Consider the following 104,178-nt stretch of genomic DNA (forward strand, 5'->3'; position numbering starts at 1 on the left):
ATTGAATATTGTGACCAGAGATCTTGCCAAAAGTCAGACTGTGTAATCATAAGCCCTTTTCCATAGAGGAAATTCCTGAAGATCCCTCTCTCTTTGCTGCTTCCATGCAACCTTCTTCTGTTTTTCAACCAAATTCACACGATATGAATCTCCATCACTACCCTTCATTCTCCACAATCCACCAGGAATACACTGACTACACCGCATTTGCTACACACTTTATCTTTCATATTAGCACTTCTATCGGTCTCGAATACACACCCAAATATACAGACAAGGACTGGAAGGTAGTATGAATAGGGGAACAGAAGACATGGATAAACACATAGTAAAAACTGGGGAAGGAATAAGCAGAGGATGCCAATTAACGTAACCCCATTTCAAGTGTTAATCCATGGGCTTAGATTGGTGGGAGGAGTAAAAGAGAAACGGGGCAACCAATATCATCAAATAATATACCATAAAACAGTCTCACTGAGTTCATATGATAAAAATATAAGTAGCAAGGAATGAAACAATATCTGTAAGCATATACAAGAACTAGAAATCAATAAAGTTCGCATGGAGTTTCTACCATCCTCAACCCAACAAGCAAACAGTGTCCCAGATCATAAAATGAGAGAATGAAGAACATAGATTGGGAATATGATCCAAAAAAACCAACAAAAAACTTACCTTACTTCTCTTAAAGAGGCAAAGATTGCTTCTTTTTTCCAATTCCACTCCGTTCTCAATGCGTGCTCCAAGTCCCTTCCTTTATTCACTAACTTTTCTGATTCCATTGTAATTTAAATATGAATCTATTGTAGTATGAGACACGGAAGAACCAAATGGAGAATCACTCCTGAGTGGGTACCCAAGCTCTTTTCTTCTCGTCCAGTGACCTAATAGCTTTAGGACCATTCTTGGTGATGTCGCGCTTCCATCCTTCATTAAAGACAGGTGTGAAGTGGAAACATAAACTGCCAGATTTAGCCTCAACCTGGTTTCAACCATTTCATTACTCAAAACATTCCAGATCCTGCCAGGGGCAAGAACCATGATCTGATCCCTTGTTGGAAGCACTCAGTGAGAAACTTTCTCGTGCGGAGATGACCTCAAGCAACCCTACTGTACATAGCCTTTATAAAGTTTCCACCTTTATTGGAATACTCATGATCTCGATAGCCAAAAATGCTCCTCTGATTCTCGTTTTTCTGTCCAGTTCCCTCCTAGTGCATGTTGATCATGTCTGCTACCTATAATGGTGTATATTCACGTTATCAATAGGAGTGTGTGTTGTTCCTCCAATCTCCCTAAACTGTCTCTGTTGGAGAGGAATTCCCTTTTCGAATTTGTAGTCTGATCGTAAAGGATGTGGTGTCTCCTCTTTGGTGTATGGACTACTCATTTTCTATTCTTCTCTGTTTTCCTTCCTTCCTCGTTCCTCCTTTTTCCGGTGGTGCCGCGACAACCTTATTTTCTTTCTCCTTCTCCATGCTTACTACTAGTCCCCTTTGTCCAAAAACCTCCCCCCTTCCAAAACTTCCCATCTTTTCTTTTATTTTATTTCTGTTTTTCCAAAAGGAAACTTTCCTCTCTCCTACCAAAAAACATCTGCCACTTTCCTTTCTCCAAAATTCTGGTGATCCTCCTTCCAAAATAGATGGCAACCCGTTTCCTCATGCCCAAAGAGCCAAGAAATATGATTTAGGAAACTTATAATAAAATAAAATAAAATATAAAAATAAATAAATAAATAAATGAAAAAAAAATGAAGAAAGCCATGCAAGCCACACAAGTCATGCAGGCCATGCAATCATGCAAGTCATATAAAAAGTGAGTGAAAAAGTGGCTATGTTGGCCTAAGTGTCTTGGATGGGCCTAAAGTGGTGCCTAATGGGCCAAGTGTACCTAAATGGGCCTAAGGTGGTGCTTAGTGGGCTAAGTGTACCTAAGTGGACTTAAGGCGTTAGGGACAGTGCCTAAGTCTAAATTAGGGTTGCCAAAGGTCACAATGAGGGATCAGATAATTCCTCATCCAGAGTCTCCGAGGTGGCTCAAAAAAGATAAGTCGTATGAGTAGCTATGGGCCACCAAGGAACTACTGTGGAGCATTGGAAATGAAATTAAAAACATGTGCTAAAAGGACAAAATTGAGGGTCTACAACTTACTTTTTATTTTTATTTTTAAATGGGGAAAATTTAAGTAAGAACAAAAACCCCAGCATGACTCCAGTCAGGAAAAAACGGTCTGTGAAAACTAGATTCTGTGTCCGGGGATCAGGTTACCTATCGGGAAGGTACCTCACGCGAGGTAGCACCCCTCTAGGCCCGGAACTCGGTCTCTACTAATGAACTGGGTATATGGGAGCATATGGGTCAAAGATCAAACAAACCTTGGGCTAAACAAATGACATGAATCACATAGACCCGCCTAGTATTTAGCATGCACATACACTCAACAGGTCAAAATTAGAGTGCATAGCTGAGGTCCCCAGTCAAGCGTTGCATAAGAGGTCAGTCAATAAGCTCAAATGCACAACAAATATACATAGCAATCATGCACAAAGCATTCATGTGAATTTCATTATCCAAAGCCGAAGTGCATACCTGTGGTCCCCAGCCATGCGTTGCAAGGAAAAGGTGAGGCAAGTAATACAAGCATACAACATGCACTCTCGATCAAACATCAAATCTCATACCCACAAGAGAGGGAAGCAGGTCGAAATGAAATAAATGGTTTGCTTTCTTTTTTACACATCCCTCTAAATTCCATCAAACCAAACCATGCTCGCTTAACCCACATTCTTCCTATCCATGAAGTGGGCTCACATGAAATCTGACCAAACTGAACTCTGACCCTAAAGGTGGCCCACAAGTGCCTTGGAGCCTAAGGGCTCAAGCCACAACAAAAATGGGGGTCAAAACATGCTAAAATTGGGGTTGCCTAGCAGAACCTATTGAATCGATTCCCAATTGGTGCAACCGATTGAGAAAAATTCTGAAACTTTACCAGTAGATTCCTCGAAGAATAAGGAATCTAAAAAAAAAACGGCGCTCAATTCCGAGCCCAGATGAGAGAGAACCGACCGAAACAAGGCAACGTGTTTATAAAATGGGGCTACCAAGCAGAACCTGTTGAACCGGTTCCCATCTGGTTCAACCAATTGATAAAAATTCTAAAACTTTAACAAAAGATTTCACAAATAATAAGAACAAAGGAAACGGCACTCAATTCTGAGCCCGGATGAGGGAGAAATAACCAAAACAATACAACGTATTTATTAAATGGGGTTGCCTAGCAGGACCTGTTGAATCGGTTCCCATCTAGTTCAACCGATTGAGAAAAAATTTGAAACTTTAATATAAGATTCCTAAAATAATAAGGAATCCAAAAAAAAAAACAACGCTCAATCTGAGCCCGGATGAGGAAGAAACGACCAAAACAATACAATGTGTTTATTAAATAGGGTTGCCTAGCGGGACCTGTTGAACCGGTTCCCAGCCGGTACAACTGATTGAGAAAAATTATGAAACTTTAACATAAAATTCCTTAAATAATAAGGAATCCAACAAAAAAAATGGTGCTCAATTCTAAGCCTGGATGAGGGAGAAACAGCCAAAATAATACAATGTGTTTATTAAAAGGGGCTGCCTAGCAGGACCTGTTGAACCAGTTCCCAGCTGGTCCAATCGATTGAGAAAAATTCTGAAACTTTAACAAAATATTCCGAAAAGAATAAGCAATCCAAAAAAAAAAATGGCGCTCAATTTTGAGCTCGGATGAGGGAGAACCGGCCAAAACAATACAATGTGTTCCTTGTAGAAGGCCAAGCCCGAGCCACCCAACCTTATTAAAACTAAGGCCACAAGAATCCTTCCCTTAACAATCAGGAGGTGACAATGACCTTCAACCAAAGACAAAACTAATGAAGGCAGTGACCCTATTACTCACACATCAAAAGTAGGTCACTCCCCCCCATTCCTAGTCAGACCAACCCAAAATGAGACATCCATAGCAAACATAAAAAAAAATGAAAGCATGCGACAGTTACATATCAATCAAACTATGAACTAGGAAATAGATCAAAATGATGCAAAGAGGAACAATACTAAATCATCAAACACTCCTTATTTGAAATAGCCATAGAAGTTTCTACAGTATCTTAAACAGAGAAGTAAATCTAAAAGGAAAGGAACCAGTGCTTACCAGATTGTTCTTCCCTCACCAAACTTGGACAGAGTTTTTTCCCCCTAGAAAAAATGCAAAGGAAAATGTCATTCTCTCTTTTCATTCTGGATTTTTATACCAGAACCCTTGCTCCTCCCACTTCCCTCTTTGGTTTTCCCTCCTTCAGCTCTAGAAAATGCCCCCATCAACCTTGGAAACTAGCCCCATAAACACTCCTCCAATCACGAGGTGAGCTTCTCTTTCCACATTTACTCCCTTGCTTCACCACCAAGAATCCATATGGATTCATGGTGGGCTACAAGGAACCTAAACCAAGGCCCAAAATTGACCCAAAATATTTCCCAAGACCGATCTGGAGCTTATGGGCCTGAGCCATGTAGGATTTGGGCTCCAAAATCACCAAAATTAGTGCTCTATACAAGCTGGCCCAATGAACCGATTGAACCGGTTGATCTGGTTGAGAAAAAAATTTAAATTTTGATAGAATATTTCTTGAAGAACAAGGAGTCCATTAAAAAAAACGGTGCATGATTCCGAGTTTGGATGAGGGAGATATGATCGAAACAAGCCCAAGTGCTCCATATTCGAACCTGCTCCTATGAACTCGGGCTGAACTAAAATTTTGGGGACCGGTCGATCCGATTGAGAAAAAATTTGAAAATTTGAGAAAATATTCCTTGAAGAACAAGCAATCCATAAAAAAATGGTGCACAATTCCGAGTTTAGATGAAGGAGATATGATCAAAACAAGCCCAAGTGCTCCGTATTCGAACCTACTCCTATGAACTCGGGCTGAACTGAAACTTTGGGGACCTCACTTCCTTCCTTTAGCATGATGTGAACAACTAGGGAATTGGCCATGATGGCACTCCAAAATGAACTACACACTCGCACTACATTGGACCACAAATGAACCTACACAAGGCTCAAAAACCTATCAAGCCCAAAAGGGTGGCCATGGCGGTGCCATACGAAAAAAAATTGGGTGCATGTGACACCCCTAAGATAAATGCAAGTGTCAAAGGAAAAAATTGAGGGTTTACAGTGGTAGCACTAACTTGTTAGGTTACGAACACCAGTTCATGGGGATTCTTCATGCAATGGATAGTAGGTCACAAACTTGGGCATTTAGTGTCTCGTTGTAATATACATAAGGTATTGGAGTGCAGTTAACTCTCTATAGTGGGATGTTGAGTCAATTTCAAAATTTTATTATGAGTGAGCCAATACTCCTATGGTCTCAATGATGCCCGCTCTAAGCTCATATTCTTTGTTTGCATAGCTTATGAGGGTTGGATGGGTTTTTAGTTCACTTTTGTGCATAATGGCATTTTGGTAATTATACAAGGTTACATAAGGATTAGTGAGTGGTATCTCTAGATTGGGCTAGTTAAGTAATTAGGCCTTTTATGGTTAATTAATCAATTAGCAATTTTTTGGGGCTAAATTAAGTGACCCAAGCCCATTGTGGGCTTAATTCACTTAAGCCTAGTAGGAAGCTTATAAATACCCCTTTAGCAGTTAGGGTTTCCAAGTCTTTCCATTCTTCCCTTTAGTCTAGAGAGAGAACCCTAGCCTCTACCCTTGAGATCTCCACCATCTCAATGCCTAGACACAAGGAAGAGTCATCGAGCGGAAGACCATAGTGTTTATGAGATCCATTATGACTTTGGAGTTATCTACACCGATTGGAATTGATCTCAAAAAATCCGAATCAAAAGTATGTGGCTTTATTCTCTAGATCTATGTTTTATATGGTATCCATATTGTTTTTTAATACATGTTTATCTATTGTGATAGATTTAGAGAGCCTAGGATAGATTAGCATGCACCTTTCACGGTCTAGGGCATGGGAATGGAGTAATCTAGGGTTCCCAACAACTAGTATCAGAGCCTTAGGGTAGGTTCTAGCATGTTAGATTTGTCTTAGGGTGTGCTAAATAAGTTCTAGGATGTTAACTCTATTTTTCAAGGTTGCTTTATTCATCCCATGGCCTTAAGGGATGAATGGATGAGATGATTTTATTTATTCAATTAAATATATCAATATATTTGGATTGATTGATTATAATTGTGATATGATCTTTGATTATTGTTTTCTATATTGGGTTATACACATCATAAGGGGTACAGGATTTTTATTTGGCTGTAAAAATCTTTTTTTTCAATAGACGGGTTGTAAGCTCCTTTATAGGAGCATAGAAATCTTTATTATTGTAAAAATTTTGGTTTTTTGTATCCATTTATGGTGACCCAAGAGAAAAGAAACAATCTTGAAGGTTTTTATTGAGATTCTATGGTGGTTAAAGAAGAAAGAAAGATTCTTAGAAGTTCTTGTTTTAAGATCCATGGCTAAACAATGATGACAAATTAAACTCAAAATTGGGACTATCTCCTAGCTAGTAGCTTCTTGGGGCAAGCCACATATGGATTTGAATCTTAGAATTCACGAACCCAATGGTTCAAGGGGATTGCAATTCAAAGTTAAAATGAGGGAGATATGGCTTAATGAAGCAAGGCTACACAAAGTGCATGGCAGCATAGTGACATCAACTTTGAGCCAAAATTGGGACCACTTACACTAAGTTACTTGGGTAAATCACATACAATTTTTTTTTAATCTTAGGAAGTTAAGAATCCATCACTTCAAATAGATCACATTTTGGAGTTGACACGAGGGAGATATGGTCAATCGAAGCAATGTTGCACAAAGAGTATGTTGTTACAAGATTGCATACGGATCCAATTCTTTTTTGTTTTCCAGGCTGAATTTTGGGCCTCTCCTTTTAGGCTTCTTTTGGTGGCAATTAGGCCTTTTGGGTTTTCATTTTCCATTAACCCTATTTTTGGTTGCAGAACTATTTTTGGTCATTTGGATTCTATCCAAATTTTAATTACCAAATATGCAATAGGATCTCTAAAGGCCATGGTAAAAGTTTCTATTTTGTTTATTCCCTTGCTTTTATTATATGCTCTTGCTTAATTGCTTATGTAGCCTCAAGATAGTTTGGTATTCTTAATAGGAAATAAATTTTCATACTTTTTTCAAAATTGGAAAACTTATTTAAATTGGAATGTGCATGGTTATGAAATTTTATTTTAAAATAAAAAATAAGTTAGAAAAATGATTAAGAGTTTTCTTACCTTTCAAAAATTAATTCTTAGAGATCTAAATTTTATTTAAAATCTTCTCAAATATTTGAGATCTCTAAGAATAAATTCTTTTTTTTAAGGAACAACTCTTATTTTTCCAAATCTTTATAAAATAGTATTTTTCCTATTTTGCATAGGATTCTAATTTAAAGAAAATAACTTAATTTTGGAAATTCATGATAGATAATTTATAATTAAGAATGGTTACCAAAATAAGTATTAGAACCTAAATAAAAGTTATTTGGTATTCTTAGTAAATTTTCATAAGAAGATATTTTCCAAGATTATCTATTTAAACTGATTGTTGCTAAGAAATTGTTATTTCTTTAGAACTATCTGTTTGTTAAACTTTAGGAGGTTTTCTTGTTCTTTCTCGATGAGAAAAGGAAAACTATACCTAAAGTTGGTCTACCAGGCTTTCCCCCCTCCCCTAGAGAGAAGGAGAAAACCATTCTGCTTAAATAGTTCAATGATAAGGAATAAGAGAGCAATTCTTTTAGCATAGAAGTCCGGTTTTAAAAGTAAATAATGGATTTGGAAAATCTCATGATAGAGTATTTATGATAAGAAGGGTTACCAAAAGAAATTTGGAAAGTTTTAGTAATTTAATGAAGATATAAAATATTTTGAAAATACTTTCCAAAATTGATTACTTTCCTTTATTGGAAATAAACATTTTTAGGAGTTTTCCATAAAAAAAAATATTTTATTCATTAAGGAATTACTAAATGGTCAAATTTTTTGTAGTATTTAATGAAATAAATTATTATGAAATTTCCATGAAATTTCCATGGAAATATTTATCAAGTTGGAAAAGTGTAAGGAATACGGAAAGTAAATCTTATGAGGATTTTTTAATATGAGAAACAAAAGTTCGTTTCTTAGATAAGGTGCTCTTAGGATTATTCACAATGTCATAAATTGGTAATTTTCTTATCACACAAGAGTTTCCAATTTGGAAAATAAATATTTTGGAAATTTTCATTAGAGATAATTTATCATTAAAAGATTATTACCAAAAGGCTTAGTAATTTGATGGAAATAAATTTCTTTGAAACATTACCTAGATAAAATATTTATTAATTGTAATTGTGTATACAAGGTGAATTGTATGAAAATAGTTTTAAAATTTTGAGAGTGAATATTTTATCAAAATTCTTTTTGAAAATTACTCATGGAAATTTTAAAATTTTCGTGTTGGTATTATCTTATTACACTGGGTTTCTAATTAGGAAATAAATATTTTTGGAAATTTTCAAAGCAAATAATTTATTCATTAGGGAAATTACTAATGGTTTTAAAATGTTATTATTTATCTCAAAAGACTAAGTGGGAGATGGCCTTAGGCAAGCCCACAACCTCCATTGTCGAGCCCATCTTGATTTAGGTTCATCACTACCCGCATGGTGGGTTAAGAATTAAGAGATATGGACTCTCCACATGGACGAGACTAGATATGTCTGTTGTAGGAGTGGCCATCCCCACGATGGGGTTCTTTATTTGGTTACATTGATAATTCAAGGACAATGGTTATACACTTAACATGGGATATGAAGTGGTAGAATCGCCCTACGTGGTCCCACTTGCATAGTCCATCGGCTAAACAAAAAGTGTGTTGATATTGCCTTTAGATACCTTTATAGTTAAGGCAAGGAATCAATCTAAGAGGGTCTCTAACTTGTAGTAAGGTCATGACCTGCCCCACGTAACCTTCATTCTTATGATACTAGGATATCTTGCAAAAGGACATGTAGTTTAAGAGCTCTACATTTTTGCTAAATTAATTACTAATTACTATGAATGCTCAATTATTTCATATGTTTGGTTATATTCTTTGTTACAATATCATGTTGGTTCTATTATCACTCTCTTTCTCACAATAGGGCAAGGCCAACTAATCAATTAGACTAATTTTATCCTGGATATAGTAACTAATTGCATAAAAGCTAGTTTAGAAAGAGCTAGTTATTCCTTAGGAACTAATCTAGCAAAAGGAAAGAGTGGTATATCAAGGTAAAATTAGACGGATCAAAAAACCAAGTGTCTAATACTTGGATCTTTGGATAATGTGTTGTAATAGCAACACAAGTCTATTGCTAGAGACTTTGATATTCTCTTTCTAGTTTGCAATGGTTATTTGGTGATAAGGGTAGGTTAGTTTTGACAAACTACTCTTAAGACTATTATGAACACTGGTATATGTATGATCTTAAAGACCTTGCCATTTTCCTTCAGGATGGCTAAAAAGATTCTCAAAGATTATAGGATGTTCATATGGAAATCAAAGGTTCTTCAGGTTCTTCGCTCAAGAAGAAGAAGAACAATACTAAATAAGGAAAGTTCAAGAGAATGAATAAGAGAGCAAGCTCAAGGGCAAGTGCTTCCTTTGTGACCTTTTAGGACACTAGAAAAGGAATGCCCAGATTACCTAAAGGAAAAAGGAACATACACATCATTTTATCGTTGTTGAGTATTTAGTGGTGGATTTCACTATTTATAGTGGATAGATTCTAGGTCCACTGTCTATAAGTCCTTATAGGATATTCAATAAGTGAGAAGGTTAAATGATAGGATTATACTTACCTTAGCTTCAAATGCAAGGTTAGTTATGTAGGTTATTGGGAGGTAATATCCTCTTTCTTTATATGTATTCCATTATCACTTTGCCTAGTGATGAGAATAATTAGATCTCAGGATTAAACCTAGCACTAATTAATCTAAATAGGATCCAAATACTGATAAAGGTTGGAATCTTTGATTCAAAAAGATCTTTCAGTCTACGAATCCTATATAGATGATAAAATGAGCAAGAAGACAGAGCCAAGGAATGTTTGGAGTTAGTGCATACTAACATGTATGGAACTTTTACTGTCCATGCATGAGGAGGGTGAGGGTATTTCATCACTTTTAGTGATGATTATTCTAGGTTTGAATATGTAGATAGGAAATCCAATGCCTTGGATACATTCATTGAATTTAAGGCGGAATCGGATAACCTATTAGGTATACATATGAAGTCACTTCGATTAGATCAAGGTGATATGTCTAGTAAGTTTGATTCTTTTCGTTAGAGCACAAGATTATTTCCTAGTCATGAGCACCAGGGCCTTCATTACAAAATGGAAAGGTGGAAAGAAGATATCAAACTTGGTTGGACATAGTGAGATCGTGGATAGGTTTCTCATATTTTCTCACTTTCTTTTGGGGATATGTCTTATAGACTATAATACCTTTTTTTCTTAAGAGGTATATCAATTTATAGGATATCTAAGAGAATTTTTGGGTTATTACCTTTATAATCAGGATCATCAAAAGATATTTTTTGACACAAATATTAGATTTTTAATGAAGACTATATGATAAGGAATAAGGCAAAGAGTGATATAGGTTGGAGGATATATTAGAAGATAGTCTCACATTTCATAGGATACTATGGATCCAAAAGGTTAAAGACAAACCATTCTTATGATTTCTAGTACACTAGTGCCTCATCATAGTGGGAGGTTCATATCCCACATATTATGATGAAACAGTGAGCAGTGAGCAGTGTTCACTTAAGGCAAGGAGCTATCAAAAGACCGTTAGAATCTTTGTATTCTAACATAGTGTAGACCCCAAAATTTGTCTCATTTTTTATTTTTACATTAATTTTGAGCTCAATTTTATCAATAAATTTCAAACCCGATTACATTTGAATTATTTTTGGCTCATTCACCCTTTAATTCTTAGTTTTTATTATTTTGTAAATTGTTTTATTTTCATTTTTATTTGTTATTATATTATATTTTTTATTTTCTCTCTCCTCTCTCTTCCTCTTTCTTCTCATCCCAACTACCCCACCCACTTTCTCTCTTTCCTCCCATACCCTTCATCCCACGACCATACCCCTATTCCCCTATGGATTTTTTTTTATTATTATTATTTTCCCTTCATTTTGCTTCTTCTTCCTCATTCTTCTTCAACTTTTTTTTTCTAGCCCTTTCTCTACCCAAAAACACCCATAGTGACCGGCCACACCCATTCTCTCATCTCTTCCCTCTTCTCTCTCTTCTCATCTTTCCCTTTTTCTTTGAGTTTTTTTTTTCTTTCCATTTTTTTTTTCAGGTGGCCGAGCCCCTCATTTTCTCTTCCCTTTTTCTTTTTTAGTTTTTTTCCCCCTATTTTTTTTCTCCACACGGCCGACTGCCCCTATCTCCCCAACTTCTCAACTCTTCCCCATATTTTTTTTCTCCACAGACCACGGTTGGCTCCCTCATTTCTTCTTTCATTTTTTTTTTCTTTTTTTTTCTTCCCCCCAAACGCACACACTGGCTGATTTTCCCATCTTCACTCTTCCATTTTTTCTTTTTTCTTCTCCCCCAACTCCCACACAAGCTTCCCCCATTTCTTTTCCTTTACATTTTCTCTCATCTTTCCTTCCCATTTTTATTTTTATTTTATTTTGTTTCCCAAAAACCCGTCAACCCTCACTATCGCTGGCAGGACCACTGGCCAGTCGTCGCCAACGAGCCATTGCCGGTCAACGATCATCTCCCACTTTTCCCCCATTTTCTTTCTTTCCCACACTGGCTCCAACATTAGTTAAAAATTTAATTTTAATTTAATTTAATTTTGTTTTTTTATTATTATTATTGTTGCCATTATATTTATTATTATTTTATTTATGCAATAATAGTTTGGGTGTTTTGAGTTTGTTTAATTTATTTAGTTATTTATTTATTAAATTGTGTTCAATTTTGATTGTAAATGGGGATTAGCATAAATTGGGTTGACTTTAGTTGTGGATTTGGGTTTGTATATTAAATTGAGCTTGGATTATGGGGTATTAAATTTAGGCCTAATGAGATTTATTTTAATTTATCATGTTTTGAGTTTGATTAATTGAGCTTATATTTTGGCTATTAATTTGAAAACTTTGGATTAGGGCCTATGATATGTGAGATATTTTTGTTGGGTTATATTCGTTAATTTAGGCCCATTTTTAATTGGTGAAATTTATCGGATTAATTTGAAGTTTGGATTTGAGCTCAAATATTTGTTTTGGATTTTGTACATTTCTAGATATTTATATTTGTGCTATTTTTGTTTTTGCATGGACATATTCTGCAATTTTGTTAGCTGAATACGAATTTATGACACGTGGAGCATGAAATTTCATGGAAGAAAGTGAGATTGAAAAAGTTATAAGAAGACATTGAGCTTGTTGTAAGTTTATTTGGGTACATATTTTATTTCTCATTTTTATTTGGTTTTATTTTTATTAGTTCTTGTAAATATTCGTTTGTATATATTTATTGAGTGTGTACAAAATTGAACATCAATCAAACTAGAAATTTTGTTTAAATGAGAAGAAGAATTCAATAAATATGTTTTAATAAAATAATAATTTTAAAATATTCTTTTTAATAAAAGAATTTTTTTATTTATAAAAATTCAGAAAAATGCATTTTAAAAAAATCCAAAAGAATTGTTTTTAATATAATTTGAAATTTTGTTTTTAATAAAATTGTCCAAAAATTTCTTCGTTTAATAAAAATTGTTTTGTAAATAAAGTTGTCCCAAAAATTAATTTTTAATAAAATTGTCCAAAAAATATTTTTTTTAAACGAATTCTTTTTCTTTAATTAAAATGGGATTAAAAGTATTTTTTAGAAATAGAGAATTTAAATCTTTTTTTTTTAATTAAAATTCCTTTTGCAAATGAAGTTATGTCTTTTTAAATAATTTGTATAAATCACTTTTCTTAAATGAAAACAAATTGAAATACTTTTGTAAATAAAATTGTAAAAATTCATTCATTTTTTTTTTTGTAAAAGCAAGTAAAATAATTCTATTGCTAAATTGAAATTTTGTAATAAATTCTTTTGATATAATAAATGTACATAACTTTTTTTGAAATTGAGAAAATAAGTTGACATTTTTTTTCTGAAAATAAATAAATTGAAATCATTAATTCAAAATCATTTTTTATAAAATCCTTTGAAATTTCTTGAAAACCATTTTTTTTAATACCTTTTTTTTTGTTCAATAAATCATTTTTGCATAATCCTCTTATCATTTATTTTGTGTATTCTTGTAATTAGATTTTATCATTATTTGTGTGTATTGATTTTCACCATGACTTGTACATACTCATTTACATGATTATTTTTCTTGGTATCCATAATTAATTAATTAATTAACTGTCACAATTTCCTCAATTCGTTTAGTAGAGACCGTATGTATATGGGCTTAGAGGGGTGCTACGTCTCACCACCGTACCTTCCCAATAAGTAACCTGACCCCTGGAGCTAGACTCGGTTTTTCGCAGACCTGTTTTTCCTTCAGGAGTCACATTTAGGGTTTTTATTTCTTATTTTGTTTTTCCCTTAAAAAATAAAACAAAAATAAATGGCGACTCCAAGTCTTTTTCTAAAAATCAAATTTTCACCAAATAAATTAAAAAGCGAGTCATGCCATTGAGTGGGAACGTATCGTGCAAAATGCGGGGTCCACACATAGTTTGGGTTCCTATTGAGAACCTGTATTTTTCACGTGCGTCCCTACTCAATGGTGAGACTAGCTTCCTTTTAAATTGAAATTTTGATTTTTGTAAAAAAGTTGGATTCGCCACTTACTTTCATTTATTTTTAAATGGGAAATAAAATAAGAACAAAACCCCTAAAAATGACTCATAACTTGGAAAAGTTGTCTATAGAAGTCAAGTCTGGGTCCGAGGATCATGTTACTTATTGGGAAGGTAGCTCAAAGAAGCAGCACCCCTCTAAGCCCTAAAAAGGTCTCTACTAGCTAATTTGAGGGAATATGACAATTAGTCAATTGATTATGGATACCTAAATGGGTTAAGGTGATTTTGAAACTCTATTATAACTAGCATGCCCAAAGAAGAATTCAAAACACAATCATAAGGAATGATAGTATGCGTACCTAAACCGCAACTTAAGTGCTATCACAAGACATCAGTAGTTAGTTATAAATAAATAAATGAAACACAAAACTTGTATTTTATCCTAATCTCTTAATCATACATGGCAAGTCATACAATCAATCAAAAAGATATGCTAAGCATGTTGACAGTCACATTCAAAACAATGCATAACGATCATATATAAAGCAATGTATCATTTATGGGATTAAGATATGACGGTAAGAAGCATACCTAAATTACATAGATAACTTTCAATGTGCTTCCACAAGATATGGGAGGTTAGATCAAAGTAATAATAATAGACAATAAAGAAAAGTCATCCTATCATGCATGGTATCTGAATAGCATAACAGAAATAACCAAAGTATAAAGAAACACCAATTATCATACAAGTCATGCATACAACTCCAAAAATCAACAATGCAATAACCAACAAGAAGTTATGAGATGTCAAATGGTCTTGAATTAAACAACAATGTGGGTATGCTACAAAACTTCTAGTCCATAATCAGAAAAAGGCATTTTTAACAATAAATCATAAGAAAAAAAAAATGGAATTTGATCACACTAAATCACAAAAGACTTCTCGTTGATGTATATAACAACATACAAAAGTTCAAGCATTCAATTAAACAACATATTCAATTCAAAGCATCCAAAAGTTCTAAAAGGTCCAGAATTTGGCAGAAAATGGTAACCAATGTAAACTAAATTTTAAAACATACCTAGAGGCCTTCTAAATTCATTTTTTTTAAATGAAAATTTTTAAGATTTCTAAACTGTGGAAAAAAAATCCAAGGTCAAAAAGCAATTAAAAGTATTTTAAAACACTATGCTTATTCAGTTATCCAGATTCAATCATATGTCGTAGATGTGACTTTGAAAAATCATATCTCCCTCAATAAAGCATATTTTTTAATATTTTATGTATCAAAATTCAATTTTAAGAAGCAAATAATCTCGAAAAAATATTCATTTAAATTAAAAAAATCAAGAAACAATCTAATTTTGCAAAGTGCTCTCAGGTTTACAGAATTAGGCCTAAACAAAACATACTGAAGGAGGCAATCATAACTCAATTTTGAGCAAGGCTTTTTGACTCAAACAACATTCCACAATCAACTAAAAGAAGTGAAAATCACCATACAATTTTTGGAAAATTTTTTAATGCATTCTAAAATTATCAAAATGAATTTTTAAAATTGAACGGTCCATAGTTGAGTGGAAATTGGGAGAAAACAATGAGTTTTGAAAACAATCTTTCATGTTGGTGTTCCATCAAGTCCCCATTTGATATTCATAATTTTAACCTATGTATTCTCATTAGCTTGGGAGTACAAGTTCAAACCTACGTGAAATGAAACAAAATTTTGAAAACCATCAAAGGAGAAAGCAACTTAGATTGAAATGAGTTACATAATTTCCAAAGAAAATGTGTTCTTTGCCTAAACCTAGAATGAATGTCTTTCTAAAGTCTTTTATTGTTTAAATACTTTTGAAAATGATTTTAGAGGAAGCAAAAGAAACCAAGTGATTTAATAAACTCCAATTAATATACTCAAAATAGGCATTTTTGATTTCTTTCTTAAAAGAATTTGAAAACAAGAGAAGCTCAACTTGGATCACCCTTTTGGCTACCCTTCATTTGGGATCTAGGAGCCAAACCTATGATGGAGAAAAATAATTATTTTTGAAAGAAATGAAGTAATTTTGACTTAATTCAAAATGTCAATTTCTAAAACTTTTCCTTAAAAAAAATAGTATTTCAAAGATAAATAACCAACATCATGAATTTTAGCTAAATCACAAACAATTAACAAGCTTTCAAATGTAACTGATCAAACATGAGTTTAACAGGGAGATCTAAGTCACAAACAAAACAACATGCTTTCAAAATAAATAATTCAACACCATGTATTAACAAGGAGATTCAACACTAAACAAATTAACAATACTTTCAAAATATTAAATAATCCAACTTTATACTTTACCAAGTAAACTAAATCTTAAGAATTTTCTAACCTTTCAAACCTGATTAGGAGAGCCCTTGGGCTAACACATACAATAAAACCACATCTCAAGGAGATGAAAAGAATAATAAGAGAGCTTAAGACATCAGGACATGTCCTCAGTAATGAGAAACAAGATGAGGCAACCATCAAATCTCTACCAAAGAGTTAGGAACACAGGGTGGTGAGCATGACACATGATGAGAGTGTCAAGACCTTTGATGATATAGTTTGTCATCTTGAATTGGAAGTCGAGTGACTTATGGTTGCTAGGCCTAATGAACAAGCTTATGTAGGTGAATCTAGTTCACGCAAAACTTCTGGCTTTAAGCGTAATAGAAAATTCTTTCAGAAGAATAATAAATTTGATGATGCTCCAAAGAAAAGAAAAAATTGGGGCACACAAGAAATTCAAGCATGTTAAGAGGGATAAAAGAAAGTTGAAATGCTACAATTGTGACAACAAGGGTCACTTCGCTCATGAGTGCATTGAGCCGAAACAAGTATGGTCCTGTTTAAATAACTCATGTGCTTATGTTTCTAGTTGTGTAATGTTAACTAAATCTATTCCTTTGTAGACTATAGACTCAATTGCCACCAATCATATAGCTAGAGACCGAGGAGCATATGTAGAGTTTTGACAAATTAGTTCCGATACAAGATGGATCTATGTAGGAAACAACTCCAAAGTTGAAGTCAAGGGTATTGAAACATGTAAATTAGAATTATGTAGAGGATGTTTATTCCTACATGATGTTCTTTATGCTGCGGATATTCAACGAAATTTGGTATCTCTGTTAGTTCTTCTTGGTTTAGGTTTCAATTTGAATTTTCATGATTCAGTAATGGAGTTGTATTTCAGAACAACATACTATGGTTTTGGATTTATTCTAAATGGTTTTATGGTTCTTAACATTGAAAATTGTGTATTGTCTAATACTAATGATAATTATTATTCGTTGATGACTACTTCTAGAAATTCATGTGATAATGTGATTATATGACATGCTAGACTTGGGCATATTGGACAAGAAAGAATGAATAGACTATCTAGAGAAAATCTATTAGGTCAATTCACTAAAATTGATGTGCTAACTTGTGAATATTGTTTAGCCGGTAAGACAACAAGAAAACCATTCGAAAAAAGGAACTAGAACTGAAATACCATTACAATTGATCTATTCTAACATCTATGGTCCTATGAGTGTTAGAGTAAGGCGTGACGCCTTGTACTTCATCACATTTATAGATGATTTTACTCGTTACAATCATGTTTATCTAATTTCTCATAAGTCAAAAGTATTAGATTGCTTCAAACACTACATTAATTTAGTTGAGAATTAGTTAGATAAAAAAATTAAAACATTAAGAATAAACCAGGGTAAAGAATATCTATCAGAACAATTTAAAATTTTATGTAATGAAAAAGGTATTAGTAGAAAACTAACTATTCCAGAGACTCTCACAACAAAATAGTGTTGCTAAGAGGAGGAATAGAACATTGTTAGACATGATTAGGTCAATGGTGGCCCAAGCAAATCTTCTTATTTCATATTGGAGAGATGCATCGTTGACTGCTACTTATGTACTTAATCGAGTACCCTCAAAGACTATTGCATCTACTCCATATGAGTTATGAAATAATTGAAAGCTTGATCTTACCAATTTGCGACCGTGGGGATCAACGACTTATGAAGATTAGGTCATAGAGTAAGGAAATCTATCTTTATAAGATATAGTGAACACTCCAAATGGTATGTGTTCATAGGTGAGCGTGAAGATAGAATAGTAACTGAATTAGAATCACAAGACATCACATTCTTATAAGATAATTTCCCACTTACGGGGTTAGATTAATAGAGATTTACATCTTTATGAAATAATGGATTCTGACATAAGATCTACACCTAAACAACAATTGATGCTTGAACCTAGTGGGAGTGAACTAGTACCTATAACAAGTACAGTAAAAGAGTCGATGTTGAGAAAAAGTTCTCAACAAATTATTCCTCAACAACGATTTGAGATTAAAGGGGAAGTTCATATTGTTATTCAATATGATGATGTTAAGCCTAAGTCAGTTTAGGAGGGTCTTACTTGTCTAACTAAGGATGAATGGAGAAAAGCAATGGAAGAGGAATTGGAGTTAATGAGAAAGAATCAATTCTGGGACTTGGTTGATCTGCCTTCAGATTGAAAAGCTATTAGGAACAAATAGATTCTTAAAATAAAACAAAAGACAGATGGATCGATTGAAAACTATAAAACTCAATTAGTTGCTAAAGGGTATACCCAACAAAAGAGTATAGATTATGAGGAAAATTTTTCTCCAGTAGTTAGGTTTGCCTCAATTGGCCTCATTCTAGCTATTGCAACTCATATGGATTTAAAGTTACACCAAATGAATATTAAGACAACTTTCCTTGATGGAGAATTGAATGAAGAAATCTATATGGAACAACCAGTAGGTTTCATTATCCAAATCCAAGAGCGCAAAGTGTGCAAGTTTATGTAAATGGTACTTATACATATATGCTCTTAAATGTATGTCAATAGGCAAAGGTTAGCTTTCTCACACGAGCAACCACCCCAATCAATGTGTTTAAGAGTTGGGATGAGACATGGTATACTGATGATGATAAATGAGTAAAAAATTATACAAAGATAATGAGTGTCACCTTGATTAAGCATCAAGATGAGGTTAATAATAAATGGCATATTGAGCGAATGTAATTGCCCACAATTACTTTTGCCTATTTGAACCGAACTTAAGTTTTATCATAAAAGGTTTGAGGAGAACTATAGATGTGAAACTCAAACAAGTTGTTGGTATGAAGCTCTTAGTTGAGGTCTGTATGGTGGTAATTTGATATATTGTGGACCCGCGTTTTTCACGTGGGTCCCCACTCAATTGGCGAGACTCGCTTTTATTTTGTGAAATATTAACTTTTTTGGAAAATTTGGAGTCACCATTTTTTTTTTTAAAGGAAAAATAAAACAGGAAAGAAAACCCTAAAGAAATGACTTCATAGTTTTTTGGAAAAGCGTATCTTTTGAAAAAACCTTAGTCTAGGTCTAGGGATCAAGTTACCTATTAGGAAGGTACCTTTAAAAGGTAGCATCCCTCTAAACCCTATAAAGGTCTCTACCGACTAAGTTGAGAGAAATGCGGTAATTAACTAATTAATTGAGGGTACCAAGGTAGACTAAAGTGATTTCATAATTAACATACCAAGCCAAAAAGTCCAATCATGATCATAAAAGAGAGTCAAAGTGTGTACCTGAACTATTTCTCAAGCACTATCATTAAACATCAAAGTTAGTGTAGAGATATAGTACATAACATGCATTTTATTCCGAGCAAGTCAAACATACATCTAAGCACCCAAGGATTACATCAAACATGGGTATGATCTTCAATAGCATGTATGTTCATAGAATTTTCGAAAGTGAGTGAGAGAGAAAGAGCGTACCTAGGTAGCAAGCTAAATGCCTCTAGGGAAAACAAGGTTAGCTCAATAGCAGGTATGAACAATCGTCATATATATCATAGAGTACAATTAAAATCGGCCAAATATCGAACAATCCCCTCATTTGAATCAATATCAGAGAAGATATCAAGAATGTCGGACCCCTCACCAAGGTCCAAATTGCTTTTGCAAGAATTTATTCAATCAGTCCCATTATTTGGAACCATGAAGTTTATTTGTGTTTGTTAAAAACCCAAAAAATCGTAAAGATTATCAAGAAAATGCATGCCAGGAGGAAATTTGGCAGCAAAAGTTTATTGAAAATGAGGATTTTTATTACCTAGAAGAAATCTAAAGATGAATTTTCCAAAGCTGGAATTATTGAGTTAAAAATGGATTTGAAAAATCAATTCAAAACAGTAATTCCCAATTAATATAGCAAAAAGAGGAGGAGGTGTGCACCAAAGCGACCATGCTGGAGTGGGACCCGAGGTGTGACTGAGACTGCAATGTTGACATTGGTAGTGCTGCTGTTATTCCCCCAGTTTCAGAACCATGCAGTTGACTGATTTGATTTTCAATGGGGCCCTAAAATGGTTATTGTCTTGGAGAATAAATTAGAGAGGAAGTAATGAGGGAAGTGGTCATTAATATCAATACGGATGTCTCCCTACTCTGGAGTATCAGCACCACGGATCTCCCAGTCTAGGAAAAGTTTGAGCATCCCCCAGAGCATTATTACTAATGAAATCCATTTTAGACATGTCACCCAGAACATCTGAACCTCCACACCTTGCGAGAATGTGGAGCCATGTAGTCTTAAGGCATGAGATTATTTCCAATACCAGGTCGAGTACATCCAGCTTGAGAGTTCTGGTTAGAAAACTTCCTGGAAACCCAGCTAATGCTCCTGTCAGTCTTGAAATGGCATGTTTCCCCGTGTACTTGCTCATAAAATTCTCACAAAGGCTTCTTCAATGTTAAGCACGTAGGAACCAAGGGCTTTGGCAAGCTCTGTCTTCCCATTAAGTTCCTGAACTGATGCATTCCTTTGTAAGGCATTCCCTTGATGGAAGTTTTCTGACATAACTCCACTATTTAAATCCTGAACGGGAATTTGGCCAAACAAATCCCTCCCCTAAAATCCATGTTCGGCTATGAAAGTTCCATCGGGCATGCAAGTCTGCTCCCGAGGAGCAATGCCTAGAAAGGGATTACTAAAGGCAGATGGTTGCATTGAGGGCTTCTGCGATTGGTTAGCACTGACATTGACCAAGAAACTGGTGGAATCACGAGACATCTCTCAAAGATAGATATAAGGGCTCACGTTGCTTCATGCACTCGCAACAGGAGTACCATACAAAGATACATCAGGCTGTTGCGGAACCAGACCCATTGATCGCACAGCCTGACCTTGCTCTTGTGCATTTGGCAGTCTGTTTGGAAGTCCTTGCACAAACGGAGGTGCACCACGCTGCACCAAGTTCATAGACATCTGTGATGCATCATGAATAGGTGTTCCATTGCTCCATCAAAAACTGGATTTGAATCTCCTGCGCGAGTAGAAGGATATGAAGCTGACTGTTTCAATCTCTGCGGCAAAACTCTCTCAAAATCTGGTATGACTGAAGGTTACTGCAACTGAAGGGTTTATTCGTTGAGCCAATTACACCTGTACATTCTCATTCGCTTCCTTGTTGTCTTCCATTTCAATTGCAATGACATACCATCCTTCAAGAAATCTGGACTGAATCCTAAGCCTTCTATTCATCATTTCCTGAGCCTGACTGAGAGTTGACACAGCCGAACCACCCAGAACAAAATTGCCTTCAGGAATCCTCCGAAACATGACACAAGTGTAGCATTTGCTAGTAGTAACCACTTCTGGCATCAATTCGCAGCTGTATATTGCCATCTTGATCTTCATATATCAGTTCAGTCTGATTTGGGTGCAGAACGAACCACGTTTACAGTTTCACAGTTTTGAAATTCCTTTCGGCATTCATGAGCCCTCATATCCCAAATCTTAATTATGTTGTCTTCGGAACGCTTTGTTTAATCTATTTTGGACGTTGAACATCATTTTCATGCAGTAACTGGTCATTCACAACTTTCAACAGGTCAGTAGGCATTACATGTGGCATGCTACAGTCTTTCATACATTTAAACTCCCATCTTTGAGAATTAAAGCAGTTGCGAAGAAATAAAACAACAGCAAGGCGAATGACTTCATCACGGACTCGAGGAATTTTGAGATGAGAGAAGGGTCATGCGTACGGAGGGAATTCTTTATTATGACGTGGAGGTAGTTGCTGAGAATCAGAAGAACCTAAAACTGATGAAAAACACCAAGAAACAGAGGACGCAAAAGAAAATGGATTGCAGAAAAACTGAAAAATTACATCAGACTTGAGTCCTATTTATAATACATCAATGACACAATAACAGAGTAAAAAAATAAACTGAAATAACAACTTTTCTAACTCTTCTCATCTAACTTGCTTTCTATTTTAAGTCTTTCTTCTTTCCTTTTTAATTCCATGCTTTCAATATGAGATGCAACACTCCAACACCCTCCCCTCAAGATGAACATGGATGTTAATGATGTTCATCTTGCGAAGATCATGATGAAAAGGTAGAGAACCGAGAGGCTTTGTAAAGATATCTACGAGCTGTAATCGTGATGGAATATGGAAGAGCTTAATAACATGATGCTGCAATTTTTCGCGAATAAGATGGCAATCAATCTGGATATGCTTTGTTTTCTCGTGCTGAATTGGATTTGTGGTGATGGACATTGCTAACTCACTGTCAGTATATAGCATACAAATGTTTGATATCCAGGTCTTGTAAGGCATACAAATGCCATTGAATTTCACAGGTGGTAGTTGTAAGAGCTCGGTACTTTGCCTTTGCAGAGGATCGACTAACTATAACTTGTTTCTTTTATTTCCATGAAATCAATGAGTTGCCAAGAAAAATTGCAAAACCAGTGACACTCCTTCTAGTATTGACACAGCCTGCCCAATCACTATCGGAAAAACCCTTTAATTGAAAATCTGAGGAAGAAGGAAAAAAAAGACCTTGCCCTGGTGTGGCCTTTAGATACCTCAGTACTCGAATGGCTGCTTGATGGTGACTGACAGCAGGTTTTGCTAAAAATTGGCTGAGTACTTGTACAGAATAGGCTAAGTCAGGCCTAGTGAGAGTTAAGTAAAGTAATCTGCCAATGAGTCTTCGGTAACCTGATGGATCTTCATAGAAATTGGTATCATTTGCTGATAACTTGAGGGTAGATTCCATAGGGAAGGCAGCAGGTTTGGATCCAGTTAAACCAATGTCTTCCAAGTATGTCAAGTATATACTTTCGTTGGCATAAGGAGATACCAGTCTTAGACCTTGCAACTTCCAAGCCAAGAAAGTATTTTAGTGGGCCTAAGTCTTTAATAGTGAACTTGGCATCTAAAAAGGTCTTCAACCTTTCAATTTCTAGAATGTTATCACTTGCCAATAGCACATCATCCACATAGACTAATAAGGCCATAAAAGAACTTTATGATTTCGTAATGAATAGAGAACAGTCAGAATTACCTTGAATAAATCCATAGGAAAGAAGGGCCTGGGATAGTTTGGCATACCATTGCCTGAAAGCTTGCTTCAAGCCATAGAGGCTCTTTAAAAGACGACAAACTTTCTGTTCACCTTGGACAGCCAACCCAGGAGGCAATTCCATGTATACCTCTTCATGTAAATCACCATGCAAAAATGCATTATTGACATCTAGTTGATGAAGATGCCACTGTTTGACGGCAGCCACAGCAAGTAGTAAGCGAATGGATGTAATCTTGCCCACATAATCAATAGAATTCCCACTCCTCTACTTCAAAATAAAACCCTTTTTGAAATGCTTTTTAACAAAACACCTAACCTTTCTCATTTAAGAGTTTTTGGTTGCCTTTGTTTTGCATCCACTTTAACTAGTCACAGACAAAAATTTGATTCACGAGCCACAAAGTGCGGGGTGTTGGAATCTTGAACTAGATACATGTCCTAATCAACAATGCCATATATCTAAGTGTTTGTGAATAGAAGACAAAGCAAGAGGAGCAAAATTAAACTGAAATGAATTGCAGGTTTTAGCTTGTGATGAAGCTGGAATCTGATGGTAAAGTCCTTCTTTTTCAAGAGCAATCCCAATCATCTTCTCCATTGACTGGTCCTGTAAAAGGCAATCAGAAGCAGTAAAGGTAAGAGAAAGATTAGATTGTTTAGTGAGTTTGGAAATGGATAATAGATTGAATGAAAAATGAGGAACACACAAGACATTATGTAAAATAAGGAATTTGAGAGACATACAGTACCAATGTGTGTGGCTGGAACTGTAGTACCATTAGGAAGATTGATGGATGCATTAATTGGTTTAGGTGTAGAATGGTATAAAAGTGGTGAACAAATCATATGGTCTGTTGCACCCGTATCAAGAAGCCAATATGAAGTGGAATTTGGCTTAGAAGTAACAGAATTATAAGAAAAAATTGGTTTAAGTGTAGGTTGAACTTTACTAGAAAAGTGAGAGGTGGTGACAAGGTTAACAGCTGGTTGGACATTATTCTGATTGGAAGAATTGGGTTGAACTGAATTTGCAAGCGCCGTTAGTTTATGAAATTCCTCTAGAGTGAAACAAAACTTTTGTTGCTCATTGCTATTTTGATTGGGAACCTCTGGAGTAGTAATGGCAGCATGAGCAGAAGCCATATTTCTTTTTCCCTTTGGTCCATTCCAGCTAGGGGGATAACCATGAAGTTGAAAACATTTGTCCACTGTGTGACCATTATAGCCACAATGAGTACAGTGGAGGGCAGATTTCTTTGGTTTGTCCTTGAAAGATTGTGGCAGGTAATTCTGCTGATTGGATTGCTTTTCCATCAAAGCATGAGTCTCATTATATGTAGCAGAATTTGTGAGTTGCCTCTGACTTTCTTCTTGAAGCAATAGAGAGAAAACCTTGGACATGTTTGGTAATGGAACCATTAGCAGCAATTGGCTTCTAATAGAGGCATAAGAATCATTTAGCCCCACCAAGAATTTGAGTACATAATCAGATTGTTGTCTGATTTGTAGAAAGTTGAAAAGTTCACAAGTGCATGTTGCCATCTTGCCACAAGTGCATGTTGGAAATGGCCTATAGCTAATGTACTCATCCCAAAAGGTCTTAAAGGTATTGAAATATTCAGTAACAGAAAAAACACCTTGACTAATGCAACTCAAAGATTTCTCAAGTTGGAAAACCCTTAGTCCATCATTCCTGAGATATCTGACTTTAAGCTCATTCCAAATATCAACAATAGATACCACAAACAGCAAGCTATTTCGTATTTCTTTTGAAATGGAATTCATCAACCAAGAAAGAACCAGATTATTTGCCCTTAACCATGCTGTGTGTTTAACAAGCTGATCAGTAGAGGGAGAAACAATTGAACCATTTATAAATTGTACCTTGTTTTTTACTATCAATGCAATGACTATCGTGTTGGGCTTTGTGGAGCCTAGTTTTGTTTGATCCGATTTGATGACCCGACCCGAATAATATTGCATGGCTTTTTAATGGGAGATTTATTGAGGCCTATTGGGCCCGTTTAACCTATTGGGCCCGTTTAGCCCATTGTGGAACCACCTTTTATAATTAGGGTTTTTTAGTATGGTGGGGTTGCCGTGTTATATATATAGAGAGAATATTGTAGTCATTAGGTTGTACTCTGTATTCTTTCCTGATAATAGTGATATCCCTGCAACTCCGTGGACGTAGGCAAATTGCCGAACCACGTAAATACTGTCTTATGAGTGAGATTGTTTTTCTTTGGCATGTGTTTTCTCTAATTTTTGTTTCTCACGGGTTGGGAATTCGGTTTAATTCCCTACAACTGGTATCAAAGCCTAGGGTTAGGTTTGAGTGGGAGCAATGGTAGAGGAAGCAGGAAAGACGTCTGGAATAGAAAAGTTTGATGGCATAGACTTTGCGTATTGGAGGATGCAGATTGAAGATTATCTCTATGGGAGGAAATTGCATCTGCTTCTTTTGGGGACAAAACCTGAGAGTATGAAGGTTAAGGAATGGGCGCTTCTTGACAAACAGGTTCTAGGAGTTATTAGGTTAACTCTGTCTAGGTCTGTTGCACATAATGTTGTTAAGGAGAAGACCACAGCAGATTTGATGAAGGTCCGGTATGTATGAAAAGTCGTCCACAAACAATAAGGTGCATCTGATGAAGAAATTGTTCAATTTGAATATGGCAGAGAATGCATCAGTTAAACAACATTTGAATGAATTTAATGCAATCACAAATCAATTGTCGTCTGTAGAGATTGATTTTGATGATGAGATTCGTGCTTTGATCGTCTTGGCTTCTTTGCCAAACAGTTGGGAAGCAATGAGGATGGCAGTAAGCAATTCTACGGGAAAGGAAAAGCTCAAGTACAATGATATACGAGATTTAATTCTGGCTGAGAAGATTCGCCGAAGAGATGCCGGTGAAACCTCAGGATCTGGTTCTGCCCTAAACCTTGAGACAAGAGGTAAAGGTAATGACAGAAATTCAAATCAGGGTAGATCAAATTCCATAAATTCTAATCGGAACATAAGCAAATCTAGATCAGGCCAACAAGTACAATGCTGGAATTGTGGGAAAACAGGTCACTTTAAAAGGCAATGCAAAAGCCCTAAGAAGAAAAATGAAGATGATTTTGCTAATGCTGTAACAGAAGAGGTATAGGATGCATTACTTCTTGCAGTAGACAGTCCACTTGATGATTGGGTTTTGGATTCAGGAGCTTCGTTTCATACCACTCCACACCTAGAAATCATACAGAATTATGTTGCAGGTGATTTTGGTAAGGTGTGTTTGGCTGATGGTTCAGCCTTGGATGTTGTGGGTCTAGGAATCGTTGCCCAATGGGTCTGTTTGGTTACTGGAGAAGGTTCGACATATTCCTGACCTGAGGAGGAATTTGATTTCTGTTGGACAACTTGATGATGAAGGACATGCAATACTATTTGTTGGTGGTACTTGGAAGGTTACAAAGGGAGCTAGGGTATTGGCTCGTGGAAAAAAGACTGGTACTCTATATATGACCTCATGTCCAAGAGACACAATTGCAGTTGCTGATGCAAGTACTGATACAAGCCTATGACACCGCAGACTTGGTCACATGAGTAAGAAAGGGATGAAGATGTTGCTGTCAAAAGGAAAACTACCAGAATTGAAGTTCATTGATTTTGACATGTGTGCAAGTTGCATCTTAGGAAAGCAAAAAAAAAAAGTGAGCTTCTTGAAAACTGGCAGGACACCGAAGGCTGAAAAATTGGAACTAGTACACACTGATTTGTGGGGGCCTTCTCCGGTTGCATCCCTAGGAGGTTCAAGGTACTACATCACTTTTATTGATGACTCAAGTAGAAAGGTATGGGTTTATTTTCTGAAAAATAAATTTGATGTATTTGAAACTTTTAAGAAGTGGAAGGCCATGGTTGAGACAGAAACAGGTTTGAAAGTAAAATGTTTGAGGTCAGATAATGGAGGAGAGTACATAGATGGAGGGTTCAGTGAGTATTGTGCTACACAGGGAATTAGGATGGAGAAGACCATTCCTAGGACACAACAACAGAATGGTGTGGCTGAGCGCATGAACAGAACTCTCAATGAGCGTGCTAGAAGTATGAGGTTGCATGTTGGACTACCAAAAACTTTTTGGGCTGATGCTGTTAGCACTGCAGCTTACCTGATAAACCGAGGACCATCAGTTCCCATGGAGTTCAGACTTCCTGAGGAGGTTTGGAGCGGTAAAGAGGTGAAGTTTTCACATTTAAAAGTTTTTAGTTGTGTATCTTATGTTCATATTGATTCTGATGCTTGTAGTAAACTTGATGCAAAGTCAAAAATATGTTTTTTCATTGGCTATGGTGATGAGAAATTTGGCTATAGGTTTTGGGATGAACAAAACAGGAAAATCATCAGAAGTAGAAATGTGATATTTAATGAACAGGTTATGTACAAGGACAGGTCAACTGTAGTGTCAGATGTTACAGAGATAGATCAAAAGAAATCTGAGTTTGTCAACTTAGATGAATTGACTGAAAGTACTGTCCAAAAAGGGGGTGAAGAAGATAAGGAGAATGTAAATTCACAGGAAGATTTGAGCACACCTGTAGCTGAAGTTCGCAAATCTTCCAGGAACATTAGACCTCCGCAGCGTTATTCACCTGTTTTAAATTATCTCCTGTTAACTGATGGTGGTGAGCCAGAGTGTTATGATGAAGCCTTGCAAGATGAGAATTCAAGCAAGTGGGAGTTAGCCATGAAGGATGAGATGGATTCCCTGTTGGGGAATCAGACATGGGAACTGACTGAATTGCCAGTAGGAAAGAAGGCTTTGCACAACAAGTGGGTATACAGAATAAAGAATGAGCATGATGGTAGCAAACGTTACAAGGCCAGATTAGTTGTTAAAGGGTTCCAGCAGAAGGAGGGCATTGACTACACAGAGATATTTTCTCCAGTTGTGAAGATGTCAACAATTAGACTTGTACTTGGAATGGTAGCTGTAGAAAACTTACATCTTGAGTAGTTAGATGTGAAGACAGCATTCCTTCATGGTGACTTGGAGGAAGACCTTTACATGATTCAGCCAGAAGGGTTCATTGTTCAAGGACAAGAGAATCTAGTCTGCAAACTGAGAAAGAGATTGTATGGCCTTAAACAAGCTCCTAGACAGTGGTACAAGAAGTTTGACAATTTTATGCATAGAATTGGGTTCAAGAGATGTGAAGCTGATCACTATTGCTATGTTAAGTCCTTTGAAAATTCTTACATCATATTACTGTTGTATGTGGATGATATGCTTATTGCAGAGTTTAACATTGAGAAGATTAATAATCTAAAGAAGCAATTGTCCAAACAGTTTGCAATGAAAGATTTGGGAGCTGCAAAGCAAATCCTTGGTATGAGAATCATTATAGACAAGGCTAATGGTACATTGAAGCTTTCACAGTCAGAGTATGTGAAAAAAGTTCTCAACAGGTTCAACATGAATGAAGCTAAACCAATGAGCACACCCTTGGGTAGTCATTTCAAACTAAGTAAAGAACAGTCACCGAAGACAGAAGAAGAAAGGGACCATATGAGCAAGGTGCCCTATGCCTCAGCTATTGGCAGCTTGATGTATGCTATGGTGTGTACAAGGCCAGACATTGCACATGCAGTGGGAGTTGTGAGCAGATTCATGAGTAGGCCTGGAAAGCAGCATTGGGAGGCAGTCAAGTGGATTTTAAGATATCTGAAGGGTTCATTAGATACATGTCTTTGCTTCACAGGTGCAAGTTTGAAACTGCAGGGTTATGTAGATGCTGATTTTGCTGGTGATATTGATAGTAAAAAGAGTACTACTGGGTTTGTTTTTACTCTAGGTGGTACAGCTATATCATGGACTTCAAATCTACAAAAGATTGTTACTTTGTCTACTACAGAAGCTGAGTATGTTGCAGCAACTGAAGCTGGAAAGGAGATGATTTGGCTACATGGTTTCTTAGATGAATTGGGTAAGAAGCAGAAGATGGGCATTCTACACAGTGACAGTCAGAGTGCAATTTTTCTTGCCAAAAATTCGGCTTTTCATTCAAAGTCGAAACATATACAAACAAAATACCACTTTATCCGTTATCTTGTTGAGGATAAACTGGTAATACTTGAGAAGATTTGTGGATCTAAGAACCCTGCAGACATGTTGACTAAGGGTGTCACTATTGAGAAGTTGAAGCTGTGCGCAGCTTCAATTGGTCTTCTAGCTTGAGGATAGGAAGATGAGTTGTAGGGATGAGGGATTGTTTCTTGGAGGATAGCGGTTTGATGTTGGTGATTGGACTAGTCTCCAAGTGGGAGATTTGTTGGGCTTTGTGGAGCCTAGTTTTGCTTGATCCAGTTTGACGACCCGACCCGAATAATATTGCATGGCTTTTTAATGGGAGATTTATTAAGGCCTGTTGGGCCCGTTTAGCCCATTGTGGAACCACCTTTTGTAATTAGGGTTTTTTAGTATGGGGGGTTGCCGTGTTATATATATAGAGAGAATATTGTATTCTTTCCTGATAATAGTGATATCCCTGCAACTCCGTGGACGTAGGCAAATTGTCAAACCACGTAAATACAGTCTTGTGAGTGTGATTGTTTTTCTTTGGCGTGTGTTTTCTCTAATTTTTGTTTCTCACGGGTTGGGAATTCGGTTTAATTCCCTACATATCGAACGACTCCATGCAACATAGTTTTCTCCATTGAAGATTTCTGATACTAACAAAGCACCAGGATTGTCGCTTGGATGTAGGTAATACAGACTCGATGAGTCATCTAAAGGATTGATAGGAGGCTGATTAAAAGAATTAGATGAAGAAGGATGCACAGGAGAGGGATTGACAAGAGGAGAATCACCAAAACTCATTTTCAAGAATTTATTCAAGAAAATGCAAGAAGCTGGAAGACGATCAATGCAAGAATTCCAGAGTAGAATTTCTAAAGGCAGAAGTTGAGAAGAAATTGATCGATTTAGGTTGCGGAAGCTTTAGGGTTTTGCTCTAATACCATGTTGAGAATCAGAAGAACCTGAAACTGATGAAAAACACCAAGAAACAGAGGACGCAAAAGAAAATGGATTGCAGAAAAACTAAAAAATTACATCAGACTTGAGTCCTATTTATAATACATCAATGACACAATAACAAAGTAAAAAAATAAACTGAAATAACAACTTTTCTAACTAACTCTTCTCATCTAACTTGCTTTCTGTTTTAAGTCTTTCTTCTTTCCTTTTTAATTCCAATATGAGATGCAACACTCCAACAGTAGTGAGGTGACAGAAAGTGGGCGTAGGATATTGATTGCGTAGGGGGACCACTTTGACTCTCACGACAAGCATCATTTTCCTGTAACAAGGTCTTTCATTTTAGAAATAAGTGAATTTTTAAATCAGTTTTCATGCATGGATAGGTTCAACTACACGCAGCACTTTTGTCCACTGCATGCATTTGCATCCCGATCACAGGCCCATATAACGTAGCCTACCTCTTGATCATCCAGTCTCAGAATTTTCCAGTCAAGTCCTGTGCCTTTCGATTTAATCTGATCCTTTAGCTTAATAGAGAGAGAGTGGTTCGACTGTTCCAGTCTATGAGATGGGTGGCTTGCTGAATCAACCCATGCTTACATAGCTCACTCAGCATTTCTAGGTAGGTACGAACTCGCTCCACTATTTTTATCAAGCAAATAGCCACATTTTCTACAAGTTGTCGGTCCTCATACTGAAGAAGATTACACAATGAAGGCACAGCCAGCATGAAAGGTGTTGTGCACTCAGAAGGCAGTTTCTTACATATATTCACTACAGTAGACAGTGCAACTCTCTGCACAGTAGTGGAGAAAAAAAATCTATATAATTTAAAACAGCCATAATTGCACCAGATTGCAAACAAGCAAGTGGTTGATCCCGATAAATTTTCTCCAATGCTTTGGATGATGACACGACCTTTACTTGCAAGGCTTGGGAGGTAAGAGTCACCGATCTGAATCAAGGAGTAGTCTATGGTGTGAGGACGGACAAGACCGAAATGCATGAGGAACTCCGCAACGGGTTTGATTATGATGGTGTGTTTGGAACCACCGTGACCCCACTAAATGATGCTTTACAGAACTCCATACAAACCCATGGAAATTGCACTCTGCTGCAAGCAGCGGGCAAACAGAAATTGTGGAGATTTTGATTAGCAGAGGGGCAGATGTTAATTTGAAAAATGATGGAGGCCGCACTGCTCTTCACTATGTTGGCCTACTGCTGATGGAACAACTTTCTGTTGGTTTTCATTTTTCTTTGAATTTAGGAACTGACCCCACATCTTCTAGATACTCTCAATGCATGTAAACGTCGAGATTCATGCAAGTATGGCTTCCAAGGAACAGTGCTTCAGAGTAAAAGGATCCAGTCGAGTGATACAGTTACCAACTTTCATGCAAATCACGGGAGGATGGAGACTTCCAGCTGCAAATTCTCTAAGGAGAAAGATCAGGTCCTCACAAGGCCTACTGATCCTTTTATGCTTCTCAATAGACCAACCTGCTGCAATAAGCGTATGATTGATATGGTCATGAAGAAGCGGATGAGGATCCTTCAGAGATTCTACACTTATTGCAGCAAGAGACTTGGAGATGCATTGGGACGAGAAGTCGATTAAACTTTAAGATTCAACAAGAGACTTTCCTGAACAAGCATTGCAAGCTGAGAACCATCCACCTTGTTAAGAGACACAGTCACACTATTCATGTTCATGTTTAAATAGAAGACGACATGGCCTTTACCGTAACCCAGCATCACTTTAACAAAGACACACTCATTTTCTTCTGTCTTGACTTTGTTAAGTGGAGACTCATTATCTGAAGCCTTTGTAGCATTTGTACTACTTCCACCAGAATTTCCCAAGCTTAGATCCAAGCCAAAACCAATTAAGGCAGCAATAGTTGGTCTGTTGCAAAAGATCTCCAATTTGGACATGCGAATGCTCATCTGTATCTAAGGTTGAACACGGCTGATCATCATGCATGTCTCTTCATAGCTGAGAACACAGTCGTTCTATTTCCTTCAACAACACAGTATGCATCCCAGCCTTAGTTGATAAATAAGACGTACCCAGGTGAGTGACCAAGGTCCTCTTGAATGCATTCACTCTCTGCATGTATGTCTATCAATGCATTCCCCAAGAACAAGCCTAAAGTCATACCTCTCCATCTGATAAATCCGTCGATCCACTTCCCCAGATCCAGTTCATTAGAAAATTTAGAAAGAAAGAACAGAGACCAGACCAGAGGGGAACTAGAGGAAAAAAAAAAAAAAAAAGCAAACAAACAAACAATATATGAATAAAGAGAAGCCACATTTCATATGCCTTCAATGGACTTCGACTGGTGGGAAAGATACTAGAAGATTCAAACAAGAGAAAGATAGCCATCATCTTCAGATAACACCCATGAAACAGAGCTTCACTGAGTTCAAACAATGCTAAAAAAAATAGCAGGGAATGAAACAATATCTGTAAGCATACTCAAGAACTAGAAATCGGCACAGTTCACATGGAGTTTCTACCATCCTCAATGCAACAAGTAAACAGTGTTCCAGATCATAAAATGAGAGAATGAAGAATATAGATTGGGAAGGCAAGCCAGAAAAATAAACAGAAAACTTACCTTAGAACTTCTCCAAAGAAGCAAAGTCTGCTTCTTTTTTCCAACTCCCCTCTCCAAGATGAATCTCTTCCCCCACGTTTTCTCTATGCGTGCTAAAAGTTCCTCCTGAAAACCCCCTTCTTTCCTATATCTCTCCCTCTGTGCTCTCTTTTCTTTTCTCCCTCTGAAAAACAATTTCCCCGAATGCCTCACAAAACCACCAGCCTGTGGTTTTATATCAATTGGAGCCGTCCCAACTGAGGACTCCTCTTCTCTCCAAACTCTACGTCTCATCCACCAGAAAAGTCCTTTTTGAATTTCCAAAAATCAAACCATGCATATCCCCTAAAGAGTCTTACCTTTTCCAAAAAACCACCTAAAGAGTCCTACATTTTCCAAAAACTTCTCACTGGTAGATTTTCCTCTAAAACTTCAAATTATTAAATCGGATAAATGAATAAAGAAAAAAAATAATAATAAATGAATCGGACAATGATAAAATAATAATAATAGATAAATGAATAAATAACAACATAATGAACAAAATAAATAAAAAATAATGAATAAGTAAATAAATAAAAGTGATTGGCAATAATAATAAAAAATAAAAGAAATAAATGGGTCATGTAACCAAACAAGTCATGCTAAGAATGTCTAATGGGTCAAGCATGCCTAAATAGGCTTAAAGTGTCTAAATGGGCCTAGGTGAACCTAGATGGGCCTAAGATGTCTAAATGGGCCTAAGATGTCTAAATGGGCCTAAGGTAGTGCTTAATGGGTCGGGTATACCTATACGGACCGGGTGAGACTAGGTGGGTCTAACTAAGGCTAACCTAAAGTGCACATAAGTGAAGCCTAGTTTAAACTTGAAGGACAACCAATGTAATAATGTGGAACCGGATAAACCCCTCAACCAAAGTCTCCGAAGTGGCTCAAAAAAGGTAAGCTATACGAGTAGTAATGGGTAATCAAATAAACACTGTGAAACACTGGAAGTGAACTTAAAGACATGTGCTAAATGAACAAAATGGAGGGTCTACAAATACACTCTCTAAGTGAAGAGAAACCACCATAGCATGTATTTCATATTATAGGTATTTGAAAGTGACTAATAAGGAAAGTGAGTAATTAATCCCTACATCCTCACTGTGTGAGATCCTTAGGGCATATTACAATTATAATAGCCCTCTATTGTACTCTTTATATTTTTTGCTATGTTTTGAGGTGACAAATTAGTTTTGCTACTTTAGCATGTTTTCAATAGAAATAAAATAATTTATCCTTATGGGACATATTGGGCAAGCAATTAATTTGAATATAAAAAACATGAGTTTAAAAGAGATATATATATTTTTTTAAATTACATTGATAAAGATGTGTTCATGGTCAACCGATTATATTGCTTTTGTAACTAATATAATTGTGAATACATTTATAATATTGTGTAATATGCAAATTTAAGGGATTAAGTATATACATTAAAATGTAACTAAATAAATATGGGGTCAACGAGACATGATTATAATTGTTCATTCATAATTTTGGGGTTAAGCTGTTATGTATTCCTAAAACCTACATAACTTTATAAGCTCTCAAATTGTAGATGTGCTCGTATGGTCACACGACCCATTTGCATGTATGAATCACCTTCAAAAAGCTAAGAGAATGGACTTGGATAATTATTGATCAGCTATATCAAATCATCTTGTGCAAGTGGAAGATGTTGGAGTTGGGTGGGTGCCCAAGTCGGGTTGACCCAACCCAATCCAACAAATTAGAGATTTGGGGGGAGTATTTTTTGGGAGTTGGAATTGCCAGAAACTGCCCATAAACCACTCCACTAACACACACACACACACACACACACACATATAGGTCTCTTGAACTCTCTCTCGAACTCTCTGGGTTACTTTTATTTTCTCTAAAAAGAAAGACAGAGACAACTTAAAAAGAAAAGTTTTTTGAAGAGTAGGTGAAAGGTTTTTGTGCTGTGAAACGAAGTGGTTCCCAATTTGACTGTGGGTCCATTCACAACCTGGGAAGAAGAATTGAACGCTATGAAACAATTTTTTATTGGATCCTGGATTTTTCAAAAGGCAATTCAAAGATTTCCTACAATTTTCATAAATTTTTTAATAAAGTTTAACTTTTTTAACATGTAAATGAGTCAAGTTTTTTATTTCATGTGTATAATATTTTAGAATGTTGATTTGATATTGCAATTAATTTAATCAATTTTTTGAATTCAAAATTATTCTTAAAAATTTTAAAATTCATTAAAGAATATTATTAATCATGTCTTATTTAATGTATAATTTATTTACCTAAATTCAAAATATGTATTTGTGTGTATGAGAGAAATAATAAAGTTACGACTAATGATATATCAATTTTGATATATTATTTTTTTTAATGATTGGATCTATTTTTTGAGTTCTACATTATTTTTAAAAATTGTTAAGCTCATTAATAAATTCATTACAAAATATCATTTGATTTGAAGTTCATTTTTATAGTGAGAAAATTTATAAAAATATAACTATGTGCAAAAAAAAAAAAAAGAGTCATTATGGACTAATAATTTTTATCCATAAATTTCTAGTATTAATGAGTTTATTATTTGAGTTTTAAATTATTTTTAAAAATTACTAGACTTGTTAATGAATCCAATACAATAAGTTTTGTTTAATTTAAAATTTATTTGCTTGGTTAAAAAAATAATAATAATGATTCTATGTTGAAGAAACACAATTGTCATTTTAGACCTTTTTTGTCCATAAATCTTTAGTATTGATTGCATCATTATTTGAGTTTTAACTTATTTTTAAAAATTACTAGACTCATTAATGAATTTAATGCAAAAGAATAAAAATTATCAATCTTGTTTAATTTGGAGTTCATTTGTCTCGTGAAAAAGAATTAACAAAATAATGATTCTATATAAAAGAAAAACAATAAAGTCGTTTTAGATCAATTGGTTTTCCAAAAATTTTGGTATTAATTGATTTGCTTTGAATTTTACATTATTTTTAAAAATTAATAGACTTGTTAATTCAATCGTATCAAGTATTGCTTAATTTGAAGTTTATTTGCCTAACAATATATATGCAAAGTTTTTGAGTTCCATAACTTTTTAATATTAATTAAATCTATTTTTGAGTTTCAAATTATTTTTAAAAATTAATAAATTTTATTTATCAGTTTGATTTGAAGTTTATTTTCCTAATATTTATTTTAAAAAATATCAAAATATAAAAAAAAAATTCTGTGTAATTTAAAAGAATATAATATTTTAAGATTTATGATATTGGTATTAAATTATGGAGGGAGAAAGAGAATCACATCATGTTCAATTTTACTTGTTTTTTTTTATGATTTTTTAAAAATTTTTTCTATAATTTCCTTATTTAAAACTGGTAAAAATAACTTTTAATTGTGTTTTAAATATTATTTTTATTTTTAAAAATTGTTTTAAAATAACTATGTCCAAACAAAATTAGGAATTTTTAAAAATAGTTTTCTATTTTTGTCATACGCCATGAGGCTCTAAATTTCTAACGTCCGTAATGGCTTATGATTAATAATTTTTCGACAAAAATAATCAGTGAAGTTGATTCCTATATATCCGCACACTTTACTACTTTAGTGTGTGTTTGGGATGAGTGCAAATCAATCCCCAGTTTGGATTCGGATTTAACCTGAAACCCATCTCTGCTCTCTGCTCTCTCCTCGATGGGGTTTGCGTTCAAACCCTAACCCAAGCAATTTTTTTTTCCATTTTTTGAGATTTGGAAGTAGAAGGTGAGGTGTTTGTTTCATATTTCGAGTTGGGATTGTTAGATTTTGTTTGTTTCCCTTTTGAATCAAATGAAAATTTGATCGGTCAATTTATATTGAAAGTCAAGGCACTGTTGTGAAGAGCAGGGGACTTATTAGACACCATTGATTGATTCAGGCTGATGTTCATGAGTCATCTTCTTGAATCATGTCTGCATCAAATTCTCAGTCTTGGAGAACACTTTCATTGAGCCATCCTACTGTTTAATGCTTATGCTTGTAGCGCCTTCAGAATGAAACTTTATCTTAGTTGGGCATGACCAAAACCATCTCAACCAATTGTCCTCAATTGTTGTTAGCTTTCAGTTCATATGAATGTGTTTTTTTTCCCCAGTTTTGCCTTCTCTTCTGGTACATCTCATCCATCTTGGCATTCTTACTTTAAATAGGCTTATATTGTGGATATCATTTCTTGACTGTTGCGCAAATAATTTTCAGTTTGTTGGTTAGGATTCATCATCCATCACGTTTGAAACACCTTTCAATTCAATCTTTCCCATTTTAGCTGGGTTACCAACATCTTCAATCTATCCCACTTTGTAGATGATTAGACCGATATAAAGAAAGCAGACACTCATGGGTATCACCAAGTTATCAATCTATCCCATTTTAGGCATTTTTTTTTTCATTTTTGTAGAAAGAGGATAAGGCATGTTATTGAGTGATCACATAGATTTCATCTAGTAGCTAGTGTTTTTGAGCTGCCTACTTTGTTCATTCCATGTCAGGACTGATTTAAAAGCTTCCCGCAATATGTCTTAACAATTTATGCAAAGTTCTCTAGATCCTAAACTAGATCTCTCGTTTGCAGGAAATGTCATTCTTGAAGTATCTTTGTGGTGACTTGAAGGCCCACCTCTTAGTATTGTCGCTGTACAGCTCTAAATTATTTTCAGATCTGAAGTAAACCCCAGAAAGTTTCTTCATCCTAGTCCCTCAGTGAGATAGCTTGATACTCCATATCTCATTATAGTCCATCACAGAGTAAAATTGGTTTGCTTAATTGACAAAAATGACAGAAAACTTCAGCTACACAGCTTGCAGACAGTTATCTCAAATGTTCTTGGCAATACTTTTCTTTCACAGTTCTGAATATGTCATTGCAGTCACCATTCATGGAAGGTCGAATGTAACTCGCAAGTCTATTTTGATCAGTAAAGTTTATTTGCTGGAAATGGTTTGTTCACTGCTGGAGTACTTTGTTGAAATTGTTTTATTTCCTGGGTTGAAGGAAATTTGGTGGATAAGCAACTCAGGCCTTGCAATGGTTGTAATTGGGGAAATCATAAGGAAAACAGCAATTTTAACAGCTGGCGGGCCTTCACTCTTGTTATCAGGGTTCATTATGAAGAGGATCACAAATTGGTAACTCATGGAATCTATGGATATATGCGTCACCCGGGATATTCTGGTTTTCTCATATGGTATGTTGGCACTCAGATGATGCTCTGTAATCCCATCTGCACAATTGCATTTGCAATTATCGTCTGGCACTTCTTTTATGAACGAATACTATATGAGGAGTCTTTCCTGAGGCAGTTTTTTGGGTCGGAGTATGAGGAATATGTAAAAATATTTACATAATCACATAGATTAATCATACATGATTAAAGGATACTAACAATAGGAAATCACTATAAAGAATATACCTGTTTGAGCCATGATAAAAAAAAACGTGATTGATTGTTGTAATCAAGTCTTCTTCTCTATGATCTTGATAATAGCTATGGTGGCTCTATGGAAAAACTGAAAACCTTTTTTATCTAGATTAGAGAGGGGACTTAGCATAACTCAAATTGGATTCTCATTGAAAATAGAGTTTTTCAATCTTGGTTATGGAGGTATGAAAAACCGAATTTTGTTAATCAATTATGGAGATCTTTAAGTTGTTTTTTTTATGATTAAATGTCCTAGAATTGTTAGAAACAACCTAAAGTTTAAAAGCCCTCAAGATCCCGATCAAAAAAAAACTTTTTTTTTTTAATTGTTTGTAATCCGGGTTGCAACCGGTCATTTGACCCGTATTGCAGAATTTTGGACCCAAGTTGGAGGTGAAGATGACCTCCAGCACATGCCACACGTGCCACATGTGCCACACGTTCCCCACTCACGGGTCAAGTGTGTGAGGCGCGTATAACCTCATCCCGGTGTCCGTTTTGAGCCCCGTTTTTCTTGTGCACTCGTTTTTTTGTAATCTATTTTTCTAGATATATTATTTTATTTTTGGGGGTCAAAAATATTTATTAAATAATTATTACTTATTTATGTGATTTAATTAGCTTAAAATTATTTTTGGTATAATTTTCTGTTGAGAATTTACCAGAAATTATGTAATATATATGGAATAGGAGTGTAGTACTCACTCTCTCTAGATTGAAACTTTTCATGCATACTCTCCTACTTGGTCTAAATCACATAAACTAGTTAAATAATTAATTTAAAGTGTAATAAATAAATAAAAATTGTTGTTCAAATTCTTGCAACTATAATTGATCATATGCATATATATCGCTAATATGCACTATTGTTGTTGGGCAATTTTTTTTTAATTACCCAATTTGGAACGTTGCATGTGAATTGTTGAGGTTATTTTACCAAAGTGATTTAACCATCAAAATTTGCAAGTTTATGAGTTCCTATTTTGTTGATGGGGAAATTTTAGATTAATTTGTACAATCGCCTGCCCAAAGGGGGTTATTGTGCAAATTAAATTTAACAACATGAGGATATTGAATGAGATAAATAATTTGATAAATTTATTGTCCAAAGGAAATAAATTTAGTGAATTATTTATTGATCTTCATGCTTAGAGAATAGTTGTTTATTGTGGACTCTGCCTAAAGGGGAGTTTATGATAGTACAATTGATTCTTGTATTGTATTGCTTATGATTATTTAGTTTTTTTTTTTTTTTTTTACCTATTGCCCATAATTGATCTAGTTGCAAAATTTTGTCAATCAGTTTCCTTTGCTGGAACAACAATAATGCTACAATTGAAATTCTAAGTGGGTCAAACTATAAGAGATGAGATCAGACATAGAGTTTGTTTTAGGAATGATGGACTTGGACATGGCTCTACGTGAAGATGAACCTCCTAAGCTTACTAATGAAAGCACTGAAGCTATGAGAGCTCATTATGCGAAATGGAAAGATCGAACCGTTTGAGTCTTATTTCAATCAAGAGGTCCATTGCTGAGCATCTCCTTGGAGGAATACCTGAGAGCAATAATGCTAAGGAATTTCTCATTGCTGTGGCAAATAGATACCAAACATCTGACAATGCTGAAGCTAGGCATTTTATGGATGAATTGATGAATATGAGGTATGATGATATGAAAGGGGTTCGTGAGTATATCCTAAAAATGGTGCATCTTCAAACTAGATTGAAAGCACTAGACATTCCCATTCCCGATAAGTTTATTGTTCATCAAGCTCTCAATACTCTGCCATCTTCTTTTAGCCAAATCAAGACTGCATACAACACCCTGAATCAGTCTTGTGGTGTGAATGACTGAATCACTAAGTGTGTGGCTGAGGAAGAAAAGCTGAAAAGAGAAAGAATGAATCTGTCATCTCGTTGCTCTTGGAAAACCGAATAATAAAAAAAGAGTTGAAAAGACTAGAAAGTCCAACTTCCATAGTCATAAGAAAATAAGAATTTCAAGAAGAGTGGGAGTGAAAAGAAAAAGAATGGAAATGCCAAGAACACAGACCTTAAGTGCTATCACTGCAACAAAAAGGGTCACAAGAGGGTTGATTGCTTTAAGTTTAAGAATTGGCTAGAGAAGAAAAAGAAGGAACAGGGTATGTTATCTGTCTATGTCTGTTTTGAATCTAATTTAGTTAATGTTCCTTTAGATTCATGGTGGCTTGACAGTGGTGCTACTGTTCATGTTGCAACTTCTTTACAGGGATAAGAAATCTGAGGAAGCCAAGTGAAAAAGAGTCAAAGCTTAAAGTTGGCAGTGACATCGGATGATGTTGAGCATATTGGGGTGCTGTTTTAGAATTAGATTCTGGTTTTCAGCTTGTTTTGGACAATGTTTTTGTGTACCTTCGTTTAGAAGGAATTTAATTTCCCTTTTAGTGCTTGATAAAGCTGGATATAGTTTCACTTTTGAAAATAAAAGAGTTGATGTGATTTATGACTCTAAAGTGATTGGAAATTGTGTTTTATCTGACGGGCTTTATAGATTGTCGTTGTTATCTACTTGTTCTTACAATGTTGAAAACAATGTTGCTAAAGACCTTTGACTAAGGAAAGATCTTCATTGTTATGGCATAAGCGTTTGGGGCACATTTCTAAAGAACGAGTAGAACACTTAATTAGTTCTAGGATTCTTCCCCGCCTTGATTCTGATGACTTAGAAATTTGTGTTGATTGTGTGAAAGGAAAATTGACAAAGAATAAGAAAAAGGGTGCAACTCATAGTCAAAATTTGTTGGAGATTGTTCATACAGACATTAGTGGACCTTATTCCACTACCTTGTGTGGCAACAAGTACTTCATTACATTCATTGATGATTTTTCCCGCTATGGCTATGTATTTTTTATAAAAGAAAAGGCAGATGCTCTTGAAATGTTCAAAGTCTTTCGAACTGAAGTTGAGAAACAATTGGGGAAAGTCATCAAAATTGTGAGATCTGATCGAGGTGGTGAGTATTATGGGAAGCATGGTGATGCTGGACAACAAAAGGGACCTTTTGCAAGGTACTTACAAGATAATGGTATTGTTGCTCAGTATACTATGTCTGGTAGTCCTGAACAGAATGGTGTAGCAGAAAGGCGCAACCGCACTCTTATGGAAATGAAAAAGAGCATGATGGGTAGATCAAATTTGCCAGAATACTTATGGGGTGAAGCCATTAAAACAACAACCTACATTCTGAACTGTGTTCCTAGTAAGTCTGTGCCTAAAACACCGTTTGAACTATGGACAGATAGAAAACCCAGTTTGAATCATTTTAAAGTATGAGGATGTCCAGCTGAGGTGAAGATCTATGATCCTTCTTTAAAGAAGACGGATTCAAGAACTACTAGGTGCTACTTTATTAGGTATCCTAGTCACTCAAAAGGATACAAGTTTTATTGTTCCACTCGTGGCACTAGAATTGTTGAGTCTCAAGTGGCAAAGTTTTTAGAGTTGGATGTTGCTGATAGTATACCCTCTCAATCCAATGAAAGAGTGGAACCCATGGATGTTATTTCTTTACGTTTGCCAGTCTCAGACGTTAACCTTGATGTTGGAGCTTTTGATTCTGGGATTCAACAAGGAGTTGATGCTATCAATTTCCCTACTGTCGAAATAAGCCCTATTGTGGATGAGATTCCTCCTGTGGAAATGAGGAGATCACAAAGAACTAGGAGACCTACCTTATCTAACGATTATTATGTTTACCTTGGAGAGGGAGAGTATGACATTGGAGAAGAAGTGGACCCTACTACTTATTGTGAAGCTCTCAGTAGTGATAAGGCAAATGAATGGTTGATTGCCATGAGAGATGAGATGCAGTCTATGTCAAACAATGATGTTTGGGAACTTGTTGATCTTCCCAAAGGATATAAACCCATTGGATGCAAATGGGTATTCAAGACCAAAAGAGACAACAAAGGAAATGTTGAAAGATACAAGGCTCAATTGGTTGCTAAAGGGTATACACAGCGAGAGGGCATTGATTTCACTGAGACTTTCTCACCAGTCTCTACCAAAGATTCCTTTAGGCTAGTTATGGCGTTGGTAGCTCATTTTGACTTAGAGCTTCATCAGATGGATGTCAAGACAACTTTTCTCAATGGTGATTTGAGTGAGGAGGTCTACATGTCACAACCTGAAGGATTTAAGGAAAATGGAAAAGAGAACATGGTATGCAGATTAAAAAGGTCAATTTATGGTCTCAAGCAAGCTTCTCGCCAGTGGTACTTGAAATTTGACAAAATTGTGACGTCTTTTGGTTTTATAGAGAACAAGTTTGATCAGTGCGTTTACATGAAGGTTAATGGGTGCAAATACATTTTCATGGTTCTTTATATCGATGACATTCTACTTGCTAGTAGTGATGTGAATCTCTTGAATGATACCAAGCGTATTTTGTCTGCTAATTTTAACATGAAGGATCTTGGAGAAGCATCTTTTGTGTTGGGTATTGAGATTTATCGTGATAGATCTCGAAACCTCCTTGGGCTATCTCAGAGAGCCTATATAAATCATGTGCTTAAAAGATTCAATATGCAGACGTGCAAAGCTGGTGATGTACCTGTTGTGAAGGGAGATAAACTCAGTAATGAACAGTGTCCAAAGAATGATTTGGAAAAGGATGCCATGAAGACTATTCCTTATGCTAGTGCCATCGGTAGCCTGATGTATGCACAAGTACATACAAGCTCTGATACCACATGTAAAAATATTTACATAATCACATAGATTAATCATACATGATTAAAGGATACTAACAATAGGAAATCACTATAAAGAATATACCTGTTTAAGCCATGATAAAAAAAAAACGTGATTGATTGTTGTAACCAAGTCTTTCTCTCTATGATCTTGATAATAGCTATGGTGGCTCTATGGGAAAACAGAAAACCCTTTTTATCTAGATTAGAGAGGGGACTTAGCATAACTCAAATTGGATTCTCATTGGGCCCTCCCATAATGGGCTTCAATGAGACCCATAGCCTACACTTGCCACTCAACTGAGCTTCTACTCAAAAGATGCAAAGCCCAATCCAAAATGTGATCACTAGTTAATTGGGCTCATTATAGAATAAACTATCCATTAACCCGTTTTTGCAAATACAAATTATTCAATTAATGTTAGCCCATATAAAAATTTTCCAACAGAATATGCACAACTGGTGCCTTCTGGATTGTCGTTTGTGAAGTGAAGGTATGTGAAACTTGAAACAGAGTAAACAAAAAAAAATGTTACATTTTCTGGAAAGGAAGTTGAAATATGTTTGAAGCTGAATGGTTTAATGGCTAGCAGGAATGACTAGTTATTTATCTATTTTTGTAGTGGCAGACCCCAAAAGAAAAGATGGGGCTTTGAACATTCTCCTGTCATGGATTGATGAAGCAGCACTAAAATTAGTTTCATGGTGTGATGGTGCAGAGAGAAGGGTGCATGAGGAGTGTTGCAGTGAACATCTATCAGATTGATCCAAGAAGACGATACTTAGATAATGATGTGGTCTTCCTGACTTACAAATTTTGTTCTTTGCTGAACTGACATGCCCTAAGTGGTGTTTTGTTTTTTTGACTTAATTCTCTTAAAATTAAGTAGTCCTTAATAGTGTTAAGTATTAAGTTTGTTTTTTTAGTATCTTATTTCTATTAAGTATTAAGAAGTAAAGAAAAACCAATACGTTATTGTGGACATGCATTTTTCACGTATGTCCCCACTCAATGGCGAGACTCATTTTTATATGGTGAAAAATTAGTTTTGGAAAAGTCGGAGTCGTCGTTTATTTTATTTTAAAAGGGAAAATAAAACAAGAAAGAAAATCCTAAAGAAGTGACTCCATAGTTTTTGGAAAAACGTGTCTTTGAAAAACCTAAGTCTAGGTCCGGGGATCAAGTTACCTATTAGGAAAGTACCGTCTAAAAGGTAGCACCCCTCTAAGCTCTACAAAGGTCTCTACTGACTAAGTTAAGGGAAATGAGGTAATTAATTGGTCGATTATAAATACCTAGGTAGGTTAAGTGATTTCAAAAAATAGTATGTCAAACAAGAAAACCAATCATAAATCATAAAGAAGATTTAGAGTGTGTACCTTAATTGCTTCTTAAGCGTTAACAAGACATCAATGGTTAGTTTGAAAAATAAAACACACATGTATTTTACCCTAGTCTCTTAATCAAACATGGCAAGCTAAAAAAACAACAAAAAAAGATATATTGAATAGGTTGACAATCGCATACGAAGCAATACATAACGATCATGTATACAACAATACATAATTTATGGAATTAAAATACAAAGGTAAGAAGCGTACCTGAATAGCATAGGTAACTTGTAACATGCTTCCACAAGACATAAGGGGTTAAATAATAAATAATAAAATAAAGAAATCCCGACATGCTTGTTATCTAATTAGCATAGAAAAAATGATAAAAGTATACGAAATCATCAATTATCACATACGTCTTGTATATAATTCCTAAAAAATAGATAAATATGATTACAACAAGTAGCAAAGGTGACAACAAATATGAGTTTTGAAGAGATTCTTTTATGTAGGGGTACCACCAATTCCCTAATTGATATACACGAATCTAGCCTAAAATTATCCCATTTGTTTAAAACCACAAGCTAGGCTTCATGTCTTACTCAAAACATAGTTTTTATTGAAAATTGAGAAAGATGCAAACCGGTCAAAACATGGTTGCATGTTATTTAAGAAAATGAAATTTTGATTCTAAGGACTCTAAATGAACTTTTGAAATGCATTTTAATGAGGAACATTTTGAGAAAAGGTTTCTTCTTAAAAAGAAAGAAATCATTTGCAAAAGACAATACTCAAGGATCAAACATAGGCAATCTAAAGGAAAATAAAATGACAAAATAAAATTTTAGACAACCAAACTGACTAAAGTGGTGAGAGTAGGGCCAACCTTCATGGGTTTCCAGTGGCCTTCAAAAAAAGACTTTGACCAACAATCACTAAGGCAACAAACTAACAAAAATATTAACCAAGACTAACATCTAGAATTCAAGAAGTGCATGAATTAAGATAAAAACCAATCAAGGATTAAAATTTCAAACACATCTAAACTAAAATAAATAAGTAAACAAGTAAATTAAAACTAAACTAAATTGGAATTAAAAACAAGATCTTTACCTAAGAGGTTTAATTAAACGATTGAATTAAAATCACAAACACATCCAAACTATAAAATAAATTATAATTAAACTAAATCGAAATTAAAAATATTAACTTTATCTAACATGATTAATTAAACTAATAAATTAAAATCAACAACTATTCCAAACTAAAGAATAAATTATAACTAAACTAAATCCAAATTAAAAACATGAAATTTATCTAGCATGATTAATTAAACTAAAAAAATTCGGACTTTTTCAAACTAAAACAAAGAATCAAAAACTAAACTAAAGAATTTTAACTTACCTTTTTTAAGATTCTTTTGTGTGATGCGACTATAAGGCTTCTCAATGGATGGTGCAGATGGGGCGTCTGCAAGGCTTAAGGATGAATGGCAGCTATGTGCTTCTATATTGGCGACCGAATGGAGTCTCCTGCTGCCCTCCAAAATCTGTGTGTTCCAAAATCTCCACTAGCGGTCATGATATTCCAATATTTTAAATGGTGCGTGTGCTTTTTCTTTTCATGGATGCGTGGAGTTTTAGGATCAAATGGTGCAACCATTCCTTTTTGAGAAAAAAAAAAATTGTGCATGGTGTCCTCCATGCCCATGGCCTGTGCGTGTGCTCTCCATGTATTTATCACCATGTTGGCTACGTGTTCTTTTAATTCCTAAAATCGTGCGGCTGCATGGTGATTGTTTTCAGAAAGTGGCAGCCATGGTTTTTTATGCCTATTGTGCATGAAGATTTAAAAAAACCCATCGATGCGTCTCCCCCACAAGCAGGCTGTGTGCCTTTTATGCTCTCCAAGTTGCCAGCCATTCCATACATGATGGAGAAAAAGAAATCCCATGGTGCCTGTCATTCTTGAAAATGGGTGGTGGAGATTAAATGGTGCTTATTGCTTTTAGAATGTGTGGCTACTATGTTTGCAGAATCTAGCTGCAACCCATGGAGATTATAGACTGGCAACATTATCCTTCCATGTGGGTACGTGGTGCTCTTCTATATATGACTGAAAATTGTTGCATGGGTTATCCCAGCCCAATATGTAGGTGCGTGGAGATTCACAGGCAGCTTGTCTAGTGCACGAAGTGAAGCCAAGAGAAATTCCTGAACAGATTTATCGTTTTCCTTGGGGATACTACCATCACCAATCTTCCCTTTGCTGAGCTCTCATCCCACTGCATTAGGAACATGCAACTCATCCCTCCATTCTGGAAAGTCGAAATCTGTGCTTCGCCAACAAGGGATAACCCCAGATCCGTGAATCCACGGTTCTCTCGATAACATAAAAACTGAACCTTTTTTATATTCCATCTTGAATAAATAACTACAAGGAAATTGCGAAGAGGCCAACAGGGATTTTTTGGAAGATGTCTGCATAGCTTTTCTACCTATCTTGGGCTATCTTAAGATTTTCCTTGATGAGTTGTATCTTTTCTGTAGTCCCTTGGACAATCTCAGGTCCCAACAAATGACTCTCACCCAACTCTATCCAACACAAGGGTGATCTACAAGGTCTCCCATAGTGTGCTTCATGAGGTGCCATGCCAATACTAGATTGGTAACTGTTATTATAAGCAAACTTTGCCAAAGGTAAGTAATTTGCCCAATTTCCTCCAAAGTCCAAAACACAAGCCTTTAACATGTCTTCTAAGATCTGAATCACTCTTTTTGATTGACCATCTGTCTGAGGGTGAAAAGCAGTGCTAAAGTTCAATGGATGCCCAAAACCCTTTGTAAACTCTGTCAAAACTAAGAAGCAAACTTAGGGTCCCTATCAAACACTATAGACAAAGGTATCCCATGCAATCTTACAATCTCTTGTATATACAACTTAGCCAAAGAGTTCATGGAATCAGTAGTCTTCATGGTTAGAAAATGAGCTGACTTAGTAAGATGGCCCACAATCACCCAAACTCCATTTTTTTTTTGTTTTTAGTTCTTGGCAACCTTATCACAAAGTCCATAGTGATATGATCCCACATCCACTCAGGTATAGGTAAAGGTTGCAACAGCCCTGCAGGCCTCTAGTGTTCAACCTTCACTTGCTGACAAATCTGACAGTTGGCTACAAACTAAGCAATATCTCTTTTCATCCCACTCCACAGAACTGTCTCTTTAAGTCTTGATACATCTTGGTATTCCCAGGGTGGATGGTATACTTTGCCTTATGAACATCTGCTAGAAATTCATTCCTCAACTCCACATCTCTTGGCACACACAATCTTCCTTTAAAACTCACACTCCTATCTTCATGCATAGACCAATTTTCATCTACTTCACTTGCTACCAACTGGGCTTTAATCTTTTCTAAAAACTCATCACGAACTTGGGCCTCCAGTATTCTTTGGATATACATTGGTCTAGCCGATATACTGTACAAGCATGGACCTTGCCCTTTCCAACCAAGACATAGCTCAAAATCCTCAATAACTGCATGCACCTCAAACTCTCTCAACCCCAAGCTAGACAATTAGCCAAAGCTCTTCCTACTCAAGGCATCTGCTACAACATTCGCCTTTCCAGGATGGTAATGAAGAGCAAAATCATAATCTTCCAATGTCTCCATCCATCTCCTCTACCTAGAGTTCAAATCCTTTTGAGTGAAAATGTATTTCAAACTCTTGTGATCAGAGTACACCTCAAACTTCTCTCCATACAAATAGTGTCTCCAAGTCTTAAAGGCAAACACCACTACTACAAGCTTCAAATCATGTGCTGTATAATTCCGCTCATGTTGCTTTAATTGTCTTAAGGCATAAGCTACCACCTTGCCTTGCTGCATTAGCACACACCCTAGCCCCACTGTAGAAGCATCACAATAACCGTAAACAACTCTCCACTAATAGGAGTAGTCAACACTCGGGCAGTGGTCAATTTCTGCTTCAACTCCTGAAAAGCATTCTCACACTCCTCCTTCCATTCAAACTTCACTCATTTTCTAGTCAACCAAATCATTGGTGTTGTAATCCTAGAGAAGTCTTCCACAAACCTCCTATAATATCCAGCCAACCCCAAGAAACTTCTAACCTCAAATACATTAGTAGGCCTTTGCCATTCCTGCACAGCTTCCACCTTGGAATGGTCCATTACTATTCCTACCTCAGAAACCACATGGCCTAAGAAATTCACTTTAGTAACTCACTTTTGTCCAACTTCCCATACAACTGATGTCTTCTTAAAGTTCTAAGGGTGGTCACCAAATGCTGCTTATGCTCCTCCAAACTCCTTAAGTAAATCAAGATGTCATCCACAAAGACAATCACAAAATGATCCAAGTAAGCACAAAATATTATGTTTATTAAATCCATGAAAGCAGCGGGGGCATTAATTAACCCAAAAGGCATGACTAAGAATTCATAATGCCCATATCTCGTTCTAAAAACAGTTTTAGGAACATCTTCTTCCCTAACCCTCAATTGATTATACCCAGTTCTCAAGTCAATCTTACTAAAATACTTCGCACCCTTCAACTGATCAAACAAGTCATCTATCCTTGGAAGAGGATACTTATTCTTCACAGTAATTCTATTCAACTTCCTATAGTCAATACACAATCTCAAGGTATCATCCTTCTTCTTCACAAACAACACTGGGGCTCTCCATGGCGATGTACTCAGACGAATAAAACCCTTAGCAATTCCTCCAACTGAGTTTTTCAACTCCTTCAACTCAAGAAGAGCCATCCTATAAGGGGATACTGAAATAGGATCTGTTCCTGGGTAGACTTCAATAGAGAAATCAAACTCTCTATGTGGTGGTAAACCTAGTAACTCATCTAGGAATACATCTTGGAACTTTCTCACTACTGGAATTTCTGTAATGTCCTTTTGGGCTTTCTCCTTACTACGAAGGCAAGCTAAGAAATTTATTGATCCATTCCTCAACACATACTAATAGCACAGATCAGACTACGAAAAAAACAAACTAACACACTTCTCACCAACAAATCAAACCTCAAATCCATCTGGCAGACAAAATATTATCCTACGACGATGACAATCAATAAACACTCTATACACCGTCAACCAATCCATTCCCAAGATAACATCATACCCAGTCATGTCCAAAACCCTCAAATCCACCTTAAGTGTTATATCCGCCAAGGTAATAACGTACCCCTTGCATATTCTATAAACTCTAGAATTCGTACCCATAGGGGACTCGATAAGTAACAAATTTTCTACTCTTTCCGTTTTTAACCCCAATGCATTAACACAAGATGTAGAAATGAAAGAATGAGTTGCACCAATATTAAACAAAACACGCACCCAAGTACTATATACCAAAATCATACCTTCCACCTAAAGGACGTCTTCTTCTGGCTCTGTTGGAGTCAAGACAAAAACTCTTCTTGCTGCTTACTTCCTCCTATCTCTAGCATTCGACCCCTGAGAAGAATGGGTCTGACTACTCATGGTAGCTGTCCTGGCTCCCTACGCTACTGGGGGTAAATGTGACATCTAATAGTAAGGCAACTGAAACTGAGAGGACTGGAAAAGCACTATCGGCTACTGGTGGGAACCTCCTTGAGACTAAGGTTGAGTCTGTTGTGTGCCCCGCAATGGGCAAGCCCTCCATAAGTGGTCTACAACTCTACAACCATAACATACTCTAGTAGTAGCCACCCTCTGAGCACTCTACTCACCTCCTACATAGAACGAAGAATGCCCCTCAAACTATTGACTCCTCTGCCTCTGCTGCAAGCCCTGGGATCTCCTTTGGGAACTTTCCCCCATTCTTTGTTTCATTTTTCTATCTCCCTTTTGCTCCTGAATTTGGTTGGTTTCCTCAATGTCCTGCTCCACTAACAAAGCCCTCTTGACCAACTCAGAATAGTCCCTTATTGTCAGTGGGACTAATCTATTCTGAATAGCAGGCCTCAACCCCTGCTGGAACCTCCTAGCATTTTTTTCCTTCCTCACTAATCATCCCCAAGGTGAATCTGGACAACTCCCAAAAGCATGACTCATACTTTGGCACCGACATGGTTCCTTGGATGAGGTGCTCAAACTCCATCCTCTTAGCATGCTTAGTTGCCTCTCCAAAATACTTGCCTAGGAGATTCTCTCAAATTCCTCCCAGGTCATAACCTTAGTATCATACACTCTTTTCATTGATTCACACCAGAAATCAGCTTTGTCAACAAGCATGTATGCCATGAAACTTACCCTCATTTTCTCAGGTATGTACAACCCCACCAGAGTTCTTTTCGTCCTCCTCAACCAATGCTCAGCTGCTTTCGCATTGGGCTCTCCATTAAAAGATGGAGGTTGCATCACCATGAATCTCTTCATCGCCTCCATCTGGCTCATTACTGGCCTCTTAGAGCGGCTCCTCCTATGCGAGTGATCTGAATCCTTTTGGCCCTGGGTACCTCTAGACCTCCTGAAACCCTAGCCTCTCATCACCTGGGTAGTCTCTTTCAACTCCCTTCTTACTTCTCGGAGTTCTTATCTCACTGAATCCAACTCCTCATCTCTCTCAGATCTTCCTCTTTTAGTCATTCTAGCCATTTCAAATTGAACAAACCCTAATTTAACCACACTTCCAAGGTGAGCAAAACAAATTCAAATGTAACCATTTAGCAACTTCAACAACTATCAAAACTTTCACTTTCAAACAATCTCAAACAAGGTTTTTCAAACATCAAGAATCAACAATTAAATAATTCAATTAATAATCAGCTCGTTAGCTAACACATACAAAAAATCATAACATAACAAAACATAACAATACACACAAACACTCACAAACACCGACCCCAAGGTATTATTGCAACCTTGGCTATGATACCACGCTGTCACAACCCAAATTTCGGGCGACCCAAAATTTGGCCCATGACCCCAAGTCAAAGGTTTGACTCTAAGGGTTCCTCCTATTCCACGCTGGCAGTCAACCAAAACACTCTGATTTTTTTTTTCTACACATACATCACACTAGAGTTCTCACCAACTAATAATATCCCAAACACTACTCAAAAGCAACAAGATATATTAATTATCATTATAGTCTAAAAATAAAAGTTCATAATTAAACAACTTAATCAAATTAGGGTCTCATTACGAATCCATAGTTCACAGTTTACTAAAAAAAATCCCAATACTACAAACACAATAAATACAATACGCTCTACTAGGCCACTCCAAGAGCATCCTGAAGTCCTCCCTACCCCACATGTGGATCCTCAAGAGTGATATCTGCATCTAAAAAGATGTAAAAAGGAAAGGGTGAGCATTCCACATTGCTCAGTAGGGTGCCTAATACCCAAGGGATAATAGGGATTACTAAGTTTCAAATAACACAAAAGAAGCATTTCAACAACATTGATCAAGCCACATACATTAATGTCTATAATTATACACAATTCCACAATATTCAACAATTAAATGAAATGCATATGAACGTGTGACACACAGTCATACAATGCATTGTCATTTTCGGGTTTTCACCGAATGATACGCGTCCGCACCCAAATACACTTCTCATTCGAAGTCTTCCCGAGGTAAACTTTTGGGTCTTTCACCCTAGGGATCTCTCTCCCTTCTTAATTCGCCTCATACAGGCTTTTACTTTTCATCATTATTTCATTTTTTTTCTTTCTTTGTTTCTATTTCATACACTTTTTACACTTTTTATCATTTTTTCATACAACCATGATGCTAATGAATGCCATGAGGTTAATTACTCTCATTCATATATCACCAATATCATTGGAATTACAATCATGCCATAAATCCCAAAATCTCCCAACAATTCCAACAAATTCTCAAAAATTCACATATCAATAAATTTGAAATTATACCACAATTTCAGAATTTTTCAACAATTCTAATAATTTCCAATATTCGAAAATAATAAATTTTCCACAATAAAATTTTTTGAAAATATTCCAACAAATTCTCAAAAATTCACATATAAATAAATTTGAAATTATACCACAATTTCGGAATTTTTCAACAATTCTAATAATTTCTAATATTTGAAAATAATAAATTTTCCACAATAAAATTTTGAAAATTGTCCAACAAATTCTCAAAAATTCACATATTAATAAATTTGGAATTTTACCACAATTTCGGAAAATTTCAACAATTTCAATAATTTTCAACAACCTAAAACAATTATTTATCAATAAAAAAGAAATCCCCGAAATTAAAAAAATTCCAAATCATCCAAAAAAATTCCTATAGCACTAATATTACCTACTTAACTCACAATGACAAGATTTACAATTTTTTTCTAAGGAAAAATGTATTTAATTAAAGTTTTAGGGTTAGGTTCTCCTACCACTGATCTAAGAATCCGACCGTTAAAATCACAATCGGCCACTGTAGAATCGTTCTTCTCGTCAAGTAGAACACCTCCTCAAAATTTCAGGAGAAACATACATCGTTCGGCCGTCCAAATGGTCGGCCAAAGTTCCGGTGGGATGACTTCTCCCATAGTCGCCAAGGCTCTCTCCCCCTTCTGTCACTTTTTAACTCCTTTCCTTTTTTTTTTTTTTTTTTTTTTTCTTTAATTTAGCCACTAGCCACCACAACCCCCTTTCTTGGCCTTTAACCCATCCACAGTTACGACCCAACTCCCAAAAGCCCATTTGAATTAATTTTCTTTTTCTTTTATTTCCATTTGCTTTGTTTCATTTCTCATTCATTTCATTTTTCATTTTTTTTTTACAACACACAAATTAATTTATTAAGCACCAACCCAAAATTTAATTTTTCTCAATTTTATTAATAAGCAATTTAATTTAATTTTTACTTAATTAATTCTAATTAATTTTAATTAATTCAATTTTCATTTTTGTTTATGAAAATTTTCAATTTCTAAAATCCTAAGAAATTTTCTACCATAAGGCTGACGTGGCACAAAATTTTCAACTCGCTTAGTTGACCAACAAAATAATTCGAATTTCGCCAATCCAAAATTAACATGTGTTCCCCAAACACTTTTCTTTTTTACTCTTCAACCACCATTCAAAAGAAGACTTTTCAAACTAGAATTTCCAACGTGGCTAAAAAAAACCCGCTCATTACATAACTTGTGTGTCAATGACAGCCTTGGAGAACGCTCATCCCTTAGCTTTTTCCTCTTGTTTCCCTTTTGCACAAGCCTTCTTCTCACCAAAAACCAAAAAAAAACCCCTTGATCTCCTTGGAAACTTTTTGGTGGCAGCCTATGTGAATCCCTTCTCCAATAATGGTCTCTTGTTTTTCCTTCTTTCTCCCATCTTCCGTATCTTCCTTACCAAAACCAATCCTCAAAATTTCAAACTCCCCTAAAACATCTTCCAAGTAGAGTCTCACATTCCTTAAACTCCAATGGTAAGTTTCCTTACAAAAGCATGAAATTTATTAAATTAAATAATTGAATGAATAAATAAATAAGTAAATAAATTAGAAAACGGTAAAACAATAATAAATAAATAAATTAATTAAAAAAATAAGAAAAAATAATATAAAAAGGAAGATAACAAATAAAAATAAACAAGTGATTATAATAATAAAAATAAATAAATAAATAAAAACTGAGCCACACAAGCCATGCAACCATACAAGTCATTCAAATCATATTAAAAATGTCTAATGGGCCAAATGTGCCTAAGTGACCTAGATGGGCCTAATGAGTCTTAAGGGGCCTAGGGGTGTCCAAATGAGTCTAAGTAACTTAAATGAGCCTAAGTGAACCTAGATGGGCCTAAGGTGGTACTTAATAGGCCAAGTGTGTCTAAGTGACCTAGGTAGGCCTAATGTGTCTTAAAAGTGCACCTAAAAGCTATCATAAAAAGGAAGGAAAAACTTAAGTCTAAATTAGGGTTGCTAAGAGTCACAATGGGGTTAGATGAATCCCTCAACCAAAGTCTCCAAGGTGACTAAAAAAAAGTAAGTAGTATGAGTAGCAATGGGCTACCAAGGAGCTGTTGTAAAGTACCAAATGAACACATAATAGGACATGTGCAAGAAGGACAAAATAGAGGGTCTATAGTTATTTTTAACATTCAGAAAAAGTTAAAATATTTGACTTTTTCTATTCAGTAAAAAAATTTAAGAAATAAATCATGAGTTAGAAGTTGAATGTCTCTACATCTTTAATATTTGCTTTCAAGTATATTTAGAATGACATGTTGCAGTGTGCCATAATTGAGTATAAACTTCAATCCGACACAACTCATGGAGCCTATAACCAGAGCTACAGAATAGGAGTTTATCAACAAATTATGAAAATAAATGAGTCATCAACCTAATAACACAATGCATACATCATCATTTATCAACATACATTATGCCAATGGTCTATACTTCAATTCTCCATTGGTTGTCATTTACACAAGGTCATGCAAATGCATTTCCAAAGCATCTAGACTGAGTATGCAACAACCCACCCACCAACCCCAATCCCAAGAGAAAAAAGACATGTAGGGTGCATTTGGTATGTGAGAATAGGAGCAGAACTAGGATGGTGATGAAGGTAAATCACAATCCTATGTAGGAGAGTGGAATCAAAATCCTAGTGAGAGTGAGATTTGATTTTCATACTAATCAATTTTTTTATTTCTATTCCCATTCTAGAGACCAATCCGAACACATGATGAATGGGAACAAAATTGACTTCCCATTCCCATTCTCTATTCCAATATTCCAACATACAAAATGAAACCAAATTCTTAACTGTTCAGAAATCCTAATAACCATTTGATGGCACCAACATACACAGAAAGAAACTAAATTCATAACCGTTCATGTGTAAGATTAAGTTCTCAAGAGAATAGCATATGGCAACATGTTCAGTCCCTCACATAGATCAAATGGTCAGCTGATGTGCTATGACTATACCTAGAATATATGCTTTATCATGAGTCAAGTATCAATGACTAACCTGGCACTCTGGATCTCCAAATCGCACATTATACTCGATTAGCTTAGGTAATCCAGACTTCTTCTCAATCATGAGCCCAGCATACAAAACCCCAACAAAGCTACAACCTTCTTCTCAAGACCAAAGACTGAAGTTCTTCTGTTATGATGGGTGCTGGAGAGTATGCCCCCATCCCACCAGTATTCAGCCCTGTATCACCATCACCAACTCGTTTGTGGTCCTGAGCAGATTCTAGAGGTATGGCATTCTCTCCATCAACCAGAGCAAAGAGGGATGCTTCTTCTCCTTCCAGAAATTCTTCAACAATGACCTGAGAACCAGCTGAACAAAAAGCACCTTTGACAAGCATTGAGTCAACAGCTTTGCATGCCTCATCCAATGTCATAGCAACAATAACTCCTTTTCCAGCAGCCAATCTGTCCGCCTTTATAACAATTGGTGCCCCTTGCTCTTGAATATACCGCTTTGCAGCAGCAGGGTCTGTAAATGTTTGATACTGCAGCAATCAAATAAAGCATTAGTAAAGAGTGTTTTATGGAGAAGCGCTGGCATATAAATGATAAAGCAAATAAATGTTAATATGAGAAAAATGGAGTGAGGAAGACATGCCAATCACTTAGTCAAGGATTAATTAGAATGGATCTTTTTTGTATGTAAAGATAATATACCAAAAGAGCACCAGGGGGATCACAATCTATGAAGACAGAATAGAATTGGAGTCTTGGGCTGCCCCAAGCAAAATGAAATACAGAAGAAGAAGAGAAGGAGAAAAAAGGGTCCAAAGCTCACTACCTCACAATGCTTCTGAAACTGCTAATAAAGTCCGTAAGAGATCCCTACCACCAGAATAAACCTCAGTCCAGGATTGTAGTTAGAGAAGCAGTCTCTCTGACTAAAGATTAAATCTAAAAAACATTCTGGTCATGGAGAATCTAAAGTCTTATAGTCTAATTACAACAAATTGCTTTCTGACACCAGCACAGGCACTAAGGCAGCGCACTAACTTTCTGGTAATATGACACCAAAAGCAATCACTGTGGGTACTAAAGTTTAAAAAACCAGAGAAGAAAATGACGCCCATCATCTCCTTACTAAGATCAAAACTGATAGAAGCAAGCCGACATCATATTCATGATAAAAATGCCAGCAACAAGCAAACATGCTCTGATTTTCATAAATAAAAAAGAGGGGGGGACAAAAGGAAGGAATCATCACACTTGTGTAACTGAGATCAAAATAAACAGACAGATCTTAGCAGTGGGAATCCCATATTTGTCACACAAATCTTCATGAAGTTCTTGGAACCTTCTAATGCAGCAGCTTCTGATGAAGGGCCAAAACTGGGTATTCCAAGCCTTAACTAGATCATTTGAGAGACCTGAAACAAGAGGAGCCTCTGGCCCCACATCAACTCGTCCTACTCCCCATTTATGGCAGAAGGAGATCACTGCTGAGCTGTCAGAGATGTCAAGGACTGAAATACAAGTGGCATCTCCTGAGTTGGAAATCCCAGCATTTCCAGGTGCACAGAAGACTGCATCACAAGAGGGAGATCGCTTCAAGGCATAGCATAGAGCATGTTCCTTTCCGCCACTGCCAATGACCAGCACAACCACCCTATCTTCAACGGAGCCAATAAATACAGATGGATCAATGAATGATGAAGCATGAACCAGTGTCTCTCATATGTTTAAGAGAATATTCAGATACAATGAATCTTGAATCAATATGTTATAACTCAACCAAGATGAATACCCTAATTTCATATATATATTGGAATAGTCTTGTTAAAATCAACCAAGATGAATACCCTAATTTCATATATACTGGAATCTCCTGATTAAAAATGAGTAGAAAAATAATAGCGGAAACATACCTGAATCCATTGAAGGAGAAACCTTATAGGAAGAAAACCCTTTGAGATGGTCTTCCAATTCTGGCCACTAGATTCTGTGTCAATTTCTCTCTGAGAGGATTTTCGGAAAATTGGAATGCGTAGTGGTAGAATGGGGACCATAACCCTATTTATAAACTGCTAGGGCAGTTTTAATTTTATCACAATTATATTTCTGCCCCTCATAGAAATAATAATTATCTAATGGTATCTACACAATAATCTCATGACAATTATACCCTTAAGCCAATTAATCAATTATTAATTAGATCACTATATTTAGGCTTAATTAAATGATAGCACACACATTTTAATTATTTACATATGTGGCCCAAATTATAGATTAATTACAAAAAATTAATCTAACAATCTCCCACTAGGCCACATGCATATGTAATCAAATAAATGTGCTTAACCTTATGAGTTCAAAATTTGCTATCGTGTCCTTAGGGTATATCCGAACAATCTCGTCCATTAACTATACTGACATAGGATCAAGGTGGCCTTTGTTACATCAATCGTTACTAGACCAATCAATGGTCACATATATCTACACAGCTAAATGACATAGATCAATCATGAGTGCATAGCATGGAAATTACATGCAATGTGATCTATTCATGCCTATTTCCAACTGGTCCTACTTAAAACTTTATTGAGATCAAATCTTTAGCATAATTTAACAGAGTGCAATAAAATGAATACTTTATTTCTGTAGAACACAATCCAAATTTATAGATAAAGTCTAAACATAACATAGAGCAATATACAATGAATAATATAAACTCCCACTAAATTTGGATATCCTCAAATGAGACAACACCCATATGAGCAGTGTGCTCAAGAAAGACCTTGGGTGGTAATCCCTTTGTAAGCGGATCCACTATCATGGAGTTTGTTCCAATATGCTCTATGGATATCTGTCCACTCTGTACTTTTTCTTTTACAACTAGGAACTTGATATCAATGTATTTTGATTTTGTAGAACTCCTGTTGTTATTGGAATATAAAACAGCTGATTTATTGTCACAAAATATCTTCAGTGGTCTTTCAATACCATCCAGAACACACAGCCCAGTGACAAAATTTCGTAGCCATATTCCTTGATTGGATGCCTCATAACATGCTACAAACTCTGCTTCCATGGTGGATGAAGTTACGAGTGTCTGTTTGGCAGACCTCCATGAAATTGCTCCACCAGCCAACAGATAAATATAGCCTGATGTGGATCTTCTGCTGTCTTGGCATCCAGCAAAGTCGGAGTCGGAATACCCAATGAACTCTAACTGATCCAATCTCCTATATGTAAGCATGTACTCTTTTGTTCTCTGTAAATATCTCATAACCCTCTTGGCTGCTCTCCAATGATCCATTCCAGGGTTACTTAGATATCTGCCTAACATGCCAACAATGTACACAATATCCGAACGTGTACATACCTGAGCATACATTAGACTCCCCACAGCCGAAGCGTAAGGAATCTTCTGCATTTCTTGACTTTCTAAACTATTTTTAGGGCATTGATTAAGACTGAATTTGTCTCCTTTAGCGACAGGGGTATCACCTGGTTTGCTATTTTGCATGCCATACCTTTGGAGGACTTTATCAATATAGGTCCTTTGTGACAATCCTAAAATACCCCTAGAACGATCTCGGTGTATCTGGATTCCTAAGACAAAGGAGGCATCACCAAGATCTTTCATCTCAAAATGTTTTGATAAAAATCTCTTGGTGTCGTGCAATATGCTAATATCATTTGTGGCTAGCAATATGTCATCGACATATAAAACCAGGAAAATATACTTACTCCCACTGAATTTGTGATACACACATTCATCCATAAGATTTGCCTCAAAACCATATGAGACAATAATTTGATGAAACTTGAAGTACCATTGACGAGAAGCTTGCTTGAGCCCATAAATGGATTTAGTTAATTTACAAACCATATTCTTTGAGTCTTCGGACACAAATTTTCTAGTTGTACCATATAAATTGTTTCATCAATGTCACCATTGAGAAACGTTGTTTTAACATCCATTTGATGTAACTCAAGATCATAATGTGCAACTAGTGCCATGATTATCCTGAAAGAGTCCTTCGTAGAAACTGGAGAGAAGGTCTCTTTGAAGTCAATTCCTTCTTTTTGAGTAAAGCCTTTAGCTACAAGACGTGCTTTATACCTTTCTACATTACCATTTGAATCCCGCTTGGTTTTAAATATCCATTTACAACCAATGGGCTTCGTACCAACTGGTAATGGGACAAATTCCCAAACTTTATTGTCTTGCATAGATTTGTACTCTTCATTCATGGCTTCAATCCATTTCTGAGAGTTGGAACTTTTCATGGCTTGCTGGAAGTTGATTGGATCATCTTCCATCATTCCACTTTCTACCTCACGTTCCTGGAGATATACGATATAATCGTCCGAAATTGCATTTCTCCTCTCTCTAATGGATCTCCTTAATGGCATATTTTCTTGAGGTTGTTAAGTTTGTTCTTCAGGAGCAATGTCCTCATTTGCAATTAAGGGTTGAACAATATTGTCTGTTGGTTGAGGATCCAAATTTACTTCTTGATCAATGATAGGTAGTGAAACCTGTACATTATCAAAAGCAATAGTAGATCCCTCTTCCTCCTCAAAGACAATATTCCTAGCCTGATTTCTCCCCCAAAACTCAACATCCTCAAAAAATGTTGCAATTCCCGTCTCAAAAATTGACCTAATAGCAGGATCATAAAATTTAAAACCCCTTGATCGCTCTGCATAGCCAATAAAGTAGCTGCTAACTGTTTTAGAGTCCAGTTTCTTTTCATGAGGCTTATAAGGTCTCGCTTCAGCTGGACATCCCCAAATATGAAAATGCTTTAAACTGGGCTTTCGACCCGTCCAAAGCTCATAAGGCGTTTTAGCAGCCGCTTTAGTTGGCACCCGATTTAGGATATAAGCTGCCGTTTTGAGTGCTTCACCCCAGAGTTTTTCGGGTAAAGTAGAATGACTAATCATACTCCTTACCATGTCCTTAAGGGTTCGGTTTCGTCTTTCTGCTACACCATTCATGCTAGGTGATCCTGGCATGGTGTATTGAGGGACGATCCCACATTCCTTTAGGTATTTAGCAAATGGTCCTGGAGATTGTTCACCTGATCCGTCATATCTACCATAGTATTCACCACCACGGTTAGATCTGACGCTCTTTATTCTTTTGTTGAGTTGTAACTCAACTTCTGCTTTAAATGTTTTGAACACGTCCAATGATTGTAATTTCTCATGTATAAGAAATAGGTAGCCATATCTTGAATAGTCATCAATGAATGTTATAAAATACTGTTGACCATTCCAAGATGTCGTAGGGTATGGTCCACAGATATCTGTATGAATTAATTCTAAGACGTCTATAGCTCTATTTGCACCTAATTTCTTTGTTTTGGTCTGTTTTCCTTTAATACACTCAACACAAATATCAAAATCTGAAAAGTCAAGTGAATCTAAAATCCCATTGGACACAAGTCGCTCAACTCTAGATTTAGAGATAGACCTAGGCGTTTGTGCCATAATGAGGCCGAATTATCTTTATTCAATTTACGTTTTGTACCTCGTGATTCCACATGCAAGGTTTCATTATAGGACGGAACAGTTTCCAACAAATATAGATTATCATAAACATTAAGTAAACCGGTTCCTACAACATTTGAATTAATAGATAATGCAAATCTATTGTTTCCAAATGAACAACAATAACCTGATTTGTCCAAAACAGAAAATGAAATTAAATTCCGTCTGAAAGACGATACAAAAAAAGTATCTATTAAATCCAAAAAATAACCAGATTTCAATAATAATCTAAAGTGCCCTATTACCTCTACTTCTACCGACTGATCGTCTCCGACATAGATGCATCTTTCAGCATCACTTGGTTTTCGGTAACTCAGGCAACCCTGCATAGAAACACAAATGTGAGTAGTAGCACCAGAATCTAACCACCATGTGTTTCTAGATACTGAAGCTAAATTAACTTCAGAACAGACCAAAGTAAGAAATATACCTTTCTTAACACGCCAAGCAGCATACTTGGTACATTCCTTCTTAGTATGTCCAGGCTTATTACAGAAGAAACATGTTACCTCAACTTTCTGTTTCTTTTGTTCTAGGCCATTAGAAGCAGCAACCTTATTATCCTTATTCTTTCGTTTGCCCTTATCCTTGGAAGTGCTAGCCAGATGAGCACTTTCGGTCCTGTCTTGCTTCAATCTCTCTTCCTCTTGCACACAGAATGAAATGAGCTCATTAAGAGTCCATTTATCCTTTTGACAGTTATAACTAACCTTGAATTGATTAAATTGTGCAGGAAGAGAGATGAGAACCAAATGCACGAGTAAATCATCAGATAACTCAAGTTTCAAAGCCTTAAGTTTTGAAGCAAGATGAGACATCTCCATGATGTACTCCCGAACATTACCCTTGCCTTTATACTTCATTAAAATCAAGCTTGCTAAAAGCGTGCTCGTTTCAGCCTTATCGTTTTTGGCAAAACGTTTCTGAATTTCCGCAAGGAAGTCACTGGCATTAGTAACCTCATCGGTTACCGCACCCCTGAAAGCTTCTGGAATTCTGCGCTTCATGATCATAAGACTTAGCCTATTTGAACGTTCCCACTTACCCCAATAAACCTCATCCTCTTGAGTACTTTGCTCATTGAGTTCATCGGGTTTGGGCATTCTCAAGGCTAAGTCTATATCCATGCAGCCTAAGAGAATCATCATATTCTCTTTCCAATCCTTAAAATTAGTCCCATTTAACATAGGGACATTATTGATGTTGGCAGATATAGAAGTAGTTGATATAAAAGCTGAATCGAGAACAAAATAAAATGAATCAAATAAACCATCATGCTCACATAAAATAAGCAATTAAACACATAATCCTTAAATTTAAAAGCAAATTATGACATTTCAAGATACCTAGCACAACATTAATATAAGTCTTTGGACAGTAATATTAACTGTAAGTGGTACTCTTGTTGTAGTGATCAAACATTGATGATAAGTTATGTCAAATAATAAATCTATCTTTGGATTGATTTATTATTCACATTAAGTTACCTTTATAATCATCACATATTTATCACCACAGGTATGTATGCAATTTGACCAAATATTAACTTTCCTTTGGGCCAGTCAATAGCCGCATGAATCACATACACACAAATATCTAACACCCCGAACAGACTAATCTACACGAAAGATGTCACTTTGGTGATTTTCCGCTTTAATTAGCCTATTTAAAATGCTAGATCAATAACTTAAATATTAATATCATAAAATGCTATTAAATAATAATAATAATAATAATAATAATAGTAATAAAAAAAATTTATCAACTCAATATTTCATAAATCTTAATCCATTGACATATATATATATAGGTGTGTGTGTGTGTGTGTGTGTGTATATTAAAATAACAACTCAAAGAATTAATCAAGGAGTTGGCTCTGATACCACTTGTTATAACTCAACCAAGATGAATACCCTAATTTCATATATACTGGAATCTCCTGATTAAAAATGAGTAGAAAAATAATAGCGGAAACATACCTAAATCCATTGAAGGAGAAACCTTATAGGAAGAAAACCCTTTGAGATGGTCTTCCAATTCTGGCCACTAGATTCTGTGTCAATTTCTCTCTGAGAGGATTTTCGGAAAATTGGAATGCGTAGTGGTAGAATGGGGACCATAACCCTATTTATAAACTGCTAGGGCAGTTTTAATTTTATCACAATTATATTTCTGCCCCTCATAGAAATAATAATTATCTAATGGTATCTACACAATAATCTCATGACAATTATACCCTTAAGCCAATTAATCAATTATTAATTAGATCACTATATTTAGGCTTAATTAAATGATAGCACACACATTTTAATTATTTACATGTGTGGCCCAAATTATAGATTAATTACAAAAAATTAATCTAACACAATATTCCAAAGTTTTATTGATTAAAAAAAAGTGTACCCATTTGTAAAGAACAAAACAAATGCATGCATATGCAAAGGAAGAGACACTCTAACAACCATTTTGATAGTTGTAGCTAACAGCATAGCTTTCAAGCCTCAAAATTACTTATTCTTAGCACAACCACAAGCTTGTGTTTAGATGCCTCGATTTGATATGGGATTTAAATTTCTAACTCCAGGTGTCATGGGAGACCTGCACTGTCTTTGAAATTTAGGATTTGTCGTCAGGTTACATCCAAATACAGATCTGCATTCCACAAGTGTTAACAAACAATGAATTGAATCATAGCCCAGCCTGTCTAAATCTTCTGGAAGTTTGGATAGACAACAGAGTAGAACAAAAGCTAGAAGTGTTGAAATATTTTAAAGTCTCTACTGCTGAGCATGTTTTGCATTCACTGTCAATAATGTTCCTCTGACTGAATTCAGCCCCATCTGAGTAAATTTTCTCTAAGTGCCAATAAAATGTGCATCATCAAACCAACAGCCTCACTGAATTTTCTATTCAGAACCTTATTTAGCCATCTAATCGCTCTAGTAAAGAAGAAATATCGAACAATACCAGCAGATTAAAAAGCAATAAACAAGTGCATGTGCAGAAGAACATCATCATGGAAGTATGACAGGTTAAGAAAGGAGTTGGCTATGCCAGGTGAACGGGTACAACTACATTCACTTGGAAGGGAAATAGGAATAGCCACAAAAACAAGCCTCCAATATGGCACAAGTCTAGACATTTCCTTCCCAACAATTCTAGATATTTTCTTTAATGTGAGAATCAAACATGCAACTTTGAAAGAATTCAATAGCTTTCAAATGATCCAATGACAAGGGGAAATGATTGATCAGGTGATTGATCCACTTTCGCAATGCATACATTGAAATACTAGAAGTTGGATTCATAGTCAACTCAATATATTGTGTAGTTTCTCATACAAAATTAGTATGAACTAATTAATATAATCATTAAATATGTGGGAGAATTTGCTGGAGAATGAGGAAGCAAGTTAAATCTAACATTAATCTTGCATTGTTTGCCTCGTATAAGTATAATGGCCTCATTCCCCAGCTCACAAGGGGTAATAAGGATCATGAATTTCATATTTCAGTGAAAGAAAATCCAGTCTGGTTAGCCTTGAGCAAGTATAAAAGCTAGGAGTCTTGGCACCCTTTGTATACATCTTATGTACTTTGGTGTGTTTCTTTGTTAGGCATTTTTAATATCTTTTTTGCATGCCGATAAATAAATAAATAAATAAAATCAAATAAAAAATCTAAATAAAGGCTAGAAGACCAATAATGCAGTTAAAATCTAAACAAAATGTACCAGACTGACATCTTTAACTAATAGATGATGTGGAGAAACAAATCTTTGCTCAAGGAGGTAGCCCACTCACGATTTTGTGTGTGAAATAATAGTATTGACGAGGAAGATCCTTGGTTATTGAAGGAGCTCAACCAAAACAAATCTTCTGCCTTCAAATCAAGGTACGATTTTTAAATACTATGATCTATGGGTGGGTTGAATGAATAATTTTTATGCTGTGAACATACACTCCGAATCCAACATTCCCAACAACTGAAAAATTTCTTCCAAATTAGCCTAACTGAAGGGCTCTTATCCCACAAGTTTTTAAATTTAAAGCGTTCAAATTGGAAAAAGATCACAAAACCAAAACCATTTGCATAATTTGTATAGGAGCTAACGCCAAATTCATCATAGGAAACTGTGACCAAATGCAGTTTCACTTCAACATCAAATGCAGGAAAATGGTGATTTTTTTTTTTTTTTTAAAAAAAGGACAGAAATAAGACAGACTAATAATATAAAAAAAATCACAACAATAAAGACATTGTTAACTTTGAAAGAAAATATTTCCTTGATTCCACCCAAAAAAAAAAAAAAATAGAAAAATAGATAAACCTAACCACAATGAAGCTCAAGCAAGTTTCAAACACAGCATCAAAAGATAAGGATAAATTCTGAAAAAACTCATGATGCCCCAATAAAAAGGAAAAAGGAAAAAGGAAAAAACAAAACCCAAAGTACAACTAATTCACAAAAGGCGTAAACCCTTTTAACGGGGATAATATCCTTAATCACAAACCAACAATAAAGTAAATACCATTAGAAAAATTAGGATTTTGGTTACTAGAGGCAATGTCAGATTGTTGGAGTTGGGTTTGGGTGCCCAAGTGGGCTCACTTGACTTGACCCGACCCAAATAATTAGAAAATGGGGGAGTAGTTTCTTGGAGTTTTATAACTACCCAAAAACTGCTGCTATTAAAAAAATAAAATAATTTTTTTAATTATCTTATTTTTCTCTCTTTGGATGAAAACTCTTTTGGTGAGAATTCTCTCCTAAAAAACCAGAGAGAGATATTTTGGCTCCTCTCTCCCTGAAAACCACAAAGAGAAGAAATATGTTGTCTTCTCTCTCCAGGAAACAAAAAAAGTAAAAATATAATTCTTCTATAGAAACAAAAAGTCCTTTCTCTTAAAGTTATTTTGTTTTCTCTGTGATACAAAGGTTAAGATTCTTGTGCTGTGATAAACAAATGATTCTCGTATTCGTAGTTTCATTCATGACTTGAGGCGAGAAATTTGGCTAGTGAAACAACCAATCTGGATCTTGGGCATTTCAGAAGGTAATCAGAAATCTTATTATTCATCATTGGTATTAGAGCCTTATTAGATTGTTTTCTGGTTTTTTTTTTTTCTCTCTCTCTTTCGAAAGAAGAAGAACATTTTCGTTTTCTTTGAAAAAGAAATAAGCAGAGAAAGAAATCTTTTCTGGTTATGGTTCTAGAAAAACACAATTTCTGAATTTAAAAATAAATTTTTTTGTTTGACTGTATTCTAAAAAAAGTAAATAAATAAACAAAAAAATTGGGATAATATGATTTTGGATATTGTTCCACATAAAAAAAAAAAATAAAAGGAAAAAGATAAGGAGAAAAAATAAGTGCAAAGTGCACCCACTCTAGGAGTCTTGGACGAAATTCAAATGGACAATAAAATATATATATATATAGGAAAAGACAAGAGCCACAAGTTTTGGTTATGGTTCCAAATTAAAAAACCCTTCTCCAAGACAAATAAAGTGGAATATTTTTTTCTAGGATTTTTTTTTTTTAAAGTAATAATAATACAAAAAGTTAAATATGTTTTAATCTACTTATTAACATCAAAGTTGAATTAGTGTTGTTGGTTAGAACCTTTCTCATTCTCACTTAAGACCCAAGTTCAAGCTTTGATACCCTCTCCTATTTCAAGTTCAAATATAATTAGACTATTAAAAAAAAGAGGGTCTTAAATATGAGTACTTGTTACTCAGTGAAAAAAATAAAAAGAGAGAAGGGATTGTCTATAAAGAGGCTTGATCTCTTTACCATAGGTATAAAAGTCTTGTACTCTACCAACTAGGCTAGATATATATATATATATATATATATATATATATATATATATATATATATATATATATATATATATATATATATTTCATAAAAGACTATGGTTATTGAAAGCAACATCTAGAGTTATGGAAGACATTGTGAATAATCCTAATATTGTTGTTCCTCTTAACTTTAAGAGAGAAGATTAGTTATTTTTCTACATATTTTTTTTTATGCTTTGTACATGAAATGTAAATATCTTATATTCAAGATATGACATGAATATTTATCGTTTGAAAAATAAGTATATCTTTTATGTACATGCATATCTTTAATTCTTTTGTATATGTTATTGATACATGCTAGTTGTATATATATATACATATATATATTTTATGGAGTGGGAGGTTTTAGCCTAAAAAGAAACTTAAGTAATTTCTTGCCTAAAATTAGAAATACTTGCATAGATTATTTCTAATTTGTAATAATTAAAATTGTATATAGGAGCTGATTGGAAACATAGTGAACTTTCGTTTCTATTGCAATTTAAGGTTATTACACATTAGAAGATGATTAAAGCAGGTAAAAGTATCAATATCCATAAAAGTACCGATTAATAAGATTATGCAATATCTCTAAGTAGTTGAATATATCGACTACAACTAGGAACATCATAGTATAATTAAACAAAGGTGAGAAACTGAATGACGATAATTACAAGATTTGGTATCGTAAAGTTCAGTATATCCTTGAAGAGCGAGAAACTCTCGATACACTGAATCATGTCATGTAAGAACCTAAACAAGGAAACTCTGCTTAACATAGAAGAGATCAGGAGGCTTATATGGCTTGGAAGAAAAATAGTTTTTTAACTCGCATTACATTGTTAAACTATATGTACAATGATTTCTTGATTGAGTATGAGGTTTACCAAACTGTTCATGAAATGTGGCATGCTCTAAAGGAAAAGTATGGTGAACTTTCAGCTACTAAGTTGAGAAAATTTGTACTGAAATTTGAAAATTATAAGATGCGACCGAACCATACAATGAAACAACATCTCAGGGAGATGAAAAGAATGATAAGAGAGCTTAAGACATCCAGATGTGTCTTCAATGATGAGCAACAAGTTGAGGCGGTCATCAAATCTCTACCAAAGTGTCAAGACCTTTGATGATATAGTTTGCCATCTTGAATTGGAAGTCAAGTGACTTATGGTTGCTAGGCATAATGAACAAGCTCATGTAGCTTAATCCAGTTCTTGCAAAAATTCCGGCTTTAAGAGTAATAGAAAATTCTTTAAGAAGAATAAGAGATCTGATGATGCTTCAAAGAAAGAAAAAATTGAGACACACAAGAAATTTAAGCGTGCTAAGAAGGATAAAAGCAAGTTCAAATGATATAATTGTGGCAACTAAGGTCACTTTACTTGTGAGTGCACTCAGTCAAACTAGACTTAGTCCCCCATTAACCATATAGCTAGAGACCAAGGAGCATATGTAAAGTTTCGACAAATTAGTTTCAATACAAAATGAATCTATGTAGGAAACAACTTTAAAGTTGAGGTCAAGGGTATTGAAACGTGTAAATTGGAGTTGTGTAGAGAATGTACCCTATTCCTACATGATGTTATTTATATTTCGAATATTCGATGAAATTTGGTCTCTATGTTAGTCCTTCTTGGTTTAGGTTTCAATTTAAATTTTCATGATTCAGTAATGGAGTTGTATTTGGGAACAACATACTTTGGTTTTGGATTTATTTTGAATGGTTTTATAGTTCTTCACATTGATAACTATGTGTTTTCTAGTACTAATGATAGTTATTATTCGTTGATGACTACTTCTAGAAATGCATGTTATCATGTGATCATATGGCATGCTAGACTTGGGCATATTGGACAAGAAAGAATGAATAGACTAGCTAGAGAAAATTTTCTTGGTCAATTCACTAAAATTGATATGCCAACTTGTGAATATTGTCTAGTTAATAAAACTGTAAGAAAACCATTCAGAAAATGAACTAGAACTAAAACATTATTGCAATTGATCCGTTTTTTACATTTGTGATCCTATGTGTGTTAAGGCAAGGTATGAGGCCTTATACTTCATCACATTTATAAATGACTTTGCTTGTTACGGTTATGTTTATCTAATTTCTCATAAGTCAGAAACATTAGATTATTTCAGACACTACATTAATTTAGTTGAGAATCAGTTAGATAAAAAGATTAAAACATAAAGAATAGACCGGGTTATAGAATATCTATCAGAACAATTTAAAGATTTATGTGATGAAAAAGGTATTGGTACACAGTAGACTATTCCAAGGACTCCATAACAAAATGTTGTTGTTAAAAGTAGGAATAGAATGTTGTTATACATGGTTAGATCAATGGTGTCTCCCCAACATAGTTGACTACTTCTCATGTTCTTATCCAAGTACCCTTAAAGTTTGTTTCATCTACTCCATATGAGTTATGGAATAATCGAAAGCCTGATCTTAGCAATTTGCGACCTTGGAGGTCAATGGCTTATGTTCACAATCCTTCTCATAAATATGGAAAATTAAGTCATAGAGGAAGGAAATGTATCTTTATAAGATACAATGAACACTTTAAAGGGTATGTGTTCATAGGTGAGCATGAAGATGGAACAGTAACTGAATTAGAATCATGAGATGTCACATTCTTAGAGGGCGATTTCCCACATATGGGTGAAAGTGATAGGAATTTACATCTTTATGAAATTATGAATCCTGACATAAGATTCATACCCGAATAGCAATTGATGCTTGAATTGAGTAGGAGTGAACTATAGTACTTGTAGCAAGTACAGTAAAAGAGTCGATGTCGAGAAAAAGTTCTCGATAAATTATTCCTTGACGATGATTTGATATTGAAGGGGAAGTTCATATTTTCACTCAATATGATGATAAGCCTAAGTCGGTTCAAAAGACTCTTACTTGTCCAAATAAGGATAAATGAAGAAAAACAATGGAAGAAGAATTGGAGTGGATGCGAAAGAATCAAGTCTAAGACTTGGTTGATCTACCTTCAGATTGAAAAGCTATTAGGAACAAATGAGTTCTTAAAAATAAAATGAAAGGCAGATGGATCCATTGAAAATTATAAAGCTCAATTAATGGCTAAAGGGTATACCCAACAAGAGGGTATAGAAAATGAGGAAACGATCTATCTAGTAGTTAGGTTTGCCTCAATTCGCCTCATTCTAGCTATAATAGCTCGTATAGATTTAGAGTTACACTAAATGGATGTTAAGACAACTTTCCTTAATGGAGAGTTGAATGACGAAATTTATATGGAATAACCTGTGGATTTCATTATCCAAAGCCAATCGCACAAAGTGTGTAAGTTAAATTGATTGATTTATGGCCTTAAACAATCATCCAGACAAAGGCACTTAAGATTTCATTATGCAATAACTTTATATGTTTTCACAATGATTGATGAGAACCATTATGTTTATATTAAGTGAAATAAAGATAAATATATGTTATTATCTTTATACATGGATGATATACTTATAACTAGAAATGATTTGGAGTTTGTATAAACCATTTCAAGATGGTTGTCATCTACTTTTGAGATGAAAGATATGGAAGAAGCATTTTACATTCTTGGAGTAAAGATCCATAGTGATCATTCTCACAAACTAGTGACTCTTTTATAAGAGCACTATAGTAAGAATATCCTTGAATGATTTAATATGCAAGATTGTAATCCCATTGACACTCCATTTGTAAGAGGTGAAAACCTAAGTAAAGAAATGGGTCCAAAGACTCAAAAAAAGAAAAAAATAACTAATGTTCCTTATTTCAATGTTGTTGGGTGTCTAATGTATGTTGTGATGTGTACAAGACTATATATATCTCTTATGTTGTTGGGATGGTGAGTCATTACCAAGAAAAATACTAGAATGATGCACTAGAAAATAGTAAAGAGAATTCTTTGGTATCTAATAGGCATTGTGGACTATTCCTTTTGTTATCAAGGCAAATAATTATGCTTGTGGGTTACTCACATGTCGTTTAGGCAGGTGATCTAGATGAGCACAAATCAACATTTAGATACGCATTATTGCTTAATAATGGTGCTAGATTATGGAAAAGCAAGCAACAAACTTGTATAGCTTTGTTAACCATCGAAGTTGAATTTACTGTTCGTTCAGTTGTAATATAAGTTGTATGGTTGAAAATATTTTTGCAAAGCTTGGGAATAGTCAAGGATGTTTTTGAGCTAATGACAGTCTAAAGTGACAGTCAATTTGAGGCCATTTATGTAAATGATCCGAAATATCATGGAAAAATTAAACATCTAGATACCAAAAATAATTTCAAAAGAGATATTATTGCACAAAGAGAAAATGATCTTGAATATTTACCTATATGTGAAATGGTTGTTGATCCATTCACAAAATCCATTCTAAGAAACATGTTTTTTTGTACATGTAAAGTCATTGGGATTGTGTAGGTTATGATCTATGTGGATCATATGTTATGGATCATTATTGATTAGATATAAGATACTTTATACATGATAAAATGATATGAATATTTGTTATTCATATAATTGAATATGTAATTGGTACTTACATATATAAGTATGTCAATAGGCAGAGGTTGGCTCTCTCACACGAGCAACCACCCCAATCAATATGTTTATGAGTTGGGATGAGACACAATATAGTAATGTTGATAAATGAGTGAAAAGTATACAAGAGATGATGAGTGTCGCCTTGATTAAGTATCAAGATGAGGTCTATAGTAAACGACATCTTGACTGAATGTAATCACCCATAATTACATTTGCTTGTTTGAACCGAACTTGAGTTTTAGCATAAAAGGTTTAAGGAAAACCATAGATGCAAAACTCAAACAAGCTACTAGTGTGAAGTTCTTAGTTGAGGTCCGTATGGTGGTAGTTTGACATACACTCTCTAAGTAAAGAGAAACCACCATAACATGTATTTCATACTACATGTGTTTGAATGTGACTAGTAAGGAAAGTGAGTGATTAATCCTTGCATCCTCACTGTGTGAGATCCTTAGGGCTTATTACAATTGTAATAGCCTATATTGTACTCTTTTTACTTTTGACCATGTTTTAAGGTGACAAACTAATGTTGCTACTTTGGTATGTTTCCGACGGAAATGAAATATTTTATCCTTATAGGACATATTAGGCAATCGGTTAATTTGGATCTAAAAGGCATGAGGTCATAAAGAAGACTTTTTTTAGTTACATTGATAAAGATGTGTTCATGGTCAATCAGTTATATTGCTTTTGTAGCTGATATAATTATGAATGCATTTATAATGTTGGATGATATACAACTTCGAGGGATTAAGTGTATACATTAAAATAAGTTTGGGGTATAGCGAGACATGATTATTATTGTTCACTCATATATATATATATATATATATATATATATTTTAGGTTGAGCTATTATGTATCCCTAACAGGTGTATAACTTTAATAGCTCCCTAATTGCAGGTGTGCTCGCATAGTCACACGACTCATTTACCTGTATGAATGACCTTTAAAAGTGGAATAGAATGGACTTGGATGAGTGATTAGGCTAGTACAGCCCATCTTGTGTAAGTGGGAGATGTTAGAGTTGGGTTTGGGTGCCCAAGTGGGCTGACCTGACCCGACCCAAATAAATGAGAAAATGGGGGAATAGTTTCTGGGAGTTTTATAACTACCCAGAAACTACCACTATTAAAAAAAATAAAATAATTTTTTAAATTATCTTATTTATCTCTATCTCTCTCTCTGGGTGAAAACTCTCTCGGTGAGCATTCTCTCCTAAAAAAACCAAAGAGAGATATTTTGGCTCATCTCTCCCTGAAAACCACAAAGAGAAGAAATATGTTTTCTTTTCTCTCCATGAAACAAAAAAAAAAAGTAAGAATATAATTCTTATAAAGAAACAAAAAGATCATCTCTTAAAGTTATTCCTAGTTTTCTCTGTGAAACGAAGGTTAAGGCTCTTGTGCTATGAGATACGAATGATTCTTGTATTCGTAGTTTCATTTATGAGTTGAGGCGAGAAATTTTGCTAGTGAAACAACCAATTTGGATCTTAGGCATTTCATAAGGTAATTGGAAATCTTATTATTCATCACAAATTGTTTTACTTTCATCGAGACAGAATGAAATTGGAATGATGTTGATAAGGAGGTTGCGGAGCCACTGAAATGGCGAAGTTCCCAAGGAATATGGCAATTTTTTGTGGAAACGGAAGCTCCTGCAAGGAAAGATGATGAAGTTCCAAAGATGCTATAGTTATTTGGTAGGAATGGCTTTGAAGACAGGTGAAGATTATGGAGAGTTCTTAATCCAAAAGTCCCAATGCTATTCAATGACATGCAAGCCATCCTAAAAAGACCCTGAATTTTCCCAAATATCAGTCTTTATTATAGCTTCAAAGAAAAATGTGGTGCGAAAATTGAAATACTAAACTTAATGTTGAGGGGGAAAAGTAATGAAAAACATAAGCTTTAGATTTGTGTGATTTAAAAAGGCTACAAAAAAACTATTTTAAAATCTTATGGGCCTAATTACTTGTTATTTTAACTTATTTTTTAAAAAAAATGGAGAAATAAAAAAAATAACCTTAAAAATATAAATAGAAAATAAAGTAGAATACAATTTTTTTTCACTCTCTTTACACCAACCAATATTGAAAATCTTAAAATATAATTTTTTTTCCCTCAATTACAATTGTTTTTTTTTTAATTCATTTTAATCTCTCTAATTTTTTTTATTAGGCAAAAAGACTTTAAATGAAATTATATTTCACAGATGAAATTTTACAAATAATCTCCAAATGAAACCATATTTGATAGATGCAATTTTACAAATAAACTCCAAATGGTATTCAAAAACACATCTAATTATATTAAAAACTATATACTTTACAAATTTTTTTACTAGACAAATAAACTCTAAATCAAACAAGATTTAATGCTTTTAATTCCATAACAAGTCTAATAGTTTTTTTAAATGAGTTGAAACTCAAATAATGACCATTTTATACCATAAATTGGTTTAAAATAACTTTATTGTTTCTCCTTTTGTGTAGAACCATGTTTTTTGAATTTTCTCACTAAACAAATAAATTTCAAATTGAGCAAGACCTAGTACGTTGAATTTGGTAACAAGCCTATTATTTTTAAAAATAATTTAGAATTTAAAAAACAACAAAATTACTACTAGAAATTCATAGACTAAAATTGATTTAAAATAAATTAATTATTTTCTCTTGTATTTTTGTAAGTTTTCTTTATAGAAAATTTGACTTCTAATAACATTAAACTTAAAGTGTTTAATTTATTAATGAATTTAATAAGTTTTAAAAATAATTTGGTACTAAAAAACATATCCAATCATTATCAGAAATAATAAATCAATATTGTTATACAATGAGTTATAACTTCATTATTTTCCTTATGCATATAACCATATTTTATGAATTTTCTCATCTAATGAGGTTGTACACTAGCATTTTTCATATGCATCCTCATTCAATGGCTAGATTGGTTTTTATATTGTGAAAAATTATGTTTGAAAAGAAGTTAAAGTTGCCTCTTATTTTTGTTTATATAAAAAAATAAGAAATAAAACTCAAAGAGTGACTCTTTTTGAGAAAAAAAAATGTCTATAAAAATTGAGTTTAGGTCTGGGGAAGGTACTATAAGGTAAAACATCTCTAAGCCCTCTTTACCAAACAAGTGAAGGAAACTAAAACAATTGACTAATAGATCAATGGATACCAAAATACAACAATAACAAGAATATACAATAAGGTAATGGTGATAGAGAGAAAAAGATAACAAATATCAAAGCATGACATGCATATCAAAGGAATAAATCAAGAAAACGAGGAAGTGTACCTCAATAATACCCAAAATAGGAAAGCACACTTACATAGAAAGAGAAGGTTAATTCATAAGCAAAATAAGAGATATAATGACAAAACAAGAGCCAAAAAAATATATACAAAATATAAATAATTAAAATCAAGAGGCAAAGATGACTAATCTAGCATCAAAGCGAGCTAAAATACACTAAACATACACAAGGGTCAAATCAGGACAACAAGTATGTATAATTGAAATAGCTAGAGAGGAGATATAATACAAAGGAGGTTTTTCTAATATATACAAGATGTCTACAATACGAACCAAGAGTTAAAGGAGGTTAGAAGTATGTAAACAGAGACTCAATTAGAAAGTTATACAAGATATATAGAAATTAAACAACAAGTAGGTACTTACAAAATAAATCTAAACAAAATAGTTAGAGATGAGATTAAAAAAAATAAAAAATTACAATATCTTCAAAATTTCTACAATATAATCTAAAAGCCTAAAGGGTTTAAGCATTCACCAGAATCTCATATTTCATTAAACATATTATTGCTAAAAAATAAAGCAAAATAACAAGTCATGCAAACATGGAATTGTTTGACAAGTACAGAGGTGAGATAAAATCAAAACATAAATTGTAGAACTCATCAAAAGTATCTACAACACATTAAAAATTTTTATGAAGCTTAAACATTCACCAATTAACCCATATTTCAAAGAACATTTCATGACACTGGATTCAAGTTAGCACAATAAGTTAAAAAAAAAAATGAAACTAATTCTTAAATTTGAAAAATGATTTTTGAATGAAACCAAAGCTCAAAAACAGTTATAAACCTATGAGCTATAATTGATTTATAAAAAAATTTCATAGGTAGACAGAATCTTGACACTTGGAAAAACCAATTTACTCAACAAGATTGGAGAAGGCTTTATTTTTTTAAAATAAAAAATAAAATCAAAAACTAAAATTCTTTGATACATTTAAGAAGTCTAAAACATAATCCAAGTCTCAAAAATATTTTAGGACAAGTCAAGGAGTTTGAATTTAGAAAAATATCTCAAGGGTTAAAAACAAGTCAACAAGTGAGCGATATTTGAATATTAAGAATATGAGCTTTACCAATGCCCAAATTATTTTCCATGCATATCCCCAACCCTTTGAAGATCATAGAAAGAAACTCATGAGGATCATCAATGATCTCATTAAATTGAAATTTTTTAGATTAATCTATGTCCCAAAAATCAATAAAATCTGAAAATCATTGGTTTGAAAAATGAGTATTATAGGGTAAAAGAATGAGTCATGAACAAATCCATAGGGCATTCACTCCTTCTCAACCCACAAATGAGTATGAATTTGAACTCATAAGAGACATGAATAGTCAAATTAACACTCACACGTGAAAAAAAAAAAAAAAAAAAAAGTGTTGAATTCACAAAGAAATACCTATAGATGAGGTTATTATCATATGAAAGCATCCATTATATATCATGGAACACAATACCCATTATTGAATCTAAATGACCATAATTTCAAACTCCAATTGACCATGAAATTCAAAAAGGTTAAAAATGGTCTATTAAATGTTAGTTTGAAATTTAAAAAAAAAAAAAAAAAAAAACCATTAAGACTAAGAGAACATCTATCAATTTTATCAAGCATAATAGTGATATCAAAGCTTATGGAAGGAGGTTTGACCTTGGTTATGAAAAAGACCATTAAGAATACTTGAAATCTCAACCAAAGAGGGTTTGAAAATCAGCTTTACATTCAAATTTTAAAGGGGAAAAAAAAGCTAAAAGAGGCCTCAAAAGTTATTTTCCATAAAAATAAAAATAAAAAATCACTTCGGCAAATAAATAAACACTTGTGGCTCTCAAAATTTATTTCAAAATTAATCAAAAAGGCATTCAAAACCAAATTCCCAAAAAGAGAAAATTAAAAGAAAATAAGGACTCTAAATCCTAACAAAGCCTTATCTTATAAGTGGTGAATGACCTTAAAAAAATAAAAAATAAAAACTCACAAGAGGTAAAAATCAAATCAAACCAAACTTTAAAACAATTGTATAGTAAGATAAATCAAAGATTTAGCAATCCCTCAAACAATCAAGGAGAATCAAGAAAATGAGAGAACCATATATTTGGAATAAATAACCAACAATCCAATGTGTGGCCTCTAATATCCACACTCAACAAATACATATCCTCAAAGAACCAAAAGAAAAAAGGAAAGTAAAGTAAATGAAAGATAAAAACAAAAAAAAACAAAAAAAAATGAAATTAAATTATACTTACAAAGTTTCTCATCACAAGTGACCAAACATGTTTTTCAAGTAAGCTTCCAAGTTAAGAATCTTTCCAAAAGAGCTTGTCTTCCTCTTCTCTCAATTTTGACAGAGTATCCCTTATCCAAAACCCTTAAAAAAATTTCTTTAATGAACTCCTAAAACCTTTTTTTATAGGACAAAGAATTGTAGAGATTTGGACCGATTTGGACACTTGTCTTCATCTTCCCCAAAGCTCAATTCTCTTTAAAAATCCTCTTAAACCAAACCTAAACTTGAAAAAAAAAAAAAAAAAAAGAACACTCCTAAAACAAACCTTGGGAATTTATAAAAATAAAGGGGAGAAGGACCTAGGATGTTGCTAAAGTCACACCATGGATCCAAAAAAACCCTCCAAAAGTGACTTAAAAGTCAATGTCAAAGTTGAATAGTAGGTCAACCACAAAGGAGCATGAAGAACAGAAAAGCCGAAGAGGATCCTATACAAAGATTTAATGCTTTAAAATTTTAAATGATTTTTCTAGTTTTTAAGAATAATTTTAAATTTAAAAACTAACCTAATAACTTACAAACTAAATCAAAACTAATTTAAACTACTTTCTCCATAATTGTGTACTAAATACATACATGTAATGAAAATCTTGGTTTATTTTCATATTAAAATATTAAACTTGGTTTATTTACAAATAAGATATTATTAATCATTATTATTTTTAAATTAATATATTTTATTTTTAATAAAAAAAATCAATTATGTCTCTATGAAGATAATAATACCATATTTTTATAATATCTCTTAAAATAATATTTTTTTCATAAAAGTATATAATTTATTTTTTATTATAATATTTTTTATTTACATTTTATTAAAATTATTTATTTATTATTTTATTTGTAAACTTTTAATAAGATTTGAATTAAATTTAATTAATATTATATAAATTGAATTTACAATATTTTTTTTTTACAAAAAAACAATTTATTGAAAGAGTTCTTTTTTTTTTTTTTTTGAATTTTGAAAAATAATTTATCAAATACCCTTTTTTTTATGGAATACTAATAATTTTTAGTATATGTTAGAAACATAAGGGTATTAACATCTTTGTTGGAGTTGGGTAGGTGCTCAAGTCAAGCTGACCCAACTCGATCCAACAAATTAGAGATCTAGGGGGAGCAGTTTCTGGGAGTTGAAACTGCTAGAAACTGCCTAGAAACCACCCCACTAAATATATATATATATATATATAAAGGTCTCATTATCGCTCTCTTGAACTCTCTAGCTCACTTTTATTTTCTCTGAAAAGAAAGACGGAGAGAACTTAAAAAGAAAAGTTCTTAAATGTTTTTGTGCTATGAAACGAAGTAGTTCCCAATTTGACTGTGGTTCCATTCACGACCTAGGGTGAAGAATTGAATGCTGAAACAATTTTTTATTGGATCCTGGATTTTTCAAAAGGTAATCCAAAGATTTCCTACATTGGTATCAAAGCGTTTTCGTTTGTTTCATGTTCAATTTTTATTTGTTTCCAAAAAGAACATTATTTCCTATTATGATTTGTTTCTAGAAAGAATAGTGTTCCCATAAATAAAATAAGATAATAAATAAAATAAAATAAAATAAAAATGGTGGATGTAGTGAGTAGATGGTGGATGCAGTGGGTGGATGTAGTAAAAAAAAATTAAAAATGGTGGATGCAATGGATGCACGTGAAAATTGGATATCTACAGTTAAATGAAAAGAAGATAGTATCCAATAATGTAGTTTATTGGTAATATCCGATAATGCAGATAATATCTAATAAAATGGAAATTGGATAATATAATTTAAAAAAAAAAATGATGAGATGACACTGTAATCCCACAGAACCTGCCCAGAAGTCTACCCCTACCATGCCACTAGTGGATAATCTAGATAATATCCAATAAAAATGAAATAAAATGTAGATTATGGGATATATATATATATATATATATATATATATATATATATATATATATATATATATATATATATATATATATAGATATATATATGACACTGTGGACTCCTTAGATAATAAAATATAAATTTTTTGAATATGATGCAACACCCAGGATTGGCGCCTGAGTCTTTCCTATGTAAGGAGTTCCTTATTAGCACTAGAATACCAACACTTTCAAATATAATTATTACCTTTTGGTATAGTTAGACCATGACTAGAGACTTGGTACCTAACATGATTCTTTAGTCAAAATGATGAATGTTGATTTGTTCATAAAATAATAATAATAAAAATAATGAGGGACAATAAAACACACACACACACACACACACACACACACATATATATAATTATGTCCTTCTAATTAAATTTTTTATTTGTCAAATACTTAATTAAAGTATGAGTATATGTTACTCATTAAAATTAAAATCAATTTTTTTGTCAGGTACAAAATGGTACGAATGAACAGAACTAGGAGAGTACTAAGGGATAAAGGACCTTGGCTATTTTTAGATACGCATATGAATTATAAGAGGGACCTTAGCCATTCTATAAATGAACATGTGGATCATGTGGTTAAGATGATCAAGAGTTTGGAAGTGGAATATATTTTTCAGTTAGGCTATAAAAAATTAATTTTACAAATGTCATTAATAAAGCCTGAGGCTAAAGTTTTAGAAAATATATGAGAATTCGTCCAAGAAGAGCCTCAAGGTTTCACAAATAAGTCTTTTGGTGACTTAGTAAATCTTTTTATTGTTTTTTTAGCTTATTGAAAACAACTTCTAAATTATAAAAGACACTCTGTATAATCCAAATATTGTTTTTTTTTTTTAGCTTCAAGAGAGAAGATTAGTTTTTCTTCTATATATTACATTTTATTTTATGTTTTGTACACCAAATGTAAATATTTTGATATGCAAGACATGACATGTATATTTATCTCATTGATGAATAAGTATATCTTTTTTATTCACATGTCTTCAGTTCTTTATAAATATATTGTCAACACATGCTAGTTGTACTATATTATTTCATTGAGTGGGAAGTTTTAGGTTAAAGAAACTTTATATAATTTATTGCCTATATATATATATATATATATATATATATATATATATATATATATATATATATATATATATATATATATACTTGCATAGATTATTTCTAATTCGTGATAATTAAAATTGTATATAGAAGCTAATTGGGAACATAGTGAATTTTCATTAAGGTTATTACATATTAAAAGATAATTAGAGCAAGTATGAGTATCAATATTCGTAAAAGTACCAACTTATAAGATTTGTGCAATATCTCTATGTAGTTGAATATGTCGACTACAACTAAGAACATCATAGTAGAACTAAATATGGGTGAGAAACTAAATGGTGATAATTATGAGATTTGGCATTGCAAGGTTCAGTATATCCTTGAAGAGCAAGAGATTCTTGAAACACTGAATCATATCATGTAAGAACCTGAACAAGGGAACTCTTCCCAACATAGAAGAGATTAGGAAGTTTATGTGGCTTAGAAGAAAAAAAAAATCCTTTAGCTCACATTACGTTGTTAAGTTGTATGTGAGATGATCTCTTGATTGAGTATGAGGTATACCAAACTACTCAAGAGATGTGGGATGATCTAAAAGAAAAGTATGGTAGACTTTCAGGTACGAAGTTGAGATAACTTGTAATGAAATTTAGAAATTATAAGATGCGACCGAACCATACAATGAAACAACATCTCAAGGAGATGAAAAGAATCATAAGAGAGCTTAAAACATCTAGACATGTCCTCACTGATGAGCAAAAGTTGAGGCAGGCATCATATCTCTACCAAAGAGCTGAGAACACATGATGGTGAACATGACACATAATGAGAGTGTCAAGACCTTTGATGATATAGTTCCGCACGACTTGTGGTTGCTAGGCCTAATGTACAAGCTTATGTAGTTGAATCCAGTTCACATAAAACTTCTGGCTTTAAGCATAATTAAAAATTCTTTAAGAAGAATAAGAAATCTAATAATGCTTCAAAGAAAGGAAAAATCGGGGCACACAAGAAATTCAAGTGTGTTAAGAGAGATAAGAGCAGGTTGAAATGCTATAATTTTGGCAATAAAAGTCACTTCACTCATGAGTGCACTAAGCCAAAACTGGTATGGTCCTATTCAAATAACTCATGTGCTTATATTTCTAGTTGTGTTATGTAATTGAATCTATTCCTTTGTGGACTGCAAACTTAGCCACCACCAACCATATGGCTAGAAACTGAGTAGCATATGTAGAGTTTCGATGAATTAGTTTCGATATAAGATGGATCTATGTAGGAAACAACTCCAAAGTTGAGGTCAAGGGTATTGGAACATTTAAATTGGAATTACGCAAAGAACATACCCTATTCCTACATGATGTTCTTTATGCTTCAGATATTCGATGAAATTTGGTATCTATGTTAGTCTTTCTTGGCTTAGGTTTCAATTTGAATTTTTATGATTCAATAATGGAGTTGTATTTGGAAACAACATACTATGGTTTTTATTTATTCTAAATGGTTTTATGGTTCTTAACATTGATAATTATGTATTGTCTAATACTAATGATAGTTATTATTCGTTGATGACTACTTTTAGAAATACATGTGATAATGTGATCATATGACATGCTAGACTTGGGCATTTAGACAAGAAGGAATGAATAGACTAGCTAGAGAAAATCTACTAGGTCAATTCACTAAAATTGATGTCCCAACTTGTGAATACTATCTTGCTAGTATGACAATAAGAAAACCATTCAGAAAAGGAGTTAGAGCTAAAATACCATTGCAATTGATCCATTCTAACATCTGTGGTCTTATGAATGTTAGAGTAAGGCATGATGCCTTATACTTCATCACATTTATAGATGACTTTACTCGTTATGGTCATGTTTATCTTATTTCTCATAAATCATAAGTATTAGATTAATTTAGATGCTACATTAATTTAGTTGAGAATCAGTTAGATAAAAAATTAAAACATTAAGAACAGACTGAGGTAGAGAATACTATTAGAACAATTTAAAATTTTATGTGATGAAAAGGGTATTAGTAGACAACTCACTATTCTGGGGACTCTACAACAAAATGGAGTTTCTAAGATTAGGAATAGATCATTTTTAGACATGGTTAGGTCAATGATGGCTCAAGCAAATCTTCCCATTTCATATTAGGAAGATGCATTGTTGACTACTACTTATGTACTTAATTGAGTACCCTCAAAGACTATTATTGCATCTACTCCATATGAGTTATGGAATAACCGAAAACTTGATCTTACCAATTTGCGACTGTAAGGGTCAATGACTTATATTCACAATCCTTCTCATAAATATGGAAAATTAGGTCCTAGAATAAGGAAATTTATCTTTATAAGATACAGTGAACACTCTAATGGGTATGTGTTGATAGGTGAGCATGAAAATGGAATAGTAATTGAATTAGAATCACAAGAAGTTACATTTTTAGAAGATGATTTCCCACGTACAGATCAAATTGATATAGATTTATATCTTTATGAAATAATGGATCTTGACATAAAATCTACACTCAAACAATAATTGATGCTTGAACCTAGTGGAAGTGAACTAGTACCTATAATAAGTACAGTTAAAGAGTCGATGTTGAGAAAAAGTTCTCGACAAATTATTCCTCGACAATGATTTGAGATTGAAGGGGGAATCCATATTGTTACTCAGTATGTTGATGCTGAGCCTAAGTTGGTTTAAGAGGCTTTTACTTGTCCAACTAAGGATGAATAGAGAAAAACAATGGAAGAGGAATTGGAGTCAATGCGAAAAAATCAAGTCTGGGACTTGGTTGATCTGCCTTCAGACTGAAAAACTATTGGGAACAAATGAGTTTTTAAAATTAAATGAAGGGCAGATGGATCCATTAAAAATTATAAAGCTCGACTAGTTGCTAAAGGGTATACCCAATAAGAGGGTATAAACTATGAGGAAACTTTCTCTCCAGTAGTTAGGTTTGCCTCAATTGGCTTCATTCTAGCTATTATAGCTCATATGGATTTAGAGTTACACCAAATGGATGTTAAAACAACTTTCCTTAATGGAGAATTGGATGAAGAAATCTATATGGAACAACCAATAGGTTTCATTATCCAAGGCCAAGAGTGCAAAGTGTGCAAGTTAAATCGATCAACTTATAGCTTTAAGCAATCATCTAAATAGTGGTACTTGAGATTTCATTATGCAATACCTTTGTACAATTTTCACAATGATTGATGAGGACCATTGTGTTTACATTATACAACTAAAGATAAATATGTTTTATTATCTTTATACGTGGATGATATACTTATAGCTGGAAATAATTTGGAGTTTGTTCAAACCATTAAAAGATGGTTATCATCTATTTTTGAGATGAAAGATATGGGAGAAGCATCTTATATTCTTGGGGTAAAGATCCATATAGATCGTTCTAACAAACTAGTGTCTCTTTCACAAGAACACTACATTAAGAAAATCTTTGAATGATTTAATATGCAAGATTGCAATCCCATTGACACTCCATTTGCAAGAGGTGAAAAATTAAGCAAATAAATGAGCAGAAAGATTCTAGAAGAAAAAAAAAGAAAATGAGTAATGTTTCTTACTCCAATGTTGTTCGGAGTCTAATGTATGCTACAATGTGCACAAGACCGGGCATCTACTATGTTGTTAGGATGGTTAGTCTTTACCTAGAAAATCCTAAAATAATTTGTTGGAAAGCAATAAAGAGCATTCTTAGGTATCTAAAAGGCACAAAAGACTATTCTCTTTGTTATCAAGGCAAAAAAATTGCGTTTGGTGGGTTATTCAAATGCCAATTGGGTAGGTGATCTAGATGAGCGCAAATAGCATTTGGATATATATATATATATATATATATATATATATATATATATATATATATATATATATATATATATATATATATATATTCTTGATTAACAATGGTGTTATCTATTTGAGAAGCAAGAAACACACTTGTATAGCTTTATCAATCATGGAAGCTGAATTTACTACTTGTTCAGCTGCAGTACAAGAAGTTGTATGGTTGAGATGATTTTTGAAAAGCTTGGGAATGGTCAAGAATGCTTTTGGGCCCACAACAGTCTATAGTGACAGTCAAGCTGCAATCACTTATGTAAAGGACCTAAAATATCATAGAAGGACTAAGCATATATATACTAAGAATAATTTTATAAGAGATATCATTGCACAAAATGATGTGATCCTGAAATATTTACCTACATGTGAGATGGTTGTTGATCCATTCACAAAATCCATTTCGAGAGACATGTTTTTTGTACATGTAAAGCCATTAGGATTGCGTAGGTTATAATTTATGTTGATTATATGACATGGATCATTATTGATTGGATATAAGATACTTTGTTAATGATCAAATGAAATGAGTATTCGTTATTCATATCATTGAGTATGTACATGGTACTTATACATATATGCTCTTAAATGTATGTCAACAAGCAGAGGTTGGCTCTCTCACATGAGCAATCACCCCAATCAATGCTTTATGAGTTGGGATGAGACATGGTATACTGATAATGATAAATTAGTAAAAAGTATACAAAGATAATAAGTGTCACCTTAATTAAGCATCAAGATGAGGTCAATAATAAATGACATATTGACTTAATGTAATCGCCCACAACTACATTTGCTTGTTTGAACTGGACTTGAGTTTTAACATAAAAGGTTTGAGGAGAACCATAGATGTGAAACTCAAACAAGTTGTTGGTATGAAGCTCTTAGTTGAGCTCTGTATAGTGGTAATTTGACATACACTCTCTAAGTAAAGAGAAACCATCATAACATGTATTTTCATATTACATGTGTTTGAAAGTGACTAATAAGGAAAGTGAGTGATTCATCCTTACATTCTCACTGTGTGAGATCCTTAGTGCTTATTACAATTATAATAGCCTACTATTGTACTCTCTGTATTTTTGGCTATGTTTTGAGGTGACAAATTAATGCTGCTACTTTGGTATGTTTCTAACATAAATAAAATAATTTATCCTTATGGGACATATTGGGCAAGCAATTAATTTGAATCTAAAAGACATGAGTTTAAACGATTTTTTTTTTTTTTTTTTGAGCTACATTGATAAAGATGTGTTCACAATCAACCGATTATATTGTTTTTGTAGCTAATATATTTGTGAATACATTTATAATGTTGTGTAGTATGCAGCTTTAAGGGATTAAGTCTATACATTAAAATGTAACTAAATAAATTTGGGGTACAATGAGGCATGATTATAATTGTTCACTCATAATTTTGGGCTTATGCTATTATGTATCCTTAATAGGTACATACCTTTATAAGCTCTCAAAATTGTAGATGTGCTCGCATGGTCACACGACCCATTTGCCTATATGAATCACCTTAAAAATCCTGAGAGAATGGACTTGGTTAATTATTGATTGGTTGTATCAACTCATTTTTTGCAAGTGAGAGATGTTGGAGTTAGGTGGGTGCCCAAGTCAGGCTAACCCGACTCGATCCAACAAATTAGAGATCTAGGGGAGCAATTTTTGGGAGTTGAAACTGCTATAAATTGCCCAAAAACCACCCCACTATATATATCTCACTCTCTCTTAAACTAGAGAACTTAAAAAGAAAAGTTCTCTAAAGAGTAGGTGAAAGGTTTTTGTGCTGTGAAACGAAATAGTTCTCGATTTGACAATGGTTCCATTCACGACCTAGGGTGAAGAATTGAACAGTGAAACAATTTTTTATTGGATCCTGGATTTTTCAAAAGGTAATAGGAAGATTTCCTACAATCTTCATAATTTTTTTATTATTATTAAGAATGAATAATATAATTTTAAATATTAATTTTAAATAATAATTTTAACAATATTTATTTAAAATAAATAATGAATAAAGTTTAAATTTTTTAATATGTTAATGAGTCAAGTTTTTTTTATTGCATGTACATAACATTTTAGAATGCTTTGATTTGATCTACAACTAATTTAATCAATTTTTTGAATTCAAAATTATTCTTAAAAATTTAAAATTTCATTAATGAATATTATTAATTATGTCTTATTTATTTACCTAAATTCAAAATGTGTATTTGTGTGTATGAGAGAAATAGTAAAGTCATGACTAATAATATATCAGTTTTGATCTTCTTTTTTTTTTTAATGATTGGATCTATTTTTCAAGTTCTAAATTATTTTTAAAAATTGTTAAGCCCATTAATAAATTCATTACAAAGTATCACTTGATTTGAAGTTCATTCTTATAGTGAGAAAATTTACAAAAATAAAAAAAAATATAAAAAAAAGGTTATTATGAACTAATAATTTTTGTCCATAAATTTCCGGTATTAATGAGTTTACTGTTTGAGTTTCAAATTATTTTTAAAAATTACTAGACTCGTTAATAAATCCAACACAGTAAATTTTGTTTAATTTGTAATTTATTTGCTTAGTTAAAAAAATAGAAAATAATGATTCTATATGTTAAAGAAAAACAATAGTCATTTTAGACATTTTTGCCTATAAAACTCTAGTATTGATTGCATCATTATTTGAGCTTTAAATTATTTTTAAAAATTATTAGACTTATTAATGAATCTACCGTAAAAGAATAAAAAGAATAAAAATTACTAGTCTTGTTTAATTTGGAATTCATTTGCGAGTTAAACAAAATAATGATTCTATATAAAAGAAAAACAATAAAGTCGCGACCAATTTTTGTTCAAATTTTTTTTTATTAATTGGTTTACTTTGAATTTTAAATTATTTTTAAAAATTATTAGATTCGTTAATAAATCCAATGCATTAAGTTTTGTTTACTTTGAAGTTCATATGACTAGAGAAAAAAATATATAAAAAATAATTATATATAAAAGAGAAACAATAAAGTTGTTCTAAACCAATTTTTATTCATAAATTTCTAATATTAATTGGTTCACTATTTGAGTTTTAAATTATTTTTTTTAAAATTAATATACTTGTTAATTCAATGTATTAAGTATTGCTTAATTTGAAGTTTATTTGTTTAACAATATATATATAAAGTTATTGAGTTCCATAATTTTTTTAGTATTAATTAAATCGATTTTTTTGTTTCAAAAAATTTTTGAAAATTAATAAATTTTATTTATTAGTTTGATTTGAAATTTATTTTCTTAATAAAAAAATTTTAGAAAAGTTTAAAAAAATTTAGAAAAGTACATGTAATTTAAAGGAATATTATATTTTAAGATTTATGATATTGGTATTAGATTATGAAGACAAAAAAAGAATGATATCATATTCAATTTTACTTTTTATAATTTTTAAAAAAATTTTATATATATCTAAATTTTTTAAATTTAGAAAACTTCTACTTGTGTTCTAAAAGTTTGTCTATTTTAATTTATTTTTTAAATTTATTTTCAAATAACAATGTGGAAACAAAATTTGAAATCTTTAAAAATAGTTTTCTATTTTTATCATACACCAAGAGTCTCTAAATTTCTAACGTCCGTAATGGCTTATGATTAATAATTTTTTGACTAAAAATAATCAGTGAAGTTGATTGCTATATATCCGCACACTTTACTACTTTAGTGTGTATTTGGGATGAGGGCAAATCAATCCCCAGTTTGGATTCGGATTTAACCTGAAACCCATCTCTGCTCTCTCCTCGATGGGGTTTGCGTTCAAACCCTAACCCAAGTTTTTTTTTTCTTTTTTTTTGAGATTTGGAAGTAGAAGGTGAGGTGTTTGTTTCATGTTTCGAGTTGGGATTGTTAGATTTTGTTTGTTTCCCTTTTGAATCAAATGAAATTTTGTTGGCTGGTGATGTTATGTGTATTTCTGATCGTGATTGAGTTTTCTTTGGTTTTAGTTCTTTGATGATACACCCTGAAAATTTAGCGTTTGAATGGTGCTTTTCAAGGTGCTTGAAGAAAAACCCAGAAAATTATTTGATGAAAAACTTCGGTGTGGTTGATTTGAACGTCAAACCCTTCCATTTACATCAGGTGGCAGAGTAATGCTATCTTAGTCCTTTTATCTTCTTCACTGAACTTTTTCAAGATTCTGTTGGGTGGTATCCGATTCAATGCAAATATTATTAGGGTAAATTGTTGTTTGATTCTGCATGGAATGTAGATGTATCACTACTATTTCCATGGTTGCATTTGGATTTGGATTTGGATTTAGATTTAGGGTTCATTTTAGATGGATATGTCTAAGATTTTTGAGCTGGATATCTATCCAATTCAGCCCTCCCACATCTTGATCGGTCAATTTATATTGAAAGTCAAGGCACTGTTGTGAACAGCAGGGGACTTATTAGATACCATTGATTGATTCAAGCTGATGTTCATGAATCATCTTCTTGAATCATGCATGCATCAAATTCTCAGTCTTGGAGAACACTTTAATTGAGCCATCCTACTGTTTAATGCTATGCTTGTAGTCCCTTCAGTATGAAACTTTATAATTCTAGCATTTTTTTATCTTAGTTGGGCATGACCAAAACCATCTCAACCAATTGTCTTCAGTATTGTCCTCAATTGTTATTAGCTTTCAGTTCATATGAATGTGTTTTTTCCCAGTTTTGCCTTCTCTTCTGGTACATCTCATCCATCTTGGCATTCTTACTTTAAATAAGCTTATATTGTGGATATCATTTCTTGACTGTTGAGTAAATAATTTTCAGTTTGTTGGTTAGGATTCATCATCCATCACGTTTGAAACACCTTTCAATTTAATCTTTCCCATTTTAGCTAGGTTACCAACATCTTCAATCTATCCCACTTTGTAGATGATTAGGCTGATATAAAGCAAGCAAACACTCATGGGTGTCACCAGGTTATCAATTTCAATAAATTCAATGGAAATCAAACTTTGGTGATCACCTGTCTTGCTTAAGTTCAAGAAAAAATGTTATTGTTTAAGAAATGCTACAACAGGCACATGTTCTTGTTTAAGAAATGCTAATAAGCATGTTTTTGGTGTAAACTCATCAATTTGAAATAAAGGGAAGTGTTTCCAAATATAGATTTTCCTAACTGATCTAAAATTTAGCAATGATGTGACTATTAGGCATTTTTTTTTTCTTTTTTGTAGAAAGAGGATAAGCATGTTATTGAGTGATCACATAGATTTTGAATGTGTTTGGCAATGATTTTAGAAAGTGTTTCTAGCCTTTCTAATACTTGAAAATTTTTATCTTTCAAGTATTAAAGATGCTAGAATCGTGTTTGACAGTGATTTTAGGAAGTGTTTTTAGTCTTTCTAACACTCAAAATTTTTATCTTTTAATTATTAAAGATGCTAGAAACACTTGTTAGAATCATTGCCAAACACACTCTTCGAGCCCATTTGGCAGTGATTTTAAAAAGTGTTTTTAATCTTTTTAACACTTAAAAATTTTTATTGTTCAAGTATTAGGAAGGCTAGAAACGTATTCTAGAATCACTACCAAACGCACTCTTCATCTAATAGCAAGTGTTTTTGAGCTGCCTACTTTGTTCATTCCATGTCAGGACTGATTTAAAAGCTTCCAGCAATATGTCTTAACAATTTATGCACAGTTCTCTAGATCCTAAACTAGATCTCTCTTTTGCAGGAAATGACATTCTTGAAGCATCTTTATGGTGACTTGAAGGCCCACCTTTTAGTGTTGTCGTTGTACAGCTCTAAAGTATTTTCAGGTCTGAAGTAAACCCCAGAAATTTTCTTCATCCTTGTCCCTCAGTGAGAGCTTGATACTCCATATCTCATTATAGTCCATCAGAGAAAAATTGATTTGCTTAATTGACAAAAATGACAGAAAACTTCAGCTACACAGCTTGCAGACAGTTATCTCAAATGTTTTTGGCGATACTTTTCTTTCACAGTTCTGAATATGTCATTGCAGTCAACATTCATGGAAGGTCGAATGTAACTCTCAAGTCTCTTTTGATCAGTAAAGCTTATTTGCTGGCAATGGTTTGTTCACTGCTGGAGTACTTTGCTGAAATTGTTTTATTTCCCGGGTTAAAGGAAATTTGGTGGATAAGCAACTCAGGCCTTGCAATGGTTGTAATTGGGGAAATCATAAGGAAAACAGCAATTTTAACAGCTGGGCGGTCCTTCACTCATCTTATCAAGGTTTATCATGAAGAGGATCACAAATTGGTAACTCATGGAATCTATAGATATATACGTCACCCAGGATATTCTGGTTTTCTCATATGGTCTGTTGGCACTCAGATAATGCTCTGTAATCCCATCTCCACAATTGCATTTGCAATTATCGTCTGGCACTTCTTTTATAAACGAATACCATATGAGGAGTTTTTCCTGAGGCAGTTTTTTGGGTCAGAGTACGAGGAATATGCACAACTGGTGCCTTCTGGGGTGCCGTTTGTGAAGTGAAGGTATGTGAAACTTGTGACAGAGTAAACAAAAAAAATTGTTACATTTTCTGGAAAAGGAAGTTTAAATATGATTGAAGCTGAACAGTTTAATGGCTGGCAGGAATAACTAGTTATTTATCCATTTTTGTACTGGCAGACCCCAGAAGAAAAGATGGGGCTTTGAACATTCTCCTGTCATGGATTGATGAAGCAACACTAAAATTTATTTCTTGGTGTGATTGTGCAGGGAGAAGAGTGCATGAGGAATGCTGCAGTGAGCAACTATCAGAATGATCCAAGAAGATGATAGTTGGATAATGATGTGGTCTTCCTGACTTGCAAATTTTGTTCTTTGCTGAACTGACATGCCCTTAGGTGGTGTTTTGTATATTTGACTTAATTCTACATAGAACTTAAAACTAAATAGTCCTTGTGTTAAGTATTAAGTTTGTTTTTTTAATATCTTATTTCTATTAAGTATTAATAAGTAAAGAAAAACCAATACGTTATTTTTAGCATTTAGATAAAGTTAAGATATTTGATTTTTTTTATTTAGTAAAAAAATTTAAGAAATAAATCATAAGTTAAAAAAAAAATAAAAAAAACAAACGATTTAAAATTTAAAAGCAAGTTGATTTCATTAGAAAGTTAAAAAAAACAAACAACACCCTAGCCTCTATTTTGTTTTCTTCATTCAATAATAATAAAAAGTATAACATTTGATATGTTTTGTTTTAGATATGATTTTGCTTTTGGATGGATGTAAAGTGAAAGGTGAATTCCAAACTGAAAGAATGAGGCTGTTAGCCTGTTATATCTTGCTCGAGAATACGGCGATCCAAGTATTTTACTATGATTGTTTTCAAGTATTGTCAACTGGGTTCTAGGATGAAGTTTGAACTAATCTCATTAGATTAGAAGTTGAACGTCTCTACATCTTTAATATTTGCTTTCAAGTATATTTAGAGTGGCATGTTGCAGTGTGCCATAATCGAATGTTTCAATGCAAAGCAGCTCATGGAGCCTATACCCAGGGCTACAGAATAGCATGTCATGAAGGAGCTTCCTCGATAGAATTGAGAAAGGAAAAAACTCGTTAAGGCTCTGCGAACACAAGGCATCCACACAAGAAGAAAACAAGTTCTTTCCAGATCTCTCTTTCTTATAATAAATGAGTGTGGCAGCCACATTCGTTCTCATAATCATGTTTCTGAGAAGTAGCTGAATTCTTCATTTCAAGTGCTGTTCTTTTTAGTAGAATCAATTTCTTTTGAGACCCAATTCTATTTTACTCTGCTAATACATTAAGCATTTTTTGTTTCTCAATTTGCCACCATCATTATTATTCCCCAAAATTCCAAGTAAAGGAACCAGTTTTACAATTTTGTAGCAAATTGGCCGCGAGGAAGCGCTCTCCAACCAATATCTCGGCGGTAGAACCCTCCTGGCCAGTTGATTTCCTCAACGGCTCGGTAGGCTCTCTCCTGTGCCTCTTCAAGATTTTTCCCCTTGGCAGTAACTCCCAGAACGCGACCCCCAACAGCAATGAAGTTGCCATCTGAGTCGAGATTTGTTCCAGCATGAAACACCTTGACAGATGGAGCAACAAGCTCTGCTTCTTCAAGATTGGAAATCACAGTTCCCTTCTCATAGGACCCAGGGTAGCCTTTGCTTGCCATTACCACCACCATGGCAGACCCTGGGGACCAGTTCAGAGATACCCCACTTAACTCTCCTTTACAAGCTGCAAGCAGAACTTGGGCCAGATCAGACTCTAGCCGAATCATTAGCACCTGGGAATCATGAAAATAAATAAATAAATAAAAATACAGGCCATCGACCTAATAACACAATGCATACACCATCATTTATCAAGAAAAATTATGCCAATGGTCTATACTTCAATTCTCCATTGGTTGTCATTTACACAAGGTCATGCAAATGCATTTTCAAAGCATCTAGATTGAGTAGGCAACAACCCACCCACCAACCCCAATCCCAAGAGAAAAAAAGACATGTAGGGTGCATTTGGTATGTGAGAATAGGAGCAGAACTAGGATGGTGATGAAGGTAAATCTCAATTCCACGTAGGAGAGCGGAATCAAAATCCTAGTGAGTGAGATTTGATTTTCATGCTAATCAAATTTTTTATTCCCATTCCCATTCTAAAGACAAATCCAAACACATAAAGAATGGGAATGGAATTGACTTCCCATTCCCATTCTCTATTCCAATAATATTTCAACATACAGACTGAAACCAAATTCTTAACTGTTCAGAAATCCTAATAATCATTTGATGGCACCAACATACACAGAAAGAAACTAAATTCATAACCGTTCATGTGTAAGATTAAGTTCTCAAGAGAATAGCATATGCCAACAGGTTCAGTCCCTCACATGGATCAAATGGTCAGCTGATGTGCTATGACTATACTTAGAATATATGCTTTATCATGAGTCAAGTATCAATGACTAACCTGGCACTCTGGATCTCCAAATCGCACATTATACTCAATTAGCTTAGGTAATCCAGACGTCTTCTCAATCATGAGCCCAGCATACAAAACCCCAACAAACCTACAACCTTCTGCTGCCATTCCTTTTACTGTAGGGATAATTATGGATTTCATGACCAAAGACTGAAGTTCTTCTGTTATGATGGGTGCTGGAGAGTATGCCCCCATCCCACCAGTATTGGGCCCTGTATCACCATCACCAACTCGTTTGTGGTCCTGAGCAGATTCTAGAGGTATGGCATTCTCTCCATCAACCAGAGCAAAAAAGGATGCTTCTTCTCCTTCCAGAAATTCTTCAACAATGACCTGGGAACCAGCAGAACCAAAAGCACCTTTGACAAGCATGGAGTCAACAGCTTCGTATGCCTCATCCAATGTCATAGCAACAATAACTCCTTTTCCAGCAGCCAATCCATCCGCCTTTATAACAATTGGTGCCCCTTGCTCTTGAATATACTGCTTTGCAGCAGCAGGGTCTGTAAAAGTTTGATACTGCAGCAATCAATTAAAGCATTAATAAAGAGTATTTTATGGGGTTATGGGGAAGCGCTGACATATAAATGATAAAGCAAATAAATGTTAATTTGAGAAAAATGGAGTGAGGAAAACATGTCAATCACTTAGTCAAGGATTAATTAGAGTGGACATTTTTATATGTAAAGATAATATACCAAAAAAGCACAAGCGGAAGCACAATCTAAAAAGATGGAATAGAATTGGAGTCTTGGACTACCCCAAGCAAAATGAAATACAGAAGGTGAAGGGAAGGAGAAAAGAGGGTTCAAAGCTCACTACCTCACAATGCTTCTGAAACTGCTAATAAAGTCCAGAAGAGATCCCTACCACTAGAGATTCAGTCTCTTTGACTAAAGATTAAATCTAAGAGTGTGTTTGACGGTGATTCTAGGAAGTATTTCTACCATTTCTAATACTTGAAAATTTTTATTTTTCAAGTATTAGAAAGATTAGAAACACTCTCTAAAATCACTGTCAAACGCACTCTAAATAACATTCTGGTCATGGAGAATCTAAAGTCTGATAGCCTAATTACAGTAAATTGCTTTCTGACACCAGCACAGGCACTAAGGCAGCGCACTAACTTTCTGGTAATATGAAACCGAAAGCAATCACTGTGGGTACTAAAGTCTAAAAAACAAAGAGAGAAGAAAATGACACCCATCATCTCCTTACTAAGATCAAAACTGATAGAAGCAAGCTGACATACTCATATTCATGATAAAAATGCCAGCAACAAGCAAACATGCTCTGATTTTCATAAATAAATAAAAAGGGGGGGGGGGGGGGGGAGACAAAAGGAAGGAATCATCACACTTGTGTAACTGAGATCAAAATAAACAGACAGACCTTAGCAGTGGGAATCCCATATTTGTCACACAAATTCTTCATGAAGTTCTTGGAACCTTCTAACGCAGCAGCTTCCGATGAAGGGCCAAAACTGGGTATTCCAGCCTTAACTAGATCATTTGAGAGACCGGCAACAAGAGGAGCCTCTGGCCCCACAACAACTAGTCCTACTCCCCATTTATGGCAGAAGGAGATCACTGCTGAGCTGTCAGAGATGTCAAGGTCTGAAATACAAGTGGCATCTCCTGAGTTGGAAATCCCAGCATTTCCAGGTGCACAGAAGACTGCATCACAAGAGGGAGATCGCTTCAAGGCATAGCATAGAGCATGTTCCCTTCCGCCACTGCCAATGACCAGCACAACCACCCTATCTTCAACAGAGCCAATAAAAAGAGATGGATCAATGAATGATGAAGCATGAACAAGTAAATAAGCCATGAGACCAACTGTTACACTGTCTCATATGTTTAAGAGAATAATCAGATACAATGAATCTTGAATCAATATTCCAAAGTTTTATTGATTAAAAAAAAAAAAAGAGTATACCCACTTGTAAAGAACAAAACAAATGCATGCATATGCAAATGAAGAGACACTCTAACAACCATTTTGATAGTTTTAGCTAACAGCCTAACACATAGCTTTCAAGCCTCAAAATTACTTATTCTTAGCATAACCACAAGCTTGTGTTTAGATGCCTCAATTTGATATGGGATTTAAATTTCTAACTCCAGGTGTCATGGATTTTTCAAAGGAGACCTGCTCTGTCTTTGAAATTTAGGATTTGTTGTCAGGTTACATCCAAATACAGATCTGCATTACGCAAGTGTTAACAAACAATGAATTGAATCATAGCCCAGCCTGTCTAAATCTTCTGGAAGTTTGGATAGACAACAGAGTAGAACAAAAGCTAGAAGTGTTGAAATATTTTAAAGTCTCTACTGCTGAGCATGTTTTGCATTCACTGTCAATAATGTTCCTCTGACTGAATTCAGCCCCTTCTGAGTAAATTTTCTCTAAGTGCCAATAAAATGTGCATCATCAAACCAACAGCCTCACTGAATTTTTCCTTCAGAACCTTATTTAGCCATCTAATATGCTCTAGTAAAGAAGAAATCTCAAACAATACCAGCAGATTAAAAAGCAATAAACAAGCGCATGTGCAGAACATCATCATGGAAGTATAACAGGTTAAGAAAGGAGTTGGCTATGCCAGGTGAACGGGTACAACTACATTCACTTGGAAGGGAAATAGGAATTGCCACAAAAACAAGCCTCCAATATGGCACAAGTCTAGACATTTCCTTCCCAACAATTCTACATATTTTCTTTAATGTGAGAATCAAGCATGCAACTTTGAAAAAATTCAATAGCTTTCAAATGATCCAATGACAAGGGGAAATGATTGATCAGGTGATTGATCCACTTTCCCAATGCATAGATTGAAATACTAGAGGGTGGATTTACAGTCAACTCAATATATTGTGCAGTTACTCATACAAAATTAGTATGAACCATGAAATAGTTGGATCTAGCCACCTTTCTATGTATTCACAGTCAAACTGAAAGAAATTATAGCATTCTAAACTCACTTTCATAAGTTATATTCTATTACAAAAAGACTAAGGGGTATCCCCTCTGTGAATACTTTGCCTATGCTTGAAAAGAATTTAGAGCAAATTAATATAATCATTAAATATGTGGGAGAATTTGCTGGAGAATGAGGAAGCAAGTAAAATCTAACATTAAACTTGCATTGTTTGCCTCGTATAAGTATAATGGCCTCATTCCCCAGCTCACAAGGGGTAATAAAGATCATGAATTTCATATTTCAGTGAAAGAAAATCCAGTCTGGTTAGCCTTGAGCAAGTATAAAAGCTAGGAGTCTTGGCACCCTTTGTATACATCTTGTGTACTTTGGTGTGTTTCTTTGCTAGGCGTTCTTAATATCTTTTTTGCATGCCGATAAATAAATAAAATAAAAATAAAAAATCTAAATAAAGGCTAGAAGACCAACAATGCAGTTAACTCTTAACTGACATTTAGGAGCAACAAAATGTACCAGACTGACATCTTTAACTAATCGATGATGTGGAGAAACAAAATCTTTGCTCAAGGAGGTAGCCCACACACAATTTTGTGTATGAAATAATAGTCTTGAGGAGGAAGATCCTTGGTTATTGAAGCAGCTCAACCAAAGCAAATCTTCTGCCTTCAAATCAAGGTACGATTTTTAAATGCTATGATCTATGGGTGGGTTGAATGAATAATTTTTATGCTGTGTTCATACACTCCGAATCCAACATTCCCAACAACTGAAAATTTTGTTCCAAATTAGCCTAACTGAAGGGCTCTTATCCCAAAAGTTTTTAAATTTAAAGTGTTCAAATTGGAAAAAGATCACAAACACCAAAACCATTTGCATAATTTGTATAGGAGCTAACGCCAAATTCATCATAGGAAACTGTGACCAAATGCAGTTGCACTTCAATATCAAATGCAGGAAAATGGTGAATTTTTTTTTTTTTTTAAAAAAAAAAAAGGACAGAAACAAGACAGACTAATAATATAAAAAAAATCACAACAATAAAGACACTGTTAACTTTGAAAGAAAATATTTCCTTGATTGCACCCAAAAAAACAAAAAACAAAAATAGATAAACCTAACCACAATCAAGCTCAAGCAAGTTTCAAACACAGCATCAAAAGAGAAGGATAAATTCTGACAAAACCCAATGATGGCCCAATAAAAAGGAAAAAAACAAAACCCACAGTACAACTAATTCACAAAAGGCGTAAACCCTTTTAATGGGGATAATATCCTTAATCACAAACCCACAATAGAGTAAATACCATTAGAAAAATTAGGATTTTGGTTACCAGAGGCAATGTCAGATTGTTCTGCTTTCACTGAGACAGAATGAAATTGGAATGGCGTTGATAAAGAAGCTGCGGAGCCACTGAAATGGCGAAGTTCCCAAGGAATAGGGCGATTTTTTGTGGAAATGGAAGCTCCTGCAATGAAAGATGATGAAGTTCCAAAGATGCTGCAGTTACTTGGTAGGAATGGCTTTGAAGACAGATGAAGATTGTGGAGAGTTCTTAATCCACAAGTCCCAATGCTGTTCAATGACATGCAAGCCATCCCAAAAAGCCCCTGAATTTTCCCAAATATCAGTCTTTATTATAGCTTCAAAGAAAAATGTGGTAAATTGAAATACTAAACTTGATGTTGAGAGGAAAAAGTAATGAAAAACACAAGCTTTAGAAGACGAAGAGGAGAGATAGAACGATGACAGACTCAGACCTGACTTTGAATCGTAGAAAGGTTGGCCTTGGGGCCTTGGGCCTTGGTAGAGAGGCTAGGGTTTTCGGACAGAGGCTCCAAAGAAAGGAAAGAGTAGAGGGACCAGTAGAGTGCGTCACCGCCTCTTTTATTCTTCCCCTTTTCAAATCAGGATTTGCTATGGTGGCTCGCTTATTTATTACTCTTGGATTCGTAGAGGCCAGACAATCTTCTAATTTTTTAAAAGCACCTTCTACATTCAAACTTCAAACATTCTTCATTTTTTTAAAATTAGGAGTCTTTTCTCTATACATTTTTCAATTTCAATGGCTACTAATGATCAATTACAAAAATATAGATTTTTACGAATACATCTATGATTAAATTTTATGGATAACCAGGATGCCTCGAAACATGCCGATAAAATTTTTGATAAATAATATCAGTGGAATAAAAATTGATCCAAGCTCTTAAAAATATATTTTTTTTAATGATATTATAATTTTAATAATATATATATATATATATATATATATATTAAAGTTGTTTTATTAAATATATATATAGATATGGACTTGCATTTTTCATATATGTCATTCTATGACGATACTTGTTTTTTATTGGAGAAAAAATTATTTCTGAAAAAGTCAAATTATAGTATATATTTTTTTATTTTTTTAGAAAGATATATAAATTTATTTTTACTTTTTTTTATTGTTATCTTGAAATTTTGTTTTATTTACTATTTAAATTTTGGTATAAACATAAAAAAATTTCTTCTTCTTCTTTTTTGTTTTAAAAAAAAAAAAAAAAACATGGGACGGATTTTAAATCATGTAACCTAATCAACCAATCAACCCAAGTTCAATCTCACTAATCCAAGTTTAACTTGACCAACTCGAATTTAACTCAAGTTTAGAAAAATAAGGTTGGGTTGGACTTGGATTGTGCACCTAAGGTTAGAGATTGGATTGAATGTTTCTTAATTTGAGCTAAGCTCAAGTTTACAATTAACACGATCAACCCTAACACTAAGGTAATTGTAAAAGCAACTTATAAGAATATACATAATTAATGCATAAGAAATAGACAAATTGATTTATTAGAAAAAATGTTTATTATTTCAAATATCATAATATGTTATAAATATTTATGGCTGTGGGTGACAACACTATTACCATGTTTATACTGTTACCATGTTGGTATTATCCCTTAGCCTATAAATAAGGGTTTATGAATTAATAAAGAGATACAATAATTAAGTTATTCTCTTTTTTTTTTTCTCTTCTTCCAATTCTTATATTTTACAACACATTATCAACATGACACTTCGGGTACATAGAAAAAGAGAAAAATTAATCTATTAGATTTCTTATAAGTATGTAGCCTTATTTTCTTCAAACCAAATATAAAAAGTGATATGTCCTTGTATTCTTTTTTTATTATTATAATTTTTATTTACTTTATCCCATAGCCAAAAGTTATGTAAGTCATATTTTATATAATCAAGCTAGAAGCTTGTAATTGTAGATATTTTAAATTTCTATTAGTCAGAAGCTACGAAGAAAATTTTTTATAACCAAAAGTTATGAAAACAATCTTTATTGACTATTACTTCATAACCAGAAGCTATCTAAGTCATATGTTATATAATCAAACTAGAAGCTTATAATCATTGATATTTTAATATTGCATTATCTTTGTGGAAGCATGGATATGAGTTTATTTTATGTAAAAGGAGTGAAATAAAAAATATTTGGATATGTAGATGTTGATTATCTTTTAAATCCTCATAAGGCTAGGTCTAAAACATGATATATGTTTACCTATGGTAATACTATAATATTATGGTGATTAATAGAACAGACAATGGTAGTTGCTTCTTTAAATTGTTCAGAAATACTTGTAATCCATGAAGTAAGTCGAAAATATATGTGGTTGAAATTTGTAATCCAATATATTTGAGAATCATGAGGACTATCTTCCATTAAAGACAATTTGACAATACTCTATGATGATAATATTGCATGCATAACGCAAATTAAAAAAGGATGTATTAAGGGTCATAAAATTAAGCATATATTGCCCAAATTCTCTTACATTCATAAACTCTAGAAAAGTGGTGAAATTATTATTCAACGAGTAAAATCAAGTGACAATTTAACAGACTTATTCACAAAGGCATTGCCAACTGCAACACTCAAGTAGCTCATATATAATATTGAAATGCGTCGACTTAAAGATCTTCATACCGAGATATTAGAGAAAATATAATTATGTCAACATGAGAGGGAGCTAATTGACAAGAATATCACTACACTGTACTTTTTTTCCTTTTATCCGGGTTTTGTCACATTAGGTTTTATCGGCAAGGTTTTTAACAAGGCAGTCATAGCAGTCCAAAAGAATATTCTACTATTTTTCCTTCACTAGGGTTTTTCCCTACATGTCATTTTGCAAGGTTTCCTAGTATTATAAGAATCAAGTTTACGTAGGGTAGGTTATGACCTTATTACTAGTTAGAGACCATCTCATATTGATCTTCCCACCTTAACCATAAAGGTATCTAAAAGTAAGATTAACATAACTTTTAAGTTTGGCTCATGGATTGCATGAGGCAATTCAACCACATCATATCCAATGTCTAGTGTATAACCATTGTCCTTGAACTATCATTGTCACCAAGTAAGGAACCCTACTGTGGGGGTGGTCGCTTCCACTATAGGCATATCTAGTCTCATCCATGTGGAGAGTCTATATCTCTTGATTCTTAGAGTTAACCCATCGTAGGAGTGGTGATGAACTCAAATCAAGATGGGCTCGACAATAGAAGTCATGGGTTTGCTAAAGACCCTCTCCCACTTAATCTTTTGAAATAAATAAGAGTATTTTAAAACATTAGTAGTTACCCTAGTAAATAATTATCTACTATGAGAATTTCCAAAAATATTTATTTCTTAATTGAAAACCTAGTGTAATAGGAGAATGAATTTTCCTTCTCTTACACAAATTCAATTAATAAATATTTTATCTAAGAAATGTTTCAAAGAAATTTATTTCCATAAAATTACTAAGCGTTTTGGTAATAATAAATTATTTCTAATAAAAATTCCTAAATATTTATTTTCCAAATTGGAAACTCTATTGTAATAAGGAAACTATCAATTTATGAGATCTTGAAAATCTTGAGAGTACCTTATCTAAGAAAGGAACTTTAGCTTCTCATATCAAAATTCCTCAAAAATTTACTTTCTTATCCTTACACCTTTTGAATCTAATAAATATTCCCATGAAAATTTTAGAATAATTTATTCCATTAAATATTACAAAAAAACATAACTTTTTAGTAATTCCTTAATGAATAAAATATTCTCTATGAAAAATTTCCAAAAATGTTTATTTACTTAAAAGGAATTAAACAATCCATTTTGGAAAATATTTTTAAAATATTTTATATCTCCATTAAATTACTAAAAGTTTCCAAAAATATTTTGGCAATCCTTCTTATTATAAATTCTCTATCATGAGATTTTCCAAATCCATTATTTATTTTTTAAACCGAAACTCCTATGCTAAAAGAATTGCTACCTTATTCCTTACCCTTGAACTATCTATATTCATATAGAACAGTTTCATCATTTTATCAGGGGAAGAGAGCCTAGAGGACCATATATATAGGTGTAGTTCTCGTTCTCTTAGGGGGAGAGAGACTGTAAGACCACTTATCCTAGAAAGAAGTAGATAGTTCCAAAAGGAATAACATTCTTAATAGTAATAACCAATTTAAATAAATAATCTTGAAATTTTTTTATAAAAATTTACTAAGAATGCCAAAATAATTTTCTTTATGTTTTAACACTTATTTTGGTAACTTCTTAATTATTAAATTATCTATTATGAATTTTCAAAATTAACTTATTTTCTTTAAATCAAAATCTTGTGCAAAATAGGAAAAATATTATTTTAAAAAAATTGAAAAAATGAGAGTTTTTCCTTGAAAGAAAGATTTTATTCTTAGATATCTTAAAGATTTAAGAAGATTTTAAATAAAATTAAAATCTCTAAGAATTAGTTTTAAAAAGGAAAGAAAGCTCTTAATCATTTTCCAATTTATCTTTTCTTAAAATAAAATTTCCTAACCATGTACATTCCAATTTAAATAAGTTTTCCAATTTTGAAAAATGCATGAAAATTTATTTTCAATTAAAAATGCCAAAATATCTTAAGGTCACATATGCAATTAATCAAGATAACATATACTAAACACAAGGGAATAATTAAAAAAAATATTTCTCATGACCTTTAGGGATCCTATTGCATATTTGGTAATTAAAAAAAAAAAGATAAAATTTAAATTACAAAAATAGCCCTGCAACCATAGATTAAGGTCAATAAAAATTGAAAAAACCCTAAAAAGCCCAATTGCTACAAAAAATGAGTCTAAACAACCAAAAGGAATTGGACCCGTATGTAATCTCGTAACAACATGCTCTTTGTACAACCTTACTTTAAATGGTCATATCTCCCTTGATTGAACTCCGAATTGCAAACCATTTGAATTATTGAATTCCTGACTTCTTAAACTTCAAAACCATATGTGATTTGCCTTAAGAAACTTACTAGAAATAGTTCCAGTTTTGACTCAAATTTGACATCACTATGTTGTCATGGATCTCAAAACAAATACTTCCAAGAATCTTTTTTTTTTTTTCTTATTTCACCATAGAATTGCAAAATAGGGTTAGCACACCACCCTATAAGGATTCCAACATGATAGAACCTACCCACTCTAGGGCTCTTGTAGGATGCATGCATCTATCCCTCGAGGTCTCTAGATCCAACATAGTGGAAAATAATGGCTTCAAAACCATTTTAGAATTAAGATCTAGAGATTTGAAACTCATATGTAGATTTGGATGTTCCTAAATCAAAATCCATCTGATGAAGATGAAGCTTGAAGAGTTTGGAGGTCTCATACACCCAAGATCTTTCGCCCGATGACCCGAACCACAATCTTGGCACTCCAAAGTGTGGGCTTTGGAAGGGAGGAATCCTAGGCTCTCTCTCTCTCTCTCTTTAGGGGGTGGAAGACAACTCTTACATCAAAAAGTGATGGAAACCCTAACCCCTAAGGGATATTTATAAGGCTCCCCCACTAAGCTTAAGTGACTTGAGCCCTCCAAGGCTTAGGTCACTTAATCTAATCCAAAATGAGTCCTAATTTATTAATTAACCACAAAGAGTTATCTAATTAATCAATTAAACAAATCCAAAAACCTTGTTCTTTATTCCCTATGCGACCTTGTATAATTACCAAAACGTCTTAATGCACAAAAATAAACCTAAAGTCAATCTAACCCTCATAAACTATGTCATCATGGTATCTGAGCTTAGAGTGTGAATCACTAGGACCCATAGGAGTACTAGCTCTCTCATAATCTAATTTTGAAGTTGATTCAACATTCCACTAAAGAGAATCAATTGTACTACAGTACCTTATGTAAATAACAACGAGATGAAGCTCAGTTTCGTGACTTAGTATCCACTGCATACAAACTTCTCATGAACTGAAGTCCATAATGTAACAAGGTAGTGTTATCACCTATTAAGATTACCTTTCAAATACTTGAGTTACAAATCCCACTTATTATGTGATCAACTGACATACTTTATCTCTAAGGAGCATATGTCAAATTCCACTAAAGGAATTACTGTGGCCATAGATTTCATGATCACACGTCCTTTAGATCACCTGAGGGGACACATTGTCTCAATCTCATAAAATATTATAACACCTTTATTAAGAATACTTATTGTCACCAACCTCCATCAACAATGACCCAACCCATAGGGTATATGACCACTTTAGGGTCTCACCCATAGATCAAAGTCTTCTATTGATTTTAGCACAGACTCAATATCCTCTTAAGGTTAAGAGTTCATACAGTATAGTAGATTGGTGAATCATGACAATTTATAGTCTTGCGTCATGACTCACCGTAGGTCTTATCCAGTGTATCACATACACTAATGCACTCACCATGAGAAACCAATCCTGATGGCTAAGAAAAGTCATTCCTTTAATTAGGAGGTGGTTTATTGGATTGTCCAAATCTATGATTGACTAGATGTGTGATTTGATTGAAATTTTGATTTTACAAATTCAGAATGAGAAATTGTCATCCTATTCATGGGAATTTTTTTTGCTTTCTTTTCCTTTGGTTATTAAGATGTTTTAGTTAGCCAAGTCGTCTCTTACTTAGAGCCCTATTGAAACCAATAAATATAGGCCTACCTGCCTGCCATCCACACTAGAATAAATGGAGTTCACCAATGTTACTAACCACACTATATCAAATAACAAATATTCCAACAACTAGACATTTCCTTGATATAGATTGGTAGAATGGAAAGAATTAGAGGAAGAAGGGACAACTTATCTACTTATAAGGAACCCATGTCTTGTATTTTCTATACAACTTCTAATGCACCCAAATCATGTACGATGTAAGAGATATGGACTAAATACTCAAATCAATGTCAATACACCAAAGTTATAGC

General features: G+C 33.9%; 3 protein-coding genes and 2 pseudogenes across 7 annotated transcripts; 2 read left to right on the plus strand and 3 right to left on the minus strand.

The window, feature by feature from the left end:
• The first annotated feature begins 36,746 nt into the window (after positions 1-36,746).
• On the plus strand, positions 36,747-44,079 carry LOC117926663 (annotated as a pseudogene).
• LOC117926662 (protein-S-isoprenylcysteine O-methyltransferase B-like) lies at positions 36,755-90,908 on the plus strand. Of its 5 annotated transcripts, XM_034845852.1 has the most exons (5): positions 87,659-87,812; positions 87,997-88,081; positions 89,677-89,761; positions 89,881-90,469; positions 90,696-90,908. In XM_034845852.1, the coding sequence occupies exons 2-4, from the start codon at positions 88,028-88,030 to the stop codon at positions 90,465-90,467; spliced, it is 726 nt and encodes a 241-aa protein (XP_034701743.1). In that variant the 5' UTR covers positions 87,659-87,812; positions 87,997-88,027; the 3' UTR covers positions 90,468-90,469; positions 90,696-90,908. The 5 variants fall into 5 exon arrangements, with proteins under 5 accessions (XP_034701746.1, XP_034701745.1, XP_034701743.1 ...); XM_034845855.1 differs by lacking the exons at positions 87,659-87,812; positions 87,997-88,081 and adding an exon at positions 36,755-36,788; XM_034845854.1 differs by lacking the exon at positions 87,997-88,081 and having other exon boundaries at positions 87,646-87,749.
• Positions 55,527-58,922, minus strand: LOC117925971 (annotated as a pseudogene).
• Positions 61,683-62,178, minus strand: LOC117925972. Its single transcript, XM_034845068.1, has 2 exons — positions 61,762-62,178; positions 61,683-61,697 (listed from the first exon to the last, which is right to left on the minus strand). Exons 1-2 carry the CDS (start codon positions 62,176-62,178, stop codon positions 61,683-61,685), a joined length of 432 nt encoding a protein of 143 aa, XP_034700959.1.
• Positions 90,909-91,578: 670 nt separating the features above from the next.
• Positions 91,579-97,783, minus strand: LOC117926661 (phosphoribosylamine--glycine ligase). Its single transcript, XM_034845850.1, has 5 exons — positions 97,639-97,783; positions 97,212-97,488; positions 94,332-94,702; positions 92,928-93,458; positions 91,579-92,241 (listed from the first exon to the last, which is right to left on the minus strand). The coding sequence occupies exons 2-5, from the start codon at positions 97,474-97,476 to the stop codon at positions 91,825-91,827; spliced, it is 1,584 nt and encodes a 527-aa protein (XP_034701741.1). The 5' UTR covers positions 97,477-97,488; positions 97,639-97,783; the 3' UTR covers positions 91,579-91,824.
• Positions 97,784-104,178: the final 6,395 nt, after the last annotated feature.

The sequence above is a fragment of the Vitis riparia genome, chromosome 12, assembly GCF_004353265.1.
Source record: "Vitis riparia cultivar Riparia Gloire de Montpellier isolate 1030 chromosome 12, EGFV_Vit.rip_1.0, whole genome shotgun sequence".
In the NCBI taxonomy this organism is placed as follows: domain Eukaryota; kingdom Viridiplantae; phylum Streptophyta; class Magnoliopsida; order Vitales; family Vitaceae; genus Vitis; species Vitis riparia.

Coding starts and splice junctions, on each gene's coding strand:
- LOC117926662 (XM_034845852.1), top strand. CDS start 88,028: ATGAAAAACTTCGGTGTGGTTGATTTGAACGTCAAACCCTTCCATTTA. Junction 88,082..89,676: donor AACCCTTCCATTTACATCAG/GTGGCAGAGTAA, acceptor TCTCTTTTGCAG/GAAATGACATTCTTGAAGCA. Junction 89,762..89,880: donor CAGCTCTAAAGTATTTTCAG/GTCTGAAGTAAA, acceptor CAAAAATGACAG/AAAACTTCAGCTACACAGCT.
- LOC117926661 (XM_034845850.1), bottom strand. CDS start 97,476: ATGGCTTGCATGTCATTGAACAGCATTGGGACTTGTGGATTAAGAACT. Junction 94,703..97,211: donor ACAATCTGACATTGCCTCTG/GTAACCAAAATC, acceptor GCTCTGTTGAAG/ATAGGGTGGTTGTGCTGGTC. Junction 92,242..92,927: donor TTGGAGATCCAGAGTGCCAG/GTTAGTCATTGA, acceptor CATGATTCCCAG/GTGCTAATGATTCGGCTAGA.
- LOC117925972 (XM_034845068.1), bottom strand. CDS start 62,178: ATGGATATAGACTTAGCCTTGAGAATGCCCAAACCCGATGAACTCAAT.